Source organism: Myiozetetes cayanensis, unplaced genomic scaffold (assembly GCF_022539395.1).
Source record: "Myiozetetes cayanensis isolate MyiCay16 unplaced genomic scaffold, myiCay2020 scf14, whole genome shotgun sequence".
NCBI classification, from domain to species: domain Eukaryota; kingdom Metazoa; phylum Chordata; class Aves; order Passeriformes; family Tyrannidae; genus Myiozetetes; species Myiozetetes cayanensis.
The window spans coordinates 2025976-2135241 of NW_026087048.1; the positions used below are offsets into that span (position 1 = coordinate 2025976).

Sequence of the window (109266 nt, forward strand, 5' to 3'; positions counted from 1 at the left end):
TGGCTCTCATTTACATGGTAAACATGAGAGGTAACAGAACACTGAGGAAATCAGAGTTAAAAACACGTGAAGTGCAATTGCCATCACTGGAAGTCAACTATGTCAAGGCTGTCAAGGTTTTAAAATAACCTGCTGCATTTTAACAGTTACTTGCAGGTTTAGTTTTGCAGCCTTACTACTGGTCTGCATTTTATTTTTTGCAGTAACTGGAAGACTGTAAGAGCCAACCTGTCCCCCCAGGGAAATTTGTTCTTTCTGACCTCTTCAGAAACTATTCAAGGCTGTCACAAACATCCAGCATGATCCATGTTTTAGCTTTAGACAATGGTGTGACTGCAGTACCTCTCTAAAACACGAAGAACACGTGAAAAACTGCTGCTGAAGCAGAGCACACTTCTTCCCTTGGCTCACTGGCATCTAAACTACAGAACCAAGTCCTGAAGTTGGGCCTCAGCTCCTCAGGAAGGACTGGTTTGATTTTCCAGTTCCTTGCTGCATTCTCTTTACAACAAACACTGTTGCTCCTTTAATTAATGTGCAGAAAATGCCTGGGGTGTCCTAATGACCAGCTTGGCTCTGGTGCCTCAGGTGGCCTTGAAGGAGAGATTTGTTTCAGCTGGAACATTGTCCTTTGTTCATGTTTGTACAGAAAGAATGGAAACGTTATCAAAATTCCACCTGAAGCCAATTTTTTTAACTGCAAGCCTGAGAAGTGTAAAATTGTATTTCCAGAACTGGTAAATTTCAAACCATTTCAGCAGAACTGTTTCATCAGATTACCTGCCTAGGGTGGCTTCTTTCCCTCTGCAGAAGCTGCTGAGCCAGCTCTGACCTCCTGAAAACGCTCCTCGTGAGCTGCACCCACAAAGAGCCTTGAGGTGCAACTCTAATTCAGCTCAGAAATAAACACAGCATTTACAGCACCTCAATCATACAGAGCTGCAGCTCCAGAGAAACCCTTGCTCAGTGTGAGTATCTGTAAGAAACACTCACCCAGAAAGCAAACCAGGAACAGAACTGCATTATGGCATCTTCACAGCTCAGACAGTCAATGGCACTGCACAGCTCGGGCATTTCATTCCCTCAGCCCTCAGGTTCCAGTGGCTGCTGATGCAGCACAAAGGAACACAACTGCAAGTGTGGCCAGGAAGGACAAACAGCAAATCCCAACCCAGCACTGCCAGCCTGGAAAGCTGAACAGACCGACTGGGAGGTGGGAATTGGGATGTTGGCCCCACTCCTGCCTTGGACACACAGCACCAGATTCAGGGAGTGCTGACAAGCCAAAACAAGGCAGGAATTTACAGTCCCACCAGCAACCAGAGAGCTTCTCCTGCTGCCAGCTCTCCAGCCCCTGGGAGGAAAGGACACGGCTCTGGGGGTGGGGCAGGAACAGACTCTGAAGCAGCTACAAGGTACAAAACTGGGTTTGCATCTGTCCACTTATTACTTAAACCTTTCTGCCACTTTTCTGTCAGGACTGTTTGGGGTGGGGGGGGTTGTAGTTGTGTTTTTTTTTTACTTTATAGAGCTAAAAAGGATCTGAAAACACCCTCTTGGTTTCTTTGCCTATTTACATACAAATGCTCAAAGTCACTCTCCTTTGCTCTTCCCCAACATGAACAGGGATATTTGTTCATGACATGGTAAAACCTGAACACAATTGTGTTCAAATTGATACATTTTTTCAGCACCAATAACAAATTTTCTCACTTAGCAATCCAATTTGAAAACTGAGTATATAAAGTGATTACATTTCACTCAGGGGATGATGAAGGATGAAAACAGGCCTGTGGTTCTCTGTAGCTCCAAGCCATTACAGCTCCATCAAACACAATCCCTTAATCAACATCAATATTTACCAAGATCAACATCCTCTTTCACTTTCTGTCATTACCCAAGAAGCCAATTGCACAGTCCATTTAAAACTGCAATTTTTGGGCACAGCTCTGTTATTTCCTTTGCCTGACTGAAACAGGCTGACAACTCAGCAGCACTGAGACACCTCAGGGAGGTCTAGCAGGCAGTAATACAGGACTTACAGGGGATAAAAATCCCCTTTTATCTATAATACTGTAGTTTTTATGTGTTACACCCCTAAATCCAGGCCACAATGTGAATACACTGCCCCCAACACAGCGAAGGGACAGCAAGAGCTCAGTCCAGTTTGGAACAGAACACACAGTGAGGAAGGAAACAGGATCTGCTTGATTTCAGGGCCCTGAGCCCTCCTTCCGCCTCCTGCAGTGTGGGGGTCACAGCTACAAACCTTCTCCACGAGCCAACAGCTAGTCCTGACTGAGAGAACATCACCAGTAAAACCCAGACCTGCACAGCCCTGCAGCTTTGCAAGCTCTGAGCACTCTGAGCTGTCCAGTCTTGGACAGCAGGAATTTCCCAATCCGCCCTGGGGAACATACAGTGAGGAGAAGCAGCAGGAATTTCTGCCTGTGCTCCAGCCTCAGATGGGTCAGTGGTGTCCCAGGTGAGGTGACACCGATGAACACCCCCAGCAGCCCTCAGGCCCCCAGGAGCTCCGAGAGGATGAGGGTGGGGGAACGGGGGCAGAGCAGCCCTGACTCACCTGGGGACGCTCTCAGGTCAATCCTGCTCCTCACCACCAAACAGCATTCCTGGTTTGACACAAATGAGCTCCTTTCTACACTGGGAATTATCCATTGCCCAGCACTCAGCGAGGACAGGGGCAGAGGTTCCTCTGAGCAGCACCTTTCTGTCCTAACCCAGGATGAAACTCCAGAGCAACCCAAACCACGCTGATTGTGGCAGGTACAGCTGCAACAAAAGGAGAGCAAAGCAGAGCCAAAAATGTGCATAAACCCCCAGCCTCCACTACTGCCCTGTCACCAACACTGTCAGTTTTCTGCCCTCCAATCAGGAACCAACTCTGTCATCTGTACAGTAAAAAAATGCAACTATTTTGCCAAAAGATTCCAAGGTTTCTGAGTGCAGGTGGCCCAACAACTCCTCTGGAGGAGCAAAATGTTTACAGGAAAAGCAAGGAGGAACCAAGCACAAGATGGACTTGGATAGCAGTAGGAGGATCAACACCCAAACAGAGCAGCCCCTGGGACACTGGGAACACAGAAGCAGTGCTACACATCACAGTCAGTGAAGAGAAACACTTTAAGGTGCTGCAAATGTCACACCCTGCCCAAACACTGTAACACATCGTGGTTTCCTGAGACAAAATACAAAAAACATGAAGATTGAGACAACCAACCTCGATTCACAAATGTGTAACAAGCCACCGGTCCTTGAATTTGCTTTATTTTTCTCTGCATAAGGAACCCTGCACAGGCAATTCAAATTAAAACAAAATAAATATGTGAATATTCATGTAAAACAGTCCTGGCTAATGAACAATTATACACAATGTACAACTCTTCATTGGGATGTACAACTCTTCACTGGGAGGGCTTACAAATGTACTATTCCCAACAAAAATGCACCAAAATGTCTCCATGCAAACTTATCAAAAGTGACCAAAAAAAGGAGAAAAAAACTTACCCATCAGACTTTTTTGTTTTGTTTTTCCTTTTTTTTTTCTTTTGTACAATCACAAAAAAATAAAAACATCTAATTTGTTGTTGTTGTTGTTGTTTGTTTGTTACATTTAGAGTAACTAAAACGTGGCCACCACCTATTAACATCTGGGTTTTTTTATGCTCCTAAAACATCTATGGTTACTGTAAAATTATGTCAACGGTGACTCGGACTCAGGGCACTATCTGTAGGAAAAGGAAGGTGATTTTGTTCACAGAGTGTCAGTAATCCGTGTCGGAGCCCTCGGCATTGTCCACGTTGCGGGAGAGCATGTAATTGTCCATGTCGATGGAGCGGCAGTTGTTGATTGCATAGCGCAGGCGCTCGGCCATCACCAGCTGGCTGGAGTACGGCGGCAGCCGCAGTTGAAAGAAACAAGTCTGTGAGGTAGGCAAGCTGTCGTAAGGCTGTGGGGACGGACACAAGGGGGACACTGCTGAGCTGGGAATCACGGAAAACACGCCATGCACCCGCATTTCACTGCTCCTGCCCTGCCCCCACCGCTCTGCACCCTCACAGTCACAGGATCAGCCGGCTGGGAAAAGATCTCTGAGATCACTGAGTCCAATCCTTGATCCAACCCCGCCATGGTTCCCAGCCCATGGCACTGATGCCACATCCAGTCTGTCCTTAAACACCTCCAGGGATGGAGAATCCACCCCCTCCCTGGGCAGCCCATTCCAATGCTGAGCACTCTCTCTGTAAAAATTTCTTCCTGATATCCAACCTAAACCTCCCCTGGCACAGCTCCAGGCTGAGCCCTCTTGTCCTACTGCTGGTTCCTGGGAGATTGACCAACCCCCACCTGGCTCCAACCTCCTGTCAGGGAGTTGTAGAGAGTGCTGAGGTCTCCCCTGAGCCTCCTCCTCTCCAGGCTGAGCCCCCCCAGCTCCCTCAGCCTCTCCTCATCAGCACCTGTGCTCCACTCCTTCCCCAGCTCTGTTCCCTTCCCTGCCCCTGCTCCAGCCCCTCCATGTCCTTCCTGAGCTGAGGGGCCAGAACTGGACACAGCACTCCAGGGGTGGCCTCACCAGCACTGAGTGCACTCCATCCCCTCATGCAGATCATCCATGAAGAAATTATTCCAGCCCCAAATTCCTTTTAGGAAGCGGATTGGCCTCCCTCGTTTACAGCATTTGTTTCATCCTTAAGTATGTGCAAAACCACTGCTGTGTCACCTACTCTGTAAATAACCCAACCCACTGATGACACTCAGCTGCCCCCCCTCCTCAGCCCTCTGTACCAAGCAACGTTCAATTCCAACCCAGAGCGTGCCTGAACATCAGAGACACCGCCCAAAGATGACAGACACACCACTGCCATCTCCCCTTTTGTCATGTTGTCCACAGACAACGTGCTTTCACTGCACAAGGCCCCAGAATAATGCCAAATGAACTGCATCCTGTGTGGAAAATAACTCACTGTGAACTCACTGCAGTGGTTTTAAAATGTTATACTTCACTACTGGTCATATGGTGCCACTTGGGCAAATTTAACACTTAAAAACAGAATGAAAATTACCAAATGATAAAAGGGATTGGAACAGAAAATGGCTGGGGTGAGTTACAATAGAAGGAGGTTTGTTTCTAGTGCAAGAACTTGTCTTGACCTCCAGTCTCCGACTGCACCACGTTAATTAAGATGCAATTCATGCAGCCTACGTCCTGCTGCACAATCAAAATGTCTGGGCTTAACTCAGACCACGTCCCATCCCCTGCTTTTTCTTTAAATTTAGAACAGTGGAAACAGCCTCCTATTGGCAAAGGACAGACCATACTAGAGATGAATAAAAAAGTAATAATAATTTTTAAAAAAAGCCAAATAAAGCGGGCAACTTACCCTATCAACCTTCATTATTTGGAATCGCTGAGAGATATCAGCTGTGTTGGCTGGCAGTCGAGATCTTCCCGACACAAACCTCATGAAAAGGACTCTCTCCTCATTGGAAAACTCCTCCAGGGTGTGCCAGAACCACTGCACCAGCTGATGCTGCTCATCCACCTCCCTGTATCGCACCACTTTCTTCAGAACTTCAACGGAGATTTCCGGCATCCCACAGACCATCTGCTCCAACTGCTTGGCAGTCAGAAGGGACAGCAAAGGAACGGGAACGATCCAGGACATTCCCTCCCTGACAGCAGCCACCTGTTGGCCAGAAACAGAGCAGACATTTGAAGTGCAATTGTCTCACCTCTGCCACTTCTGGACCATGTTCTCCTTCTACAAGATTTAGGGTTTGGTACCTCTGATGAGAAAGCTGCTTTTCTGACACTGATAACACCACACAGGCATCTCTCTCTTGTAATTAGTCCACTGCTTTCACAAGGCTCACTGATCAAATGGCAAACAGGTAGTGAACACTTCCCAAAACACAGCATGAAATATTTGCAGTGTTTGTGTCACAGCAGAAGAGAAACAGTTTCAAACTAAACAAATGTCTGTCAATAATATTTACTTTAGATAGCCTCTGTGTTGTTAAAATGTCCAGTTTTAATGCCCAGGTTCTTTCCTCAAGTGGTTGCAGTGGGACTACTCTAATGTAGACAAGCTCTGACTTTAATGCTCTTCTGCCAACTGAGCAATGACTGAGAAAAACAGGATGAATTTAAAAGAAAACCCCAAAACAATCTGTGGGGCAAGAAAAGCCGTGGGGACACGGTCAGGATGCAGAAAGCCAAGCTTTTCTTCCCAAAAACTGTGATGGAAACTGGGATAAATCACCCCCCTGTCCCCACTGGCAGCAGGGCTGGGTCCCAAGGAGTCTCACCTGCCGGTCCATCTCATGGAGTCTGTACTCAATCGCCCTCTCCACGTACTCTTTCCTGTTTGAAAAGGTAAGTGGGATACTGTTCCCTCCAGGGATTATGGGAACCATTTTACCATCAGCACTTTGGCCAACAAAAGAATCTAAAGGAATCATCTGTGATGAAAAAACAGGAAAAGCATGTTCAGTGTAAGTCACTCCACTTTAACTTTTTCCTATAAGTCACCTAGAACTATATATGATAAGATCACAAACTGTTCTAAATGCACACAAAGTGCTTGTTATGCCAAGAATGGAGACTGAAATTATTTAAATACTGAAGTGAAGGTCAATCTGATAAAGTAACCACTCCCAGAATAAACCTGAAAGCTTCAACCTTCCCACCTTACCTCATGGAAATTTTCTTCAGTAATCCCACTGTCTTCAATGTGAAGAATGCTGTTGAGGGTCTGCACATAGAGCAGATCTACCTCCTCCAAATCCTCCAAGATGAGTGGGATACAACAGAGTTGCTTCCAGACCATTGGAGCCAAATGAAGATCTAATGGCTTTTTGGTACGAATTGCCACCCCCATGAGAATGCCCAAGAACTTGAACTGCATCAGGTGCTCATCTAAACAGGCTGAAGGGTTAAAGAGAAACCTGCAACAACAAATTGCCATCAGCAATCCAGCAAGTTCACAAACCATGCCCCTCTCCTCCGTAATAAAGTAACATCACAACCTGAAGGAAAAAATACACTCCAGACAGTCCTGAAGTCTCATCATTTGGTATAAAACAGCCACGAGAAGATTGGGATTTTCACCCCCTGCCACCTGCAGTGAGAGCAAGTCCTGCCCAACTCACCTGTCCCTGTTGTAGCCAACTTCAGCTGTAGCATTTGGGGAAGGAATGAGCAGGTCTACGATTCCAGTTTCCAGTTCCTTAAAAATCAACAACAAAAAACCCTTATTAGACACAGGGATAACAAACCTATGTGAGAACTATTGTACAGGATAACAAACCTATATCAGAACTATTGTACAGGATAACAAACCTATATCAGAACTATTGTACAGGATAACAAACCTATATCAGAACTATTGTACAGGATAACAAACCTATATCAGAACTATTGCATAGGATAACAAACCTAATGCCAGAATTATTAAGGCATTACAGCATTACAGGACAGAATATTCCACTATAGTGATGATTACTCTTTACAGATTAATACAAAACATTGAAGAGAATGTAAACATGGTGGGAAGGCTGTAAGTAATAAAAGCTTTTTTTTCCTCAAGACCTGCCCTTATGTCAGCCTATAATTGTTATTTTCCTGTGGCTGCTCTGTGATACATTCCTGGTGCCTGTTTCCAAAAGAATCAGAAGCCACAAGCTCTTTTTCCTACTGGTGCAGCTTTTCCAAGACCCAAAAAAATGTTCAGTTTTGTTCTGAACCCTCATCACACCTCAGGTTGAATGTAAACTGTCTAGGAAAGAACCCAAAAACTATGCCTCAACCAACCCTATTCTAGTCTTACAGGTTTCAGAAAACCCACTAATAAATGGAGTTCTTCAGTTTTTCCATCCTGTATCCTAACTCTAACTCCAGTGCCAGCTCCAGCACTACCCACAGCTCTTGTCCTGGCCCAGACTAAGCAGACAGACTCGTTAACCTCCCTCATCCTCATTCTTTGTGGTTTGAGGCTTCAGGAAGATTAAGGAACAACCAAACTTCTGCAGCCAGCATTGCCCTGAATCCTTCTCCTGGCTACAATCACAGGGCTGAGACATCCTCAAAACTACAGGCAGAATACATGAGCATGGACCAGCTTTGTCTCAGCCCTGCAGTCTGGAGCCTTCAGCTCCTGGGGAATCTGAAAAGATTAACAATGGCCACAAGATCCTGGTCACAGACAGGCAAAACCAGGCACTTCCTGCTACTGATGATCTTTCCAGCTCTGAATTTGGAGGTGACAGTGTCTGCAGGAACCTGAAAAACACTGCCTGAGGTGTCCCTGCACTGCAGGCACGGAACACAGCACCGCTTCTCCAAGAAGGTCCTGGCTGGACAGAATGGGAGGCTGCAAAATGCCCCTGCAATGTGTAGGGGCCATCTCAGAATCCCAAGGAGCCTCATGTACCACCAGTTATAGTGTGGCCTCACAGCACCTCCTTGTCACAAGCCAGGAAGATTTCCAGATCCTCAGAGACACCCTCAGCAGGCAGCCCTGGTGCTGGGGCTCAGCACTGCAGAGCGAGGACTGGCTACGCTGCAAAAAGGAAAATCTGGAAAACACTAAAAGAGAGAACAGAACCCCTCTCCCCAGGCATTTTGAGTTCCCAGACCCACCTGACACATTTCTGTAATAGTGTCATCGAACACTCCACCTGCGTCGTCAGCTCCTTCTCCCACCAGTTTCACCTTCCAGGCCCGCGAGGGCAGGCGCAGGTCCGAGGCGTTCAGCTTCACCACCTGCCTGGCTATCTGCACGAAGATGGGCTTGCACTTCCGACCTCTTTGGGGAGAAACACAGCCAGACAATGTAACTCAAACATGAGAGCTATGGAACCCCTGCCCTGACACAGCCAGACAGTGAAACTCAAACACAAGGGCTGTGGAACCCCTGCCCTGACACAGCCAGACAGTGAAACTCAAACACAAGGGCTGTGGAACCCCTGCCCTGACACAGCCAGACAATGTAACTCAAACACAAGGGCTACGGAACCCCTGCCCCGACACAGCCGGACAGGGAGCTCGGAACGCCTGGAGTTCTGCAGATGGGGGGTTCCAGCAGCACCCAGGGGCTGTGGGAGCAGCACTGACCTGGTGGAGATCCTCTTCACAGTGATCTGGGGCCCGTAGTTCTTGCCCTGCACCATGGTCTTGCCTATGGAGCGCACCATGGGCAGGGTGTACACCCGCGGTGCCAGCAGGGGCCGCAGCTGGCCCTGCACTATTCCCCACGTTCCAGCGTTGTAGTGAGATGTACTGTTCTGAAACACAGCAGCAACCACAATGGACACGTCAGGAAAGGACAGCAATTCCATTCTTCCCAGAATAAAACCCTTCAGAGCAATCACTGGCACTGCGGCGCTTCAGGAAACGGGTTAGCACTTTTTGGTTTGAGTTTTGAAGCTAATAAGCTTTTGGAAACTCAGACACTGACATGTCAATGCTAGTGTAAATGAAAATACAGAAGAACACGTTGACAAAGTTTGGTTTAATCCAGAATTATATATTATGTTAATTTTTTGACAAAGATCTATCTGGACCTGGCCAGAAACTCTCTAACAATGTGGCATAACACAACACAGCCAAGGCAGTGTTTTCCAAAGGAATTGTACCTGGTTATTGGGACTGAGGTTGAGTAATCTCCACGACGAGTACATGAGGTCAGAAAAGTGGTACAGCAGTCTGAGCCTCGCCCTCACTGTGTGAATGCTGACTTCCTTCAGTGCCCCGTACTGTGGTGGGATGGCATCAGGCAAACCAAGCTGCAAAGGCACTGAAACACCTGCATGGGGAGAGAAACAAAGCAGGGCTTGATAAAGGGCAGCTGGTTTGGAGTTGATTTTCCCCCACAGCAGCTTAGCTGCCTGCTGAGGTTAAACCACGACAGAAGCCAAATTAAGACTAAGATAACTGGAAACCCTGCATGGATATAACACTAAACAAATTCTGTCCCACATTTGGAATTCCTGTGGCACTCACAGCCCAGGAACAGCAGGACTAAACCCAACCCTCAGTTAGAATCACACAATCAGCCAGGTTGGAAAAGACCTCTGAGATCACCGAGTCCAACCCTTGATCCAACCCCGCCGTGGTTCCCAGACCGCATCCAGTGTCACCGTAAACACCTCCAGGGACGGTGACTCCACCCCTCCCCGGGCAGCCCATTGTGTTGCTGAGCATTCTCTCTGTAAAAACTCCCCGATATCCAACCCAAACCTCCCCTGGTAGATGGAGGAGCCAGTCCCTCACCCGGAGCTCGCGGGGGCACGGGCGGTGCCGTCCAGGCCGCGCTGTGACAGCGCCCGGCCGAGATCTGCCGCACGTTCTTGCCCTGCAGCACCGTCACCAGCGTGGGCTCCCGCACGTGGTTGGTGTGGCCCAGGCCCAGCTGATTGTCGGGAACAGGAGGAAAAGGGACAAAGAACAATCAACAGCCGTCCTGAGACTTCTAAAACTCTCTAAGCCAAAATTCGGAGCAAATGGTAAAAATGTATTTTTATATATATATAAAAAACTTTTATTTTTGATAAAATATTGCATCTGTACCCCATTGGAAGAGCAGATTTATCAGTATCAGATCTATCTCCTGCATCTCCTCTGTGCCATTTAAAGACCATTTTTGTTCCAGCACGTCAAATGCTACAATGGTTTATGAAAACACAATTTGTGTGGAGAGAAAGTTTACTGAAGCTGTGCTGACTTTTGACCAAGTTTCATATTTTAATTTCATTTTCTCTAGGTGAAAAATTTCATATGGCAAGAGTACATTTTTTTTGCCACTTCATATAAAACCAGTATTTTGAACCAAAAATCATATAAAACAGCTTTCAGAATCAATTTATTTACATTTTTTACCCTAACAACTTCTTCCCTTGCTGACACAAAGTACCATACGAAAAAAACCAAAAAACCAACAAACCAAAAGCAACAAAAAAACCTCAAAGAGAAATTATCCTAAAAAACTTGCTCCTAAAAAACAAGTCTTCTCAAAAACTCAGTCCTAAAACAGCAGAGGATGAAATTTGCTTAAACTTCCTGCAGCACCATCAGCTGCTGTCTGAAGAGGCTCTCTCTGATTCCTGTAGCATGCAGAAGTGTCAAAAAGCTCAAGTCCTTTCAAAAAATTTGAGTTATACATCTGGTGAGGGAGAATTTATCATTTATCACCTTTTTTTTCTGACTTCATAAAATCGCTCCTTTAAAAAGAGTAATTTACATTTTCACTACGAAAAGCACCTAAAGAGTTCACAAATCTGATTGACACAGAAATTGTCTTATGTTCAAAAAACTGGTGATAACTCAAGAATTAGGTAAAAATGTATGAATTTTTTCAAAAAAAGCTTGGATTAGGATACTTTGTCTAGAATGTTTTGAGTGCCTCCCCAAACTGCTACAGGGAACAAACAGGGAAAGGACAGAAATTGCCAAAAGCCTCGTTACGATAAACATTCCCCAAACACCCGCAAACTACAATTCCAGCCTTCCAAAGGCGAGGAGGATAAAAACCCCACATACCTGCCCCTCAGAATTGCTGCCCCAGGCATAGACATCCCCCGTGGAGGACAGGGCCAGGGTGTGCTCTGCTCCCACGGCGATGTCCTCGATGAAGATCCCCGACAGCACCGGCACCTGCTGGGGCCGGTTGTGGTTGCGGGCGCGGCCCTCGGGCAGCCCGATGAGGCGATCTGGAATAACAGGGACACAGCTCTGGGGACAGGGCCAGCCAGGGGGCAGCCACCCAGCAGACAGGGAGGGACAGGAACAGCCACCCAGCAGCAGAGTGGAGGGGACAGGAAGCAGTTCCATAAAATCCTGGAACTGGGACACTGGCACGAGAAATGCAGGGGATGTTTCCTACAAACCAGCAGTGTTGTTCCCTACTCTGAACGCTCCAACCAGAGCAAAGTCTGCTAACCCAAGACCTCCAGATTGAAATGTGCACTTTGCAAATACAGAGGAATTAACTGACATGAGAAGTTTACCGTGAATTGTTTAAATTCAGTGTTTAATTGGGTGCTCGTGGAAATTCTCCTGTCCAACCACACGCTTTATTGGACTGGGTAAACTTTGAAGTAATCCCATGTTCTTGGATGTGTGGAATTCAATGACATTTTAGGAGAATGCTCTTCAAAAAGGGAATTACTGAAAAAAAAAACAACCTCCAAGCCTGAAAGGTTGTCCCGAGATCAAACTGCACAGAGCTACAAATCTGGATTTTAGGTGCACGTTAAAATTCCGTTGTTGAAGTTCCAAAATTCAGATTAGGACAGAGCTTTTCTAAAAAGTAGCTTTAGGTCAGCCTTAGAAATGTGTCTTAATAGTCTTCCTTTTCATTTGCAATACACACAAGGCTGCAGATGGGAATGTCCACAGAGCAGATTGTCTTACCTTGTCCAAAAGTATATACATGACCATCTTTTGTCAGTGCAACAGAGAACTGGGTTCCACAGGCCACTTTTTTAATTCCAATTCCACAGAGAATATCCACTTTCTAAGAGGTAAAGTGAGAGAAAACCAAGGTATGGTATTACAAGAGTATAAAGAGAAAGCAAACATGAATTTTATCTGAAACTCTTGGTTCCAAAAACTAATTTTTTTATTTCCCCCTGTGCACTGCATACATTGTTGATTATACTAATTAACACAGGAAACAGAAACACAGTTTTCTTTAATGGAAGTAACATCTTATTCTGTGCACAATGATTCAAAATATCTATTTTTTTACTGGGAATGAGGGGGAGGGATATTGGAGGAAGGATTTCCAAATTTCCAAAACAAGAAACCTCTCTTCTCTAAGAGCGACCTCAGAATTTCTCTGTTTGTATTGCTACTGAGATAAGGTCACTGTGATTGATTTCTGTGAAACTCTTTACAGTACCAGGCTCACCATAATCAGAATCAGAATTATTTGTGTCAGAATGTGTTACAACAGCATGGAATTAATAATTTACCCTCTGAACACTTTGCAACACGTCTGAACAACACCGACAATTTGTGCCCAGAATCATTTCCCCGTGAATTCTAACCTGTGGTGAGGACTTTGCAGTGGAATTTCCCAGACCAAGCTTCCCATAGTCTCCATCTCCAAAAGCCCAGACCATTGAGCCATCTGTTGACACAGCTACAGTGTGATTGAGGCCACAGGCCACCTGAGGGAGAGAAATATGTTATTACCACTATTTTTGCTGACTTGCCACTAACTCAAACACTCCAACTGCCTTTCAGAAGAAAAACTGTGTTTAAAAATGAAGTGTCTTTGTAAAACCATTAAAAATTCCACTGCTTATTAGAGACACTCAGAACACAGGAGTGATTTTCTGGTATTTGTTCCTCTCAGCACACAGAGCCAAAGGGTTGTATTATGCTACACATATTCCCTGTTTAAAAATGTAAAGAAGCTCACTGATTCATGCTTAAAATCGACCCAACCTTGAAATGTTAAAATGTTAAAAACCACGGGCAGTTCTGCAAAAAGAGGATCAAGAGAGTCAGGAAAGTAATTATTACAAAAATCAGGCACAGTCAAATTCTGCCACCACAACCAACATAAAAGCCAAGGTTAAAAAGCCACAAGTGAACACTTAAATCCATTACAAACACCAGCTTTAAACCCAGATCCAGGGCTAGTTTTAGGTAAGCCATGCCTGTCCAATCTGGTAACCTTCCAGCGCCGTCACTCGTTCTGGAAGTTTCTTATTGGAAGTGTTTCCAAGTCCTAATCGACCGTAATCACCATTTCCAAACGTAAAGAGTTTGCCATCTGCTGTCACCACAGCTGAGTGTTTGAAGCCACAGGACATCTGGAAGCAAAATAAACATCATTTTTTACACACATTTTTAAATGTGGGCACAAGATCACATTGGCTGTTACACATATATATGTCACACCTTTCCCTCCCCTGAATTATATTCACTTTTAAAGAGCTAAAATAAAGACATTTTAGCATTAATGATTTCTCCAGCAACCCATCTCTTATTCTTTTCGATGGTAACGTTACAGAGGAGGACCAGAGGATATTTGCAGGAAAAATTAGCTGTGTGATTATCCTGTATTTTTATAAAGAAACCTCCATCAAAGCCAAACATGGTTTTGTGCACTGTTAGCACTCAGGGGAGGCCCTGGTGACCAGATTTGGAGGTCAAAGTCACCTGGCAAAGATGAAGAGAAGCTTGCAAATCACACCTGCATTTTGAGAACCTTTAGATCACCCCCCTCCTTCCACGCTCTGATTTTCAGCTTTCTCCAGGACCAACTGTCCATTGACATCCCACACCAACACCAGGCTCTGGGGTATGAACTTCCTTCAGCTGGACATCCCCAGCGTGGTCCAGAGAGCCCAGAGCAGGCACAAGTGGCCTGTTTGCACTCAGGGGACACAGCACTGGGTTAGCAGGCCCTGCAGCTGGAAGGAGACACAGAACATTTTGGCACCTGCACCACTTCTTCTCCCTGCAGGGCCTCGATCTGCCGGGGCCTGCGCTGCCGGTCGCTGTTGCCGTGGCCCAGCTTGCCGTAATCTCCATCTCCCCAGCTGAAAACTTCCCCGCTCTCCGTCAGAGCCATGGAGTGCCCATCGGAGCCACACGAGGTCACCAGCTGTGTCACAACAAAGCCTGGTGGAGAAACAGGAGGAACCAAAGATCAGAATAATTGATAACAAACTCTTCATACAAAGTGTGCCTGGTGGCAGCCAATGGAGCCTGGGAAAAGGACAAACCACAGTAACAGTTTCCTTAATTAATTGACTTTTCTTTTGAACAAACCCTTTGTTTTCTCATGTACAATTCATGCTCCTGCCCTGCCATTAGCTTTGAAATTAAATGTTCCTAACCTGAGCAAAGACTTTTCCCTGGAGACTTCCTAAAATTAAGGAGTTTGAACATATTATTACTTAAACATGAATGAAAAAATTAATGTCTAGTTTGGTTTTTTCAGGTTTTTTTAATTAAAGACTACAATATTTAATGTCTAAATCTGCAAAAAGAGCATCAACACAGTTATACTAACTACCAAAATGCTTCTTGGAGCTCTCTCAGTGGTTCCTTTCAAAGCCAGCAGTGTTACCTTGCAGTGCTGAAATGACTGTGAGCACATGGAGATCATCAGAATTTCCTTGCCCCAGTCGTCCGTAACTCCCTTCCCCACAGGCCAAAACGGTGCCGTTGGCTTGAATGACAAAGGTGCAGTTCTGGCCACAAACCACCTGGTTTAGAAAGACAGGAAGGCATTTTAAACCATGGTAAATGCAGCAGAGCTGTAACACCTGCATTACAATGCACCATCTCCTTTTTTAATTGGTGCTCTTTGGGATTGTGTCATGGCAGTATTTTATTGAGTTAATGTTATTTCAGAGAGCAAAACTGCCATGTGTATTACGTTAAAGCTGGGCAGGTATTTTCAAATCATATAAAATAACTCAAATCATGCTTATATAAAATAATCCTGTGTTGTCAGATTGCAGCAGCTTCTTGGTTTGAATCTGCCAAATAATTAAAGATTTTCTCTTCAGTAAAAACACGGGTTTTGGGTTACTTATAAGTAAATTCAAAGAACAAATTGAGAAGACATTTAGAGAGAGACTTTTGACAGGCTGGACAAATAACAGATGGTAAATCCTTAGATCATGACAGGGTTTGAGTGATCACCTGCTGAGCCTGAGAGAATGAAGGTGCTGCCACCGGTATCATGACGTTCCTGCCAGCCTCTGCCAGCTGCCCGTGCCTGCCTGCTCCCCACAGGTACACGTCACACTTCCCTCCCAGGTGCCAGTCCTAGGGAAGAGCAGCACAGGAGGCTTCACAACAAGAGAACTTCCAACAGCCCCCAGTGTTTCAAAAGAGCACAAAACCCTCCAGGACACCCCAAACCAGGAGCTGCACTGACCTCTGGCCTTGATGTTGCCCAGGACATGATCTGCTCATCCATGCCATTGATCCATTTGCTGTTATCCTACACAGCAAAAGCCACAGTTGCCACATTCAGCTCAAGAGATGCACGTTCTTTTATTGTTATGCACATATTTTCCTTTCTAAGGGTAATATTCAAATTATTCTAAATGATACATCAGGATGTGTGCAGGCCAACAATGACTCAGTTATCTGTGTCTTGCAATCCAAATGAAAAAAAAGCAAACCAAACAAAATTCACTATGAAATAATCTCTTTCTATTTACTGATGCTTAAGGCTTTTACAAATTTCAGTTGGAAACACTGGTTTAAAACAATTCAATTGCAAACATCTCGCTGATAAAAAAATTCCTAATCAAAAATTCCCATTTTGGTTTACATATGGTAGGTAAGAAATCATAAAGCAAACTGACACTAGCAAAATAACTTGGTGTAGAAATGTGCCAAAGGAATCCTTAAAATATGCATTGCAAAGCTCTACATTTCTTGCTTCTACCTCTTACGAAAACTACTGTCACAGCTTTGGGTTGGTTTAATTTGGTTTTTTAATATGCTACTGAATCGTGCTCATTATACACACACAGAGCAATCTTAACAGTATATTCTAACCAGTTAATTAAAAACTAAACTTAGTTATTGTTGGTGCTTATATTAATAAATATAAATATTCACAGCATAGAGATGTGGATAATAACATATATATGATAACAACACAATGACAATAACAACACACCGAGAGAAAACCCCCAACGTTACCATCAGCAGAGTGAGCTCATCCTCGGGAACAGGCTCCAGGTCTGGCACAGTAAAGGATTCTGGGAACTGGGCTCCCTTGGCCAGGGCTTCTGCAGCTTTGATGGTGGTGGAGAAGCACTCGAGCCAGGCCCACTCGGAGGGGTTCCAGGCCGAGGGGTCGGGCAGGCAGCTCTGCAGGTGGGGAGGCACGGGCGGGTTGCACAGCAGCTGGTCCAGGTGAAGGCCCACGGCCAGCGAGGCCAAGCACTGCATGTAGGGGCTGTGCACCAGCTGGTCTCCACACACCACGTGGGGCTACAGGCAGGACACAGGAAGGAAATATGTGGGAATCAATTCAGAAAATCCTTCAGAAAATACTTTGCTCCTTGCTTAAATCAGTTTTTCTAAGGATATTTGCAGATAGGATGTAGGAAAGGCTGGGGGGTTCTCTGTGGTGAAACACTGGCATCAGCTGAGGTTCAAACCTCGTGCCAGCCAATGGATTTGAAAGGCTGGCTCATCTCTCACCTTCTCATAGGCATACTGCTCCTGCAGCATGATGGGCAGCCGCTCCAGGAAGGCTCTCATGCAGGGAGCCATGTTCAGCCCCAGCACTCCCTGCTGCTTCAGAGCAGTCCTGCAGGTGGCCAGGACGTGGTTGGCAGAGATCCACTCGGAGGTGCAGTTCACCACCAGCACATCCTGTGTGACAGCAGGCACAGGACACATCAGAAATTAAAAAAACTCACCAAGCAGCTCCACTGATTTATCACCAGCCATCTTGGTTTCCACAGGGGCCAGAAAACACACAAGTTCAAACAGTTCTGTCTCTGCTGGGGAATCATCTGCTGACAAATGCTACGGAGTAGCCACCTCCATCTGCCACTTCCTCACGTTTCCACGGCAATACTGCCATTATCACTCCAAAAACAGAGACCATTTCAGTGAATGCTGCATCCTTAAGTTAAGATTCAGTTTAGAGGCAACCTCAGTTTAGGATTGGCCTTGTAATGTGACCTTAATGCTCGGTCTGAGTTCAGAATAAACTTTCCAAGAACCACAAAACTACTTCAAACCACACACAGCATGACTCTGCTAACAGGAGTCATAACTTGTGCCACATTTATTCACAAAAAATACCATCTTTTGGAATAATCAGCTGTTCTAAAACCTCTGTTCAGATGCCACAAGTTCCCGACACAGCAAACGCTGAAGTAAATTCTGCTGTTTCTTAACAACTTCTGAGGTTGCTTTAGATTAACTCAGATCACCAAATTATCTTATTTGCTGGGGGAAATGAAACATTTCTTCATGTTGCATAAAGGACTAAAAGAAATAAATCTGTCTTCTGTCTGTTTGCATTGTTCATTTCCATCTGCTTCCATTAAACAGAGGGGCTGATATAACCCATGTGCATCTTTGTAACTCCGAGTTCAGAGGGATCCCAGCCTGCCCCACCACATTAAACACAGGATATAAATAAAAAAGCCCAGGCTTTTCGGGCTGAGGTGAAAGCTGAAAGCCAAAACAACATGTCTGGAAAATATGAGAGTGATAGATAGATATTTCTAGAGGAAAAAAAAAAAGGTTGGGGAGGTGGGGGGAGAAAAGAAAGTCAAGACAGACAAACAGCATTTTTAGGAAGAAGTGTGAAAGAATGTTACTTCAAGCACAGTGTCACCTTTGATCTGTTGGAACAGGCAGCTACTCCAACCTCAGGTATCCACACTGCAGTCTGGATTGCTCCAGAGCCTATCACAACACTCTGCAACACGGAGCCATCCTGAGGAGAGAGGGGCTGGAGTCAGTGTGTGCACACAGGGCATCCCTGCTGGAGTGCACACACTCACACCTCGGAGGGATGACATCATCCCAAGCTGGTCAGAGTGAAATACTTATCCTACAGGCCAAAAAAATCTAGATTTTTTATCACATTAAGGAGATAACATAACTAAGCACTTAGAAGTGCTTACTAATCCACATTATCTGACTCTTGAAAAAGTCCTGAAATAAGAGAATATTGATTTCCACCATAAAGAGTGGCTGATTCTGCAAAGCCTAACTAACATGACCAAACCCACAGAATTAATCAGTAATAGAACCATAAACATAAATTACTTCAATGAGAACACAATTTCAACCTATGTTTTGTTATTTCCAATTTTATAACACTATTTTATACCAAGCTTTCCCTAACGTTTCTAACTCCCATCCGGGGAGGGGGAAGCCTCGACCACTCCAGATATTCCTGCTAAAAACCAGAATCAAATCACACTAAAGAGGATCTTACCCGTAAAGACCAAATGTTCATGAGGCCCCCCAGGCCCCCAGACACCAAGGCCAGTCCATCAGGGCTGAATGCAACAGTCCTGACAGGAGTGATGTGTCCCCTCAGCTGGAACACACACTTGACTTCCACTGCCTTCCTGAATCCATCCTGTAAATAATCACACAGTTATGGAGCACTGAGCTGGAAAAGGAACAGCATGACTGCCTGTCTTCTGCAATAAACACTGATCATCCACAGGTAGGGGTAAGCTCCAATAAATAATTTTAAAAACCCCATTACTATGACAATATTTTTATGCATATCTTGTCACATCTTTCCTCCCTTTACAAATTAAAGACCACATTGCAGCTTTTGTAGGTGAAATTTATCTTAACTCTTTCTAGCTACAGAACACTTCAATCTCTTCCTAAATGTTCAGTATAACTTTATCAACTTGGATGAAAACAGACCAAAGATGAACTTTAGCCACATAAAATTTAAACCTGTGATTTTTCATTTCCTGTTCTGAAAATGGCTACACATAGACAAACAACATCCCTTTATCAGCAAATCTCTTCTCCCAGGAACCATTCAAGGAACTTGCTCTCATTCTTCTCCTCCCTCCATTTCACAACGAGCAGAGAAAATTCCTTAACCACCAAGAGAATTCCTTTTACCTTGGCACTTGTTTCTTGCTCCCACCACCCTTCTGAGCAAGCTGAGCTGGACTGCAGCGTGATCACAACGTCCTGGGGAACAGTCCAGACACACACCAGGCCATTGTGGCAGCCCCTAAAGCAAGTCAGAGGAATTAGAAAAACAAAATGAAGGTATTAACTTATCATATCAGTAGTCTTACCACATTTAAAACTGTATTGTATAAATTAATATTAAGTAGAAAGGCACCTTCCCAATGGATAAATGCATTTTTTTTTCCTATTCCTCACACCCTGTAATTTTTCAATTTTTACTGACAACAGATTAGAAAAAATATTTGAATGAAGTAAAAAAATTCAAGCAGGACCAGCACACACTCAGGTCTCATGAGATGGAGAAAACAGCTGATAACAACCAGGGTCACCCTTTACACCTGACTTCTGAAGCCTCGTGTAACCGGTTTATTGAAGGAATGTGATTTAAAAAAACCCTTTTCTTTGCTCTGGACACTCCAGACTGGTGGAACAGAGCTGCAGAAGAACCACAGAAACAATAAAAGCTGGGACATACGTGGCCAGCAGGAGCTGGGGCTTGGGCCCCTTCCCTGGCAGGGCACACCAGGCGATGCCATTCACCAGAGCAGGGTGGGACAGCGAGTGCAGGCGCCTCCAGCAGCCCCCCAGGAACCCCCAGAGCTTCACGGTCTCTTCTTTGGCACATGTCAGGAGAATCTTCCCAGTTGGATCCCACTTCATGCTCACAACCATGTCCTGGTGGGTGGAAAACAACCAAAAGTTGGTCGGAAGGAACGGTAAGAGGAGAAAATTTTCACTCTGGGAGTTAATGTAGCTTTTAATTATTGACACCAAAAGTACTTGATTCTCAAAAAAATTGTTGCACAGAGAGGGAGCTGTAATTATGGAATCATAATATTTTTCAGAGCTATCAAATTAAAAAGACTTAAGAAGTTTGCTGAAGGAAACTGTAGGGAAAGCAAAGATGTTTTCTCTTCACTGCAAACCTTCCTTGATCTTTTTTCCCCTGATGAAGTGGGCAATGTTTCCTTCTTTTTTTATACTATGAAACTGTAGCACAAATGGTTTGGAAACATATTAAGGAATGGGCCAGATGTAGCTTTGAGTGTAACTGGGGCAGGGAAGGAGAACAGCCCACAGGAAGAAGGCAAGGACGGATTTATCACCTCAGCATCCTCCTGCTGGGATTACCCTGCTCCAGACACCCCAGAGAAGCACTCAAGAGGCTCCTACTACCCCTGCATTTGAGGAATTCTCATCAGCCTAACAAATAATTTGTGGATTGTAATAACATATTACATCCTGGCCAAGAGAAGGTTGCCAACCTTTGGGATTGCAAAGAGAACACCTTTTGCTTTGCACAGGAAGCTAAACAAAAACATGTGACGTGAGCAAATTCAGGATTTATTATGAGCACTTTTACCAATTAAAAGAATTAGTCTTCTAAATCCAGTCAGGTACAGCTTTGTGCTTAACACTCCTGTCACTGTATGAATACCCATGACAGAAAAACAGGCTATCAAATTTATCTTCCCTTTTTGCCCTTTTCTTTTCACATTTGGTAGGCTGCTCCTTTAAAGTATATTATGTTTCACATCTGTATCAGAAATAGATATGTGTTCTCAAAATAACCTGCACCTGACTATATAAACAGCTTTCCAATAGAGAAAACAGCTTCAACAGATCTTTACAAGAGAAATCATCCCTCAGTTTTCAACAGTTACCTTATGGGCATCGATGACAACGACTCCTCCTTTCTCCAGTGGCTCCTTTGTCCCTATCAGCAATTTTCCATCAGAATAGCCCACAGCAAACGGTCTGTCCTCGCTGAACCAGGCAAGGCACGTGACAGACACTGCATGAACAGACAACACCAGCATTAATTAAGCTCAATTAACTTCACTCCTGCCAAGGAGGGTTTGCAGTGCATTTGTCTGAACTATGAGAAGTTTGTTTAACAAACTTCTCCACTGTTAATGTCACTTAACATACTTTTGCTTTGAAAATGTCCTCAAATTTGTATGGTAAGGATAAAAATTGAGTTCCACTGTAATGGCAGCTGTTGAGATTATTTTGTACTAGTTTTCTCATTCTTCTTTTTACTAAAATAATTGAATTTGAATTTCTGGCATGGTGAAAATAATTATACCGGGGAGGGGGGAAAGCAGACTGAATCCTATCCATGTATCTAAGAAAAGCTCTGGAAAAACAACTTGCTTTTCATAGCAAGTAGATATTCCCTCAACTGATTCTGAAAAAAAAAAAATAAATCTGCAAACTTCCTGAAGAAGCAACATGCAAAGCCACACAATACTGCCAAAGATGTGCTACTTGATGTGCCCTGGGACTGGAACTGTGAAGGAAAAGCAGCAGTCACTGAGGAGCTCAATTGACTCCACGCTATCTGCAGACAGAGCAGACACTGCAGGGGATCTCTGGATTTTCCACAACAGCAAGGAAATGTCAGGGTTTGACTTGGTTGCTGCAGACTGTTTGTCTCTGCTGGGGGGGAGTGAGGGTGCAGGTGGAGATCCCACAGGCTTTTCTCCTCCCACCATCACAGCCAAAGGACACCTGCAGGGCAGGTACCAGAATTCACCCCCCAGGAACGATAACAAGAAAAACCAAGATTTTACACTTGTTTAGTAAAAAGGGAGGGGGGTGTTTCCCCAATTTTAAGTGCCCATGCTGAAGCAGCCCCTTACCATCCTTTCTGTAGCAGTGTTCCAGTTCTAGCCTGTGCATGGCTGAGATATCCACAACTTCAATGAGAGCGAGAGATCCATCCATGCGGCCAATTAACAGGAATTCTGGAGCATCCCCCGTCCAGGCTGCAGCTGGGCCTTCTTCTGGCCAGGCCAGAGCAGACACCCAGTGAGGCTGAAGATCTAACAACCCTTTTCCTCCTAGGAGACCAAAAAGTCTTTTGAAACGACTTCATCTTCATAAAGAAAACAGCACAGATACTTTCCAGGAGAAAATACCAACAGATCTTAGGTGGGACTTATTAGAAATTCAGCTAAGTTGCAAGAATACAAAGCCACGGTCCACTAATCTACACAGACATAAAATATAGCTAAAAAAATCTCATTTATCAGTCAAGTTACATAGTTTTGTAAAGGATGAAGCTAAATTGTTCAATATTTATTGAAGTAAATTTATTCCTTCCCTGGGGCTGTCTATTCACACAGGTGCTTCTCCTAAGTGCAAAGCAATGGAATGGGGTTTCCAAGATTACAGATGACAGTGACTAAAAGGCTCCCCTCTCAAAGGTGTAAATCCCACATCCACACCTAAATCCTTGTGTAAACAAATGTGCAGTAACTTTCCCTACAAATCTGTGCAGCACAGAGAGGTCACAGGTAGTTAAGGGCGTACCATTGACTTGCCATATGTTCACCATCTTTTCTGTAGCTCCAGCCAGGTATTTGCCACTGATGCTCCAACAGACAAGAGATAAACTCAGGTCACTGGGTGACCCCAGGCTTTCTTCAGAATCACCTTCTCTGTAACAGAAAAAAAAAACCAAAACCACAATTAAAATGGGCATTTCCTTTAAGCAGACAGGAACACACAGAATTCATGAAAGAGCTGAGCTAAAACCTGGTGTCCTGACATCACTGCAGGTTTATGGCACATTTTCCTGCTCATACTTGTACACTCTCTCTAAAGCCATTTCAGATTACAAAATGACATATTAGCTATTTCCAAGAAATTTCAAGCTAAGTTTCAACTGGAAAATAATTTCATTATCTTTATCTACTTATTTCTCAGATTTAACATCTTTAGTGAGGGCAAAAGTTTCTGGACAAGACACTAAAGAGGCACACCTTGCTCTCAATTCTATTTTAAACTCTTCCTCCTGTTCTAATGTTACACTGTCTGCTTTGGCTAATTTTAACAGGACCACTGATACCTTTAATTGCCCTTAAGATCATAAACAACACTTTTTACTGTTTTTAATAACAGAAAAATGAAGGCTATAATATTGTTATGTCACTCCATTTATTCCTTTCAAGGCCACATCTACCAGACAAGTTGACAAGCAGACAAGAATTAGAACAACCACTAAGAAATTATCAGGAAACAACCTTGTAGTTCACTGTTGTTCCTTCATTCTCCTGAGTTAAACTCTCCTGTGCTCTACTAAAGAATTACATTTTAATCTTTCCTTCTGGTTTCTTCTTTTTTTGGACACATAAAGACGTTCTCATGAGGAAGAATCACACTCAGTTCCTGAATCCCACAAGTCACAAGTTCTTTTTTGACACTTATCCCAAATGACCACACTTGCAATGTTAGCATGTTATACTTTGGAGCTCTCCACTGGAACCCACTGAAGGGATATTCAATTTTTTCTTCTTGACAGCCCCACACAGTCTTTATTTTACCCATTTCTCCTCGTGTCAATTAATTAGGATCGGTTTCAAACAGCTTTCCCATGATCTCTTTACACAAGACTCTTGCCCAGTTGATAATTAAATTCTGTTTCCAGTTTTAAGCCATTCCATTTACTCTGCATGCCATGAACACAGCAGCAGCCCCACAGAACACGTGCAGGAGATGCTGCAGGGCTGGCTCTTTCCATTATCTTGCACAATTACAGCTCCAATCAAACCCCTGACTGCTGTAAAGAACCAACTTACAGCTTGTTGAGCACGCAGGTTTGCTGCAGTGAGTACTGCTTCTTGGTCACATTCCACACTCTGATGGTGCCATCGTTCCCACTGGTGGCCAAAAGTCCCTTTTTATTGCACCAAACACACGTCATGACCTGCAAATACCAAAGGAATCATGGCAGAACTGGAAACTCAGCTGGTTTTGCTCACTAATATTAAGCAAACATTAATCAGTGAGACAGAGCAGCAGCAGCAGCACTGAAATACACCATAACAATCAAGATTTATTTTGCTACTTTTACAGTACTATTATATTATATAGATATATAATATAGATATAATATATATAGTACAATATATAATTATATTGCAATTAAACAGGCTTTATAAGGGTGCCACACTTCACCCTGCTCCACAGGCCACCATTGCACAGAAAACTGAACTAAGATGTGAAAATGAATGCAAATTCAGATCTAGTCTAAGAAAACATTCAGGGTGACTCTGCTGTCTCCATGTGCTGTAAGAACACTCTCACGATGCCTTTAATTGAAGCTTCAAAAAAGCCAAGCATTTTTGTGCTTCAGAGGTGCAATAACTTACCTCAGGCAACAACTCAATCTCCAAAAAATTGCTTCTCGTGGGAAATCATTTCAGTCAGCGCATGTGTAAGGTAATATTATTTTATTTTTAATGTATTGTACAAACAGAGTGTTCCAATTGCCACGTGAGACTGACACCTGAAGATTTTTAGCTTCTTGCAGATTTTAATGTGGCTGTATAATTTTCTTTCACTTCAGATTGTTACTAAAACCCTTTCTCACGGTTTGTGCTGCATTCTTGAACTTCTGTTTAGCACTTTTTTTCAAGGGAGGAGATTTTAACAAGCACATCCTGTCCGGGACGTGCAGCTGGACCGGAAGGATGAGTCGTAGCCAAAACAAGACAGAGGGCCTGGAACCCTCGGAAAGCTCCAACCAGGTAGTTCTGCAGGTGGCAACAGGGGCACAAGTGCTTTTTGGGTTGGATGTACCCACTAGACGTGGTAATTAGTGGAAGCTACAGAAGTGTGGGAATTCTCTGTGTGGGTGTGAAAGTTTTTATTACAGAACTGCTCTCTATGCCATCTACACTAACATCACTCAGAGAGCTTTCTCCTCCTGTTTTAGGCACGCAAAGCAGGGCTTACCCTGTTCTGGTGAGCCTCCAAAAGTGGGTTTTGGGTTGGATGTACCCACTAGACATGGTAATCAGTTGCAGCTACAGAAGTGTGGGAATTCTCTGTGTGGGTGTGAAGGCTTTCATCACAGAACTGCTCTCTACGCTGTCTACACTAAGTTGCTCGGAGAGCTTTCTTTTCCTGTTTCAGGCATGCAAACCAGGCTTACCCTGTTCTGGTGAGCCTCCAAAAGTGGGTTTTGGGTTGGATGTGCCCACTAGACGTGGTAATTAGTGGAAGCTACAGAAGTGTGGGAATTCTCTTTGTGGGTGTGAAGGTTTTCATCACAGAACTGCTCTCTATGCCATCTACACTAACGTCACTCAGAGAGCTTTCTCCTCCTGTTTTAGGCAGGCAAAGCAGGGCTTACCCTGTTCTGGTGAGCCTCCAGCTTGATGAAGGAGCACTTCCTGAGGTCCCCCCCCATGTCAGCCAGGGTCTGGGGGACGCTCTGGTTGTCCCTGTCGTGGGCGGCGAGCGTGCGCACGAGCTGCTGGGCGGCCCACTGGCGGTGCTGCGAGGACAGGCGCGAGGACAGGCAGCACGCGGCCAGCGCGTTCGCCAGCTCCAGAGGGCCTACAGCAGAGGGATCATAGGAAGGATGGGCATACAAATGGGCAATTAAACCTGCTTAAACGAAACAATGAGATGATGGCCGGGATGAGTACCACACGGAGTCGGCAGGTGAAGCACAGCATTAGCCAGCATTCCCAGAAAAGGGCGTGTTAAAAACCCTCAGGAAAAGCGTCCTCTGAGAGTCAAACAACCCCAGTCACGTTTTCAGTAAACGAGAAGAATATTCAGCTCTTGAGAATGGAATTATAAACAGCCTGATTTCCACCCCAGGGAAAATGGTTGTTCAGAGAGCAAGTGCTTGCTGAACGAGCAAATGCCTCCCCTGACACTGCTGTGTCCTTCCCTCTCCTTCTCACAGCAACAGCAGCTGCTTCACAAACTCCCTGACCCCTCCAAGCACAGGCAGCACAACTTTGTGACCAGACACAGAACAGCACTTGGGTGGCAGCAATCAGCTGTAACTGCCCCTAATTTCACCAGGAGGCACAACCAAGGCTCGATGTCTCAGCTCTATGGCTTTGAATAACACACATTCAGGCTTTTCTAAAGATGCAGTTATGTAATGAGATCGTATTTCTAATTAAATGTCTGTCATGAACTGTAAGATACCTGTGATTATAACAAGTTTTGTACATTTTTCAGAGTATACCTATTTAGATATTTTTCTGAGTATATCTATTTAGACATTTTTCTAGCAAGCCTCTCCCTTACGTAGAAAAATGAGGAACTCAAGGTTTAACGATCAACATTTAAAAACAAAGCTGTATCGTACCTTTCTTTTCAATTTCAGCTTTATCATAGTTTGGCCTCAGTTTGGCCCCTTTGTCTGCCAACAATGCTACAAGTGCTTGAGTAACCACAAAATTTGGAGATGTGACAAGTTTGTTTTCTTCTGCAATCCCCCTTAAAAAACTTGGCAAAAATTTCCGCTGAATTGGATCATCGACTGTTGTCAAATTCACGCCAGTTGCTGCAGAAATCAAATTCTAGAAACAAAGAATTGAAGATGATAATTATTTATTGTTCTGGTTATCCAGAACAAACAGAAATAGAAATTTTAGAGAATATTTTCAGGCGGATGAATCAGGCAGAGTTTTAAAGGCTTTTAATTTTTTTTTTCATAGAGCTGACTCAAGAAAAAACCCCACCAGAAGCTAAACAGAAAACCCCTATGAAAACAAAGAGCACATCCATTTTCCCCACTTAAAAAAAGAGCACTCAGCAAAAACATGTGTGGTTACTTGATTTTTACCAACAATAAAACACAGCCTTGTGCAAAGCCATAACCAAGAACTCTGAGGAGATCCTCACAGTGAGGTCAGTCTCATCCCAGTTCAGAAGGGATGTACAGAAGGGATGGTTTCATCTCCTGGATTGAAGCGTTGCAGCTGAGAGGACAGTCCTACCTGCGTGCACAACTGCACCAGCAGCTTTGCAGCACTGGGAGTGTTCGATGCCAGGCACCCAACTGCAGTGCTCAGGTAGGCAAGGCAAGAGATGGGCTTGCTGGTTTTGCTGTGGATGCCCCTGGCTCTCTCTGCTGAGCTGGACACTGTGGATGGGCTGGTGGAGAGCCCTGCTCTGCCCGCCGCCGCCAGGCACATCAACCGCACCAACGTCCGGATGTCCGTCAGCCCCAGGGACTCCAGGCCAGCTGCCAGGCTGCAACTGGAACCACTGGAAAAAGGGATGGAAATGCTCTGGGTTAAAAGAACAAAAATCAGCAGAACTCCTTCTCTTAGAAGTATTATGTAAGTGCATGAAAGGAGAATCGCTCTCCCAAATAGTCTAAAATCGCGTCCTTATCAAACATCACTCGGTACCTGGTTCTGAAAGAAGAGGTAAAAGTGTTGCCAAAGATGCCACCAACCTGACAGACAATAGTGAGAGTGCTCTCATAACCATGGTTCTTGCCAGGAGGACTTGGGCAGCAGCTGTCACTCTCCTCAGAGCCATGACCCGGTCGTGTGGATTGGCCAGGGCAGCTGCCTGTTCTCCCAGGGTTATCCTGCCAGAGGAACTCTTCTCTATTGAGCCGTGACAGCCTTGGAAACAACCACGATTTGCATTAGTGCTTAAAGAAAACCAAAACTTCATCATACAGGAATAAGCACAGAAGTCAATCTGGCCCAAGTCTGTCATCTACTCATGCATTTTTCAGTATTTCATACAGAACTACATGGTGGTAATGACTGAGAGGAAAATAAATACACTCCTGAAATACACTCCATAATTCAATAATTCCTCATTTTCATAGATGAGAACTACTTGACAATACTCAGGTTAATCTCAACTCTGTTTCCCTTTTCCATCAGAGAGGCCTCCTTGAAGTCCCAATTTAAACCCATTCTTTGAGTGTAAAACATGCTACTGGCATTCACTGTTGAACTATGGGCACAGATTGGTAAATGAAGCTTCAAGCCTCCTGTTAATTCATAATCCTCATTGCTCTCTAACTGCCCTGTAATAAAGGCCATTTCAGAGCCTGTCTTCACTCCCTCACGGTGTCAGGCAGGAAACATTGTCACTGTTTCTGCACCACACCTCCAAAAACCACACCAAAGGGGAGGGGGAGGTGGTATATTATGATTATTCATTCTTTGAATGAAATGCATTTGACATTTACCTATTTGCATCAGCGTTTCCTCCATGCTGTTGGTGGCTGTGACCATCGCAACAGAAGCCCCCAGGGGGTCACTGTCGGGGAACTGGACGGGCTCGGGGACGATGCGTCGATCGTTCAACCCAAGAGGGCCAGCCAGTAATTCAAACTCTTCTTCTCCTGTCAGCTTTTCATCTTCATCTACATCTAACATATCCCAGTCTTCTGGAGTTGAGGAAATAGAATTAGACTTGGTTACAAAAGCTAGAATATTAAATAATTCCAATTAATTAAAAAAAAAAGGTGCAAGGTGCGAAATGTGTATTGTCATTTGCAACTCAGTAAATCTTAAAAACTCATCCCCTGATGTTGATGTAGACACAAGGGAGTCAATCAGAAAAACAAATCCTGCTCTTTCCCCTCTCTATTCAACTTGGTCTTTACACATAGTGCCCAAAAGTTTCCTGGAATACTCTCTGAAGTATCAAACTAGCTGTTGTTTAAAAGCACAGAAACTGCAGGTCACCACATGTAGCACAAGACAACTCCAAAACCTGGAATATAATGAAAAGCTGTGCTTGAAATCATGGTAACAAGTACATATGCCAAAGGACTGAAGAATAAATAGAGATATTAAAAATCTCTGGTCTTTCATTAATCAAAGAAGTAGGCATGACTCCACAGGCTATAATTAGACACTCAGGTTTCTGCTTTTCCTTCCCAGGGAAAAAAGAAAAAAAAGAAAAAAGGGAAAAAAAACCAAATAAGAAGCATTATAACTGCAACTCATTGCATTCCATCCACTTCCCAACCATTTACAAAAAAATTAACTTCTATTTTGTGGTCTCCCCTGCTCTGCCTCACTCCACACTCAGTAGAATCCAAACACCTTTAATCTATCAGCAGGTGGACTTGCCCCAAGTCCTGGAGCACTCATTTAGTCTCAGATACACAGATGTGGTAAATCATACAACTGCCACCATGCAGCTACAGACAGGACCACAATCAAAGAACCATCTGGGAAAGCTTTTCTGCAGATACCACAAATAATCTGTTTAAAGTAGAAAGCCACTCCCAGGCCAAAGGTAGAAGAATTAAGAACAAGCCAAATGGCAGACTTCTGGGACATTAATTTACACTAATTTCTCCCACAAAGGCAGCTGAAGGGAAGTATTTGAACAGAAGGTTTTGCATGTGCAGTTCTGGACATAACATCTCCCCCCAACACCTTATCACCCCAATTTCAGCTGCTTAGATGAAAAATGGGGGGAAAAAAATCACTGAGTTTTTTTCTGATTTGAACTAAAAAAAAAAAACCCCAAACCTAAAATACTACATCTAATTGGGAGATCTAAAAATACACCTTTGTGTACAGTTTCAGGTTTATTTATTGGAAGTACTTTTATGAAAAAATAACCCACTATGCAACTTCAAAACTTACCTTCATAAACACTGTCTTGTTTACCTATCAAATCAGGAGCCTGGCCTTTGTACCTGCAGGAAAAAATAACAAAGGAAATTACTGTATGACTCCAATATTTTGAAAACATCCATAACAATTTTAAACTTGGTTCCTTATTAACTTATTAACTTTACTGTTACATCTGCATACAATTATCAGTGATTCTGGAAATGGCTAATAAGAGAGAAATAGATAAAAGGGGCTAACAGTATGTGTGGAGGGGGGGAAGCACTTGGCAGTACTGATGTGAGAAAGGCCCACAAAAAATACTGCAATTGTCAGACAAAACTGATTAAAAGTTTCCAGAAGTCATTAAGAAGCAGGAAAAAAATCCCAGTTTTTCACTTATAACCCAGAAGAATCAAGTTCACCTTCTTTTCTTATTATGCATTTGTTGAACACAGAGAGAGATTTTAAGGCTCGGGAATCTCTGCTAGGAATTCCACGGGCTCCTTTTCCCGTACCTTTCGGAAGTGGACGTTTTGGATTTGCTCTTCAGGGCCAGGTACTTCTCTCTGCAGATGCCACACAACAAGTAGTAGGGGTTCCCACTGCCACACTCGCCCCCGAACCAGCCGTCCACGTAGGAGCCGTTGCTGCGATAGCCCTGCCGGTTGGCGCTGCGCCCGCAGCCGGGGTGGTTCCTCTTCATGTGCTGGTTGAAGCTCACCACGCTGGACTCGCACAGCTCACACACCACCACCTCTTCTCTGTCCTCAGCCTCGCAGACGTGCTGCACAGGAAGATTTGCACGTGTTGTTGGCACAGAACAGATCCCTCCATGTCAGGTACAAACCACACCCATGATCTTGGGCACGTTTTTGTTACACACACAATGATATTTCTATGCTCAACTGGCACAGAAGCAAAGCAGCGTCACAGAATGGCTGATATTGGATGGGATCTCTGGAGATCATCTCATCCAACCCCCCCTGCTCAAGCAGGGCCACCTGCAGCCCAGGACCTTGTCCAGGTGGCTTTTCCGTATCTCCAGGGATGGAGACACCACAACCTGTCCAGACAACCTGTGCCAGTTCTTGGGCATTTTCACAGTTGAGGAGGTGTTTCCTTATTCTCCTGGGCTTCAGTTTGTGCCACTGGCTCTGGTTCAGTCACTGAAAAGAGCCTGGATTTACACACTGCCTGCAGGTATTTACACACATCAGTAAGATGACTGCCCTGAGTCATCTCTACCCCAGGCTCCCTCAGCCTTTCCTCACAGGATACTCCAGTCCCTAAATCTTCCTTTCTGCCTTTCACTGGACATAATGAAGAGAACACCACCTCACAACAGGAAAAACATCTGGAAGTAAAGTTTCAGAGGAGACACCAAAACAAATGAACACCAAGTTTCCTATTCCATTTCAGATTGACTCAAAATTCTTGTCACATATAACTTTTCACATATAACCCTGCTCACAGTCAACACTTTCTCGATCTGGTTCTCCTCAGAACTTGTCTGAAACTAAACCTAACAAATAAAAAGAACTATTTTTTGTTTCAGACAATCAGATTTTACGTTTACTGAGCAACAACAACTGGTATTTGTGTCAGCCAATTCCAAGGTTTTATCTCAATATGAAGTTCATTTTTGTGTAAGTACATTTCTGTCCTAAGACAGTAATTTCATTGAGGTGTCTCACTGAAACAAGTGCTCTGAAAAATTCAAATGCACACTGAAAATTGCTTCCATATCAAAGTCAGCTAACATTATAATTAGGAGACAAAACCTTAAGTCTTATGGGTCGATGTCTAATTTGACATGAAGAATCCAAAGATTACCTAATTGCTGTTATTACATTTCTTTTCCACCTCAAGAGTTTTTTACTGCTCCACACAACAATTCAGTGAGGACTGTCACCACATCCTTCCCAGAGAATGAAATACACGACAAGATTAAATTAAAAAAACTGATTTAAGTGCAAATGATGCTGCTACAGATCAGATACTATTAATAGCAGCAGTAGAAGAGGCATTTAGAACTGTGTTATCTCACACAGCTAAGCCATCTGGAAACACCTACTTGATTTCTAACTGATATCATCAGAACAACTATGCACACATCACAACAAACACTAGCTGTGTTCTCATCTGTCAGGGAGAAAAGAGAATCAAAACTACATCCATGGGGAAGTGCTGAGCAAGAAACACAGGAAAACACTATTCTTGATCTAGAAATGAAGCTACAGAATATACAAAAAGATTTGAAGCACTGCTGGCATTTAGAGCCATTTCCAAACGGGACTTGAGCATTCACAGGTTACTTGAAAATTCACAAACCCGAGCATGCAAAAAGCAGTAAGTTAAAGCAGCCCCCGCTGCAGTCACACACACCCAGGTAGGCCAGTCCAATACCTCTGGGATCCACATTCCCAGAATATCATTATCACTAGCCAGGTCTTGCCCAAACATGGCTTCCATGGCTTCGTCATCCAGGTCGATCTCCAGCTCCTCGTCCAGGTTGAAGTCGTAGAGAGCTCCCGGATCCTGCTGCAAGGAGATCCCTTCCCGGCGGCTCTGGTTCCTGTGGGCCTGCACGGAGCGGTACAACCCCGCTCCAGGCAGAAAAGGAGGGACAAACAGGAAAGCACAACTTTTATTTTACATGGAACAGAGATGGCTGTACTTTCAACTTAATTTGTAACTCTTCTGCTAACCACAATCTACTTATTACCACACCAAACACTGAACTGTGCAGCCACACACGGGGGAGAGGGAGTTTTCTACATTTCAGGCCAAGTCCCAACCCCCCTCCTGTTCCCTCCCTGGTTTAGTCAAATCCTAGTGTGTCCCTGAGGGCACTCACAGCCCCTCGTGTGTCCCTGAGGGCACTCACCAGCCCATGCCAGCCCCTCGTGTGTCCCTGAGGGCACTCACAGCCCATGCCAGCCCCTCGTGTGTCCCTGAGGGCACTCACCAGCCCCTCGTGTGTCCCTGAGGGCACTTACCAGCCCCTCGTGTGTCCCTGAGGGCACTCACAGCCCATGCCAGCCCCTCGTGTGTCCCTGAGGGCACTCACCAGCCCCTCGTGTGTCCCTGAGGGCACTCACAGCCCCTCATGTGTCTGTGAGGGCACTTACAGCCCCTTGTGTGTCCCTGAGGGCACTTACAGCCCCCTGTGTGTCTATGAGGGCACTCACCAGCCCGTGCCAGCCCCCTGTGTGTCTGTGAGGGCACTTACAGCCCCTTGTGTGTTCCTGAGGGCACTCACAGCCCATGCCAGCCCCTCGTGTGTCCCTGAGGGCACTCACCAGCCCCTTGTGTGTCTGTGAGGGCACTCACCAGCCCCCTGTGTGTCTCTGAGGGCACTCACAGCCTCTTGTGTGTCTGTGAGGGCACTCACAGCCCGTGCCAGCCCCCTGTGTGTCTCTGAGGGCACTCACCAGCCCCCTGTGTGTCTGTGAGGGCACTCACAGCCCCTTGTGTGTCCCTGAGGGCACTTACAGCTCCTTGTGTGTCCCTGAGGGCACTCACCAGCCCTTGTGTGTCCCTGAGGGCACTCACAGCCCTTGTGTGTCCCTGAGGGCACTCACCATCCCCTTGTGTGTCCTGAGGGCACTCACCAGCCCGTGCCAGCCCCCTGTGTGTCTCTGAGGGTACTCACCAGCCCCCTGTGTGTCTGTGAGGGCACTCACCAGCCCGTGCCAGCCCCCTGTGTGTCTGTGAGGGCACTCACAGCCCCCTGTGTGTCCCTGAGGGCACTCACAGCCCCCTGTGTGTCTCTGAGGGCACTCACCAGCCCGTGCCAGCCCCCTGTGTGTCCCTGAGGGCACTCACCAGCCCGTGCCAGCCCCCTGTGTGTCTCTGAGGGCACTCACCAGCTCCTTGTGTGTCTGTGAGGGCACTCACCAGCTCCTTGTGTGTCTGTGAGGGCACTCACAGCTCCTTGTGTGTCTGTGAGGGCACTCACAGCCCCCTGTGTGTCCCTGAGGGCACTCACAGCACCTTGTGTGTCCCTGAGGGCACTCACCAGCCCTTGTGTGTCCCTGAGGGCACTCACCAGCCCTCGTGTGTCCCTGAGGGCACTCACCAGCCCTTGTGTGTCCCTGAGGGCACTCACCAGCCCTTGTGTGTCCCTGAGGGCACTCACCAGCCCCTGTGTGTCTGTGAGGGCACTCACCAGCCCGTGCCAGCCCTTTATGTGTCTCTGAGGGCACTCACCAGCCCGTGCCAGCCCCCTGTGTGTCCCTGAGGGCACTCACCAGCCCTTGTGTGTCCGTGAGGGCACTCACCAGCCCGTGCCAGCAGGGTCCGGGCAGCCAGGTCGAATTTGTGCCTCCGTGTCACAGCCGAGCGACTCCTGGAGGGAGGGCCACTGGCAGCAGCTGCATTGTCCACGTGATCCATGTTATCAGGGCTACAAGAATTTGTAATTTACAGGTAAGTCAAACCGAGTTTTAACCGACCACGTACAGTAAAGGGAGGAAAAATTCCAAAGTTGTATTTAGGAGAATTTCTTTTTCCTTTCTTTTGTGGAAGGAAAAAAGAGGAATTTTGAGGTCAAGAATTTTCAGTCCCACTGAGCACTGAGTATTTGCTGTGGTTTTGACTGTGACATTTACCCCAACTGAAATCCATAAGTTCTCCATGAACTGACAACTGATCTGGGACAAAGTAAGGGAGGAAACCTAAAAACATATATCTCAGTAGGACTGAGGAATGTGAACAAGTGTTCCCAAAATGCATCTTATAATGGTCATCCTCTCTATTAAAAGAAATGCTGGTATGATTCCTGACAGGAGTCACTTAAAAATGTAACCACCACTTCCAGGATTTAAAGAAACCCAACAAAACAGCAACGGAAAAGAATCCACCAAAAAGCCCCAAAAGAACCACCACCTTCTTTAAGAGATAGTTTAGCTCTAAGAAAACTGAGAAAGTAAACTTCAATTCAGTTTCATCTGCTCTGGATAAACCAAGAATTAATTTAAAAAGAAAAAGGTAGAAAAATCCCAGTTCATGTATAAACTGCAGGGGAAGAAGTGCACCAACAAAATTCTGCTTTCTTACTCTGTCTTTCAGTTAAAATGCAATTACAAGCCCTCATTTTTTTTCATTCTTCCTTTCTTTTTTTTTAGGGAACATGATTAGTCACATTCTTGCTCAGTTCTGCACACACACAGTACTGGAAAACAAATTCACCACGTACACCTAAATTAATTGCATCTTTGCTCCTACTGGTGTTGTAACAAAATTTCAAAGCAGCACCGAACCTGGGAGGTGTCCAGGATCAGGAACACCACAAGCAATGCCAGGAGAACAACATGTTACCTCTCACTAAAGCCTTCCTCCATTTCAGTGGCATCAGCAGAAGGGATATCCCCTGGAGACTGCAAATAGCAATGATCTCCAGACTTCCCCCCACTGCCGGAGACGATTGTCCCGTGCCGTGACTCCGCAGTCCCCTCCGACTGGGGCTCCTCGTCATCCTCATTGCCAGGGTGCTCTATCATCCACATGGCCAGGACTGTGATGTTCTGTGCATCTGCTTCTCCTCTGGCACCTGAAAGCAGGGAAATCACGCTTCACACCTGTATTTTAGCACTGATGGTTATTTTTAAAAAATTGCTTTTCACCCATAAATGGTTACAGAACTTAAAAATTAAGCATTTTACTGGAAAAAAGTGTTTATGTGCATCCAATTTTTCAGTTTAAACTGATACTCCAGCTACAGATTACCTGTGGCTTCCATAGCTTTGGCAATCTGCCTGAGGGAGAAGCCCATTTCCAGCAATGGCACAGCGATGGCAGGAGGAGGGGGGGATGTGGAAAGTCGGCTGCTTGGATCAGACAGAGCTGGAAAGATGGAAAATGTGACATGTAAAGTGCATAAATCTTTCTTCAGAGTTACTTTACTAGGCCTTGCTTTGCCACATCAGCTTCACATAAGGGAATAACTGCTCTCAACTTTTCTCTCCATCACTTGCCACAAAGTAAGATATTTTCTGGAATGAAACCCCAAGCTGCTCATTGTTATTGATAACCCAGATTATCTGTGCCTCTGCTCCAGTGGGGTACTGATGATAATCAAAGAACTATTTCTTTTCAGACACTTCTATTATTTTCATTTAAAACTGTATCAAATTATCTATTTGATCTGTATTTAGCTAGCCTAGAGAAGTTATCCTTGTCCAAGTCAGGATTCCCAAATGTTGTGAGATCACACCAGTACACATCCCTCACAAGGGGCAGGAAGACACCTCAACTAAGCTGGTAATGCATCTGAAAATGATATAGGAATAAAGAGTTTCTCACTTAGGAATTTTAAAGCACAGACTTTGTTTCTCAGTGTGAATATGAAATCTGGAGAAGATACTTTACCTTGGGTTCTTTTGTTCATTTAATACAAAACACATACATATGTGTTTTGGTTTTAGTGTTTTCTCCTCTGCCCCACAGCACTCATTTGTGCTCTTGAGAAGCTCAAGACCCTCACTCAACAATTTGCTCAGTCTCCAATTATTCTGTGTATCTGTTTCTGTTCTGAAGCCTCCCATTCCCTTCACAAGATTATTCTGACAGGAGCATGAGGACCCCAGGAAGGTGGGACAGCCCTTTCCACCTCATTAAATGTAATTAATTGCAATTAATGAGTTATACTGGTGGATGCATCATAAAATACACCAGTTCTTGTTTTCTGCATGGTATGTGATCTAACATGCTAGAAAATCAGTGCATGTGACAGTGGCACACACCACAAGCCCAAATCAGACCAACATTTTGAAGCAATTACCAATGAGGCTGCATTCTGGTTTTATACATGCACTTTGTAATCCAATCCACAGTTTCTGAAAACTCACTTCATTTGCTTGATAAAGTCTGCAGTTAGATAATCTACATTTTTCTGTGCTAAGACAGTCACCAAAAGGTTTTCAACAATGCTTTGAACGTTAAGTTGCCTTAGAAAGAAATTGGGTTGGTTTTCAATCTCTGCAATCCTGTCACTGAGCTCCTGGGAATTTACTGACTCATCCACACTTCCATCTACACCTCCAAGTTTACCTGTACGATTGGCAGGCCTGGCAGACTGGGAATCAGGGGAAGTCAGGCTTTGTCTCCTTCCAACCTCATCTGAAGGAGATGTTGGTAAGGAAGATATTGGAGGAGTCTGAGCACGCCGTGCTGGAAGCACAGTTGTGGTTGGGTAACTGGAGAACATTTGCCTGGAAAAGAAAACAGGAGACATTTCCATCAAAAAGAGCTATGCTGGAAAAGGTCTGACACAAGAAATGCATCAAATTGGAGTGCACTTGGCAAATCCTACTTTACAGCAGTTGTGTTTTGTAAGGGTAAGGCACAGCACATGGAGAGGGGCAGAGAAACCCTGTCAGAACAGTTCATTCCTACCAATTTACCTGTAACGTTACATTCTAAGCATGCACCTAAAAATCCCCTCCCAGATCAAGGGCTGTCCTAGGAGATAAAAGATGGGTAAACACTTTTCCCACTTCCCCAGTTTGTTCAGAACTCAGGCAGAGTAATAGAACAGGTGAATATTTTATTTTCACTGTCCTGGTACAAAGGTATCATTCTGGCTTTTATCAAATTATATCTGCAAAACCTCTAAGAATTAATAAACTTAGAACAGGACTCTATGCAATGTCAAACAGATTGTGTTCTACATCACAAATATCCTCTGCAGGTTAACCAGGTCTATCTTCCATTTCAGTATGTAAGATGAAACAATATCTTAGCTCACAGGATGACACCTCCCAACTAAGATCCACTCTGGTTTGAGAATCAACAAACATTTGTTAACAACACAGATGTTAATAATTTCAGCTGTACCAAATAAACAGGAGAACTGAAGGACAACTTCAGGAAGGTATTTTCTCCCTCTTGAAGAACTCAGATATTACACATATACATAATGCAGAGTAAAAGCTTAACAGCTTTTTATTTCTAGTAACACAAAGCCTGCAAGGCAAAGTAACGAATTAAACTGTGCCCTCTGCAGAGGCAGTTCTGGACAGTAAATACAAACATTAGCATCTTCAAAGGCTTATCTAAAGACATATATTGCTCCCCACACCCACAGAATCACACATGCTGTGGGGTGTTTTACCTAAGAAGGCTGAGAGGCATAACCCCAGGTGATTCTGAAGCTGGAACTGTTTCTGTATCAGTGACTGGAGTAGTAGCAGTGGTTGTATCCTCCAGAGAGCTGCTCATGAAAGAAGTTGTGCTGGAAGCAGAAGGGCTGGTTGTCACTGGAGTCTGGGCTTGCTGAGACTGATCACCTTCTTCCACTTGTTGCTCCACTTCTGCAAGAGAAAAAGGGACGTTACAGCAACGTTAATGTAACTGTGTGGAGCAAAACAGCAGCCATGGCTAAACTTCCAGCTTTCAAAAATAACTGGCATTATTCCAAATTCTCCCCAGAGAAGGGGGTGTGCAGGAGTGCACAACATACACTCACTTCTGCTGTTGTGATACCAACACAAGCTAAATAGCAAACAAGTCATTTACTTCCACCAGATCTTATGATATTTAGATTTATGGTTAACAGCCAGGATTATTCTCAAAATAGGCAAAAGGGAAGACATGGAAACAGAGCTGATTAACTATAAAGATATCTTTAATTCAGCTGTCCGAGGAACATTTTTAAGAGAGGTTTTTTGTTGGTTTAGGAGTGCAAATCCTTCTGACAATTACAGACAGAACTGCTCATTTTTAAAAAGAATTAAAGGCAAATTAGAAACTCCTGTATTTCTGATTGACTGATATACATTCACTATTTATTTTAATATGGAATTGGAAAAAAGGCAAAAAAGTCAGTATTATGTTTATAAAACAGCAAAAGTGCTGGGCAAAATTTCTCTGCCCAATTAAGACTCCTCCAAAGCACAACCACCACAAAACTACAAGACTACGTTATCTGTATTATTGTTGCCACTAACAATTATAATATAAATTAAAAAATAAAAATATGTAGTCCTATACTTCCATTAATTCTGAAAACGTACCTGGTTTAAGTCTGCCACCAAACTGGTCCTCCAGCAGCCCATGAACCACTAGCTTGTAGATCATGGCTTGTGCCCGCTCCAGGTCTGCCAGCCCCAGGGCTCTCTTGATGGGTGACCTCATGACCGCCCGTTTGACCATGTGCCTCATGAGGAACTGCAGGGCCGCCCTCATCTCCACGTCCTCGTGCACCACCGGGGAGCCGGCGCAGTCCGAGTTGTGCCCGTTCTCTGCCAGCACCTTGGGGATGAGCAGCAGCTCGGCGTATTTACTGCAGCTCAGCAGGACGCTGAGGGACTTCATGGCCCCCAGGTAAAGGTAGGAGAGCTGCACAGCCCTGATCTCGGACTGCACTATGTCGTGACTCCTCGGGCTGTGCTCGTGGTTCTTTTTCCTTCCTTCCCCGGGTTGGTGTTGGGATTCCATACCTAGCGTTGAAGGCTCTAAAGAGAAGGAAACGATTTCGTTCTCCGACTTGGAGCTCGTGGCACCGTGTCCTTTGCCATCGTCGGCGCTCGGCCCCAACCGCGCGTCCGAGCCGGCGTCGCCCTCTGCCTTCTGGTCCGTTTCCCCTTTCTCTTCGGATTCGTGCCTGTGTTTTTTCTCGTGCCTCTTGGTGCTCTGCTTTCCCACGTCTTCGTGAATGCCAGTCAGATAGGTAAGGTCCAGCAACACAGTAGCTGTCAGCCCACGAAATCTTGCAACGTCAAAAGGCAGTGGCTCACAGGGCTCCAGGTTATACAGGGGGGTGTCACTAGGCGACCAAAAAGTTGGGAAGCTTTAATAAAGATCAGAATGACACAGGAAAAAGCAAGTGAGGGAGAGACAGGAGGAAAGTACAGGAAATAATGTAGGCAAAGTAAGATGTAAAATATATTCGATAAAATAAACAAAGCGATTCTAAAAATCAAATGCAAACGGTGGGGGAGTAATGAGGTTATGGCCAGAAAACAGGGAGATGTGGTTTCAAAGTAAAGGCAACAAAGCATACACAGGTTTTCAACAAGCACTGAAACCCAGAAGCCCCTCAGAAGCTTTCAATTCTGTGCTGACACAGGTTTGGTTGGATTATTTAAAAGTATGTAACATGCTTCTACTAAAAAACTACCTTAAGCCCAATTTTATCATCGTACCTGAGCTGAATCTGAGCACAGATACAAAAGTTTATAAAGGAAAAACATTTCACAGGAAGGAAGAGCTTCGATGGACCTCATGTTCCTGTTCAATTATTCATCACCACACTGCTGACAGCTCATGGTAATTCTGTCTCTGGTATGTCAGGACAGATTACCTGGTGAGGACAGTGATTTTAAAAACACAGCTCAGGAAACCCAACAGACACAGAGGTTTATCTGTCATCTACATCCCCTGGTATCTTCTGGTAATATTTAGGACTGTTAAACTTAGCTAATTTTCACTTGAAGCAGGACAAAAATTCACCAGTCCATATTTCCTACATCTTGTGTTTTCCATACATCCAGCAGATAAACAACTTTTAAATCTTCCTTTTATTGTCCCAAAATGTTTTCTTTCCCATTTTACAATATAAACTTCTACCTAAAAATGAAAGCAAGCTTTAGCCTGGTTTTGATTAAGAAGGTACACTCTGAACTGAACTCAATGCTTTACCAAGTTCAAATGCTGTACCACTTCACTCAAATAAAGGTTCAAGTTATTTCAAGGCCACACTTACTTTAAGGCTATACTGTCACATTTGAAAGAATTTATACCTGGAACTAAATTAATTGCACTTCAGCATATTAAGTTAAAGTGACAACAGCCTTTGCAAAGACAAAACAGACATAACTCTGCAACAGCTCTTAGAGGCAAACTGACCTTGGCCATTTCAAAATGTCTTTTTTTTTTTTTTTTACTGGTAGTGAAAAAAAATAATTAGTGCTTAATTTCTCCACAAGACTGTGAGAAATTAAATGAGTCAAATCTTTCCCCACAAAAACACAGGCAGGTCCTGTGAGAGCACCAGAGAGCCCAGAGAAGCCACTGGCTTCATTTGGAGTCTCCTTCCAGGTGCCTTCCCTTTGAAGGCAAGACAGGTGGAAAAGGGGCTATCTCCTTGCAGCCTCCTCCCTGGTTCTCCCCATCCTCAGCACAACGGCAGCTCCAGCCTGTTCACACCTGGCACAGGGGCACCCCCTGGGCTCCCCATGTGAGTCAGGCCGTGAATGAACCCCCCTTCGAGGCAGCATCAACTCCCCACCGCTCCAGTGTAAACTGCGAGTAACTGCTCAGCACGACTCCGGTGTGAGCTGAGTGACACTCGTGACGGTTCCCAAGCCCTGACTGCGGTGTGAGCTGAGTGACACTCGTGACGGTTCCCAAGCCCTGACTGCGGTGTGAGCTCAGTGACACTCGTGACGGTTCCCAAGCCCTGACTGCGGTGTGAGCTGAGTGACACTCGTGACGGTTCCCAAGCCCTGACTCCGGTGTGAGCTGAGTGACACTCGTGACGGTTCCCAAGCCCCAGCACGTACCTGATGGTGATCTCTGCCTCGTCCCACTGCACCTTGGCAGAGGTGCTGCCCTCCTTGACCACGCCCAGCAGGGTGGCGTGCCGGCCCGTCTGCTTGTGCACGCAGCGCCCTCCGACCCTGAGGCCGGCATCCACCCCTCCGATGACGGCCAGCACGGGCCACACCTCGGCACACAGCATCTTCAGCTGCAGCTCCGACAGCTCAGCCAGCCCGTGCCGCCCGTGCTTGCCCTTCTCCTCCTCCTTGCTCTCCTTCTCCTCTCTCGCCTCGCTCTCCTCCCGGCTTTGAACCGAGCGGCTCTTCTTGAGCTTCTGCCCCGCTTCTTTGAGGCAGGTTTTGATTTTGTTCAGCCTCTCCATCATCTTTTTGTTGATGCAGTGCGTCCAGCGGTCGGTGCGGTGCAGGATCCGGATCAGCTGGATGGTGGCCTCTGCCAGCACGGCAGCCACGGGACTGCAGATGGGGTCCCCGGGCAGGAGGTCTCTGGGTGTCCCTCGCATCTGCATGTCACAGATTTTCACCTACGTGTGCAAGGGAACAGTGTCAAAGTTGTCTTCTCGACATACCTGAATGAGCTCTTTATACAAATACAGGAGTCTCCTGACTAGAAATAATTATTAGCATTGCCTCTTTTTGCTTTCCTAATCCACCTTAACGCTGATCAGAACCTCCACCCCTTCAAACTCAAGGATGCTGAAATTACAACAGTCCGTGGTTTCTCACAAAAGACTATCTAGAAATCCTAATGGTACATCCTCCCTGGTTTCTGGGGAACTGAATTTTTCACGTAGAACATCAAGTCTGTAAATCAATTCTAAGTAATAAAATACATTTTGAATTTACAATAGATGACAACAGTTGAAACACTGTATTATAAACATGGATTTGGTCAGAAATCCCAAACAGCACCACACATGTTGCTATGATGAATATTGACTTAGCCCAGCCAAAACCAGCACATGCACACAGATGAGCCCTCAAGTTACCTTCTCTCCTGGGTTACTGCTGTAGAACATAACACAGGGGTATAACTCAGCTGCATCCACATCTTCAAAAGCCAGTTTGGGCTCCTAGTGAGAAAAAACCACAACAAAAACCCCCTCAAACTCAGAAACTTAACAAGCAAAATTATGAAACATGAAAAAGTTGTGTCTGTGTGATAAAGGTTTTAAGTACTGAAATATCATGAGTTTTAACCATCATGTCCATCCATTTTCCAATTAAAACAAACAATTGCTGTTAAATACCTCTCCGTTTTTCCCAAAGGAAATGGTTCTCGCTTCCATATCGAGCACACAGGTGATGAAATCTCCTTGGGTGAAGCTGGACAGGGTCAAGGTCTGCTCTCCATTGTGGTAGAGGTTGCCACTGTAGGCTCTGTAGAGCCACATGTCCGAGGTGGTGCGATGGTTAAAGTCGTGGACGGGCCAGCGGGAAACCCCCACGCAGGTGCCCTCATTGCCTCGATTCTCCTTCACGATGTAGAACTGGCAGGGTTGAAAAATAAATGCAAGAATGGGCACTTGAACACATTAAAGCAACGGAGATTTTCCTGGCATGTAGGTATGTATATTTCTGTTTCTCTCTGTCAATCACTGACAAGTCATTTAAGCTTCATGTACCAGTAATAAAGAAAACTATATGTAAATACACAAAGAAGCTGGATGGGTTTTTTTGTGGACTCAAAACATACACAGACGTTGGGCTACAAGTGCTAAAAATAATATTACAGAGAGGAATAAGCTTTTCATCTCATGTTCACAGATTCAAGTGGAAAAAAAAGAAGTACAAGTGTTATGCTCAAAGGTGGCACCAACAAGGTACCACATCTGTGTATGTATCTACATTCCTAAAAAAATCAAAATCACTTCAGATAGTGCATTAAAACACTGTTCTTGCCAGTCAGGTTGATATGCCTTTTTGCAAGAAAACAATGTTTTGTGAAGTGTTTTTCTACAGAAAAAATTCAAAATGTACATATTTCAGCAGGTAACTTCTGCAAAGCCAGGCACATTGGTGCTGATTACGGATCTTAGGGACAAGTACCATCACCTCTACAAACACACAACACACTGACACCCTCCAACCTGTGTACTGAAATACCCAGACAGCAGCACTCAAAAGCAGCCACAAACTCTTCCCTTTGGACTGAAAAATCATAAAATCGTAGAATGACTTAGACTGGAGAAGATCTTTAAGATCATGGAGTCCAACCATAAACATAACAATGCCATTTACTCAAGACTGTCGCCACAAGGGAAAAAAACCAGAGGCAGCTGCTGTAAATAAATCACAGCCCATTTCCAAACCCAAGTGAGAGGAGTTAAGAAATGCACGTTTGTGCAACCCACCTTCCACTGGTAACAGCCAGAAGTGACTCCAGTGGATGCTAAACCGTATCCTTTGCCTCCACTGCCATGAGTCAGAATCTGCCCGTTCTCCACTATGCAGCACTGAGCTTTCTCAGGATCAAAGGACACCTCCTGGATGGGAAGATTCTCATCCTCATCTTCAGACTCTCCCTGCTTCTGCCAGGAACAGGCCAAAAGTGAGTGCTCAGTGTGATTCAGGAGCATTCAGTCACGGGACAGAGGACAAGCATCGTTACCTGCAGCTTCATTTCTTGCTCTTTCTCCTTGATTTGAATGGCGTGTTTGGCCTGAGCTATCGGAGTCTCCCACATGCAGTCAGACAGAAGTGAGAACAATCTCTCAACAACCTGGTGCATTGGAACAGAATTCAGATTATTTTAACTCCCACATGAGGACAAGTAGCACTGTATTGTTTTACTTTACTTCATAGGTATAAACATCAAAATATTTAGTGCTCTTGGATTACTAAAGATCTACACTGAGCCTCACTAGACTGGATTTTGAACAAACTTAGGAAACATTTACGAATTTAATGAGACTTTCAGAAGAAACAGGTGTAAAGGTTTACAACAAAATATACAGACCTGAGCCATCTGATCATCTTCAACGCCGGATTCACAGGCAGGCAGCACTGCTTCCAGCACGTGCAGCGCCAGCAGCCTGGTCCTCAGGTTGCCAACCAAGGGAACTCCTGAGGGTGGAACAAACAACAGGTCAATGATCCCAAAGAGCCCTCTGCATCAGGCCTGCACCTGGCTACACCCCACCAGTGCAACTCCTGTGCACATCCACTCCAGCTGGTTCTGATCGTTCCCCGTGTGACACATCCTAACAGGGCTCCACTTCGGGAACCGCAACAACCCCCCAGCACGTCCTGCCACGGTCGTACCTGAGCAGCACTTCTGAGAAGCAATGTTCAGGAGCACTTCTGTCCACTTGGGAGATGCCATCTTGGACTGGATCGCTTTGGAAGACACAACTCTCCGCAGGAAAACCAGGAAGTCCCCCAGGTGCAGCTCTGCCGCGTGCTGCTTGCGCAGGGCAGCTGGGGAGGGAAATGAAACGCTGTCATCACAGCTCGACTGGCAGTCCTGCTGCTGTTCTGGAGGTGAAAATGCCATGCTCAGTTATTCCATGGTGGCTGACAGGTGCCCACCAAGCTGTGCTCCCACTTCTGCTCCTCAGCAAGATAGGGACAGAAAATAAGATTAAACGTTCACGGCCCAAGGTATTTTTTTTATCCTCACGGGCAAACCAGACTCAACTGGGGGAAGAATAATTTTAATTTATTGCCAATGAAAAATAGAGGAGGAGAAAATTAAAACATCTTCCATGCAATCTCAACATCACTCCCAGCTCTCCTGCCTCCCCACCCAGCAGGGCAGTGGTTTTGATGCAAAACACTGAACTTCTTCCCACCCTGATCGGTATTCCAAGGAAGTTCTACCATGAAAATGTCTGTGGAAAGACCTCATATCCTATTTTGTGATTAATTATCTTGTTAATTCATCAGCCATTGCATTATTTGTAAGTGAAGATCATTATAAGCACAAACAAAAACATATCTACACCTAAAACCAAGTTACAAATGATAATTCTTCAAACCCGTAACTGCCACAGAAAATCAAAGTGTTCATTAAGGACTGCAAACACTGTGAAGATCTTAGAATTTCAGAAAATCTTTTCCTGCAGCTTTTTTTCACATGGCAGTTGTGTCACCTTCCTGCCATCCACTCCAACTTCAAAACTGCCTAAATACAACAATTCCCTGAATAAAACTACATTTATTTCTAGATTGAAATTCAGATGAATTCCTACGACCACATACATGAAAAACACTACCATCAACTCATTCTTCAAGGGAAAATATACTTTATTCCTAATTCCAAACCAGATGGAGTGATTATTGTTCTCAGCCTGCTCCTGTCCTTACATCACTTTATGCATCAATTCCATATAAATCTGAACAGAGTACTAAATTATTTGATGACTTGAATCTAATTTACAGAGTTAAAAATGACCCAACAAAAATCAAAACGCTGCAGTGATTTCTTCTATTATTGTTTCTGGTATTTTGAAACTGTAACAGAAATCATGCAAAGTATTTACCTCTGAAGTCTCTCTTCTCATTATCCCCACTTGAATCCACCTTTTTTGATTCCACCTCCTCTTCCTCCCCGTCCCCTTCTCCAAAGGAAGCCATAAGCATCACCCCAGCTTGTGACAACAAGTTCTTCAGCTGGCTGCACAGTAAATCCAGCAAAGACTGCACCACCTTTGGGCTCAGTTTATCAGCATAGGTTCTGTCCAGACACACAGAAAGGAAAAAGAAGAGTATTTGAGCTGATCCAAGGAACAATAATTGCAGCACCTCCCTCCACCACCACAGGTTTGGATTATTACTTCTTTTAACCCTTTTAAAACTAATGTCTAATTAAACTAGAACTGTCTAATCTTTGGAATATTTTCAGTACTTCCCAGGGAAAAAAAGAACAGCTTTGTTTATTAATCATAATTCCACTGCAACTACCAAGGATGAGGTGTTGTTTCCATGGTTGGGGGTTTTTTGGTGGAGGGTTAATGAGTTTTTGACATAACACATTTGGCAGGTAAATGCAATGTGCTGTCTGAACACTGACACGAAGGTGCAAGCACTGAATATCAAATAATAGTCTTGCCCCAAATAGAAAATACTTTCTCCACTGCTGTGTCCTGAGTTAAACTAAATATTTAAGTACTGATAGGACTGTTCCATGGTCTAGCAGAGGCCACTAATCCTCAGTAAATGATTTCATATTCTGAAAAGCAGCACAATGCCCTGCTCTGAACAACTGTTACCACATTATAGGTACTGCTTTCACACAAATGATTTTACACACCAACAGAAAGTCTTATCCCATCAACTGAGCAGATCTACATACAGAGCTGGACCAGCAAAATGGGGACTACTCAAATACAGTGTTCACAGACCAGAGAGTTGTAACTATTCTGGTCCAAACACTCACAATTAAATACATTTATAAGTCTTATCTGCATCTTTCCTATGAATAATGTGACTATTGTTTTTGTTCTGCCCTTCACTTACACACTCCTGAGTAACATTTATTGTCCTAGAGAAAGGTTATTTTTCCAGGGTGCTGAAGAGCTTAACAATTGAGTTTTCCAGAAACAAGGGAGCAGATGACACTCACCCCGTGGTGATGGCGAGGATCTGCAGGAGCCTCGTACTGGCCACTTTCAGAGCTGTGCTGAGCTGGGAAATGCCAGTTTTGGGCAGCAGCTGCAGGGGCTGGCCCAGCATGGTGTCTGTGCCACACAGCTGGGACAGCACGTTGAGCAGCCCCGTGGAAATGGCCAGGGACACATCCACAGGCTGGTAGTGCACGCTGAGAGCAAAGACTGTCACCAGGAGCAGGCGCTGCTGCGCTTCTAGGGGGTCAGAGAGTGGTTTCTGATTAATCAGCTGCTCAGAGGAACAACACTAAGGCAGAAGAACAGCAGATTATTTTTTAAACACAATTTAATGAATGAAATTATCAAGGAAACAGTGAGGTTTTGTCAGACACTCTGAGGGGGTCTTTCTGCTGTACCACTGGAGTCCCCTTTAATCAGTTAACTCTGTCAAGGTGGCCCAAGGAAGAACATCATGCAGATCTGCTTTGTGAGGTAAATGTTCTGAGGTTAAATCTCAAACCAGGTATTTCTCTCTAGAAAAGGATAATTGAGTGAAATACTTCATTTTCTACCTGTACTTCACATGGATTCTCAAGAAATTTCTTTCAGTTCCATTTTAATTGTCAGTGAAAGAGCAAAACAATTCAGGTAAGAATGGCCATTGGGTTCCACCAACAAATTCAAATTCCAGGGTTCTCTGCAGTGCTGGAGCTCTTGGTCAGTGCATGCACAAAGGCACAAAGAGGTGCAGAGCTCAGCCATCCCTTGAGCACGTGGCAATATCTGGATACAGGGCAGGACAAAGGGCTTTCCAAAGAGGCAAAATGCCCTGTTCCTCAGGTTTGGGTTTAAAAAAAGCTCACTTCACCAAAGGAAGAGATTGGAGATTTCTCACCTCTTCAGAAAATTGCTTTCTTATATCCCTGAAAAACCTAAAAATCACTTTGAAGCCCCAAAGGGACTGTGGAAGATCGTGGTATGTGGAATAGAAAGGCTGAGAAGACTTCAAATAAGAAGGTCTAACACTTGAAGAGAATGAAGACAGAAGAAGGTTCAAAGGTTTCTCTCTCAGGAAAAGAAGTAGATAATTCCGTGAATTCTGGTCATTAACACCACAGGCTGCTTTGGTAAATGTACAAGCTGCTGTACTGTGTATCAGAGGAAATATTTTGCCAACCTGGTTTCACTTACCTATGTGGTGCTTGTTAGCTTGCAGGGCTCTTTCTAAAGTAGCAGATAACTGCTGGTAGATTTTGTGCACAGCCACCTGGATTTCAATCTGAATACTTCTCTTGGCTGCTCTGATACCATCCTGGGCCAAACAAACAAGTGTTACAGGGGCTGATGCGTTTTCATCCCTCGGTTATTGAAACAGCAGACACTCCTGCAGTGCATACCTGGTAGTGATGCAGCCTGACACTCTCTCCCTTGGCACCTGCATGGCCCACAGTGCCCAACCCAAAGCAGCCAGCGAGGAACTGCAGTCTGACAGAAGTGAGCAACGAAGAGGATTGAAATCCTGCTACCTGACGGCTTCCCATCAACGGCACACTGCCCTTCTCCTCCATGCCTGACAGGAGCACCAAAATCTGGTGAAGGGCTTCCAGACGAAGCTGAAAAATAAAGGTAGGTAAAACACAATGTTTATGAAGCAGGCAGTATCCTTAGAAATTGAAACTGCATCATCTCCAGCTGTAAGCAAGGATGAACCAGGCAGGTGTTTTCTCCTCGACACAATTTTTTTAACGAGGGGAACGCTTTCAGTTTTGTTTTAGAGTTCCCAGTTCTAGCTAAGATATTTAAGAGAAAAGAAAGAAAAATGTAATTAATAGTTGGAATTTGGACAATATTTCAAGGAAAAAAATCCCTAAAACGAGCAGAATGTCTAAAGAACAAGAAGAGCTGTCAAAGTGAGATTTATTTACCTCAGCCCTGAGCTGCTGCTGCTCCATTGCAATGACTGATGCCTGGGGGCTGGTGGACATGCTCTCCTCGGGCTCCTTAAACCCTGGCGAGTTGCCCACATCTCCACTGACGAAGCTGACGACGTTTTCAATCAAGGTGTGAACTCCCAGGGAGCGGGAGAGGTCGAAGTCGGGCTCCAGGAAGGAGCAGGAGGGCGTGCACAGCCAGTCCCTGCCCTGCTTCAGCCGCACCCACGACTCGCTCAGGGATTCCAGCTGCCCGTGAATTGTCCCTAAAGACACACACGAGGAAGGCTCTCAGTCCCCACTCACCAGGTAACACATTCTGGCAGTAGGTGAAGGCTGAACTGCTGCTATTTACGGGTGGAAAATGAATATTCGTGTTAATTACACCATGCATTAAGCAACTCAGAGCGAAACACTCGATTTCAATTTACAGCAATTTCCCTAAAGAAAAGGCTGTATTTCTCTTCAGTGTTAAGCAGTATTGCAGCATGGGGCCAAGTGAGAGAACAAAAAAAAGGCAGAAGCCACTCAAACTGCTCAGCTTAAAGCTAGAACACTGAATAAAATGCTCTGCAGCTCAACGACAATATAGTAAAGAAAAGATTTGCTACAACAGAAATTATGCACTGGGATATTCATTTTAAGGTCTAGCCATAGAGCAAGAGTAGTTTTGGTTTTAATCAAGCCACTGTATTTCAAAGTTTGAAAAAAGCAATGTTATTTTGGATGAAATATTCACAGAAATCAGGATTGCAGATGGAACAGCAAGTATTTTAGACTAAGACAGAACTTTGACTCAAGAGAGAGAAATGTATATTAAATACTATCCACAGCAAGTGTTAGATCTGTATATTTGTCAGCTGGCAATTTCCAAGTCTATTTTCCAGTATTTCCTCTGTCCTTACACTGAAACTTCACCATCACTAACAAATGGTCTGCAGATGAGCCCCAGCCATCAGTCTGCAGCACTGGCACCCATTTACACCACAGGCTGCACCTCATTTCCAAAAGAACTCTGCTGGAACTCAAACTCTGGCACCAGTGAGGGCCACGTCACTCAGGTCATAAGTCCATCAGCAGGTAAACAATTTACAGCAGTGCTTTATTTTTGTAAATGCTCTTTTGGCCAACTTGGACCTCTGCAAGGTGTCCCAAGGGGGCAGACCCTGCTCAGAAGAACTTCCCATCTGTAGAGATAAGTAGTGTAAGAAGACCTTGGTGGAAACCTGATCTGTGTTTGAAGTCACTTTGAAATTTTAGCTTGGATTATCTTTAACAATCTGCAAATAATTTTTAAATGTGAATCTGTTCACCTATCTTATGCACCATGAGTTTCAGATAAAATCTGGGGAATCACGACCCATTCACAGGGCTTGTACAAATCTGTATCACTTCGGGGTTTAAAAATCTTCCTGCAGGGTCTCAGCCTCAAACATTATTAAAAAACAGGAAAAAGTCACCCAGATTCCCAACAATCCATCTGCTCAAAGCTTTCTTCCCTCAGAGCAAGGCTGAGTTCCAGTGGCAGATGGAACTGGATCCTCATTTGTGGAGCTCCTGTCTGCCTGCAGCAGCTGCTCAGGGGCACAAGGACAGACAGACACACAGCTCAGGACAGCTCTCCTGGTAACCATTTACCTCATTTCTGTCCTGAAGGAAAGGCAAAATGCTGTTATTCTGCCAACGAGCCTGCACCTGCAGCTCACGATTTGCACCTCCACACAACTTACAAATTCAAAATACTGGGAAATCGTGCTTGTCTTTTGTAAACTCGGTGGTAAATCCCCACTTATTTAAATTGTCGGGGCTGTGAATTGGGAAAAAGCATTCACATGCCATTTCCTTTTCTGTAAACAGTGTTTCTGTGCATTTACAAGGTATCCCTTACACTCACTGCTGAACAGTTGCAATGGCTTCAGAAAGAACCATCACATGCTTGGGTCAGACAACCTATTGGACAAAAACATACAGCCTCAAATTTAGTTGGGATAAGGCAAAAGTTAAGCTTAAACACTACTTTTCAAAGTGTAATCTAACTTCCTAATCTCTGCTGCTTTATGTAACACAGCAACAACACCTGGTTTACAGAGAACCACCTATTTTGTCAATGAAAAACTATGACAAAAATTTACAGAAATTCTGTTACTCAGTTTTATAATTTACCCCTGGCAGCAGCATTTAAAACAACAGCAAAGACAGATACAACCTTACCCTAATTTTAACATGAATTCTCAGAGTAGTTGTTTTAAAATCTAAGTTATATGGGGAAGTGAGAGGTGAGAAACACAAGATAAATGACACAGCCCAGGGCCAAAGCATTTGGAAAGGCACAAACAGCAACTCCAGTGTCCTAAATCAGAAGCTAAAGGAGACCTTTCAAGGAGAACATCAGAAGAAGATTTAGTTTTGATGGTCAACAGATCTGGTAAGAAAGAACCCCCACTGTGTATGAATAAAAACCTAAATTATTTCAGGTTTGAAATAAGATTAGATCTTAGCTAACCATTTTAATATGAAATGCAGGAATGTTTAAATGTAAGACCGGTTTAAAATTGTTTCAAATGTGGAGAAAGTCCAACAATTAGGAGATACAGATTAAATGTAAGACAATAGAAGTTATAACTGAAAGTGTTTAAACACAAAGACATCAGAAATCAAAGGCCATACTTCAGAATTAAAAACATTTCAGAGACAGAGCACGTAGATCTAAAACAGTCTTTTTTTTTTCTCTTGAAGATGTCAAATTATCAACAGAGAAATCAAATGTATGGCTGCAAATTGGAGCTGAGCTTGATTCTGTGCAACATCCACCACACAGAACTGATTGCAGTGCAGCACTTCCCAAGCCTCTACAATCACACGGCCAGAGCTGTGCAGAGGAAGAAACTTGAAAGCTTACAGTGAAAACAAACAAACAAAAAAGTTGACTTGTCCTTATAAAGCCAGCCTGTAATAATGAGTTTTCTACATGAATGTGGCACAGTTGCAGAAAACAAAAAATATGTGGGGGAAGCTTTAGAGACAAAAAAATAAACATGCCATCGGTTACTTGCTTGAAGCTCTTCTTTTTTCTGGGGCTCAACTGGCCAAAAAGGAGTAAATACACTACACCACACAAGAATCAGAAGACAAAAGCAGACATTTGAAACAGAAGGTAACACACTCAGAAATCTCATCCTCATATTACTTTTAGACTTCAAAGATCAGTCTCATCTCAATCAGTACAACAATACACCAAGTATGTGGAAAAAAAAATACTTACTCTTGTTTTGAATTAGTGGTGCCTGAGATAACAGGCTTGCTAAATTCTCCACCTTCTTGTCAAGGAAGCAAAAGTAATCCCCTAACACAGCTGTATCACCCACCAAGAGGTGTGTAAATCCCCTGCTCCAACACCACCTGCCCTCTGTCAGACTCAGAGCTCATTACTGCAGGTAACGAGGAAAGTAAAATCATCCCAGTTTAATCTGGATTTCATTTCAGCTGCTGCTTTTTTTGGAGTCACGCTGTGCCAGTGACAGGGGACAGCGGCACAAGCACACTGCAATTCCCTGAATTCGGATGATGGAACCATGATTTCACTGCAGCCCTCCCTGCACAGCCTCCCACAGGTACTGCACAGAACAGGCACCACATCTGGGGGCACCCCCTGGGGCTGGAGAATTGGAAGAGATTAATCTAAGGAATGAAAAATAAAAATACAAAGGGAAAACAATGTCTTCATCCCTCACTGCAGAATCACTGAGAAGGACTTTTTCTGTTGTTATGGAAGGAAAAGGTTGCTGATTCAGAAATAACTAAATACCAAGGGACAAGAAACTCAAAGGATCCTCAGGCTGGAGTAGGAATATCCCAGTCCTATTTCTGAATAGACAGGAAGAATGAAGGCAATTTAAATAAAGGCTGGACTGAGTGGCTGAGATGTCAATTGGATAAAAAGAGAATGCTTTTCCTTCCATACTCATCTGCAAGAGCACAGGGACTGACAGGATTAGCAGTTTTCTATACTGCAACTGATGAAAAGCACCAGCTTTCACAGCCCAAAAATCAGGTTATAACCAACAGTGAGATTCAATCAGCAAGGAAATGTGACCTGAACTGTGAGCCATGAGCTGCTGCACTCCACAGACACAAGTTCTAAAATAAGCCAACCCACTCCAGGGGGAATTGCTGTCCTGCCTGTAACAAATCAACCACTCACCAATACCCTGTCATTTTGACTGATTTGCAAGGATCAAACACTGCATGGAGTGCAGCTGAGGATAAAGCAGCCCCACAAAACCTCAGCTGCAAATGTGTGTGGCCACAGCCCTGTGACATTTAGTGTGGTCACATTCTAGTACATTTGTTGAGAAGAGATGGGAGGGACCTCACACCCATAGAGGAAAGCAATTTTTTGAGTCAAAATTCTCTTTCAAACAGTACAGTCTACAGGGAAAAAGCAGTGGTGATAGAAGGAAAAAAAAACTTGCTTTCCAACTGGTTCTGCTTGTCACTTCCTGCAGCTTATGCAGACACCATGAAGAGAACAAATATCCTCAAGGGCTGCTGCAAACTTGAGTAAAGGATTATTTTAAAAACCACACGTAAAAGGAAATGTGATCAAATATTTTAAATAATAAACTCAGCAGAAAGAAATGAGAAGTGGTCCCCTTGTTTTTATTGTGAGGCTCCACTGGTTCTTTCCCCCCAAACGCTGCCAGCTCTCCAGTCAATCCAACAAAAACTGGACAAGTTCAGCTACAAGTCCCTTAAAGCAGCACTGGTTACTGCTGCTGTTCTGTAGGATTGAAATTAATTGCAATTTGAGAAGAGTTTCCCACATGCACTCCTGTTGTGATGCATGCCTGTCCTCTGCACTCAAAATAGACACAGATTTCAGCAGCTATATGACAAGTTTCCTTCCTCTCCTCGTCATTTAGAGGGCCACAAAATCTTCCACGTCCTCCATTCCAAAGCAGATCAGATGTAGGAGTACAAGGTACAATCATAAATATGGAAAGAACATGTCAAAAAAAACCCCAAACCTAAAAATAAAAATATGCTGCCTGTTTCTCATGAAAATATCTGTTGGTTGCTTCAGGGCAATCTGACTTTGGTGGCATTTAAAAATCCACCTGGAGAACACCTTGAGAAACAATGCTGGAGTCTTCTGAGGGTCATTTCTTGCCATAAACAGGAAACTGGGCTTTTTCATCACCCCCATTTTGAACAAATGTAGCAAATTCAAATGCAGATGAAGTCTTTAATTCTTTCTGCCAGCAAGTGGGGATGGAGGACAGCTGAATGTGAAGCTGCTGTGAGAATCCACATTTCTCCTGCTCCTCAAACTGAGGCAGCAGGGAGCACAAACATCCCCCTCATCATTCCCAGCACATCACGAGGATGGAGATATAACTGAAGGAGTTATTTATATACATATATAACTGCACCATCCCCACACCTCAGTGTGCTGGGCAGGTCACAAGGGGGGACAACCCCAACTGGCTGGGAGCTGCACCCTCACCAAACACCAGGATGTGCTCCCAGTTGCCAAAACCAGACCAAAAAACTCTGAGTGCCACGGGACTGTAAATAAATCTCCCAGAGCCAGAACAGTTACATGTTGTCACAATGTTCAGTCTGCAAATGAGCCACTTGAGGTTCTTTAGGTTCTGGACAGATCAGCTGCATTCCCCCATTTTTCCTCACTGGTTCAGACCCAGGGCAGAATCTTCTGCTGTAAGAAGAGTTTATTAATAAAGTCTCCTCTTGCATTATTCCCCATTTCCTGAGGCTTGTGACCAGCAGCTGAGGAACTATAATCCATAAATTATACCTGTATCCAAGATCTAGCCCAAGATCATGTCCTGAATTACTTCAGGACCCAGGAAATGAAGTGCAGAGTTCTACATCAGATCAATGGCAAAGCTAAAAATGTTGGTTTCAGAGATTGACAGAGGCCCTTCTGATAGATCTCCCAATGTTGACAATGCCATGACACATCTGCAGTCACACTGCAAACAGCTCTACAACATTTCTTTACTGGTTCAGCTGTTTCAATTGATTATGCAAGCACAAGGAATTCCCTTCCACATTATTTAAATGCTAAATCCAATGGGTGCTGCCACTGATAATCTGGTTTACAGTTCCAGAAGACTTCAAAAAGCAAGCACCTCTGAGTGCTCTGCTTAATGATGAAGCCTTTTAAACAAGAATTCTTACATGATCTAATGGTATTGGGCCTTCTGTTATTAAGGCATAACATAATCTAATTCCTGTTTACATCTTCCCATGGTTTTTACAGGTCCAACAGACCCTTAAGTTGTGATTGTCACAGATTCTGCATCATCCAGACCGAAGTGGGACTTTTGGTCTCAGTGTAAACAAACACCCTCTGCTCCCTCCAAACCTTGTACCAAGAAGCTCACTGAGACTCCCCAGTGTGAAGCAGCAACACAAAGCAGTACAAAAGCAAAAAATCTGAATTATACTGCAGCAATAAAAGTAGTGGTTGCTTGGTTCTGTAGGTGTGCTGGTGTTGAAAGTGGTATTTTCTGAATGAGTTCTCCTCGTTCAAGCCCATTTCATGGTAAAAGTTCATTGTTAGCACAAGTTCCACGTGACCACCTCTGCCAGTTTTTTATTCCTGAAGTCACACGAGTGAAAACAAAATGAAAGCTCCTAATTCACTTAACTTCCCAGAAATCCTCACTTCTTCAGAAAGTCACAATTCTAGATACTAAAATAAGGAGTTATAACCTAGGAAATACTAAAGCCAAGTCACAAAGCAACAAACAGTAGGTAACAATTCTTTTACATGTTATTTTTATATACTCAGTTTTAGCATCTGTTATGCAATTATCAGCTGCATGTAACTGCAAACACACTTTAAATTCAGAAACACCAACATTTATCTGGTCAATATGCACGAGGTAAACAAGGAAACTTACCCCTCTTTCTGTGCGATGCTGCCAAATCCAAATCAACATTTCGTCTTCCACTCTACATTAAAAGATGAATAAAAGCCTCGTTTCTTTAGGTGAACACATCTGGTACATGATATCTGAGTATTTAACTTTCATCCCTCACCCATAAAAGTGAGAAAGTTAGCAGAGCTATAATAATTTCAGTTGGTTTTTTACCACCAGTACTTTCTCTTCAAAAAGCTGCACTGATCTACTGAAACACAGCCCTAAACAAATGTTTAGGATGTGCTTTCCAGCCACAAGGAAATGCTGGTTTACTCACCAGTGAATAACCTTCCTCATCTGATTCTGGCTGAGACAAATCGGACTCACTCCTTGATTTAATCAGTCTGTAGCTCGAGCTGGCGTGGATGGAGCGACTTTCTGCTGTCAGGCTTTCACTCCTGCTCCAGGGCACACACATTTACGTGCACACACACACAGAGAAAACACTGATATTAGACAAAAGGCAGAGCTGATAGCCAAGTTTAGCAGGTACCACAGTTGTGTTTGGGAGCAGACTCTCCCAGAACATCACAAGATCACACTGAGGAGGCCAAAAGTGGTCTGATGGTTTTGGTTACGCTTCTAAAATTAGTAAATTTGGTTACTTCTTCACAGCCTGAGCGGTCAGCTGAACTGAGGGTGCCCTCAGGGAGGGATCTCTAGTGCCTTGGGGAGTATTACAGAGTATAACACACACTCTGAGCTGAGAGCACAGGAAAACAAACACAGAGGAAGTGGGTGACAAAGCACTGGACTTATTAAAAAGCCACCCATGAAACGCATCCTAAAGTTGACATGCTGGAGATGAAAGGCACTTTGACAATGGCACAGGCAGCCACCCATGCTTTAGGGACTAGATCTCCAAAAAGAGGCAAAAAGAATAAAAGGGTACTGAATATATAAATCCTCCTCTACACTCCCCATCAGTACCTTAATTTAAAACACCCAACAAGAGTTTCTGTACACTAGAAGCAAAAGTAGACTCAGACAAGTAACATCACCTACACAATCCCTGTGCTATATTCTACTTGAAACATTAAGATTGCCAGAATAAAAGTTTAAGTGAGTCAAGTTTAGAATAAAACTGTGTTACCAAGAATATCTCTGGTTACAAAATTTAAAGTAGGTGATGTAGTACTTATAGTATTTAAATTAAACATTTCTTCCCATTCATTGAGCAGCCTGGCTTCAGTGTTTTTTCTCCTAGACCTAACACTAGTGTCTTACTCATGTCAGTGTTAGGAATACTTCTAAAAATCAATCATGAACAACACTTTTATCATAACAGGCTTTGAAACTTCTGTTTTAAACATATACTACAATTTTTTTGACACTACTATATAGGACACCGGTAAGGCTCAAGAAAACCCAAATATGGCAGCAAACAAATCCAAACACAAATTACAGGAAAAATAAATACTTTTTCCAAGTACCTCATGATAATCTGAACACCTGATCATCTGAACTATTCACCACTAAGCCCAGCTTTGAATCTTAAACACAAAATAAAACTCTCAAGTTTTAGTTAACGTGGACCAAGAAAACCGAGCAAACCCACAAGATTCTCAAGATCCTCAAGAGCTGAGTGAGGTTGCTCTGAGCAAAAACTCCCTTCTCAAACGATTGTGAGTTGAACTCCTCTGAGGAAAGCTGAGCTGTTCCATCAGTGAGGGGAGCAGAGCCCACCTGGTCATGATGCCGATGCCGTCGGGGGTGGCCGGGGGCGGCTGCTGCGAGTGCCCGTCCTCCCGGCGCCTCTGCAGCTCCTCCAGCACGGGGCTCACCCCCAGGATCAACAGGGCACACCTGTGGATCACCGAGTTGCAGGCAGCGGTGTAAACATCCTGGCCTTCCGTCAGGTCTGTGCTGATCCTCCTTTCCTGCTGAGACTGAGGGGGTGGATCATCAAGTCTAGTCCCTGGCCCAGTGCTCATCCTATCCCGCTCCCGACTGCGAGCTACTTCACGGGCTGATAGGAAACATTGAAATATTTCTGTAACATGCAACACAAAAAGAAGGTCTTAACTTCTAGACAAAGCTACAGAGGATAAAAAAAATATTCATCTACATCTTGGGCCAAAAGCTGCCCAAGCTACAAAGCACAACTGATATTTTTCCAACAGCGAAAGAATACGTTAATGCTACAGTGCCATCAAAGAAGTCATGCAAACAGGTTAAATGAAGCATTTACACAGTGTTCATTTTCAAATGAAGAGGACAATGCACTTTGACAGAACACCAAACACTCTTTCAGTGTCTTACAGCAACCCAACTCCTGTTTGGATGGCATCAAAGAGAGAGAGATTATTTCATGTTTGCCTTTTAGCAGACCTATAAAAGTAATGCTTCTGTAAATCTGTATTTCAGACTCCAGTGTATCTCCAAGTCAACACTGAAACAGTTCCAGGCTTTTATCAGCTTTGGGTAGCACAGTGAAGATCTTATCAAAATTCTTAGTCTTCACTTCACTGAATTCTGCTGAGGGGCCAAATTCCTCTAAAGAAGCTGTGTGGGAAACCTCCTCATCTCTGTCCAAAGACCTTAAGTTCTCTTAGACTTAAAAAATTTAATTTTAAAGATTCAATTCCCTTTTGGAAAGGCAGAGGTGAACTTAAACACTTCCTTCATTGGTATCCACAGTTAGAAGCAGCAAGGACACCATCTGAACTCTGTATGTCATGGATCAGCTTCCTTGGGAGGTCCAGTGAAATAATCATCATCTTCCTACTTATTTGTGCATGTTATTTTGCACATCCCAGAAAACTAAAGGGGTAACAACATTTTGGTCTGTGAGGTCCCAAATTCTAACTGTCAGCAAAGCAGGGGGTGAGAGTAGGGGCTGGGAGGAGACAAACATTCCAACAGCATCCAGAGGAACAGGACTTGGAAAAGGAAAACAAAATTATGCATCTATGGAAAATATCTCAAGTCAGCCAATTTTGTTTTTTAAGCTACATCCACTGCACAGAAAATTTCCCAGTGCTGTCCTTGGGAATGCTGAGTCACCACAGAGAAAACCAGCCCAGTGTGACTGGAAAAATTAAGGATTAACCATCCCACTGAGCCAGATTACAAATCCAAATCAGTACAGTAACAGTTTGCAAGGTTTACCTTTTCCAAGCTGTCTTCTGAAGAATTAAACGAGATTTTTAGAAAACCCGTCAGAAAGTATTGCAAACAGTGCCACAAATACCAAACTCTGACTGAGATACTCAAAGACAGAAGTGAATTCCCACTCAGTCAGCCCTGCTATCAACAGCAGTTTTGTTTCCAAACTTCAGAATAATAACATTATCCTTCAAAGCTCACTAGAAAAAACAACAACCCACACAAACACAGCAAAGGTTCTATATATAAATGCTGATGAAAACTTGAAAATCTACTGGCCAGAACTTCAGAGCAAACAATTTATTAGTTATTAGTCTTGCAGACAGTGCAGATAAGAAGTGTCAGTACATGCCAGATGCCCTGGGAATGGCCCACAAAGGCAGTGCACTTGCCCAGGATTCCCATTCCCTTGCATCTGAAGACTTCCCTGCATCAATAAAAGCACCACACCATTTTATAAAAATAAACTTCTCACAATATTTACACAGAAAAATATCTCATCATTTTTAAACTCATTTCTTGACTTTGCCTCAAAGAGAAAAGGACATTATTGACACACAGAACCAGTACTTACTACCAGCTGTCATAACTTCATGTTCTCTTTCCTCCTCCTCATCTTCTTGCTCTGGGTGTCCTTCCTCTCTGTCCCGTTCTGCCTGCTCCTCCATCTCTGCTTCCTCATCGATTGTGCGAGTAAAGGAATGTTCTTGAGCATCGACATCAGCAGATTCTTGGTTATCCAGCATCTTGATGGAAAAAACCACAAATCACAGAGGGAAAAATTCTCACCGAAATGCAAGATGAGTGTAAAAGGACACAGGCATTGAGTGAGGGGTTTTTCCTGTCAAAAAGGTAATTTGGATACGCTGTGAATAAACAATATCAGCTGTTTACATTCAAGGCTCTACGTCAGCTGGAAAATTTAATTTTCCTTTAGTAACCCTTACTCAGATGATTTACATGAAAATGTCTCCTTGCAATGCTTACTTAGAGTCTACTGTCAAACCCTGACACTTCAGCATCAAAGCCTTTGGAGACTCATCCTGTTGAATCAGAAAAATTACTCCCTTAAAAAGAACATGAATACGATAAAACTTACTTTGATGGATAAGATCGTTCCTTAAAGTGACAGCAAATATGTTACCATTTTTATCCTTAACAGTTCTGCATTTGCAGTGCTTTTCCTCCCTTTTATTTCCATGGAATTACCAGATTTACATCCCAAGATAAAAGATTAGCATATGAGGTGCACAGGAAGTTTAATGGGCTTAGAACTTGAATGTCAATTTTTTTTCTGATTGAGTAGATATAGTTGAGTTGATGCTTTGCTGCTGCAAATGCAAACCAGACACTTTTCCCCCACAGTGTTAAATCTGAAACAACAAATCTCCTGCAGGTCTCAGATTTGCTGTGCTGCATCTGCACAGTAACTGGGAGGAATTCTGGGAGTCACAGAACTTACTGCACACACCCAATGCTTTCAGAGCATTTTAATTAATTTAATTAAAATTAGGCAACATATGCACGTGGCTTTAAAGAGCATCACCAGTGCTTTTACAATATAGCCAAAAAGCCCATTAATTTTCATGTCACCTCGGAATTTGGTTGGTTAAAAATATCTGGCTTTAAAATCCTCTCAGAGAAACCTGAATCCTGCTTTAAGGAGTACTCTGTAATGCCCATCAGGCCCCAGCCCTGAGTAGTTCCATGAACATTTCCATCCTCAAATGCCATGATCCACAGGCTGCCACGGTGCAATGGCAGATGTTCATGCAGGTCCCAGCACAGCAATGCCAGGACTAAGCCCATGAAATGTTTCATTTCATGCCCATTTTCATTTGAAAACTCCGGCAAGTTTTCAACAAGACACAATGAAAATCCCAGCAGCAGATACTAAACCAACATTATGTCATATTTTCTGAATACCCAGCAGAGCCTGAAGAACTGCAAGGACATTTCCAGTTGTCCTTACCCATCTGTCTCTTGAGGATGACCTGGTCTGGATGAGTTCCATGTTCTTGCAGGCGAGCAAACGGCTGCGAACCTTGTACACGCAGCGGTAAACTTCTGCCAGGGCCTTGCCAGGCTGGTACCTGCCAGCCAGAAACAAGAAACAATCACACAAACTGCCTTTCCACAACTCAACTCAACTTTTAAAGCAGCTTTAAGTGACTTGCCTGCTCTCCCCACAAGCTTGGTTAAGTAAACTCGTGTGCTTCAGAAGAGCTGCAAGAACAAATCTGGACACGGTGTCGAGGAGCGATTCGTTACTTAAAGTTGCAGTGTCCCAATCTGAAAACGGAAAGGATTCATCAGAACTGGCTGTTTCCAACAAACAAAGGTACTTTTGGTGACATCATAAAAAAATCTTCACTCTTTTAAATCCTTCAGTTTAGCAGAAGCTTCAGTGCTTAAGGAATGCTGAGCATCAGTCACTCACACATCACTTCAGACCAGCGTGGGTTTGGCTGCTCAAGGTCCCTCAGTCTGATGGCCGAGGGTGGGCACACCAAGTGCCACCAGAGAGCAGAAACCAGGGTGCAACCTGGCTTTCAACTAACAACAGCAAACTGGAGCTGTTCTCTTCTGGGCCACAAATTCCTCTGGATTTTGTTTAGAAATAAACTCATAGTTGAAACTTTCTGCTCTGTTACACGTGTTTGAAACCACATTCCAGCATCATTCCACAGTTCTGCTTATGATGGGAAAGCCTTATCCCCAGCAGGAAGGCCAACTGCTCAAGCTTCAGCACAAACTTCACTGCTAATATTACCAAGAGACACTTTCAGGTTTTGGAATGAAGGTTGATCCAGTATTTTCAGGAACTGACCTCCTAATTTCAAAAGAACTTTTCCCCATTTTAATATTATTTTCATAATGGTTCTTTTTACTCTACCACAAAATAGCCAAACTGCCAAGCAAACCTCCATAAAAACCCATCATTTTGCACAGGGGGAAAAAAAAATACTGTCCCACTTCCTTATAAGTATCTTCAGAATATCTTTTTTTATTGATATTACCTATGAATCCTTGCAAACTGCTGTAGAAATGACAAAAACTCACCTGGCCACAGACAGTTTATCTAACACACCTGCTCCTCAGCCAGTTTGCATTGTGAACAGAGCAGAACCTCATCAACTTCTCCAGAGCCCATTTCCACAGCCAAAATTACACATCTCAGCCCATTCCCCTCAGATTTGCAAAGATAACCAGCAGGTTTTTCACTGGGATTCTCCAACAGAACCCTCTGGGTTGCTCTCAACAGGCACTCAAGACCACTCGCTGTTTTTTTCATCCCTGCTCAGCTTGGCCAGAGCTACAGAAAATGATCTGTGGGTGCTGCAGAGCTACAGCACAACCACAATGTTTAGTGGATTTCATCAGAAGGAACCTGGAAAGCTTGAGCAGGAGCCCAGGTTTTAGGCTGGAAGCATGAAGAACTATTAACACTGGAAGGGCAGCCTCCCAGAGACTTGACAAACAAAGGGTGACTTACCCCTGCTCTCCATTCCTAACATATTTTACAAGTTACTCTGCCTTCCCCTCCCCATTAATTTTCCTTTTTAATTGCTAGTTTTACCCTGCTCTACTCAGAAAACAGAAAAACCAACAACTGAGGAAGCAAACAAGAATTCTTCTTACCAGTTCAGAGGGAAAAACAACACTGAACTACACGTTTGGCAAACACTGAAATCCACGTCAAAAGTAAGAGAAACAGCAGCAGAGAGATGGTGGAACGTGACAATAAATCACCTTTCCTTTTGTAGAATTAAAAACTGTTGCCAAAGAAAACCCAGGATTGTGCTAGGAGTGTAGCTGAGGCAGGCCATACATGTAATATGCTTTTAACACACACAAACACACATTTTCAACCTTACCTTTACTGACAGCATAGTCTTGCATACTGATCCAGAGGCTCCTTGCTGGCTCTTTTGTACAGCCCAAGGCCAAGTCAACATAAACTGTAATTTCAGGTCTCAGTTTATAGTCAAAGGGTTTCTGCTCCTCATTTCCAGACAGGGCCACTTCTAACAGGGAGCTCATGCATTTGTCTGCCAGAAGGGGAATACCCAAGAAATTAAACTCTGCACATTTTGAGGATTATTTACATGCACCTAAGAGTGCATGTAAACACTCTAGTAACACTTAGTTAAAAAAAAGATTTTAAAATATCAAGACATCTCATTGTAAACGAATTTACATTAGACAGGGAAGTGACTTAAGAGTTACAATTTACATAAAACCTACAGAGATTTAGAAACATTCTCCAACTCCCCTGCAATAGCATAAATCTGCATCATTAATTCCACCTGAACTGCACAGCTTGCAGTCACTGCCTGGACCCATTTCAAAGCACCCTGGCTTGTAAATAAGTCTTGAAGTCTACTCAGAACCAGAGGGGATGGGGACAGAGATGTGAATCAAGGAAGAGGCCACAAAGAAGCAGAAGCAAGGGCACTGTTCAGATAGGAAGGGATGACTGGAATATTAGCACTGAGTTGTTACCAATTCTGGGAGATCATAAAGACTGAAGTTTGTTATTAATAGTATTGTTTCTAATGAATAAAAAATTCACTTTGCAAGTAGAATGTAAGATAACATTTTCCAATAATTAATATGAAAAACTGAGGCCCTGGTATGTCTGTTAAGTGCTGCTGACCATCTAAGAGTAAAATGTTTAAAGTTAACTCAGTGAAGTCTGTGTTATTTCACTGAGAATTGCAGATTTTTTCTTCCTTAAGCATTTCCAAGACCCTTTGTAAACTGAACCATACCCTTAAACATCCATTTTGCCACTTTTTGTACCACTCTACGAACACACCACAACGCTGAAAGGCAACCCCTGAGTGCCCAGACCCGTTCAAACCTCCCCAGACGTTTCCAGCGGATCACAAACACTGTGAGACACCTGCATTTCCATTTACCTAAATGAGGAATGTCCATTTCCACCCCGTCACTGAAGAGGGGGGTTTTGAGCCAGTAGGCTGTGTCCTGTTCCTCAGGGGACACTGGAGGGCCCTGGAGCATCCCCCCCAGGCACCTCCCGATGAGCAAGGCCACCGTCCTCTCCAGGTCGACGAGCCACACCCAGGACTGGGCGGGCTGGGGCAGGGGCACCCCCGCAGGATCGATCAGCTCAGGGCCACCTGCAAGGATTCCTTGGTAAAATCAGTCACTCTGACCTTACAAACAACTCCAAAATCAGCAAAGTGAACAGGTCTTGTTCTTATCTCCCTGTTAGTGGCAGATTAGCCCCTCAGGCAGCTGAAGGAACAGCAGGTTCCAGTCCCCACTGGACGTGGTAACTACAGCAGCAGCACAGGCCTGGTGGTGTCACCATTCCAGCACAGCTGCTCACCAAGGAAAGGCTCCTTCCAACTCTGCCCAAGAGTATTTTGTCCCACACACACTTCTTTCTGTTCTGATAAACATGGACAGATACAGGAAACAGCTGGAAACTGCCCTCAGTTAAAGCAGAAGCAGCATTTCACAGCAAGGGCTATTAACACATTTAGCAAATGGAAAGGAAGATGCAGCAAGACACACACTTTAAATAAAAAAAGCCACCTTAAAAGGGAAAGTTAAACCAACCACTACAAAAAGGTGCCATTCTCTATTTTTCAGGTTAAAAGCAGGTTATTACACTTACCATGAAGAGGCCACTGCAGTTCCTGATCCTCCAGCAGGGCTGCAGCAGGCAGCAGTCTGTTGAGACGATCTAAAGGTGGCAGCAGATCCAGCAGGTAACTCAGCAAAGGCCGGGCCACTGACACGGGCAGCAGCAGCAGGGAGTTGACAATCTGGGAGAGCATACTGCCAGCAGCTGACACGTAAATCACATCTGCAGGGGGCAAAGTAAAGCTGGATTACAGTTACACAGTAATATTCCAAGCACAACAGGGCCATTCAACAAGCCCAAGAACTGCATCAAATACCTCAGCTTTCTCAAAGTGACTCCACAGCACACGTGGAATTGATGGGTTTAGCAATTATTCATCTATCTGGTATTTTACTAACACGCTTGTCAGTGATCACAAAACCAGCACTTTTTAGAAGAGAAATCCAGAACTAACAAAACTGCCTCTGTGAATTATTGTTTCAATGTCTTCTCCATGCTGTATTTTCCCTGTGTGTCAAATGCTGTTATCAAAAACATCAACCAGATGCTACCCCTGACCTCCTCCTTTGGGGGACGCTTGGGATGTCCACTTTATGCAGATACAGGAAAACCAAGCTATTTTACTATTCAAATCTAAGCTTACAGAGCCATCAATAGTGATTTTTCCACGAACATTTACCTCTCAGTTTTTCCCCAACGCTACCATTCCAAGAGCTTTCCTTCAGCAGGGTTGCAGAACGGGAATAGATATCTGTGGCGTGAGGCAACAAAAGCTGGAGGTGTTTGTGGAGCAGAGCCACGCTGCTGGAATTCTGGAAGGAAAAAAAACCAACATAAGAATGATCCTGTAAATATATTTAAAGGGTTATTTAAATTAAGTTTAGCTTTCAAATGCTCCGATTTACAACAGGAACCTCACAACATTCCGGTGCTTATGATGATAACAATAAGGACACTCACCTCACTGACACTGTTGATGTGGCAATAAGCCAGCAGCTGTTTCTGCAGGGAACATAAAAGCTCATGAAGATGAGCAGGTTGGCTGTTTTCCGATGATGATGTACCCAGTAAAAATTTATCACTGTTTTTTTCCAGTTCTCCAAAGGCTTGGTCCTATTAAGAAAAAAAGGAGGGGGAGAGAAAAAGAACATTTAACCCTGCTTCAAATGCCATGAAACCTGATAATCATCTCAAAAAGAAACTTTTTTTAGTCTTTATTATGTGCCAGTGGATCATGGGATAACCACACCTAAAATTACACTTGTTTAGAAGGTCACAGTAGTGATTGTGATGGCTGTCAAGAGAACACTTCTCTTATAAAAAGGTTTCTTTCACAGGCAGCAATGTTTTTATTCAACTCCCCACGGCTAATTGGGTGAAAAAAGCCCCTCCCTCCCCTGGCCCCCAGATCCCAGTATGTTAAAATAAGTAATAATCTTTAAGATCTGTTGGGGGCTGATGCATGAGATGTTCTGTCAGGTAATAAGCATAAGGTAATAACCCTGGTGAAGTTAATTAGACAGATTCATGCTCCTGGTGTCTGCCTATTGTTCCCTGGTGGCTGAGATTACACTGACTAAAAACATCCTGTGTTACATTCTATCTGCCAAAAAATTTGAAGCCAAAGCTGGAGCAGTAAAATAGTCTGATATGAAGACATAAGTCATCTTAAACAATAAATACCACTATAATAACATGAGAACTATATTGTTAGAGATGATGAACTGATTTTAGGCCACTTCAGGACAAAATACATGTTGCAGTTCTACTTTGGGTAAACAAAAAGAGCACCGTTTTCTTGAGATGGAGAAAAACAAGTTAACCCTTCTAAGCATCCAAAATTCGCCCTCATTTTAAAAATAAATCAACAAACTACAAGGCCTGTACATACTGTATAAAATCCCAAGTTTCTCAGCAGAGTCTTCATGAGGATCTCAGCCAGGTGAGTGTCGGGGTGGCTGCTCTGCACAGCGTAGGTTTGCTCGGAGAGGTTTCCGTAGCTGACGCACAGCGAGGAGCTCTCGCTGCTGTCCGAGGGGGAGCTGTAGCCCAGCAGGGAGGCCACGTGGGTGTGATCCTGCAAGCTTGTCAGAATGATGTCCAGCTGCATTCTCTACAGGAACATGTTTACAGGCACAAAAAACACTCTTTGGTAATGAGGACAGAAAAAGGAGCTAAGCAACAAAAAGGATCAGAGTTACAATGAAAATGTTGTAATGGGACACAGAATAAGCTGCAGGACTGCACCAAAAACTCCAGGGTTTCCTGCAGGTTTGTAGTATTGGAGAACAGATAAATATATCAATTAGATGACCATAGCCAGTAAAATCTGAGATTAAGAGGGAGATATCAGACACTGGACTAAATGTTTTCTCCAATTTATTGGAGCTGATTATTTGGGGATTGGTGGGGGACACATCATTTTTCTAGGCTGTACACAGGAGAAAGGGTAAAAAGCAGAACAAGCACACAGGAGACCAAGAGAGGTGGCAGATGCAGAGACAAAGACCTTCACCTTCAGTGCAGCTCCCTCCTGCTGCTGGTTCTGATGCTGCAAAACCTAAACCTGCTCTACCCTAGTAATTGTCAGGGGGTTCAGTTTGTACCAATACTCATCTTCACCAACCTCTAGAAAATTAGAATCAGAAGATTCTATTTCAGAGTTTCAGTATCAAGTGTGAGCCAGTCTCTTCCTCAGTGTATAAAATACAGGATTTGACCAGGATCCTGTGTGCACAGAACTGAACAGTACTTTTGGTCATTTTTTCATCTGAGCCTACTGCTGAAGCTTCAGTTCCTACTGCCCTCAAGGACAGGAAAGATGTTCCTTGAATATCTTTTCCTCCATTTGTAGGATACTGGGCAAGCATCCTAACCTGCATTAATTCCTGGTTTTTTGCATTCAAGAAAGAAAAAGACAAAAGGAACATTGCAGTCATCTTTGCAAAGGAGGCAGAAATCCATGCAGGGAAAGCATTATACAAGTATTCTTCCCAGGAAATAATTTTCTGTTTCTAAGACACGTTAAATCCAAATGGTTAAACCCAAATTGCAAAACTCTTTATACCAGTCTGGATATGCTGACACAGCACTTTCTAAGCTGTCTGCAGCCAGCATTCACCTGAGAAAACATGCAGTGCTCCCTGGACTCTGGTTTAGCCAGGCTGCCCCCAGGTTTTGTTAGGCTGGGCTTTGCTCTGCACCTCGCCAGGAATGTGCTGGCACTCTGAGAACAAGGCTCTCACCTCAGCTCACAATGTTCCAGCAGAACAAGCCAAAGCAAACCACAGCTGCTCTCAAAGCCTGGCATATTTTTACCTGACCTTACCTGTCCTTTTGATAAGCTCTCCCATCTATCAGGGCCTTGGGGGAGAAGGGAATGGAGCAATTCCATTCTCTCTCGCAGTGGAGGAAGCAGCATAGTTGCTCCTACTGACAGAGTCTCGATTACAACCTAAAATTAGAGCAGCAGAAAATCCTTCTTCAGTGGGGGAGGGGGAGATAATCAACTCACCTGTATCTTTCAAAAACACAGTACATCACCCATGATACACCCCAGAACATCTTGCTTAATTTCATTTAACACCAGAGCTCTATCTCACAAGAGCACACTAATTTTTCCTGCTGTGATGCAAAGACATGCAGGGCATTGAAGAAGTGAAAGGAGAGCAACAAAAGCTGCTGTTTGCTGTAAGGGTACATCTCAGGAGAGTTACTCAACTGAGTTAATTACTCAATCCACAACACTGACATTTTAGGCTCCTTATCACAAGGAAGACTAATTTAAAAGTTACAAAATAAAGCAGCTTTTTGAAATCCTTCTGCAAACATTCTCCTCTGCTTTCAGATCATTAAACAGTTTTTACCTTTCATGAATAAAACCACTAAGTCAGACTCGTGTTTATCAAAATTGCCAACTGCTGCAAGTCAGATATATCTCTAATTGCACAAAGAAAGAGAAGAAGAGAGTACAATTTTCACAGGCAAACAACAAAGCATGACTTACTTCCTGAATTTCATCAGGGACAGAGGAGTCCATCAGCCTGAACAGGAGGTTTCGGAGAGGCCCGGCCTGGCGACCCAGAATGCTGGTGGCAACACCCCCAGCCAGGGCAAGTGCAAGGTGATTAGAAAGCAGCTTCAGACACAATTTCAGAAAATTGTGGTGTTCCCTGGCAAAAGAAATACATCCTTGTTAATCTCTCTTATCACTTCGCAGTGCTTTTAACTCTCCTGTGATATTTTGTGCCAGAGAAGGTTAAGTAAATTACTTTAGAAAAGCAGTCCCGTGAATCAGAAGGTAAAACCATCCAAAAATACACAAAGAGTAAAATGTATTATTCATAGAGAAAAAATAACTTTTAAGAAGTAAGAAATGTAATCTTCTCTCAGAAGGTTTAGGAGCACAAAAATTGGGTTGAAAACAAAAGGTCAGGATATTAATTTCTAGTCTTTGTAAAAAACTTCTGAAAAACGGTTAAAAGGAGTAAGAACTGACAAAGCAGAAATAGTAAATGCATTTCAGCTCCATAGAAAAACGTGTTTCAAAGGAAAACTCTGAAATAGAGCCTTTAATTCAGTGCATAATGAGAATAAACTCCAGACAAAAAGACCCTGCTACATTTGGGGCACTGCAGAGCTCCTGAAGGAGCAAGGAAATCAGACTTAAGCTTGTTAAAGAACAGACAAAGCGAGACCAAGTCAAGCACCACTGCTGTAAAGAAAACTAAAACCAGTACAAGAATCTGCAACAAGCACAGGGGGTGTGTACCTTGAGGAGGGAAAAGGAAGAGGGGGGATTTCACTGTTGATTTTGTCACAGTAGTGCTCGAGGAAGGAGCGGAGATGAGAGAAGGTGCTTTCCTCCAGGTCCACGCAGTAGGGTCTGTGCCACGCCACGACCTGCCTGCAGTCACAACCAGAGATCATTCTCTGCAAATCCTCCCCTGCTTCAACACTTCACATTTCCAGCAGGTTCAACACACACTGAGCCAGTTTGTTTCTTAGAACAACCCAACACGACTGTGGTAGATTAACTTTCCCGACCCTCGGGGGTGTTTTCTGCTGTCAAACTGTTTACAAACAAACCCTCTAAAGAACAGAAACACCTACAATGCCATGAAGATGAAGCCATCTGTATTTCACCTGACTGGTGCAAAGGCTGCCCAGTACTCACAGAGCTGGTTTTAGAACAAATGTCAGATTGTGGAGACTTTGACACAATGCAGGGAGAGCTCAGAAGGAGCAGTGCCACTCAGTACTATCTGAGTCTCACTATTTTCTGAATTGACAGCTCCTGTGAAAACAGGGCATTTGAAATTCTTCTTGAGTTATCTTCCAAATATTAAGCTTTTCTATTCCTTTGTGTGAGTTTATATATAAAACTACACTGGTTCACTTCAATTCCTTGCTCGTGTCTTTGGTGTAACAAAGTATTATTTCACTTATTGTACATTTAATAACCAAACTGTTTATTTAGGCACCTGGTTTCAGTGTAGGTTAACAGGTAACCATAAAGAAATTCTTTAATATGTTTAAATCCACCTCAGCAGTTTGTCTGAACTTGCCCTTTCCCAAAGTCTCCTGCTCAGAGCACTCCTTGTTACACTGCAGGAAACCTCCAGAGCCATAAAAAGTCCCTTCAGAAGCAAAAATAAACACTGAGTTGTTTCACCTCCCACTGCCTAACTCCTCACAATTTTAGTAAACAGAGGTCTAACAGCAGGTAAGAAATCTTCATACACAAAGAACTAATATGCAGATTCTTGGTGCTGATATATTTTCACTTGCAATATGCAACAGTTGGAGGAGAGGGAAGAGGAGAGTAGGGAGGGAAGACTCTCCAGTCCAAAACACTCCAAGCAGAACACCTGAACACGTGGTGTGGTTAACACCTTCAGGGAGCAGTCAAATGTATCCCAAAGTGACCTGCACAAAAAGCAAACGATACCTGTCCCCAGTGTCACCGTTACCTGTCCCTTGGAAGAGCTGTCCAGGCAAGGCTATGGGAAGTTCCTGCTGAGATCTGCTGAATTGCAACTCCATCTAAACCACTCACTTTCTTCGGTTTAGTGATGGGCCCAGTGGAGTTTCCCTGACCACACTGCCCCATGGAATTGTTACCCCAAGCATAGACTTCATTATCTACAAACAGAGCAGAAAACAAAACCTGAGATCCACCTGCTTTTGATCGAGGGGAGGATTCTGTATTTTCTACACCTTCTGGTTTTTACCATGAGAGAGTGCCAAGCAGTGACTGTCCCCAATGGAGATGTCGACTATCCTGGTGGCAGCCAGCTCCTCCACCAGTTTGGGTCTGAGCGCAGTCGCCTCCGAGGAGCCGCAGCCCAGGCAGGCCCCGCAGCCCCACGCGTACACCTGGAGAGAGCAACACAGCACACCCTAAACTGGGCTTCCTGGGGACAGGATCCACCACCCCCAGCACGGGGATCCACAACAGGGATCCACCGCCCCCGGCACAGGGATCCACCACCCCTGGCACGGGGATCCACCACCACCACTCCCAGCACGGGGATCCACCAGCCCCCGGTACGGGGATCCCACCCCCGCATGGGATCCCGGACCCACCGCCCTCAGGGGCACAGGGTTCCACTGCCCCCAGCACAGGGATCTGTCACTCCTGGCACGGGGATCCGCCACTCCCAGCATGGGGATCCGCCACTCCCAGCATGGGGATCCGCCACTCCCAGCATGGGGATCTGCCACTCCCAGTACAGGGATCCACCACCCCCGGCACGGGGATCCACAGGGATCCACCACACCTGGCACGGGGATCCACAGGGATCCACCATCTCCACCTGGCACGGGGCACAGTGATCCACCACCCCTGGGGGCACAGGGATCCACCATCCCCGGCATGGCACCTGCACAGCAACTGCAGGCAGGCCCTCCACACAGCACAAGCATGGATTTCCTATCCCGTGCCTGCCTCCCCCCAGCACTGGGATGACATGGTGATTTACCACCCCAGTATTTATCTCCAAGCTCTCCTGAGATTTTTTAGATTAGAAATAAAGCTTTCAGTTAACACCTATATTCTAAAATACACATACATTTAAAAAAACCCTATTAAATCACCCAATCACCTGAGTTGGTTCATGTATTAAAAATTACAAGCATTTCACTGCTTTTTGTTTCCTGGATCCAATTTGATTTTTCCACTGGTGGTTTTTATTAACCTAAAAATAATACATTTTCTGTGGCTAAGCAAGGATCTTGAAGTGTATTTTCACGTGGCTCTTCAGCACATTTTGAATTACTCCAGCACATTCATAACCTCAAACTCTAATCAAGAACTTCACTGTCATTAAAGTACTAGTTGAACATCTTCTCAACAGTCAAAACAATAAAAGCTGAAAGAATGTGAACTCACAGCAGCTTCACCAACTCTGATATTTGGAGTGACACCTGGTTTTTTGCCTACCTGCCCCGTCGATGTCAAGGCAAGCGAGGATTGGCTCCCAGCACAGACCTTCCGAATGAACATTCCTTGCAAGGCTTCTATAACTTTAGGCTTGTACACCCTGTTGGTATCACCATGACCAAGTTTGCCTACAAAAGGAGGAAACACAACTGTAAGGTATTTTCCACGGATAAGCAGCAATTAAAAGTTCCCCAAAAAGAATTCTTTTGGGATTTCTAAAAATGTCAGAGTGGATTTTTAAAATTCAAACCTATTACAGTTTTTACAAAACCTTTCCTCTTTGGATTACAGTCTTAAGGGAATACATATTTGTTACAGTGTATTTTAAAATTGAACTATTAATCCCAGGCAGTTAAAATGCAACAGTTTCTAGGATGTGAAGAGCTACTGTCATACCATGAGTGAATTCATTTCAAAGTTATCAGCACAGCATTTACATTTGAACTGTTCAGGCCTTCACGGAGCTTTCTGCTCTGTGAAACCCCTCCCCTCCCACAATCCTTTTCAAAACTCCACAATCTTGCAGTCAAACTTCAAACATTATGTTTAGATGTTACAAGAATCCTTTTCTTGTACAGCCACCAAACAAAACCCAGACCCAAAGCGCAAGGAGCGCTGAAACTCTGAGGCGGGTGGAACAACCCGAAAATTACAACCCAAACGGCACTTTCACCTACCATTGTCTCCTCCTCCAAATGACCACACTGTTCTGCCATCTTTGGACAGAGCTATGGTGTGTGAACTGCCACAGGAAACCTCTCCCACGTTGCTGATGTCTTTCACCAGAGTGGGAATGTTGCGGCTGTTGCTGTCACCGTGACCTGTGGCGGACAAGAAAAAACGTGACTTTTCTTTCTGTGAAGCTTCGAGTTCTATTTGTCTTTTGCAATCAATAAGATTCTGCAAATCCCACGTGTGTTCTGTGCTCATCACAAATGGTAATTTCTGCCCACTTTTTGGGGAAGGTTCCCAGTCAGGTTTGGAAGCCACCTGTGGTAAAGGTGCCACTGAATCCCAGGGCTGTTTTCTAGCTCGCTGAAAAGAAATATAAGGAATTATCAGTACAAGTGGCTTTGACAGTGGTTGATTAAGCAGCTGCACCTCCTCACAGTGGGCAGCAGGTCTCCTGAGCAGCAAGGGCAAGCTGCAATAAGGGCACAGTGTCACCACTGCACAGTCAAATCACAGCAGCACCACAGCTGGCTGGGGACACTCACAGCTCCAACTGGGCCCTTCTGCAGCAACCAAACATCACAGCATCTCCTACCCCAGAAAAAATTCCATCTCTAAGAAACTCCAGAAATTGTGTAGATATGGGAGAAAAATGGAGAAGAGGGGGAAAAGAACAGCCCATCCAAAACTGATTAAATATCAACGACTTACAAATTAACGTCACCTTTTAGCTGCGCACTGGAAGTCACCACTCCGAGACCCCCAAAGCACACCAGAACTCCATGTTAGCCACATTTCCCACCAAAGCTGTAAGTTGAACCTCTAACCCAGTGTTCTTCTCCTGACACAGCAGGGAGAGGCTCAGCACCTCCAATGACTGCCTTGGAAAACTGTAAAACACTGTCCTCATCCTCTGCCCCGTCACTTCCCTGCTCTCACCCCTCTACACCCACCCTCCCACCACACCAGAATTCCAGTTTATTTAAAATGTCTACATTTCAGTAGCATTAGCAATCATACGTAGTGTTATGAATAAAAGCAATCTTTCTTGAAATCACTGATATTTTTTAAAATTTTTTTGTAAAATTACCTGCATTAAAAGCTTTTAAGAGTCTCTGCACTAGTCAGCTCTATGCACACAGCTGCATGATGTGTGTATTTAGAGGGGACAGTTAGAGAACAAATGCACAGAATCATGACCAGACACAGAAATTCCTCCAAAAGCATCCCCTGGAATTTGAAACTCACCCAATCTCCCGAAGTCTCCCTCTCCCCACGTGTAGAGCTCTCCATCCTCTGTGACAGCAGCGCTGTGCCTGTACCCCGCTGACACACACACAACCACCTGCAGCACAGGCAAAAAAGAAACTCAGTTCTTACCCAAACCAAACAGGAAGTCTGAAAGCTCCTGGGAGCCAAGCTTCAGAAGAAATCTGTGTAAATTAACTTGTTCATTCATGTGGAGTAAATGCACACATAAGAAGTGAACCCTTGCAATCTTTCCTAGTTCCTATTTGGATGGTAGAAATAAGTACGTAAAAAGGCAGGTTTCTAATATAAAACTGCTAATGATTTATTAATCAGGCAGCTTAACATGATGATATCCTGGTCTTACAGGAGGAAAAAGAAGCATCAGTGAATGTTTAAACACAGACAGACAGGGAGAAGAAAGCCTTGTAAGACAACACAGAACCACTTTCCAGATGAAGCCACACTAAGCAGTTGTAAGTCAAAATCCTGGTGCTGAGGTACCAAAAGCAACCCCCTCCTTCCTGGAATGTTTCACTCCTTCAGACTGTGAGAAGGTTTCCTGACAATGCCTCTGTCCAGATCACAAGAGGCAACCACAAGTTCTAGTGTTTTACTCAAAGCAGACCCAGCTTCAAAGAGAAGTCGAGAAAACACACAGTTTTTCTTAAGATTTTATATATTTCACATTTTACACAACACCCCAACTGAACAGAACAAAACCAGGTGTTCTGCTATACCAAACATACCTTTCCTTGCAGGGGACCCTGAATAAGTTTGGGATATTTCTGAGTTGAGCTATTTCCATGTCCCAGTTTTCCGTAGTCACCGTCACCCCAGCTGAAGACTTCCCCTTCTGTTGTAAATGCTAAAGTGTGGCCATCGGATCCTTTTGAAGATGACACCTTTTTGATAGACCTGTGAGGCTCAAAAGTCAGTTTTTTCAGTGTGGACTGATTATTGGAGTCACCCAGTCCGAGTCTCCCATAGCTGCCTTTCCCACAGGCTCGGACAGAGCCATCCGTAGAAATGACAAAGGTACAATATTGTCCAGCTTCAATCTGCAAAGGAGAGGTTCAAACAGTGAATCACAGAGATTAAATAAATGCAAAATTCACCTACAGGCCTAGAAGCTTGTACTTTTATAACAGTATGTGAGGTTTCTTTATGTGACCTTTCCAAACAATACAGTGTAAAAACACTGGGCTGCATTCAGGTCTCCAACAGTCACTGAGGGAAATTTTCATTTGCTAAGAGCAAAACCAAAAAGTGACAGCTTGATACAGCACTGTAGGTCTGCCTTGATTTTAACCAGCACCAAGTGATAACATTACAGAAATAAGCCACATGCTAAAGCTCCATTCTCATTTGACTCTATATATTTTAATTACACAAACATCAAAGAAATAAGACTAAAAGTTTTTAAGAAAATAAAAACTTGCCTCTATTGGGAAGTCAGAGCTCAGTTGACAAATGGCTCAACAGCAAATCAACTACCCAGCAATAATTTGCTATAGGAACCTTTAAGTGCAAAGCAGGTTCAAATCTGAATCATAAAGGCACACAGAAAACAGCCCCACACAGGTGTCAGACTGCACAGCCACTGCCCTATTTAATGGGAATTAACATCCAGACAACCCTAAAGCAATTATCAATCGTTGGATTAATTTACAATTATCAACTGTTTTAGCTAGAAAGCTAAAGAAAAAAATCTTTATCACAGTGGGAAAAAAAAAAATCACATAAATATGTTGGATGGGTGTCTACTGTCCTAATAAAAGAGTAACCACTCATTCACATTCCACTCTTGTGCACTGATGTTTTGAAAGTTTTCTGAATGCATAAACTCCTCTGTGATGCCCAGCCCTGCAGTCCACTGGCACATCAAATCTACCAGTGACGTCAATAGAAACAACTGCACAGAACGCACCTGGATTGTCTAGTGACCAAAAAGAGCTTTTACTTGAGTCAACACTGCAAAGCCCAGGTAGGAACAGAAAAGCAAACTGTTCTGTCCTGTGCCAGGCACCAACAAGAGTGCTCAGCTGCAAGGGCAGGACCTGTGACTGGGAGCAGAAGAGCTGGTACATTCATTTTCAGGGCGCTCATTAAGGTTGCTGTGTCAGCAGTTTGCCCAGTCTGGACTTTTAAACTAGGCAACCTTGGTGTGAAAACCACCAAAGGAAAAGAAGATTGAATAGTTCAGACACCTTTTAAGCAACAGTAAAAAAATCTAAACCAAAACCAAAGAAACACCACCAAAAAAAAAAACCTACAGGCAAACCAACTTGTCTCTGCAGAGAAAGTCAGGAAATTCAGTCGTTCTTGTTACAGGGATATTTATGTGTGTGACACTTCCAGTTCAATAAGTTGTGTGATCAGTTCTGAGCATCAGACCTTCATTACAAGCTGACCCTCAGAAGTAAAGCCCCATTTCTCAATTCCACACTAGTTATGAAGCTGCTGAATGTCACATAATGTACCCCCAGAAATGTCACTCACTGTCTGTGCATCAGAAAAACTCGGAGCGAGCTTGGGCTGAAGTATCTTCTCTTGAGTTCCTTCCACCAGCTGATGGCTGCTGTTACTGCCCCAGACATACACCTCACAGGTCTCAGACACAATGGGGGCATCCCCAGTCTGGATGCTGTCAGGGCTGGCACATGTCCTGGAATAGTCTGAGGCCATTCGGCACACCTGGAAAACAAGCACCACTCGCTGTTTCCTTCCCCACACTGACAACGTTTAATGCACCTTTAACTGCCCCTAAATACGATTCTCTGCTTAAATACAAATCACCACCACCACATCATGAGCTTGCCCAAGTGACTTTGGTTACATCTCAGTTTTTCACAGGTTTTTTTTCCCCTCTTCTACTCCAGAGTAACTCAGCCAAGACTGGGCTGCAGCCCCTGTTCCCAGCGACCCCACGAGTGAGGGGGAAGGAAACTACAATGACCTTCCGTGGTTTTTCCCAGACATACCTCCTCAAACAAACACAGAGCCGCCTCATACAGGGAGCACAAGCCATCAGATGTCCTGGTTGGCTCCCTCCATTGACTCCGGTCGGCGGACGAGCCCTGCGACAATCAAAGGTTGTTATTGTGACAAACATCCTCCCAGACAGCCACAGGGCACCTGTGCCAAATGCATCAGGGACCTGGGCATGCTTTAATAAATAAAGTACACCACCTTTTCCTGAGCTGGGATATCTGCACACACTTCAGGAAAACAGAAGTGTCCCAAGTGCTACTTAAATATTCTTACTGATCATTTTTGTGAAAATATCTGTGTTCGGAGTTAATTTCTCCTAATACTGTTTTGTTCTGAAATGCATGTTATTTGTGTTCAAAGTGACAATTATTTTATCTTTATGTATCTTCCATCTTTTGGACTCCAATTTCATATCTGGCCTAAAACCAACACCAAACAGAGCTGCCCATCAGCACATACAATCCAGTTCAGGTACTGCCACTGTCACGCTCTTCTCATCGTCCCCATGTTTTAACATTTGTTTAGATTTTAAAATTTATGTTTATTAACAAGCAACACAAGCCTGAGGAGAAAAGAATGACCAAGGTGAGGGAAAGTCATGCTCTGTTTCAGTCTGAGCTTATGAGGTAGAAGTTTGCCACAGCTTCTGATTGCATCCTGTGCCATAATTTCATAGCTTTGAAAAGAATATTCATCTAGGACCACAAGCACTCAACACATAAACTAGTGTGCCACACTTCCAATTTAGCTCATTTTCTTATCAAATTAATTGCTGAGCAGCAGCAAAAATGCTGAACGTCCCAAAGATGTATAAGCAGAGGTCCAAGTGAATTTGGGAAGCAGGAATGTCCAATAAAAATAACTGAACAGGAAACAAGGTGTATGGCAAAAGTTTGAAATTCAAGCCAGAAAAACAGTTCCATACTTTGTAACTTTTTGGCTATGAATTTCAATGTACAAGTGCAAGTGGATCAAGCATGTCCTTGATTCTTTCCCTGAAGTTAAAGCATAATGACAGAAGTGACAACACAGGGGCTGCTTTGCTGTTCCATCTTTACCCATGAGGAAAACAGGCGGGCAAGAAGGGGGAGAAAGAGCTGGTGGGTAACAAAGGAAATCCTGAAAGGGAAAATTCACAAAAAAAACCCTTTTTTTAACATATTGAGCAAACTGTCATTCAGCCAAAGCTGGTCTGGACCTACCAGAGACCGTCGCATCTGGGTCAATATACTCATGAAGCAGTCAAAGCTGATCATCCCCTCTGGACTCTGCAGCAGCTTGCTTTTCTCCATGGTGTTCACCACAGCTGAAGCACCCAGAGCCATCTCTATCCACTCCAGAAGGTATCTCAAGGCACCTCGCTGGGCAGCCAGACCAAGCAGCAGCTCCGACGCCAATCTACGGCCTAAAGTATCCGCCCCGGAGTTGGGGATGGTGACTCCTTTAAGAAACGTCGTGACTTGTGCCAAACAGTCTAAACCCATGGGGGGGATCTTGCTCTCGTTGGCGAGAGACAAGGGCGGCAGGGAGCTGACCACCTCTATGGCAGTGTGGATGACGTCGTTGCAGAGGCTGAGGCCGGGCCCCGCCGCCGGCATCATCCAGCTCTGGCGGAGCAGAGCGAAGAGCAGGCTCAGCCCGGTCCGCACCCCCATCTCGATGAGCGCGTCCGTGCTCGACCTGGGCCGCTCGCTGACCGAGTGCACGTCCGTGGAGCCAGAGCTGCTCTCCGGGGAGTGCTGCTGCTGCTTCACCTTGCCCTTGTCGTGGTATTTGTTGGAAAGTGCATAGAAGACGCGCTGCAGCACCAGCAGACGCTTGCGCAGCGCCCCGGCAAACGGGGAGTCTGAGCACACCATCTTGGCCAGAGCCAGCTGGCTGCTAAGAAGGGCGTCCAGGTAGTGGTCCTGTTCATCACTGGACAGAGATTCCCGCTCAAAATCCGGTAACTGAGGTCCTTTGAGGCACAGAACCTGCTGGGGCAATGGCACTACTTCTTTATTGCTCACCAACTTGGCGTACAGGACGGACACTCCCTCCCTCGTGGCAATAGATTCGCTGTCCTCGGTGATCCAGGAGCTGTTGAGATGCTCGAGCCATTTCAGCTTCACTGGTGGCACCATAGCTGCCATGCTGGGTCACTCCTTTGCCATTAGTCCTGAGGATGGAAACAGCTGTCAAAGGAGTGCAACATCACCTACAGATCTTACAGCTCAGAGCAGGACAAATATTAACAATCCCTTCAGAGAGTAAGCCCCAAGAATGACCAAGGCTTCCCCATTTTACCCACATGTGTGTGCAACTTCCTTAACGTGATGTAAGAATTTCAGTCTAAGTCTGCATTTTCTACACCCATGTACACAAACATTCACACAAAGCTTCATTTTGCTGCTCTTCAATGGAGAGACAGTTGAAAAAAACAATCTTCTCTTCCGAGACAGCAAAATGGAGGACAAAGACTTCAAAAACCACACGAGTGAACAGAGTATCAGAGTAAACCTTCACATTACAACAAACAAGATTACTGATTCAGGTCATAACTAAGGGCTCCACCTGCCAAACACATCTGAAGGGCTCCTGTCTCAAGCCACTCTTTCCCCTTTCTGAAGGTATCTCCTTAAAATCCACGTCAGAGTGTCAATGGCAAGCAGGACAGATGGCTGGACTGCTCGAGTGGCACAGTCTGTCAGTGCTATTTACTCAGAGAACAGGCTCCCCGGAGCCAAATACACAACACAACTACTGACAAGTAAATTTACAGCATCCAAAATCATGTATCCCATTGCCTGAGTGCAAAGTATGATGTAGGAGAGAACTTAATAATGAAGCAAATCTGGTTTACCAGGAAAAGGTCAAACTGGTTGCCAAGACCATCCTTCAAATCAAAGATATCAAGGAATTTGATATATTCTTTTTTTTTTCCTGTTGAAAATTTCAGGGGAAAAAAAAAACCAACACATTATAAATCATGATAGTTTTATGTGGATTCAATCAAAATCAGTGAAATATTAGGACGAAATTACTACAAAATTCCTGGGAATCCTATGGTGAAAATGGGAATTCCTCAGCACATGCCACACAGGTGTTTTTGGCCAGTACCACCAGCTCCTGGAACACAACCCTTCTGACTTTTGCACTGTCTGAACTCAACTTTAGCAGAATGGATGGATCCCTTTTTCCCTTGTTATTCCCTGGAGGGAGGCAGAAGGGTCTGAGCTCTCTTTGAGGTGATCTCAAACCTCCCTTACAAACTCCATCTCTGCAACTTGAATGCTTTGCTACTTAATCACTTGTCATTTACCTTTTAGGTGATGAGTATTTTTGGGGTTTACAACTGCCTAGCCAGGAATGCACTTTTTTCATTCCCTGGTTTAAAATTCAAATAAACTACTTCTAAAACTTCAGTTTACTGAAGAACCATATGCTGGGAAGATAAAATTTGGCAGTAAAATGGGGGGAAAGTCAACTCAGCTTTTATTTAAGTTCTGAGAGATCTTCTCTATCTTGAAACCAACAATGTAATATTTTGATGAATAAGTTGGTAAAACAGCAACAGCAAAAAGTATAGAGGGACCTCTGTACTGAGTTTTAAATGGAAATAGCAAACCCTTTTGAAATGGAATACAATAAATTCTGATACACAACACAGAGGAATTCTCTAGACCTAAAATGTATTTCAGGCTAAGAAAAAAAATCTTCTCTGAAAAGATTCATGTCACAAAAATAAATCCCAAGTAATCTGCATCAAGAATACAAAGTCATTTTTTCCCCCCAATTTTGCAATACTCAAAGAGTCACAAAGTTAATAAACTGCTTTTTAAACCTTTAGACCACAGCTCTAGGTTACCTGGTTATTATTTGAGAAGTGCACATGAACACATTTAACAGACAAGTTAAATCAAGATTTAGATCTGGAGAACTACTGAGGTGCAGGGTTGATCAGCACAGTTCAGAATTATGATGATTTATGTCTGCTCTGAATTATACACTGGGTGAGCCTGCCCTCACCTTCTGGTATTTTACACAGATAAAGGATCATCATTCCAGAAACATCCACTGAGTCTGAAAAATATCTCCCACACAAGAACACAGACTGATCACCAGTTGAGTCCAGGGTTTTTCTAAGTCTATGTCGGAGAAAATTTTTAAAAATTAATACACCCAAAGAACACTCTGCTCCCAAAGAGACACTTGAGTTATTAATTTTAATGCTGGCAGCATTTAGAACTCCAGTTTCTTCAAGAGGATTCTTGATGTCACCTGTAAATTTGGGCAAGGCAGTTTGTAGCTTAAAATGCAGGGAGGTTTTTGCAGAGGGAAAGAACGTTTTCAAACTGCTCCTTTAAAAAAGAAGTGTTATTTAAAGTAACCCCCAAATGCTTTACCTCCTATTGTACAGCCCAGATTTGTTGAATTCCTGCTTTATAATCATTAACCACGGGTTAGGTGGGTGCTCAGTGACCACTCGCTGTTCTTTGACCCTTCTCAGTCCTGCTGTATCACAACTTCCCCACAAATACCTCCCTGAAGGAGAGGTTTGTGTCACTTGGTAGTCTGAGCCCTGTCTGATCTAATTTCAAACTCCCTGGGGGTCTCTGTGCCCAAGTTCAGGAGGTGAAACCGGGATGCAGCTGCAGTGAGGAGTTCCCCGAGTACAGACTCATTTACGGGCTCGATGCTTTGCTGACCCAGCTGCTCTGCGCTCAGCAAACCCTGCTCAGGGACCTCCCACATGCAAATCCTGCTCCTTTCCCTGAAAGCTGAGAGATTTTGTTGTCCTTTTCCCCTCGGATGCACCTCTGAAAGTAGAGCCTGAAGCTTGATCTGAGCTCCTGGGAGTGACCTGCTCTCCTACTGCAATTGAAGAAGAAATGCATTGGTCCACCCTGAAAATACCATTTTCAGCTCCACTGACACTGCTGGGAACCCTGAAAACTCTGCCCACAAATGCAGATTATCTCTGGCTCTGCCTGGAGCACGAGAGTAGCAACTGCCCATCACTGAAGCGAAGGTGACAACGGCAGAGTTTATTTCTGGGATTTCTATTTAAAAAAAAAAAAAAAAAAGATCTTTTTGAAATTACAACCACCACTCCTTCTTAAAAGTCAGCCCTATCACATTTTGTTATGTGTTTGTATTTTCATATTTTGGGCTCCAGTTAGATAAAATAATTTATTCTATAAGTAATATATAACTTATTGTACTGTCATTTTGACACATAGTGAACCTCCCAACCTTCCAAGTGAACAGCTCTCACTGGAACAAGAAAGCTACAATGTAACCAAGATGATGCCTTGAACATCACCTAATGCATAATTTCCAGATACATAACATTTTTATTCTGCAGTTATTAAAGAAATGGTTCATACTTTATATAAAAATGTATCTGTCCTACAGCAGGTGGAGACAAATCAATTCACGCTGACCAAACGTGAGCCCAAAAAAGGCCAGTTCTCCTTCCCTTATCACTTCCTTTCTCCTGCTCCACAAAAATAAAAACCAAACCAACCAACCCAAAAAAAAAGTAAATGGTGAGAATGCACATTACAACTCATCTGTCATATCTTTGAGAACACAGTTCCTGTGGAGGAAATGGCCATTTTGGGGGAGTAAATGTCCACATATATGTTACTGTTGTAGATTGGTTAAGTCCACTAAAATGGGACTTAAAACTCCCAGCTGAACAAGGATTACAGCACAGCCTCACCAAACTGAACACCTATTCCCAAAGTTTGCTCTAGGAAACAGTCAGGACAAAACAGACACCTGAAACCCAAGTGATGTACCCTGGATGTTGCATTTTTATTTCAAAAGAGCACTGGGAGCAATTCAAGCTGCACTGGAGTGATCTAAAGGTAACTGAGCCGGCCTTCAGAGCTGCTTTGCTAACTCACAATTCCCAGTTCCGTGTTAGGAATCAGACACCACAACCTCTGGAAACAAAACCATTCAGGAGCACAGTTAATAAGTGAAAACATGGATTAAGTGCAGCCAAGGAAACTTTGTTACAGCAGGAGGAAAGGAGCAGCACCAAAGGAAGCAAAGATAAGGCATCCAAGGACCTTCAGCAAAACCCCAGGGCATGACAAAAGGTCGGGTTCATTCCTCAGAAACACGACCTGGACAGAAGAATTGGAGTGTTTCTTACTCAGCTTAATGGGTTTCATCAGCAAGTGGTGGAAGATTCAGTTCTGGGAGAGCTCAGGGTCCCAGGAGGGCTGAGGAACAGCCTCAGGGCCATCAGTCCTCCACTGCAATACTGGGAAGCCAAGGGACAAGGAGAGTTGTGGGTTACCCAGCACTTCACTGGGACACAACTGCTGGGTTTGGCTCCTCCACCAGGTGAAAGGGAAGGTGAGGAAAGAACTTTGAAATGAAAGCTTGAAAACTGAGGAACATGAGCAAGGAAGGCTTTTTCCTGGGCTGTGAGGAGGGGAGAACACTTAAATTACAGAAGCAAACATCCTTATGAACATTCTCCCTCAGTGTTACAAACCCTGAGGGTTTATAAGACAAAGGTTTTTTCCTTTATCAATCCATCTCTCCAAATGCAGCCAAAGGTGGCCCCACAACTTCCAAAGCTGCATCTCCCTGCCCTTGGAGGAGCATTCCCAGGTTTCAGAGGCCGTGTTTCCAAGCACAGAAGTCCAAGCAGCTACTTCTGTGCTGCTGGTGGTTTGCCCCACTGTTTACCCACCCACCCAAGCTGCCCAAGCCACTGTCAGATTCTCAAGTCAGGGTCAATCCCTCACAGCTTGCAATGATTTGTCAGCATCAAAGAGAGGCAAAAGGCTGTGCTTCAAATTCAAGGAAAATTAAATTACAGGCAATTCTTGTTTGGTCAGAAATCACAGCAATGAAATGGCTGGCACCCATTTACACACGGCCAGGGATTCACAAAGAATGAGAGTTCCCAACCAATTTCATCGCCCCTTTATCCATGTTTTTCTGTTCATCTGTTTAGTTACACGAGGATTTTTAAGAAGTTCTGGGTTAGAGGGTGTTTGCTGCAGCTAAGAAAAAATAAAGACAAAACCAAGAGCCTGCAAATGTTTGTCAGCAAGACATAATTGATACACTTCACATCTTCCCTTCTGAGTTCAAATACAGGGGGAAAGAGGGAAGTTGTCGTGTTTCAGGGAGAGCCTTCAGTGGCCTAGCAAACAACTTTAAAGAATTTAAAATATTCTGTGTAATTAAAGAGTTTGGGTATTCTTAAACAGGAATTAATTCAGCCTGAAAGTGCCATTTAATTCTGACAAGACACTTGAAATACTCATTTTTGAGGTGTAAGCTTGCCTACAATAACTAATAAATCACATGTGTTAAAATGGGAAAGGCCTGTTGCAAGTCATCATTAAATACAACAGACTGTTGAGCAGAAGAGCTTTCAATTAAGTTTATATCACTATTAAAATAGGCCAGTGAAACATTTAATGAGAAAAACTGTCTGTTTTCTAAGGGAAAAAATTATTCTTGTACCTCAAACAAGGACAAAAGAAGCTGGAGATGAATGTACAAGTTATTTCCACGAAACAGAAATAAATTATGAAGGGAGAAACTATAAATATTGTTCCCTTCTTCCCTCTGTCACCACAGCAATTTAAACTCGGAAACAGAAAGAGGAACTTCCATCTTGCAATTAAATCCATCCTCCATGACTGCAGGGATGACCAACACCTTCAACTGAGTAGGGAATATAAAAAACCAGGTATTCCTCTACAACTGTTTCGGTGTTTTTATACATACAGATGTATATTTATATTATATACCATAAATATCTCAGTATTTCATGTCCGTGTGCCCGAACCACAAATGATCTTGGTAATAACAATCAGTTCTTTTCCAAAGAGGAATGATTCTTGCAAAACATCAGAAGATCAAAGGGAAATTATTCAAAATGTGGGTTTGTGTTTATATATACCTTACAGAAGGTAAAATGGGACTGAAAAGTAAGTTTTCCAGCCACTTTGCACCATCTCCTACGTGAGCTACAGGAAAAGACTTTTCTAGAAAGGGAACAAAGCAAGCACTAAAGAATTCTCATCAATCCACCTGTTTGGCTCAGACTGTCACATCGCTAAGAACACACTGATTTCTTTCAGATTTTTACTACAGCTTCAGGAAACAGAGAAGTTTTTAGGTCTTCTCACTCTGAGGTAAGTGGGACAGCTTTGATCATTTCAAATGCAAAAATAAGAACTCACTAAGGGGGGAAAAAACCAGGGCTAAACAGGTTAGAAAGAGAAGTGCTCAACTCCAACACAGCCACAGGACTTGGGAATCTTGGAAACTGCTCCAGGCAACTCCAAAGGGGTAACTCTCAGTTCCTGCAAGAAGAGGGTTTTTTGTTTTGTTTGAAGGAAGGTCGTAGAAAAGAGCCTTAAAAAGTGGAAGGCAGGAACGGTATCTCCCTCTTTGAAAAAGCAGAGTGTAACAGCACAGCCTCCTCACAACACCAGTTGCTTTTTCAGGCCTTAGTACACACTCTGGCTCATCAACAGACAGAAACCACCCAAATGGGGGGAAGGGAGATGATTTTAGGGCCTTTGCTATATTTTTTTTTTTTTTTGCAAGGCAGCATCATCTCCAACACAGTGGTTCTACCTCAGTGCCAAATCACTGCTATTTCAGGAAAAATCATTTCAGTAAGAAAATACAACTGCTGAAAGGAAAAACTGAACAAGCACCTCAGAAATGTAACAGTGATTTCCCACTGCTTCTATGGACCTCAATCTTCCTGCCCAGTTGTTGTTTTACAACATTCTGCTTTCCTCCCTGTGCAAAAGGTCCAGAGAAGGGGTAAAAAGGAAAAGTGATCTTCCATAATGTGCTGGCAAATGGACACAGCAAACGAGGGGAATGTATTTTAAACCAGACTTTAGGCAGGACTTCACACAGCTCATGGGGATTTTCCAACACATAAAAATGCATTAAATGACACACAGTATCTTCAGCCAGCACGGAGAAAACACATTTTCTCACACAGTGCCTCCAGCACACACACTGAAGGTGTTAACAAGGACAGAAATCAGCACAGCCACATCTTACCACGCTGCTCTTTAACTCACTCTGACTGCAGCACAAACCAAGCACACACAAACCCAGTAATTCTGACACAGCCAAGTGCTCAGGCTCTTCAGAGCTGCCACCAAAGCAGCTGAAAGCCTTCTTTTCTGCAAAGCCCTTGAGAAGCAGCACCCATGGAGCTGTAAACGTTGCACGTCCTAAAAATCCCAGGTAAACCACACAAGCTCTGCCTCCCTGCCATTAGCAGAGGCAACTCCAGCAGCTCCTTGAGAATGTGAGTCAATTAATTCACTGCAAGCAAGACTGACTAGTGAAAAACTTCTTTTTTTTTCTGGGTTGTTGTTTTAGATGAGTTTTTGATAAAGGAGAAGTTCCACGTGCATAGGAGAAGTTAGTTTACTTAAAATATGCCAGAAAACCCGATGCTGTGTGTTCAGGTTCTCTGCCTCACTGTGATGACAGTATTACAGTTCTCTTCTACAAGTGGGATCTCTTCAAAGTTGCAATATTTTAGCTCTGTAGCATAAGCACTTAGAACCCTTGTAAATTATTTTGTTAATTCAAATGTAACGTTCTTGGCCATAAACCAAAGCCTTTATTCTGTATCTACTACAACCATAACACACAAAACCTGGTTATTTTATATCTCCTCTGCAGCACCAACTAAACCAAAGATCTTTCCACAGAACACTGAAAACCTTGAATCATCCAGACCAGATTCCTTTGCCATTTTCCCAGTTCCTTTATTGTTTCATGACCTTTTAAGTCTTTATCATTCCACTCTTCCATACTTTTTATAAGGGAGGCACAAAGTCCCAGTAAAACCTCGCTTCACGTGTTGCCAGCTCTCAGAATGCAGAGATTTTTGCCATCTTTATTATTTACAACCTGAAAGTGCAACTAAAAGAAAAGCAACCTGATTTGCTTCCCTTTCTTCATAAAAAGGGGTTATATATATAAGGATTTTAGCAGCAGGTATCAGGGCTCCAAACAACCTTTAGAGCTTTTTTTTCTTGAAAGGTGATTTAGAAACCAGGAATGTATAAAAGGGATTAAAATCCTGCCTTGTCACAGGCCAACAATATAAATTGCACAAGGAATGCAAAACCTGCAAGATGTTTCATATTGCTCCTGGCCAGGGAACACCAGGAGGGTTCAAACCAACAGGATATAATGTTGCCCAAAAGAGTTATTTGCTCGATAATTTACTGGTGCCAAAAAGCCCTGCAGATCACTGTGCAAGGGAACAACCCTCAAATGTTCTTTTTTGGGAAAGACATGTAGTCTGAACACAGTGTCAGGACAGATGGGATGGGAATGGGAATCCACACAAAACAGCCATGGGAAAGAAAAAATGCTACATCAGAAAACACTGACACTGCAGAGAAATTATACCAATTAACCAAGAACTGAAACAAAACAAAGCAGGGGCAGAAGGAACCCCAGCAGAGGAGGCAAGAGCAGCAGCTCCAGCAGCTGGGCCTGCACTCCTCACAACCACTGGCAGCAGCTCCTCCACATCTGTCCCCAGCCAGCACAAAGGCCACTGTCCCTCCACCCTGTGTCAGCTCCTGCTCAGCATATGGGAACAAACTGACAACATGGGAGCTCAATCAGGATTGCTCTGCAGCAAAACTGCCGACTTCTCTTTCCAAATATTGTATGTTAGGTGAGACATGCTGGGGTTCTACCGGTATTCTTCCAAATTCAGTCTTCCTTCATTATTTATTTAGGATTATTCATTTTCTATTATCTGTTCATTACTATACTACTGAAATCACTATAACCCTATGCTTTCAACTGGTCACAACTGGTCACACTTTGGTCCATCTCCCAACATTATTATTTAAGTTAATGAGAAATTTAAGATATTTACCCTTACATTTATAAATAAAGTGATATAAAAACCTAATCATGGCTTGCCCAGGTAAACCCTTGGGTGCTGTGCAATGCCTGCCCAAGCAGTGGAGAAATAAAAATTATTACTATTCTGCAGAGAAACTTTGAAAATCAACTTAACTCATTACTTCTTTAGATGCATTAAAGTTCACTGAAGGAAAGTTGAGAGTGTGAGACTCTCCACATCCAGAATCAGCAGCAGCAGTTGAGAAAAAGAGCTGAGCAGCAGAAATCTCCATGTACCAAAAACATTCCAACAGTCTGAGTAAAGACAGGGGCCTGATCTGGCATTGGAGAAGGGATGAAAACCCTGGTGAGGTTTTACCACTCCCACCTTCCCTGAGAGAACAATCACCTGAACTTCTACTCACCGGGTAGTCCCGGTGTTTTCAACCACCAGAACACACAGAAACACTGACATTTTCTTGCAAAAACTACAAACATTTTGAAGATGTATTTACCAGCAATCCTGACTGGAGACTGAGAAAGTCAGCAGTGGACAGGGGACTGCAATATGGACAAGGAGTCAAAATTCACACTCATTTAGCTTTCAAGGTAGCAAGTGGGAAAGTGGATTGCAGTTGTGAGATATATGTATTTACAGAGATATATACATATATAAAAGGGAAATACAAGAAAGATGGAGATGTCTTTTATCAGGGCCTGGGGTAACAGGATGAGAGGTGAGGGGTTTACACTGAAAATGGGCAGGTTTAGATTAGAAATAAAGAAGAAACTTAATAAAGAGGGTGGTGAGACGAGAGCAGGTTGCCCAGCAAGCTGTGGATGCCCCTTCGTGTTAACACTTCCAGGTAACATTTACATTCCTTGCCTCAGAGTATTCCAGGTACAACTGACCCAAAAAGAAACTTCTGTTGTATAAATTCCTAAATATAAGGAAACATTTGGACGATGAAATTTCTGGGCCATACAGACCTGACAGCAAACCAATTTTATTACTGGTAAGGAGGGCTCGAGCTGCAGGTTCTTGTTTAAGCAGCAAATTAATTCGAGCTTCCAGCAGAGAACATGATTGCTCGAGCCACCTGAATTTCCTCCCAACTAACTTGATGGCATCAGGTCAATGCCAACAGGCAGGCCAGGCCAGGGAATACACCTGGCCAGCTCCAAGGTCACAGTTCCACTGGCTCTGCATTGGCAAATTCCACAGTTCTTGGGTTCCAGGCTGGGCTTTGGGGTTTTTCCATATTCAGAATTTACCAGGGTAACTGCAAATGACTCCAGTGCCCAGGGAGCAGCTGCAGCAGCACTGCCACTGATTTCAGGCAGAGCTCCCTTTTCTGAGGGATACTTTTGTAAAGAGAAAACACCTCCGAGATTTGGATGCTCCACGTGGCTGTCACTCGCTACAGGCAGAGACAAAAACAAAACCTGCCAGCAATTTGAAGCTTTGAGTATTTCTGAGAAGGAAACACAGCCAACACAGGACTCAGCAGTCACTGAGATGGCTCTGACACCAGGAGGTCAAACCAGCCAAGAGAACTGCACCCTACACCGAACTAAAACAGCAGTGCCAGATAAAAACCTCTCAAGAGGAAGAAAAGTTCCCTGTCCAGGGCCTAAATGAAGACGGTGGTATTGAAAGGACAATCACTTTGGAACAACCTGTGACCAGAAATCAAAGGCCTGCTCCACCAGGTCTTCCTGAAATACTTATTTTTGTCTCCATTACTTATTTCTAAAAGGGGGATAAAAGTGCTTCTCTGCCCCATGAGTATTACAAGAATAATTACACTGAAAACAGAAAGGAAGGCTGGAATATTAAGTGTCTTAAACAAAAGTACTGGAATGTATATATTTATTAATTGTACTACCAAAATACAAATCCACATGGAGCTTTCCCCATCCACAAAAAGGTCCCACTCCATCATCACTGATACTTTAAAACATGCAGAGCACCCCTGTACTGCTGTCTTTGAGAAAGACAGACCATGGCTACATGAAATTGGTAAACTAAATACAAAGAACAACTGACATCTTTAGCCAGTCCACTTAAACCTTTCCCTCATCAACCACTATCCATTTAATTCAGTTCTGAAATAAGAGAAGAGCAGCTTTTTTCAGTTGAAGGATTAAATAAAAAAATGCTGTGTTATATTCTTACTATGCCAAGCAGTCCTTCGGTAAAAATAAGTCAAATACTTTACATCCCTGTTCTTAAGCAACAATTAGATAAATACCTCCTTTGCACAGTTTCCATAAAGACATTTCAACACCCCCACTCCCCCCTCAGCTTACACACTTCCAGCCACAAAAACACCTTTATCCTTAACGTTCAGACAAAGATCAAAACACACACGATGTATTTAAATAACAACAGAAGAGCAGAGAGGAAATCCTCAAACAGCTACAGGTTTATACTCAGAGACAAGGAGTTCAGTTCTGAGACACAACCACTGTGTACAAAGCTACAATTCCTCCCAGGTGCAGGGACAGGGGAGACTGGCAGTGCCCTTCTGTCAACAGCACAACACTGCCCAGCTTTCAATCCTTCCCACAAAAATAACAGACCCCTCTTGGACCACGGGGAAGCAGCAGCAGCCTGAGCAGGTGCACAGTCCACCTTTGTAGGTTAAATGTTTTTTTTTTTGCAGGTTTTCCCCCTCAGTCTGTGAGAGTCACCCCTGAGATGCACATCCTCCCCCGAGCCACAGGGGATGTGGGATACACGGGGCCTCCGGGAAGGAGCTCTAAATTCAGCAGGTGTAAACTCACAGCTCTGAGGTTTTGGTAAGAAATAACAGCACAGAACGCTCTGCTGGGCTACAAATCTGCTGGACCTCGTGAGGCAGCCCCACCCGTGTACAGACACCAGTACACCTATCTGTACACACAGCACACGGCCCAGCCACAGCAAATTCACCAGTCCGTGAGGAAACAATCGGCTCACACATGTGACAGCACAAGATGAAGATGCTCAACAACTGCACTAAACCACTCCTATGTGCGCTGTGAAAGGGAGAGAGAGCGAGCACAACAATAGGGTTCTGTCCCTTAAAAAAGAAAAAACAACATGGAAAGCAGCTTGCACGCAGGAACTTCGAAAGAAAAGTAACCACATGCAGTTTAAAAAAAAAAAAATCACAGCAAAACACCTGCTCGGACGTCGCTTTGGAATACAAAATAAACCGCCCCTGAGTAAAAGCATACACACAATTTTTCAGGATGGCAAGCAAGGGTGAGTGAGCAGGCCCCGGGGCGCCGATGGCACGGGCTGACAGGTCGGGAGGTGCGGGGAACACCCCCAGCCGTGCCCGGAGCCGATGGAGGCCAACGTGACAAACCTTACGGTGGATTTTGCGGCACCGGCCGCGTCCAGGCGGGATGCAGGGAGCCAGGGATGCATCCAGAGCTCGGGGGGAACGCACGGCCACGCCACGGCCGCGAGGCTGTGGGAGCGAAGCACGGGCTCGGAGGAGCCCGGCCGGGGCACGGCGCTCTGAGGGGGCACAAAAAGCCCCCGCGCAGGGACGAGCGCTGCCAGAGACGCCCGTCCCTCTCCCTCCCCTCAGCAACAGGGCGCCGCCACCTGCGCGGCCCCACCTGCCCGCCGCCCGCCCTCCCGGCCGGCCCTGCCCCGCTCCGGGCGCCGTGAGGGGCCCCGGCCGAGCCCAGGCCTCCCGCCCCTGCCCGCGCCCCCCGGCGCGGCGGCCGCGCGCTCACCAGGCAGCGGCGGGAGCGGCGGGGCCGGGGCGGTGCGGGGTGCCGCGGGGTGCCGGTGCGGTGCGGGGGTGGCGGTGGAGGCCGGTGCGGTGCGGGGTGTCCCGGCGGTGCGGGGGGTGTCGCGGGGGGGGTTCCCGGCGGGGCCGCGTCCGCCCGGCCCGGGTGTCACCGGCAAAACATGACGCGGGCGGGCGCGCGCGCAGATCTCGCGGGGCTGGAGCGCGCGCGGCTCGCAGAGCGCCGCCCGCTGCACCCCCCGCCCGCGGGGCGCGTCCCGTGCGCGGGCGCGCGCGGCTCCGTGAGGCGGGAGCGCGCGGGGCTCCGTGAGGCGCGCGGGGCGGGGCCGCGCACGGGGAGTGCCGGCAAAGTGGAATCCCACAGAACGGGCCCGGATCCCACCGGGATCATCCCGTCCAACCCTCAGCCCCGCACAGGCCCGTCCCCAGCAGTCCCACCCTGAGCCCCAGAGGATCATCCAAACCCTCCTGCAGCTCTGGCAGCCTTGGGGCTGTGCCCACTGCCCTGGGCAGCCTGTTCAGTGCCAACCACCCTCTGGGGGAAGAACCGTTTTCCAATATCCAATCTAACCCTGCCCTGACACAACTCCAGGCAATTCCTGGGTCCTGTCCCTGGTCCCCCCAGGGCAGAGCTCAGTCCTGCCCCTCCCCACGAAGGTGTCACTGCAGTGAGGTCTCCCCTCAGTCTCCTCCAGCTGAACAGACCTGGGAATGGAAACGTCACCAAACCATCAGGTGTGTCCTCAAAGTACGACAGCAGACAACTGGTTTTGCACAAAAGCACTTAAAAAGATCCAATCGGGGGAATCAAACACTGAATTTGGATGAGGATACTGATCTAACTGACGTGTTGGACAGTCAGTGAGAGGAGGAGGACTGGATGCTGTGGGCAGGGATAAAAAGTGTGCAGAAAAGGCAGAATGAATCACAGCAGTGCACAAGCAGGACCGCATTAAAAGAAAGCGTTTGCTTCAACAGAACGAACAGGATAACAGCAAGAAGTAGTAAAAGTGTCACTGGGGACAGACATCCTGTGTCTAAAATAGGAATTAAGTTCCCATTGAAGGGAGCTGCAGGCTCAGCTGGTGGCAGTGACAGTGACGTGCCCAGATCAGTGAGGCCACAGCGACAAGAAACAAAACACTGAGGGATCTCAGTTATACCCACGGGAATTGGTTACAGCCCTACAGCAGCAGGGGTGCCATGACTGAATCAGTGCACTTTATTAATGATTAAATAAAGGGCAAAACTGGCAAAAAGCAAGAGGAAAACTTCTGTGTGAGGAGTGAGTGCATATGTTTGGGTACATCAGCTGAAGGTAGGAACGTAATGCAAGTTTAACAAAGATTGGTGAACAGGGAATAATTGTTTACTGCCTCTTCCTATAGAAGAGCTAGAGGGTAACAGGTGGAACTACCAAACTCAGGACAAGCAAAAGAGCAATCATTTCTTCATTCACATATAATTAAGCTGTAGAACACCTTGGCACAGGACAAAACGTAGTAAAAGTTTACCTGGACTCAAAAAGGGACTGGAGGAATACAAGAAAGGAAAAAAATCCATCATAGTGAAAAAATGCCCTGACCCACAGAAGGCCCTGCAGTATTTGGGGACACATTACTGATGTGCCTTTCCTTCCTGAGGCATCTCCTTCCCTAAAAGGCTACTCATGGATTCATCATTTCTTGCAGCAGAATAAAACCCAAATGCCTTGGCTTTGAAAAGTCTTCGACCCAACCAAGCTAAAAAACACAGGATGAGAAAAAAAAGTCACTGTTAGCAATTTACCCATGTAATATACCCCAGAGTAATGGTCAAGACAGCCCATTTTTGTTCAACAAGTTCTAGCATTTTTTTCTAGTTTTGTACCCCTAGTCTTTTGTCTAAAACCATAATAAAACTCTAATGTGAACGAGCAGCTTCTTTGCTGATGAGACCACCGTGCAAACAAACATCACCAAAAATGGGGTAAACGATAAACGCATTTTAAAGCATTCTTAGAGTATTTAAAATACGGCAGAATAAACCTAAAAAATTCAACAGATACATGAAAATACATTCAGTGCAGAAGGGAAAGCAGAATAAGCAGACAGTGGGCTGTAGCAGTGCTCCTGTACATGGTCACGTGCCCCACACCCACACACTCCCATTAACCACGACATGAAGACAACCCTTATCACTGACTGCAGCTTTTATGGCTTGCAGGCTCCACCAGCAGCCAAGTGGTGTCCGGTTCTCAAGGAATTTCTCAGCTTTGCAGATATTTAATGATTTCAGCTATGCACACTTAGATATGAAGTTCATAAACCCACAAGGTTTTCTTGGTTTGTTTAGCCCATCAATCACCCCGCAGTACTGAGAGCCCAGGATTGCCACCTTCCCCTTTGCCTGGCTGCAGGGGGAGAGCTGTTTCCACAGGCTCACTGATCCCAGTATTTAAGTGATGCTGCTATTTAGGTTATCAAGCTTGTTTATTAGATAACAACTGCTAATATTTGATATTAACCACAATCTCTGGTAAGTCTCAGCATCTAGAAGTCAAGGGACTTGCCCAGTTTCTCCATCAGGTTGGAGCCCCACTGCCTGAGGTGCTGTCTGCACCAACACCCACCTGGCAGTCAGGACCTCCCCAGCTCAAATAAAAGCCAGGATGGCAAGTGATGCAGATTGGGGAGGTTTGTTCCATCTCCCTAAGCTGGCAAGTACTGTCAAAATTCATGAGAACCCAGAGGAAGCCAACAGCATTCTAACCTACAGGAGTACCAGTGGGTCTAAAAACAAGGCTATAACATAAGGGGAACCAGAGTTACATTTGCTGTGACAACACCTGTGGCTGTCACCAGAAATCAGTCACCTCATTGGAGAGTCAGCTGCCATTAAATGAAAACGCAGCACTCCCATCCTTTGGAACGTGCAGGGGCTCCTGAAACTCGTTTGGGCACCCTGAGGACACATCAGAGGACAGATTAGCCCTGCAGCAGTGCATTAGCAGGGTGAAAACAACAAAAAAAGTTGGGAAGAGTTTTATGGGCCAGCCCAGGGATAATACCTGAAGCACAGCTTTCCAGTGGGCAGCACCATCCCTCCTCTCCCCTCCTCCACAGGCATAAGCAGAGGACTTCAAACCCCACAAATGTCAGGAGTTCAGCAGGTAACGGCCCTGACTGCAGGACATTCATGCTCAATTCTATTTCCAAAACAGGCTCCATCTCGGCTTCAAAGCATGGAGGGAGGCCAGGAGAAAGCCACAGGATCATGCAGGTTTCAAGGAAAGGAGGCTGTAGATGGTACCTCTGTTATCTCTGTGCTCTCACCTCCCTTAAAACACAAATAATCCTCCCTGATGACTGCACACCCATCAAGTCCCACCCTCTGGCTCTCCTCTTTCTCAGCTTCACTTGGGCTAAGGCAGATTTCTCCTAACATTCAGCTCTGCAAGACCTATTTTACATCAATGATTTCCTATTATTTTACATGAGTTGCTGCATTATTTATTAGTTTAAAATGTATTGTTATGTAATCACATCAGATGTACTCAGGCAATGAAGATGAAGGTACGATAATGAAAGAACAACCTGCAATTTAAGATGAACCCTTTTTCTAAAGCTGTTAGTGGTTATCCTTTATTTTTAGCAACCACATTTAACTCTTCATCCTCTCCTGATCCAAACATGACACCAGGGCTGTGACCAATTCCACCCTCCCTATTTTTGTAAGATCTTTTTTTGTACTGCAGTGCCTAGGACAAGACTCAACGTTCAGCATGAGGCCGTGCTATTTATCTAGGGCTTGTTCTTAACTACTTTTCCACAATGCAGGATAATTTTGGATCATTACAGAAAATGGGATTTAGGCGTGAAATACCTCAATTAACTGTTTTTCGCTTTTACTGCCTTTTTTTTTTTCCAGCAGACACTGCTAACATTGGCATGCCTTGCTGTTGTCATGGCAATGAAAGGAGTCTATATGGCTTTGGATGTGACTCAGAAATCATTTTATACAGAAATGGGACAACAATTAGAATAATGGACACTGGGTATTCCTGTGCCACCAGTTAATAAGGGGTCAACAGGAAAGAAAAGAAAGATCCCAAATCAGCAACAAAAGGGACTGAACAAAAGCCCCTTGATTGGATACAAGACACCAAATTGTTACTTGTGACCCTATCTTGCAGTTAGGGCTGTGTGGGCAAAGCTTTGTCACTCCTGAGGGTTATTAAAATTACAGTGACCTGCCTGGGCACTTCTTAACCAGCCCAGGACCAGATTTGCCCAAGTAAGTGCTGCTCTCGGTGTTCAGAAATACCTGAGGAGTTTTGTATTGCAGACTCAGCCCAGTAAAAATTGGGATTTTGATTGTCTTGAAACGCTCCTGCCTCTGTGAGGGCTCATTCCAAGGCAGGGCTCTTCTCACGGCCAGTGAGTGCACAATTTGCACGAGGCAAAAGAGAGAGGTTTTGGAGAAGCAAGTTTGCCAATTAAGAGATGAGGAAAGGAGCTGTGTCGGTCCCTGATCAGGTGGGGAGGAGGCAAACACGACCAAAGCCAGCCCACACCAACCTAGGAAGCGTCTGGAAAAATTATTTTGAGCTGGGCTATAAATACCATTCACCTCTGTGTGCTGCATCTTACTCATCACAACACTCCTCTTCTCCTGGGGATCCAAGGTGTGTGAGGGAAGCTGCTATTGCATGGTGAGATGCCAAGTGTGGAGGCACTGAAATACATGGATCTGTGTCAGTCCTGAATTTCATCTTCCTACACTCCTGTTCTGCCGGGCCAGTCCTCTTTAACTGGCTGGTAACATCTTCCAGCTATTTTACTCCAGGAAACATTCCAGAGAACAACCGGGAAAAGCACATGGGAAACAAGAGGGGTTTGCACTGGAAGACAGCGAATGAGAATACGCAGGGGAAAATAAAAGGATTATGTGTAAACAACTAAGCAACAACTAAATTCACACACAAGACTAGTTCCAAACTAATCTATGCATGGGTATGAAACATTTTGGGCACGTGGAGCAGGCAGGTTATCAGAACTTCAAAAGGAACAGTAATTCTCCTTAGCTCAGTGTGGCAGCATCCAGAGCACAGCCAAAGAGCAGCTAAAATATTTTATGTCACAGCAATAGCTGTGTGCACAAAGATAAGCAATAACTGCATGCATAAAGGTACTGCAGAGAGTGAAACAACAAATGAAAATGGCCCGTGGTCAAAGTCCCACGCACAGGATTGCCACTCCCCAGCTCTGCCTTTAGCAGGGTTCACAACACCTCTAGGGCCTTAGGACAGAGGTTTGGTGCTCTGCTTTCCTTTAAAAACCCCTGCTGTGTGTCCCCACTTCCTATCCCCTTATCCCATGGGAAGAGTCCCTGTCCCAGCTGCTCCCCCTTCCTCTTCTTTTTCCTGCTCCCTGAGCAAGACCTTTGGACAGGAGCAGGTGAAAGGCAGCAGGGAGCTGTGCCATCCCCTGTGTGTCCCTGCAGGGGCAGGGAGGTGCACACAGACGAGGCTGGCTGTCCCTGTGTGTCCCAGGTGGAGGGGTCACCCTCTGCCCCGGCCCTGGAGCAGCAGCAAACAGAAGGTTGGTGCTGGCAGGACACGGGGGCTGTCCCTGCCAAAGCCAGCACGCAGGAGATGTGTGCCTGTACACACAGCCCAGAGCAGTCCCTCCCAGCTGCCCCAAAAAGCAGCGCCCACAGCATTTCCAGGTTAATGTGTACGAGGAGTTGCATCACATGAAACCGGGCTCAGGAGCAAAATAACAGCTGAGCTGTTCCCAGCAAGCACCGGTGTCCTGGTTTGCTCCAATGGAATCCAAGAGAGGTGACAAATTTACAGCAGAAAGATCAAAGTCTGTGCAGCCATCAGCACAGCACTGACCCAGTCTCTGTGTTCTTAAGGAGAAAAGACACAGAACAATTCATCCAGAGGGCTTCCATTTTTCTCACTAAGTCCTCTTCCCATTTATTCCTCTCTGAAATAGGCACATGCCCCTAGTTAGATGTAGAACTTGCTTTCTAATTCCTCTCATCCTTTTGCACAAATGCAAAATATTACTATCCTTCAGCACAACTGCTCCATGCAAGACGCTGTGCATGATGTCTTTCAGCAAGAGGCATTTAATTCTTAAATCAGAACACATAATTAATTTTACGAAAGCCATCAATAAATACTAAATCTGGGGAAAAGTTGTGATTGTTTAGTTTTTCTTTGCAGAATACAAATGCAAAAAAACCCAGTAAAAGCTGTTGTCCAGACTTACAACATTCAGAGGCCATGATTACACACAGTCCTCAGGTGATTGTGCCACATGAAGCCTGAAGGCCTAAAAGATACTGTAATTCTTGTCTGTGCAGCATATTCTGAACCACAGTTTGGCATTCTTAAGAAGAGTTACTTTTTCCATTTTATCTACATAATTCCTCGGATAAAAAATGACTTTCCACAACAATCTTTTTAGGCGAAAAAACCCCACAACTCTATTTCTGTCTGAGAATTCCTCATTCTGAACTTGAGCTACAAAAGCAATTCATTTTTCTCTGAGCTTATCATCTTTTACAACTCTCACATTATGTCACTCTATCCATCCATTCACTATTTTCCCCCCTCTTTTCCTATTAGTTATTCCTCATGTCCCCTTACTGCTGTTTTTTTAACTGACTTTTCTTTGGCTTCTGTCAGTTCATTGATATTTTTCTAGTCTTTAGCAGGAAGTGAATATTCTAACTGTTGTCTGCAAGCTGTACAATGAGGAATTATCCTTCTGCTTTCATGAATCAATGACCACTCTGTAAGGCCAAAAGCAGTTTTTCTTTTCCCATTGTTTTCCCACTTCCTCTCACCCCGTTTGTTCTTGCACTCAGTTGGTTTTTTTTTTCCAGCCAGCACCACAACACAAATAACACCCTCCCACACCTTCCACTTCAAGATCTCACACTACTTTTCGAAAGGAATCCTCTTTCCCTGCCATGGGGAGAACACAAGGCACAAATAGCAGAGTTACCTCCCCCCAGGGCGTGCAGCACAGGTTGTGTTCCAGCTCAGCCCGTTCCCTCATGTTCTCCTGGTCCAGGGAAAGCCCTGCTCAGACTGGCCTGTTTAGACAGAGGTGGGTAAAGTTCAAGCATTGCTTTTTCCTGTCCCACTTCACTTCTTGGGCCGCTTCCACCACAACCCATCACTGCTGCTGGGCCAAGGACGGGCCCCCTCCCGAGGGAGAATGAAGGTCCCTTCCCAAACTGACACGGGAGAGAAACCTCTCTCTTGGAGCTCTGGCAACATCCTCAGTCAGAGACGTGAAAATCTGAGCCTGGACACACGAAGCAGCTTTTCCAGAGCTGTAGTGGAGTCTCAGGAAGCAGAGTCCAGTCCCCACACCAGCAGGGTTTAACCCCAGAGCTGCTGCCCACCCGTGTCTGGGTGGGGATGTGCCCTGAGGTCCTGGACTTGCCAGAGTCACAGAGACACCAACAGACATCTCCTCTTTGCTGGAGGTGACCGAGCCCTGAATCACCCAGATAAGAGATGAGCTAAAAACACCAATAAACCTTCCAGTCAATTAACAAGGTGGTAAAAGACCAGTCCAGCTCTGCTGGTTAGTGGGTGATTGTGTCCCTCCCAGCCTGTCTGTGCTGGTAAATCCACTGCCAGGGGACAGAGGCACACATTTCCATCTCCTGGGTTTGCACCGTTGGTTACAGGCACGTGGCTCTTTGTAACTTCACTTACTAACAACACTCACCCCCAAAAATCCACCAAAGCCCCACTCAGCGCTAGAATCAGACACTGCACAGGAAGGGCTGCAAAGGACACCCTGTTCAACCAACAGAACACCCACCAACACCTCCTGGGGGTGCCTGCACGGTCAGCAGGGCGTGGAAGTCATCCCTGCCTGAACCTCAGGGACACCATTCCTGTAGCTGGAATGTTATCAAACTGCTAATAAATAAAAACTGTGCATAAAGCAACTCACAGGAATATGGAATGTGATTTTTTTGTGGGTTGATTTTGGTGGTGGTGGTGGTTTATGGTTTGTTTTTTTTATAAAGTCCAAGAACTCACAAAAAAGCCCCAAACTCCCCTCAACCCGTTTTCTGAGAAGATTCAGCATAACTTTCCACAAAATGACATTTCCCTAGAAAATGTCACTCTCAAAGCTGTTCCTCCGCTGTCCCAACAGCACAACACACCACGTGGAAGCTGGAGTTGCCCTTAAGCTCTGTCCCCTGGAGAAATGTTTGGGAGTTTTCCAGCCCTCCCCCTGGAGGACTCTGCTCTGGCACCAGTTTTCATTGCCACTCAGACTGGGACAGCTCAGTGCTGCAAACTCCAATTGCCATTTTTTATAACAAACACAACAGAAATATTCACAAAATAACAGCTCTGAAATCGTACCAGAGGAAGGCAGTTGGCAGTAAACTCACCCAAACCTCAGATCTACCTATTTCAGAGCCCTGAACACCATTACCTTGGGACACACAAGGGAACACAAGACACTCCCCAGAATATTTTTTAATAAATTCTCCTCCTTTTCATTTCTCTGTGTTTCAAATTTCTCTCTCTCATGTCTCTATTTCTGAAATACTTTAATTAAAATTAATAAAATGAATATTCAAGAAACCTCATCAGTTCTTGGTTTCTGGGTGCCAAGCAAAGGGCAGCCTCTAATTGCTGTGAACAGTTTTGTTCAGTGTGTTATGAAGTTAAGCACAGAATGTATTTTACACTCTGCAGCCCCCTCCAAACTTCAGCAAGGAAGGATTATTACAGATAGAAATGAACCTCCTGAGCCTGCACAAAGCTCCAGCAGTGCCCACCTGCCCAGGATATAATTAAATAAGGTCTTATGGTAGTCATACAATGCTGGATCTCATCCCAAGTTTTTTTTGTCCTTGAAAAAAAAAATAGACTAAAGCTACAGAGTAGCTGCAACAGTTGAATAAACATCCTTTAGTGTTAATTGATAAACAACCATAACGTGTTGTCATTTATCCATGGAAAGGCTGACGAGGGAGCACAAATATTAAACAGCTACATTTAGTGATGTATTTATATGGGATTTTTTCTTTTTTTAAACTAATGAGCTCTGTGTTCATTAAAAATGTCATTAAACACTTTCCCAGCTTAGTAGTGAGAGGCTGGTTTTGCCACAGCTTGGATGTGCAGGGTAAGTGGGAATGACAGAGGACAATGGTCCATGAAGTGCATGGAAGAATCCATAACCTCCAGTTAAGCTAAACGGGTTCAGTGAAGTGGGAAATATTCAAAATCACCTTTTTCCTGTGAAAGGAATCAGCTAAAAGGGCAATTTCATGTGTTGAAATGATGTTGTGACTCAGCAGATTTGATCAGGCTTTTTACAAAGGCATCCTGTGCTGGGTGACTTCATCTAATTACTCTGAAGATTTATCTTATTTTTTAAAATATATCCCTCTCTGTGCTGCAGATCAGCAATCACAGATACTGAGCAGTTTACAGCACGAAGAAAACAAAAGAAACACAATAACATAGTTCTGATTAAAGATTTTCTTCCACCACATACTTGAATAATCAGCCAGAATGACTGAAAAAGCAACATGAAAAGGCTGAAAAAAGCACCAAAAAAACCAACAGAAAAATTCTGAAAGGAGCATTTTCTGAGTGAGCTTAGAAATTCACAGTCAGTTGTGTGGTTGCAGCTGAAGCCCCCAGTGAGTTCACCCTCCCTGCTGTCCCAGGACGGGTCCAGCACAGGGATGTGCAGTTTGATGCTGGGGTGGCAGCCTCTGAGGGAGCTTTGAGATCCTTTGGGGTCCTGCTCTCCCATTCCCGTTTCAGAGGGAGGTTCCCCCGTGCTGGGCACTGGGGAGAGGAACCAAGTGCAAGTGTGGAACTGAACCCCCTCGTGTGACACCACAGTGCCAGCGTGGCTCGTGTCAGCACAGTGCCCTGGCAGTGACAGTGGGCATCTCTTTCTGGTGCCCTGGGGTGTCACAGAAACAACAATTCCTGCTGTGTTAGGAGGTACCAGGATGTGGTGCCTGGACAATGCCTCAGGACACCCACTGCCACCTCCTACACCTCCACTAACATTTATTGCCCCACCATCCCCCACCCCTCCCAGCTCCTCCTCAGTCAGTGCCCTGCTCCCCTCTCTATCTGCCCACCTGTCTGTCTCCTGTCCCAGCGTGTGGCCCAGCCCCCCTGCCCTGCCCTGCCAGGCCACCAGCCTGCAAATGCCCTTTATTCCACTTGGCCTGTGCTCAGAGCACACACCAGCCCAGCCTGGCCTGGGGGGACACCTCCTGTTTGGGCCTGGCACGGAGGGAACACCGCGATCCAGCTGCTCCAGAGGGCAACCTGTCCCAGTTTAGTGCTGGTTCTTGTTCACCTCGAGCAGAGAGAGGCCCCAGCATCGACTGGGGTGCAACAGGGACCGTGGCAGAGCACAGGGGGGAGTTAGTTTGGCCTTTCATTTTGGCTGCAGCATTTTCAGTGCCCCCACTCTGCCTTGCCCACCACAAGCTTTCTGTGGGATGCATAACCATGCACAACAGAGGACAAGCTGTTTTAACACTTGGAGATGTCACTCCAAGAAGTGTCCTGGGCTCCATCTTCTGTAAGGGGTGCCTTAAGAAATGTGCACCAAAGGCCAAAGGAATTAAAATCAAAACTGGTGTCACCCTTTCACGCAGCAGTTGAATAAAGCAAAACAAATTAGTATTATTGCTCAAGTGCTGCTGGAAGGATGATTTTTAAAGTTCATGACTGAAGACTAGGAAAAAAAAAAAGTTATTTACCCTGGCCAGAGTTTAGAATTGATGCAACACTCATGACCCAATTAAACCAAAAGCAGCAAGGCAGGTAAATCAATAAGGACAACCCTTCCAGTTGTGTTTGCACGCTTCATACCAGGGTGTCCTCCTTGAAACAAAAGCTGAAATGCTACTGTGGAAACTGGGAACCAACACTCCAGGAAGGTCACTCAGAAGCAGAATTTGCAGGAAAGCAATTAGGACATAGGGATTGAGAATGCTGTCACCAACAGAGGAAAATCCTGCTCAGACTATTCCTACACTGCTGCTGCTGGATTTTGGGAGCACCATCACTGCAGACACAGCTGCACAGGAACAATCACAAGCCTACACAAAAACTGCTGCCACCTCCCAACAACCCCATCTGAAGCCCCAGAGTGATGTATCAACAAAAAGGGAGAATGTGACTGGGAAAGAAGAAACATTCCTGGCTCTTGCCTCCAGATTCCAAAGGACAAGATACAAAGTGGAACATTTTTATAAATACACCGGCATGATTAGTGATAGAGAGAGAACACCTACACCAAGCCTTCCCAAAAGCACAAGTGTAGTCCCAGAGGGCAAAAATGAAGCTCCTTTAACACATAATACACATCAACCCTGGCTGCTCTTTATCCATTATTGGTAACTCCTGTGGCACAGTGGGGACCTACCAGTGATGCTTCCCAGCACCCCCTGTGCCAGGACATGCCCTGCACACACCCAGCCTTTGGGTTTATCTCATGATCCATGCCCTAGGAACAGTTAGGGAATAACTGGGATGAAGGTGTGGCAGGGCTGAGCGCTGGAGCAGAGGTTGGGCCATCGACACACGGGGCAGGGACACAATAAGGCAAAACAGTGAAATAAGAGAGGGCAGGAGGGATGGAACCCACCTGTCCCATCTTTCCAGGCACTGGTGGGGGACATTTGAAGCTAAAAACCAGCGATCCTCCCGTTCCTGGCTGCTCTAACCTGCCCCAGGATCAACAGCCAGGCCTGAACTGAGGCAAGACAAAGTGTGCAGCATGGAAAGAGCCCAGCCAGAGCACAGCTCCCTCTCTGAAGGAGGCACTGAGAAGGGTTTGCAGGCTTTGCAGGGGCAGCCAGGAATGCTCAGATCTAAACACAGGGATAGGGCAGAGCAGAGGGCAGAGCTCCTTCAGAACAGCATCTGGAGTAGATGTGTGACCTCCTCCTTCAGAGAGCTCGGGGTCAGGCTTTTAACTCGATTCTAGACATGCCTCTTTATCTGAAAATAGTGGGTTTGCAGCGTGAGGAGCCAGGCTGTGCTGCACAGGGGATTCCATAGGAATGTGACGCGGGAGCAGGAGCTGAGGACACACACTGCATCCCCCTGGAGCAGCAGGGCACAGCCCAGGAGTGCTCAAAGCAATTACCGGGATGGGAATCCTGCCAGCCCCACCCCCAGCCATCCCTGCAGGACACCCGGGCTGCAGCCCCTCATTGCTGTGGATGGGACACCTCCAAACACACGGGTCACTTCATGTTGGGGGATATTAAATCAGAGAACAAAAACCACCACCTGGCCGACCTCCAGCAGCTCCCCACGGCACTGAATTCTGCATCTCGGCTCTGTCAGGTGCTTAATTCTTCTGGAGTTGCAGTGAGCAAGAAGCTAAGAAGATTTTAAGCTGAGATTTAAAAATAAGTGTGAATCGAAGTCTCTTCATGAATGAACATCAGTGATTTTTTTCTGAGCAAGAGTCCAAGTGATTAAAAAAAAAAAAAGCCCAGTTGAGTTTTTTGCCAAACCTTAGAGGACATTTCCCACCATTATGAAAGCTGTCCCTGACTGGAAGCTGCTCAGACACCCTGGTGACAGCCATGGGATTTTAAACAGAATACTGTAAAAAATTTACTGGTTTGTTTTGGGGTTTAATTGGCTAAGCCATTTGAGGACCAGATCCATCTCCACTGCGTGATGCCTCTATTCTGCTAATATTGACTAAAACATTTTACAGCCCTGCACATGCTCTGTCTGAAGCCACTGCCCTTAAAATCACAGCCCTATTTACATTTTCACCGAGCAAAATCCAAAAGTAAACAGGGTGTCACTCCCAAGGCACTCAGGAATTAACGAGTGGTTGGGTGCAAACCACAGGTCTGGCTCGAGTCGTGATGCTCAACACAGCACTGCCAAAATTCACCAGTCATTAGAAAGGAAAGTGGTAAGGAGAGAAAAAAAATCTTTGCTTGGTGGAATTAGAACGATACCAAGACACCAACGGGACCTTCCCCTTGGCTGGCAGAAGCTGCACACAGATATTAAGCACAGGATAAATTTACTGGACATAAACATTGTGAAAGCTTGATTAAAAGCAGCTGCATAAAAATGGATTTGAAAACTACATCATATTTTATAACTTTTCATGTTGGTTTTTTTTTTTTTAAGAAAACTTCCATGTAATTTTTGTGCCCTGTTTTTCCAGGCAGTTGGAAAAGTAAAGCTGCTGCAAACACAGGAAAAGCATAAAAGACTGAAGGAAAAAAAAAACCAACTGTGTGAAGGAGCATTTAAACATTCTTAGCTTCCCCCTGTTACCAAATAAAACATCTTGACTTGAGAATAAATGAACTCTAGTGTTGATTCAACACAGCAAACTGCCTTTTTAACTGGTTCTCAGTTCCCATAAGAAAGCTGGAAGTTCCTTTTGCTCTATTTCTAAACAGAGTTTCCATTTCTTTGGAGGAGGAGGAGTGTGCTCTGTGTTCTGAGGAATTCCAGCAAGCTGAAGGTGTGTTTGGCCCAGAGACCACACAGAAGCACAAATCCAATGTCATGCCTGTGGAGCAGGTTCTCTATCACTCCCTGGAACAAAATGAGCAGACCCAGCATGACACTCCTAATTGCTCCTAAGCTTTGTCTTTTTTTCCATTTTTTTTTTTTTTCCTCTAAACTGAGCAATTTGCACATTTTGGTTCCCAAGCAGATGATGTATTTTCCTTAATTACTGCACCCAACCTACACTGGGTAGGTTTAATTAGTTTTAAAGCAGGCTGAGAAAGACACTGGTAGTAACCAAGGCCAAGAGAAAGAAGATTTCAGCTCCCTCTTAATATTATTTACTCTGCAACAGCTTAGTTAAACTCCCTAACAGCTTTTAGAGTTGGTTAATCCTGTCAACTGCTTTATGAGCCTTAAATTCAGGTGCTGAGATTCAGCAGGGAAGCACCTCTCAGAACCCACTCTGAGGCCTTGGCACAGGTGTTGTTATAAGTTAGTATAAGAATTTAGACAACTCCATTCCAATTAAACATTGATAAATTTATTAAGCAAGCGATAATAAAGCAAAACAGCGCTGGGTGGCCTGGAGGGCAAGTGCCCTGCCGAAGCACACACCAAAATGTAGTAAATGTTCCTTTTTATACATTTCCAAGTCCCAAGGTTTTAATGCGGCTGCGTTGAGGCTTGAGTTTGTAGCTCATTCTTAAGTGGTCATCTGGTATTTGTCAGAGATGAAAGGTGCAGTTTCTTATCAGTTGTAAATTTTACTGATACTGATACTTGTTTGCTTAGCAAGATGTCTGCAATTATTTTTACTGATACTTGCTTGATTAACAGGATGTCCATGAAACTTATCTTGTTGAATTATAACAAAAGTTCCTTATTCCCTCATACACGTAAGATTTTATGAACAAAGTTAACCCTTCTATTACAGGTGTCATTGTAGGGTGATGAGGTGAGGTGTATTTACTCACTCAGTACCATCTGTGTTGCCCAAGAGCAGTGGAGGGAGCTGGAATCAGATTGATTTACAGTCATTTAGGGCCCTGGGTTCTCCCAGCTTGCCAGGAGAGCCTCACCGAGCTCGCTGGATGCTCAAGCAGGAGCCACGAGCAGAGATCTCAGACTACCTGCTCTGGAAGGTCCCACACAACACAACCTTTTCCCTGAGGAAACTTTGTTTGCCACAGCCTCAGAGGAGGGATTTTCCCTGATTCCTGCACTAGGGAGTGGGAAAGAATCCAATTCTTTTCCCAGGAGTTCCCTGATATGCGGGTGCAGAGCCAAGAGCAGCCCAAGCCAGGTGGGGACTGTTCAGTCGCCCTCCTGCAGCCCAAAGGATTCCCCCAAAGTCCTGTTATCTGCTGGAAATGAAAGCCCCAGAGCTGGAAGGCTCCTGTCAGTGCCCTCTGGAGCGATAAGGGTTTTATCACTCAGGGTGTCTCTCCCAGGCTATGTCTTGCAGAAGTGGTGACAGAAAGAGAAGGAACCTTTGCATCCCTCACAGCCCCAGGAGAGGGTCTGTGTGCCACCAGCAGATAAATAACACCTTGCAGGTCAGTAATGCCTCATCAGCTGCTTCCCCTTCAACGTTCTGGCCATTTTATATCCTCTTAGGGGGCAAAGAAGGTGCCACCCTGAGAATCACCACTCCAGACAAAGCTACCTACAATGACCCACTCACCCGAGCCCTGCACAGCCATCAGCAACCTCCAAAACTCAGCCCTCTGATTTTCAGCACGGTTTCTAAGGAGCTCCAATGTCAGCAAAAGCACTAACTAGGACAGGTCAGCCACCTTCCTTTTGGAAATTCAGCTGTGTCTCCCAAATTAAAATTGCTCTGCCAGGGGCTTCCAAAGCTCCTGCAGTTTATTAAAGATCAGGCATCCCCTCGGACATGAGCAGGAACATCGGCAACAAGGGGAGGGAGACAGACAGGCACTCCAGATCACAGCAGGCTGTAAGCACTTTAATTAATTTTAATTACAGAAATTGCTTGGAGCTGAGGCATTGCAGGCTGTCCATGCAGATTTGGTGGGGAAGGGCCTGTCCCCAAAGGCACCGAAGGTCACCCCCCAAACTTGCAGGCAGCACTGCCATTTTTGTCACCCTCAGGCACTGCTGTGTTTTCATTTCAGGTGACAGGAGAGACTTTTACTGCCCTCTTTTGTTAACAGGAGAGTTTTCCAACAGCAAACATCGAGGGGTGTGAGAACACCTTGCTGGGTCTGCCCCTAACCCTGCACATAAACTCCTTTCACAGGCACCTGTGGCCCAAGACAGGTGGGCCAGGCATGACACCCAGTGGTCAAACAGCCTGGATTGCCCCACACCCTCCTCTGGCCCGTGGAACTTTCTGTGACCTGAACCCCTCAGAAGTGACACCCCTCTGACCAGCCCATTAGGTTTGGCTTTACTCAGTGGAGCCAAAGCCTTAAAAAAGAATAAATGTTGTGTTCACCAGCAGCGATGGGAAAAAGTTCTCAGTCCCATCTCTAGCAGCTGTAGCCTCTTGATTTTCCAAACAAACACACTGGACATCTGGAATTCTCCCAGAGTGACTTTGTAAAGAAATAAACAGCCAGTGGTCCTTGAGATGAAAAAGCTGAGTGCAAGTACAGTTTGGGGTGAGGAGGACAAGGCAAGAAATCTGCTGCAGAAGTGAGGCAGTAAGAAAGGAACCCACTTGCTCTTCAAAACGTACTCCCTGTTGGACCATTTAGAGAAGTGTCCAGGCACGTTTATCTTCATTCTATTCCCCAGAGATTTTGTTCTGAGGCCTTTTCCTTCCAGATATTCCTACAGAAGGTCACTGCTGTTTCTCAAGTGATTCAGGTCCTGCCCCCCTGCCCTAGACTGTACATTCCTAAGTAGAACATACCCACTGAACTCACATTTTCTGCCTCCTTGGCACTTATGCTGCAAAAACACACTTTCATTTTCATGAAAGCTGCCTCCCTTCCCCCTCCCCCCCAGTATTTTCTGGACAGTGTAAGCTGGCAGATTTTCCCTCTGAACATGTGGATCTCACTGATAAAGCCTATCTGCAGCACTCAGCCCGTGCTGTGCAGTCTGTGCCGCCTCAGCTGCATCCCACCCGTGTTTGGGAGGCTCTAGAACCCTGCCACTAAAACAAAACAGCAACCTGGAGATGTGCTGATGTTCAAAACCCCTGGTGTGGCTCTACAATTATTAAACAGCACATCCAACAAGCTGCCTGCATTAAAACCCCACGAAGGGACCAGGGACCTACTACACTTTCAAAGCAGAACGAGGTTACATCCATCTCTCCTGAGCATCCACACCCGGGAAATCACTTTGGAATGAAGCTACTGCTGACTAGGGAGAGAAACCACGGGAAGGGAAGGGAAGCAGCAGCTTCTGGAGTGGAACTGAGGGACAGAACTGGTTCAGCCTCAGTGCCTGCAGCTGTGAGAGGTCTCTGCAGGCACAAACACAGCTGCCCCTCCTGGAGGCAGCATTGCCCAGGCTCCTCTGACTGAAAACACCTGTGTCCACCACCTGCAGCAACAGCTGAGGCACCTGCAGCTCCACACACCACTGTTCTGATCTCCCCATGAGTAACACCAGGGTGCACTCCTCCAGAAAATCATACATTGCTCTAGCAAGTGCTCCAGAAAGCCCCAAACTACAGATCTACATCGTTTCATACAGTTTGCCTTCCTAACTGAGCAGCATTTCATATTCCCAGCTTTTCATCGTCACGGGCTCTGACCATTCACCTTTCAAAATCAGACTTGGCTCATTGCAGACATCTGAGGGCTTCACTTTGTATCCTGCAGCTTTTAAAGGCCCAGCAGGAACCAAGACCAGACTAAGCTCAACACAGAGACCAAAACTCCATCCTTACGTTGTTTTCTGTTACTTGAATTGCATGACTAGGACTAAAGATAATTTAGTAATTCCTGCCCTTCATTAACGGAATGAGAGGCTCTCAGCTAAAAATTAGAAAGACCTTTCCATGTTTCAAAACAATAAATCTAATTAAATTCAAATT

General features: G+C 44.6%; 1 protein-coding gene across 11 annotated transcripts; it reads right to left on the reverse strand.

The window, feature by feature from the left end:
• Positions 1–3258: 3258 nt before the first annotated feature.
• On the reverse strand, positions 3259–91789 carry HERC1 (HECT and RLD domain containing E3 ubiquitin protein ligase family member 1). 11 transcript variants are annotated; one of them, XM_050309129.1, is made up of 79 exons: positions 91710–91789; positions 78299–79254; positions 77087–77182; positions 76605–76799; positions 74852–75163; positions 74103–74199; positions 72860–73003; positions 72183–72310; positions 70972–71116; positions 70711–70882; positions 69510–69644; positions 68745–68910; positions 68067–68192; positions 66630–66851; positions 65699–65851; positions 65418–65550; positions 64769–64960; positions 64044–64265; positions 62997–63170; positions 61296–61410; positions 61091–61211; positions 59693–59864; positions 57697–57979; positions 56288–56408; positions 55990–56041; positions 52097–52162; positions 49052–49323; positions 48524–48739; positions 48318–48438; positions 47144–47381; positions 46062–46255; positions 44842–45054; positions 44537–44643; positions 44189–44299; positions 43932–44108; positions 42828–43067; positions 42567–42650; positions 41581–42101; positions 39091–39866; positions 38190–38388; positions 37127–37287; positions 35804–35920; positions 35396–35627; positions 34357–34481; positions 32459–32679; positions 30589–30857; positions 30104–30156; positions 28687–28887; positions 27931–28105; positions 27467–27737; positions 26833–27046; positions 25855–26111; positions 24296–24423; positions 23028–23155; positions 22355–22555; positions 21374–21504; positions 20185–20384; positions 19635–19749; positions 18979–19125; positions 18370–18471; positions 17217–17390; positions 16710–17003; positions 15931–15996; positions 15693–15818; positions 15112–15250; positions 14479–14660; positions 13691–13846; positions 13073–13195; positions 12435–12537; positions 11562–11731; positions 10296–10434; positions 9659–9828; positions 9138–9307; positions 8664–8829; positions 7175–7251; positions 6718–6970; positions 6332–6484; positions 5404–5709; positions 3259–3971 (listed from the first exon to the last, which is right to left on the reverse strand). In XM_050309129.1, exons 2-79 carry the CDS (start codon positions 79226–79228, stop codon positions 3786–3788), a joined length of 14742 nt encoding a protein of 4913 aa, XP_050165086.1. In that variant the 5' UTR covers positions 79229–79254; positions 91710–91789; the 3' UTR covers positions 3259–3785. The 11 variants fall into 11 exon arrangements, with proteins under 11 accessions (XP_050165086.1, XP_050165088.1, XP_050165082.1 ...); XM_050309131.1 differs by having other exon boundaries at positions 44842–44997; positions 57697–58003; XM_050309125.1 differs by having other exon boundaries at positions 43932–44105; positions 57697–58003.
• Between the last annotated feature and the right edge of the window lie 17477 nt (positions 91790–109266).

Coding starts and splice junctions, on each gene's coding strand:
- HERC1 (XM_050309124.1), bottom strand. CDS start 79,228: ATGGCAGCTATGGTGCCACCAGTGAAGCTGAAATGGCTCGAGCATCTC. Junction 11,732..12,434: donor TGTATATACTTTTGGACAAG/GTAAGACAATCT, acceptor CTGTTATTCCAG/ATCGCCTCATCGGGCTGCCC. Junction 3,972..5,403: donor AAATAATGAAGGTTGATAGG/GTAAGTTGCCCG, acceptor CCGTCCCCACAG/CCTTACGACAGCTTGCCTAC.